The 118,662-nt window shown below is 42.3% G+C and overlaps 5 protein-coding genes across 6 annotated transcripts; 2 read left to right on the top strand and 3 right to left on the bottom strand.

The window, feature by feature from the left end:
- Positions 1–29,294: 29,294 nt before the first annotated feature.
- Acadsb (acyl-CoA dehydrogenase short/branched chain) lies at positions 29,295–60,737 on the bottom strand. The gene is made up of 11 exons (XM_042701418.1): positions 60,630–60,737; positions 48,290–48,449; positions 45,828–45,928; positions 43,629–43,835; positions 42,602–42,772; positions 41,104–41,229; positions 39,617–39,709; positions 36,489–36,578; positions 33,171–33,308; positions 31,270–31,369; positions 29,295–30,151 (listed from the first exon to the last, which is right to left on the bottom strand). Exons 1-11 carry the CDS (start codon positions 60,672–60,674, stop codon positions 30,081–30,083), a joined length of 1,302 nt encoding a protein of 433 aa, XP_042557352.1. The 5' UTR covers positions 60,675–60,737; the 3' UTR covers positions 29,295–30,080.
- A 105-nt stretch (positions 60,738–60,842) lies between these two features.
- Positions 60,843–81,073, top strand: Ikzf5 (IKAROS family zinc finger 5). 2 transcript variants are annotated; one of them, XM_042701292.1, is made up of 4 exons: positions 60,843–61,040; positions 72,274–72,443; positions 75,180–75,362; positions 77,005–81,073. In XM_042701292.1, exons 2-4 carry the CDS (start codon positions 72,311–72,313, stop codon positions 77,946–77,948), a joined length of 1,260 nt encoding a protein of 419 aa, XP_042557226.1. In that variant the 5' UTR covers positions 60,843–61,040; positions 72,274–72,310; the 3' UTR covers positions 77,949–81,073. The 2 variants fall into 2 exon arrangements, with proteins under 2 accessions (XP_042557226.1, XP_042557227.1); XM_042701293.1 differs by lacking the exon at positions 60,843–61,040 and having other exon boundaries at positions 72,326–72,406.
- A 454-nt stretch (positions 81,074–81,527) lies between these two features.
- Pstk (phosphoseryl-tRNA kinase) lies at positions 81,528–90,822 on the bottom strand. Its single transcript, XM_042701294.1, has 6 exons — positions 90,605–90,822; positions 88,513–88,804; positions 87,571–87,769; positions 84,624–84,699; positions 83,784–83,877; positions 81,528–81,751 (listed from the first exon to the last, which is right to left on the bottom strand). Exons 1-6 carry the CDS (start codon positions 90,815–90,817, stop codon positions 81,552–81,554), a joined length of 1,074 nt encoding a protein of 357 aa, XP_042557228.1. The 5' UTR covers positions 90,818–90,822; the 3' UTR covers positions 81,528–81,551.
- Positions 90,823–93,895: 3,073 nt separating this feature from the next.
- CUNH10orf88 (chromosome unknown C10orf88 homolog) lies at positions 93,896–109,113 on the top strand. Its single transcript, XM_042701291.1, has 6 exons — positions 93,896–94,305; positions 95,031–95,231; positions 96,004–96,076; positions 97,515–97,721; positions 102,806–103,251; positions 108,000–109,113. Exons 1-6 carry the CDS (start codon positions 93,998–94,000, stop codon positions 108,232–108,234), a joined length of 1,470 nt encoding a protein of 489 aa, XP_042557225.1. The 5' UTR covers positions 93,896–93,997; the 3' UTR covers positions 108,235–109,113.
- A 4,458-nt stretch (positions 109,114–113,571) lies between these two features.
- Positions 113,572–115,393, bottom strand: LOC122126800 (protein FAM24A-like). Its single transcript, XM_042701297.1, has 2 exons — positions 115,275–115,393; positions 113,572–113,764 (listed from the first exon to the last, which is right to left on the bottom strand). Exons 1-2 carry the CDS (start codon positions 115,388–115,390, stop codon positions 113,572–113,574), a joined length of 309 nt encoding a protein of 102 aa, XP_042557231.1. The 5' UTR covers positions 115,391–115,393.
- Positions 115,394–118,662: the final 3,269 nt, after the last annotated feature.

The raw sequence follows: 118,662 nt of genomic DNA, 5'->3' as shown, positions 1-118,662 counted from the left end.
CTTACATTTTCATGATTTATATAAATACTTTTGCCGCTGTATTGTATTTTATTTTTATCCTTTGCATTTTATTGGTACCAAACTACTCGTGCATTTCCAGGGCTCCCATGCGAATATTCCTATTTATTCCATGATTATTTATTGAAAGCTATCTCATGCTCGGTTACTTTGCCACTTTCTTTGGCTTTAAACATTAAAGAGATGCAGTATATTTTCAAATAATTTAAACAATACTTGATGAGTGAATTCTCCCTTTTGCCCTGCCAGGATTTTGTTCCTTCTGGTCAAAATTGGAACACGGCTATCTTTGCAATTGGAACATTGCTGTCAGATTGCATGCAGATTAAGAAATGCTCCCATCTCCCGGTGGGCTGATCTGAACAAAACAGGCTTTGCCTTTAATTCAAAGAAAGTTTTTTGGTCTTGGAGAAAAAAGAATAGAGCTGAGAGGATGGACCAGCATTGTCCAATAAAGCTTGTGGAGGTCATGGAAATACTTTACCATACAACACGGTGTTCCTAGCCATACATAAGTTGATTTAATTTTAATTAAAAGTGTCCATATGTGACTAGTGCCCACAGTCTTGACAGATGACCTAGATGGTTGTGCTGATTGGTTTGTTTGGCAAGGAGAATGAAATGGTGGGATGTAGCCAAAGCCGTGGTGGCTCTGGGAGGGCTGAGGTTTGAAGTGAGAAAGCTGGGACCATTTCCAGCCCTACTCTGTGTTGTTTAGTGACCACAAGGTCATGGGACCTCCCACAGCACTAATTTCCTCACTACTAGAATAATCACAAGGGGTTGGAGGCATGGTTCAGTTGACAGAGCACTAGCCAATGAGCAAGGGCATCAGGAAGTGAGTGTGAGTCCTGGTATCTGACCTAAAAAATAAAAAGTAGCCAGGCGCTGGTGGCTCATGCCTATAATCCTAGCTATTTGGGAAGCTGAGATCTGAGGATGGAGGTTCAAAGCCAGCCTAGGCAGCAAAGTCCATAAGACTCTTATCTCCAACAAACCACCAGAAAAACAGGAAGTGGCGCTGTGGACAGCTGAAGGACAGCGCCCAGGCCCAGAGTTCAAGGCCCACGACAGACAAAAAAAAAAAAAAGAAAAGAAAAAAGAAAAATAAAAAGTAAAATAACCACCATAATTACCAACTTTATAAAATTAACGTGAGGATATGGGGATAGAATGTGTTTACTATTCATCCTGTGTGTACACAGTATAGACACAGTGTTTTGGAGCAGAGCTTGTAAATTATCTTGAACACTTAGTGTTTGCTGTATAATTTCCAAGGATGATCTCATCTGATCTATCTGGTAGCTCCACTGTGCCCACATTACCATAGTTAGCATTTGTGGTTCCCATTTTAGAGACAAAGACACTGAGACTCAGAAGCAAGCTCTTTATTATTTTTTTGTTCCCCCTCTCCCTTGCCAAAGTTCTAAAGTTTGTGAAAACAGGGGTTATACTATGGGGGAGGGACATATATAAAAAATCACCTCATAACTATGTTAGAAACAATAAGAAGCAAGCTCTTTAGATGTGAGCAATGATTAATCGCAACGATCATGTTCAATTGCAATGGTCATTTCCAGTTGCCATCGTGCCTTTGGTCTTGAAGTAGGAACCTGTTTTCCTATGGGGACTTTAGGGAAGCAAGCGCCCACAGACTGTGACACACCCATCACAGAAGCCTCCTTGACCCTACCTTTCTGTCTCAGCTCTCCTGTTGGGGCTTGAACTCTGGGCCTGGGCGCTGTCCCTCAGCTCTTCAGCTCAAGCGAGTGCTGTACCGCTTGAACCACAATGCCACTTCTGGTTTTCTAGTGGTTTATTGGAGATAAGAGTCTCACGGACTTTCCTGCCCAAGCTGGCTTTGAACCATGATCCTCAGATCTCAGCCTCCTGAGTAACTAGGATTACAGGTGTGAGCCACCAGGGCCTGACTCCCAGGTTTCTTTGATCTAGTCATCCTGTGATAGCCTGTAAGGTGACTGGCTCCCCCAGAGAATCTCACTGGGCTTTAGTATAGGCCCCCTTGTTGTCTCTAGAGGTGCAGGGCCCACTCAGTGGCATCTGATAGGTGTCTCATGGTAGGCCAACTCTCCAAATGACTTATTCACACCAAAGAATAAATAAGCTGTAGGCACCAAGTGACCAGGTAGTGGGACAAGAGTAGGTTTGACCAGTGACGGCTAGGTGGTCACATCCATGAACAGCTCTAGGGCACAGGAGGTAAATACCTAGTGACAGAAAAGATGGGCATGACTTGTTTCTACAGCTCCTACCCTCCTGTACAATGGTCCTAGCCATGTGCAGATTCATATTTAAACCTCTGTTATAGCTGAGGCCACAGGCTTCTGATGAGAGCCCTCAGTGACCATGGGGGGGCATTCATGGGAGGGGAAGGGGTCAAAAGGAAGGATCCTGAAAAGTGATGCATGTACATAAATATACAGGAAGGCAACATGATAAAACAAGTCAGACACTACTGGAGAAAGAGGGAGGAGGAAAAGTGGTTTGGGAATATAGTGGGGGGAATGAACTTCCACTAAGTACAGTGTATGCATTTATGGAATTGTCACAATGGAACCCTCTTGTATTATTATTGTATGCAAATTAAAAACCCAAACAAAAGATGTTCCAACAAAACTACAGTTGTGCTCCCAACCTGTGTATTTCTTCAAATGGCTATTATCAATCACTTGATCCTAGACATGTTGTGGTAAAGGCTCATTATCTGGTGTGTGTGTGTGTGTGTGTGTGTGTGTGTGTGTGTGCATCTGTGTGTCTGTCTGTGTCTGTGTGCTAGTACTGGGACTTGAACTCAGGGCCTCTCATTCTTGCTTAGTTTTTTTTTTTTTTTTACCCCAGGCTGGCACTCTACCACTTGAACCATACCTCCACTTCTGACTTTTTTTTTTGGTTCATTGGAGATAAAAGTTTTGGGAATTTGTCTTTCAGGGCTAGCTTCAAACTTTGATCCTAAAATTTCAGCCTCCTGAATAGTTAGGATTATAAACCTTGGCCTAGTTTATTATCTTATTATTTAATAAAACGATTTCACCTAACACATTCTCAGTTGATTTCAGTGAGTCATCTAACATGTTTCAGACAGGCTTTTCTCGTGTAGGTGACCCAGGCATTGGGCTTTCTGAAAAACCTATTTTATAGGTCTCTGGCACTAGTACAGAGATAGTAGGACTGTGACTTTGGGGCCTTGGGTGCAGTGCTGACCCTGGGATAGTATGAGAAATATTAGGTTGGTTTGGGCAAAGGGTGGACATTGATGTCCTAGGTGGAGGGCTCTGTTTTTGCAGACCATCTGGACCAATTCTTTCCCTAAGAACTGTTTCTGGCCCTTCATAGTGTGTCAAGAACATTCACATTCATTATTATCAGTTTTGATTCTTCCGGGTCTCTCTGGAGCCTGTGTATCGTTGTGATCCCATTTACAGAAAAGGGGGAATCGCTCACAGGAGGCCCCACTCATGGCTCAGCTGCAGGGCTGGGGCTCAGACGTACTTTAGGGAGACATCACAGGTGAGTTCTGCTGCCCTTTCTTGGGAGGGTAGCAAAAAGAGAGGATTGGGGCCTAATCAAGGGGGCTGCAGATGCAGTCCACAGCAGCTGGGTTTTGTTGCTTTCGTGCAAGGTCTGTATGTTCTCAGGCAGTTCTGCTTGTGCTGAATTTAATTATTTGTAACGAAGCATGTTCACAGCCCCTAGTAAAAGTTCGTGTAATTAGAATGTGTAATGATGTAAGAACCCAAAAGCTCCTCCAGGGAGTCCCCTCCTCCCAGGAAAGGTGGAACTTCCGGAATGAAGCAGCAGCTGCATCCTTGCCAAACACCCCTATAACAATCAGGTTGCATTAACGACGCAAGGCCCGTAAAATTGGATTGTTTAAAAATAATGAAACTTTGAACAGCAAAAAAGGAATCTTAACAATTAAAGATTTTTAGAGGATGATTAGGAGAAAATTTCCTTCCAGTTCAAACGGATTAAAATGTCACCCAAGGAACTAAAGGCTGGGAAGAAACGAAAGGAATGCCTTTGTCTCCTTTGGCTCGGTGGACTACGATGAGTCCTGATGGACTGGTCAGCTGTAGGCCAGGTCTGAGAAGCTCATGGGCTCCAGGGCATTGCCAGGTGTGGCGGAAGGGCTATGGGATGAATTTGGGTCCCACAATGAAAACAGCCCGCTGTTTTGCCCTTCTGGCTTTGATTCAAACACTGAGATGAATCAATGAAATCCACACAAGACCCCCAGCCCACTCCCACTGCCATCCCTTGGGACCTTCCTTAGAACCGTCACTGAGGAGTCTCCCTGTCCCCAGGTTTAGGCCCAGGATTAGAGAGAGGATCCTTTGTACCCTTCCCCAAGAGGATTCATAAACATTCCTGGATCTTTTCTAGAAAGCCCTGGTAACCACCAGATGCTGGTGGCTCATGTCTGTAATCCTCACTAATCAGGAGACTGGGATCTAAGAATCGTGGTGGGAAGCCAGCAAGGGTAAAAAAATCTGAGATACGTTTATTTACAATTAACCAGCCATTACTTGTGGCTCACATAGTGCCATCCTTGAGCCAAAAACAACAACAACAACAAACAACAGCAACAAAACTGTGAGGCAAAGCTCAAAGCTCCGAGTTCAAGCTCCAGTACCAACACATGAAGAAAAAATTGTCTTGGAAACTTAACCAGTGAATGTCAAGTCACGTCGTGGCTACTGGACCCACTTTCCTGCTGATTCTGGAGATTTTCTGCTATCTGTGGAAGTCTGCGGTGGGTCTTGAGTGTCTGTCATTCATTAACTCATTCATCATTTGCTATTTCCTGAGCGTGTTCTCTGGGGCAGGCCTGAGTATGCAGCCTCAGTTATCCAGGCATTTACAATGAGCAAGGATACAAGAGGTGACACCCAAAAGTCCAATGAAGAGCACCAGCCAGATGAGGTGACCAAAGGTGGGTCAGGACAGCAGTGGTGGCAGTAAGCCAGGGACCTCAAGAGAGGGGGCCCAGCTGGCACAGGTGTGTGTCTCAGCCTGGTTGCAACTCTGTTTTCTGGCTAAAGTTGCTCCCTGGCTGTTTCAGGGTGAGTGGCCGTGATGGAGTACTCTGTTCTTCTAAGTCAGTACTCCTGGGGAAAGTGTGTAAGTACTCTTCTCTCCAAAGGCAGTAGTACTACCAGGAGACCCCTGCCCTTCACCAGCCTCTCCATTCCGGCCAGGTCTACTGAATGGGCCACCCGGTCCCAGTTTCTCCACTCTCTCTTTTCTTGTCCATGCTGTGCTGTCAATGCTGGGCTCCGTTGTGGACGAGGCCAGGAGCGGTGTCATCTGGGTACTTTTGCAGGAGTAAAGCTCCCAGGTACACAGGAGCTTCCCCCCAGGGGGTTGCAGGCATTGGAGGAGACCCAAGCTTTTGAAGGAAAAGACACTTCAGCTATATATCTCAGTTATCAGGGCTTTTTCAGGCCAGTGTTCCTGGGGCTTCCATGTTTGTCATCCAATTGGGTACAACAGATGAGAGAGGGGTGTATGAGAGCGGGGTGATTTGGGCTCCTCCACCCCCCTTGGATAACAAGACTGATTTAAAGACATGACATTCTGCTACCTGTAGGGCAGCTGCTGTGGTTCCCAGGCCAGGCTAAAAGCAGTGGACACCCTCTGACATTAACGCATCGGCTGTATTTACAGGGTCCTTTCTGAGCTTTGGGAATGAGCTGCAGTGTGAGCAGGGTAGAATTGTTTCTCATTCCCATTATGTAGTGAGTGAGAGAGTAAGGGAGCGAATGAGAGAGAGACACAGTTGCTATTTTAGATGTGAAATGTTCTCTCAGAGCTCATGCATTAAAGGCTTGGTCTCCAGCTTGGTGCTGTTAGAGGGTGGTAGACACTTTAAAAGGCAGGTCCTAGAGGAGGACATTGGCCCTTGAAGGGACAGTGGGACCTCGGCCCCTCCTCTTCTTCTTCTGTTGTTGCTGTTGTTTTAATCTTAGGCTATGAGGTGAATGAGCTTCCTCCTCCCATAGGCTTCTACTATAAATGCCACTTCACCACAGACTCAAAAGCAATAGGTTGCACACCATAGGGCTGGTCCCAACATTATGAGCCAAAATAGACCTTTCTTCTTTTCAAGTTGATCCCCACAAGTATTGTGTTAATCATCTCTCTGAAGACCTGGTTTGCAAATGCTGTCTCATTTTTGAGGTGCCAGGGGATGAAGGTTTCAACATATTAATGCCGAGTGGGATACGCTCAGCCTGATGACCCCCCAGCATGCCTTTTCCTGTCCCCGTGACATTTCCCACCCCTCCTTCAAGGCTTCGTTCCACTGGGACACCTTCTCTGTGAAGCCTCTCCGTGTTGAATTCCTCCTCCCTGCCTCCACCCCAGTAGAGGTTCTTCAGGGCAGAGTAACATCATAGTGACGTCTCACCAGCAATTTTATAGTCACACGTTGGCCCCGTGTTCCTTCCCGGCTGAGGCCTGGCATGGAGGTCATGATCATGAGATGTCTGTCAATTGGACTAAATAGCAGGATCCCCTTCTTTAGGTCTTCCTTTTTCTTAGAGCTCCTGGTCTGTGTTGAACTCCAGGTTGAATCTGGGTCTTAACAGAGGGGAATCTACCAGCTTGGCCATTCCTTGATTCCTTACTGGACCACTGTAGTTTGTTGTTGATGTGGCCTGAGAATTATTTACCAGGGATACTAGTAGGCCCATTATCCTTTCTCAAAGAGGAAACACAGTAATATTTATTCCCTTAGCTGGAATAAAGCAATAATCTTCCCTCAAATCCTAGTACCCCAATGATGCAGAAGGAACTACAGGGCCTGACTGCCCTGTAGGGCCAATAATGCCTCTGATTATCACTGAAGCAAGTTAACTTTTGTGCTGGCAGACATTACTAGTGACTAAGATGCTAGTGGAGTCCTATATCTGTACTGTCCTTGGAATCCCTACCCAGCCTTCTTCTGTTTTTCTTCTCTACAGTTAGTGCACAGTGACAGGCTCTGTTCCTCAGAGTGACCTTAGGCCACCCGGCCTCTCTGTGCCCCACAGGTCTTTACATGCAGGCCATCACACTTGCCATGGCAAGTTTGCTAGGTGCTGCAGGGCTTCTTGTGAGACCACAAGATCTGACTCATGCAAAAGAGAAAGAGAAAGCCATTCCTTAATACACTACTAAGGAGCATCTGCTGGGTGCTAGTGGTTCACACCTGTAATTCTAGCTACTCAAAAGGCCGAGATTTGAGGATCGAAGCCAGCCTAAGCAGAAAAATATATGAGATTCTTACTTTTAATAGACCAACAGAAGCTGGAAGTGGAGCTGGGGCTCCAGTGGCAGAGCATCAGCCTTGAGTGAAACAGCTAAGCAAGTGTGTCCCAAGCCCCAGTTCAGGCACACACACAAGCACGCATACACGGACATCTGTATGAGAGAATTCTGTCTTCTAGGCTATGATGGGAACAAGCTGCAGGAAGACACACTTGTGATCTGTGACATTCCTCTCTGCCCCCTCTACTTTGTTCAAGGAGTCCAGGACTGGCTCATCCAGCCAGGCACAGCTGTCGCTCACCCACAGGCCTCAGTCAGGCTCCTGGGTAAAGCCATCGGCATGCAAGTGTGAGGATAGACAAGACATTTAAATTTTACCAGCTCTCAGTTATGGGCTTGACATAGAGAAATGGCTGCAATTCTTTTTATCAGCAGAGAGAATAGGCATTAAATGACAAAATATTATCCAGAGCTTAGATTCAGGAAACGTATAAGTTTGGAAGCATTTCATGAGATCTAAACTTGGAGCAGGTCTGGTGGCACAGTGGGCCAAGCCTCTCGTCTCCAGGCTGGATCTTGAGCTCCTTGTCTACCTTTATATTTATTGTTTGGCCCAATCACTTTATTCATCCGTCTGTTCATCTGTGTCAACCCATTTTTTAAAAAAAAATTAATTCTTATTTATAGACTGACCTTAATAAACTCTCTTCAAGTACTGCTGGTTTGTCACTGTCACAGATGAAAACATTATTAATGATCGCTGGCTGATGGGGTGAGCACTGCCCTTTAAACTCTCCTGCAGCTGCCGGACTGCAGAGCCCAGGCTGGGAGACGGGGCAGTCGAAGGGGTCGAGGTCAGCTGAGGGGCCCATTATTAATGCGCTTTCCCATCCCTGTAGCCTGCTACACCCGCAGGTGGAGCCTTCTGCTCCTGTACTCGGAAGACCTCCCCATCTCCCCAAAGCACTGGAAAAATCCAGAGTCCAGAGCAGCAACCCTGGACTTTTTATTTAAAAGAAAGAGAAATAAAGAAGGGCGGTGGCTAGAGAAGGAGAGTATGTCTGACCTTGTGCATGGGTGGAGAGTGACGGGGAGGTAGGACCAGGTGGGAAAAGGAGGATTCCCCTCCAAGAGCTGTTCAGGCCTGGAAACAGGGAATGGGGCTCAGTGGAGGGCTTGCCCAGCACTGGCACTACAAACAAAGCAAAAAGCACTCTCAGAGAAAGACTGGAAATTTACATGGATCACTAGTGGCTCACGCCTGTAATCTGTAATCCTAACTACTCGGGAGGCTGAGATCTGAGGATCATGATTCAAAGCCAGCCCAAGCAGGAAAGTCTGTGAGACTCTTCTCCAACTAACCACCAAAAAGCTGAAAGTGCTGGGCACTGGTGGCTCATGCCTGTAATCCTAGCTACTCAGGAGGCCAGCCCGGGCAGGAAAGTCCATGAGACTCTTATCTCCAATAACCCACTCAAAAACCAGAAGTGAAGCTGTGGCTCAAGTGGTAGAGTGCTTGCCTTGAGCTAAAGAGCTCAGAAATAGCACCCAAGCCTAGAGTTTAAGCCCCACAACTGGCAAAAAAACAAAAAAAAACCCGCTAAAAGTGGGGCTGTGGCTCAAGTGATAGAGCACCAACCATGGATGAAAAAGCTAAGGGACAGACAGCACCCACCCTGATTCTCAATTTAAGTCCCAGCACCAGCGCGCGCACACACACACACACACACACACACACACACACACACACACACACACACACACGGGGGTGAGGGGAGAAAGAAATAGAAACATTGGAAACCTGGATCAGGTATAGCAAACACAGTATCCAAGGTCCACAAAAAATGTGATTTTTATTGCTTTTAAAAATTAGCAAAAAAAATGGGGCTGGGAAGTTGGCTCAGTGGTAGAGCACTTGCTTTATATGCCTGAGGCCCTGGGTTCGATTCCTCAGCACCAAATAAGGAAAAAGAAAAAAGCCAGAAGTGGTGCTGTGGCTCAAGTGGTAGAGCGCTAGCCTTGAGCCGAAGAGCTGAGGGACAGCGCCCAGGCCCAGAGTTCAGGCCCCACAACCAGAAAAAAAAATCAGCAAAAATGATCATAATAATAAGGACTACCTAATAATGAATGCAACCTAGATTGTATAGTCACAAAATGCTGTCAAAAACATAATTTCAATTGTGTGTGTGTGTTGTGGGGGAGACCCACACATCCAAAGCACACAAGACGGATGAATACCCAGACAGAGTATCTAGTCCAAGAGGTTTTAAAATAACATTCATCCTCTTCTTGGATGGCTTATCCACAGTGTCATTAAAAACATGTCCTAGCTTTGTGGCTTTTTCTTGATGCCAGATGCTGTAAACATTACAAAGGCTTGCATCAAATTGTAAATCAAGGCTGTTTCCATTAGCCTCAAGATTAGATATCTCTACATTAAATCTTGGGCACATGCTTAACAGATAATAGTTGCTAGCCTGATTGGGAAGCAGATTAGAAAGTGTGTCTGTTGGTAGAGGACCAACCCGTTTGAATTGGACGTTCCTGCCCCCTTCCCACCGAGACTTGAAATAAGCATTCCAATTATTTGGCTAGTTATCCCCAATACTTCTCATTTTCACCTCCCACGTTTGGGTATTAAAGACTTAGCAGAGGGAGGCGGCAGCCGTGGCTTTCCCAAGCACGTGGCCAACTTGAATGTTGGAGTCTTCCCTCACGATCCAACCCAGAAGTGGCCACGTAAATCATGCTACGTCCCCATTAATGTCTCTTGTTGTTGCAGGGTGGTAATTTTGACAGCAAAATAAGCCACCAAACTGCATATGCTATTGGGTGACATGTAATTTTAACTTCATTCAGGAGCGAGACTTTTGAGACATTGCTACCTGCCAGAGCCAGCAATAAAGCAAGGATGTACAGGAATGTGTCAAATAGAGAGCCTTCCTAAATTACGCCGGGAGGCCCAGATTAATACATTTAATATATTCTGGTCATGAGTGAGGGGCTCACAGTAGAGCAACTGCTCCTTCAGCGATATCATTCATGAGAATGAACTAGAGCCACACTGACAGCTTGGAAAAATGCCCCCACTTTTCAAACTGTACAAATGGTGGTTGGACACAGTAACTCAAAACTGGACACTTCATTTCAAGTTTAAAGCTAGTGGCCCAGCCACAAACTATTACTCCATCTTCTTTATTTGTGGCCCATGGTTTTGTACTCTTTAAGAATCAAATAAATACTGGTGTAATGGTTAGCAACTGCCAGTTCAACGAAAAATACTGCGAAATTCACCAATAAGTCTTTTTCCCACACACACAAATTTATGTCCCAAGAACAGAGCCCATTCCTGCCACAGGGTCTGGATAGTTTTTTTAATGTAGAGGGAGACTCACTTTAGTGATAAGAGTTTAAACCTGAACTCCTTTTTCCTTTCTTCTGGCTCATAGATCTAGCTCTGGGAGCAGAGGGAGGTAAAATCAATATATGTAAGTGGAGGTGCATTAGCTCAAACCATTCGCTGCTTGGTGAGAACCAGGCAGGACTCTTTACCACCTCCCCACCCCTCCCCTCCAGCTGGACTCAGCTCCTGGAATTTCCACCCGTGCTGGATATCTTCCAGGCTGGTTATGGCTGAGGCCCTGGTGGGTACCCACAGAGCCTGGCACTTCACAAAGTCAATATTGATGACCCTGTCATGGTATATACAAATGGCTCCTATTTTCTGACTGCTTTGTTGTTGCTTCCTTGTGTAAAAAGTACTTTATCAGTATATTAGCTCTCGTACTGTGCGATTAATTCATTTAAAATGCACAGTTTGAGGCCTAGATTGGCAGAGCCCTTACCTAGCATGTACAAGGCTATGAGTTTGGTTCTCAGTTTAATCAATCAATCAGTATTTACAATCTAATGGATGTTTTAGGTATTTGCAGATAGGTGAGACGAAGCATCCTATTATTGTTACCATTATTATTATTATCATTATTATTTCCATTCTATACTCATTAGCAATCATTTCCTATCTTTCATAATTCTTCCACTTAACCTGAAGCAATTGCTAATCTATATCTTCTGTCTCTGCAGATTTGCCCATACTGGACATTTCAGGTAAAGCGGGATAAAACAGTACGTGATTCTTTGGGTTTGGCTTCTTTGACTTAACCTAATGCCATCCATGTTGCAACATGAATCCATACTTCATTCCTCTGGATGGCAAAATAATAGATCACTGAATGGATATACCACATCATATCCATTTATCACTGATGGACCAGAGCAGCTACTTTCTCCTAGTTGCTCCACACTCCAAATCTTCACAGTAGGCCTGCTATGCATCAAGCCAAGTACGCATTTATCCAGGGCTCCAAAGTGTGTGTTTATCCAGAGCTCCAAAGTCTTGTGATACTGAACACTGGTACTGTCAACTCATGGTTAGTTGACAACCAGGACACTGAGGCGGAACTAAAGCAAGAGACTCAGGAATTTTACTAGGACAAGGGCTCAGGATGTAGCTTTCTGTTAAAGGATTTTCTGGCTACACAGTGGGCAGGGAAATTCCAACCTATCTCCATGAAGGGGAAGGGAGCCGGGCTCCTTCAGAAATGTCCCTATCTCTAAGAGATGGAGTATTCCCTGGCAGTGCTCACACAGGGCAGGCAAGCTGGGAAAGGCCCAGAGTGGGGTTCAACAAGTCTCCTCTCAACATCTACCCTTGGGTGAGGAGGTTGACTGTGTCTAATCATTGCACTAAGAATAGAAATCCTATCAACAGCCCGGGTAAGACTAGGAGAAGCAGTTCCAACAAAGATGGCACACCAGGGGCTGGGAAGGTGGCTCAGTGGTAGATCGCTTGCCTTGCATGCCTGAGGCCCTGGGTTCGATTCCTCAGCACCATATAAGTAAAAAGAAAAAAGCCGGAAGTGGCGCTGTGGCTCAAGTGGTAGAGTGCTAGCCTTGAACTGAAGAGCTGAGGGATAACGCCCAGGCCCAGAGTTCAGGCCCCACGACCGCCCTCCCCCCACAAAAAAGATGGCCCACCGGAGCTGTGGGCACTGTGGCTACTGCCATGGAGAGTTGCCAACGCTAGGCAGAGGCCGTAGGTGCTGGCCTGATGTCTGTCCTTCACTCCTTCCCCATTGGGAGAACTCCATTGTCCCTAGGCATCAGTGTGTCCCACCAAAAGGTTACTTTTCCTAACTTATTTTTCTTTTCATCTATTTTTCTCTTCTCTGCTCTTCTCCTCCCCTCTTCTCTCCCCTCAACCTCCCTTCTTTTGCTCCCTCTTTTCTTTCTGTAGGGGGCTTACACTTAGTGTCTCACACCACACCCGCTCATAGACATTCACTCATACAGACTTTCTTGCTCATGGCTGGTGCCCTACTACTTGAGTCACATCTCCAACTTGGCATTTTGCTAATTGGAGATGGAGTCTTGTAGACTTTTCTGCCCAGGCTGGCTTTGAACTGAGATCCTCTAGACCCTAGCCTACTGAGTAGGATTACAGGCAAGAATCACTAGTCTCCCTTTTCTTCAAGGTGTGGCCAGGGAGAAGAAAGAAAATGTTGTTAGGCAAGGATTATGGGTAATATCTTCTTTGGAAATAAAAAAGCAAAACTGCACTTTTCCATCTCTTTTCAGTGAATTACTTGTGTCATCTGCTGCTGGACTACAACAGTTGTGTCATGTCATACATTCTCTTTTGTTGGTTTCTTTTGTTCATTATGTTCATGAGATTCATTGAAACTGACATGCAGAAAGTTAGCCTACAGAGCATCCCATCTACCTGTTGATGACCTGGACTTGTTTCTAATTTGATGTTATTAATGTTAAAAAAAAAACTTCTCCCTCCCTCCCTCCCTCCCTCCCTCCCTCCCTCCCTCCCTCCCTCCCTCCCTCTGTCCTTCCCTCCCTCCCTCCCTCCCTCCTTCCTTCCTTCCTTCCTTCCTTCCTTCCTTCCTTCCTTCCTTCCTTCCTTCTTTCCTTCCTTCCCCTTTTGTCCTTCCCTCCCTCCTTCTCTCCTTCTTGGTCTGGCCTTGAACTCAAGATCTTTCTGCCTCAGGATCCTGGGTGCTAAACTTTCAGGCATGTACTGTAGTACCACTCCCAGATCTAGGGACATCCTTACATGTCTTAGGATAAACATAGGCACTAATCTCTGCCAGATATATCGTCAGAGTGAAATTGCTGAGGGCTTATGGCCCGTTCAACTTTCACAGATCTCAGTAACATATTTTCTAAGGCATTCAAGTCAATTTACAATCTTATAAGCAGTCACTATTGTAACCCATCTGTGGACACTTAGTATGGTCAATCTTAGATTTTGTTCTTCATCCAACCACAAAGATACCTTACTATAGTTTATTTCCTCAATGACTAATCTGAACACTTAGTAAAGATTTAAAAGATTTTTAAACTAAAAAAAGCAAAACTGAGAATTTTTATTAAAAAGAATTCAAGCGTAAAGAAAGATGAAGAGGCAATGGGTATGCAAATATGCCCATCACATGGATTTAATAGTTGTTAACTTTTTGCCATATCTGTTTATCCCGAGTAATTCAAAATTACTTACAAATGTCGTGGTATGCTACCGCTGTATAATTTATGATGCACCTCTGGAGGAGAACATTTTTATATACCCACAACATCTATCAACCTAACAAAATAAATTATTCTTTCATCTAGTTAATTTTTGAGCAGTATCTCAGGTTGGTCTCAAACTTGAATTTTTCCTGTGTCTATCTCAAGTGTTGTGATTATAGGCATGCAATATAACCACACTTGGCTAAACATGATTCCTTTCTCTTATCAAGATTTAGCCCAGATTTAATGCCCCAGGTGTGGCGGGGGGGGGGGGGGGGGAAGAAATGGCTTCAAGACAGACTGACTTGGGTTCATTAAGGTGTTCTTTTACCTCTTCTCCCTTTATTCTTCAGTTTTTTCTAAACCACAAACATGACCTTCAATGACTTTCTTGTGTCTCTGAGATCACCTTGATTAAAAGCCAGCATGGTGGAGCTGGCGTGGAGGGACATGATTAAAATCTCAGTTACTGAGGAAGCAAAGGGCAGGATGATTATGATTTGGAGGCCAGTCCAGACAAAATTAATGAGACTCTACCTCAAAAATAAACTACATGCAAAAGGACGGGAAGCCTGGCTCAAGTGATAAAACACTTGCCTGCCATGCACCTTGGATTTAATCCCTACTACCATGAAAAGAAAAGCAAACCAGAAATTATACTGGGCAAATTATAAATAAAATCTTGTAACTGAGGCCCTGGTGTGGTGCTCAAAACTCTTTGGTATAGACCACTGTCCTGCCTGGCCTGTAACTCCCAGAGAGCTCAATTTGAGCCCTACACTAAATCCATCCACTTACAGGACAGAGACCAAGCTTCTGAAGCCAGATCTTAGGAGATGTTCATGCTGGGCTATATCATCTCTTTTCATCCTCGTCCCCTTTTCCTTCCTCCAAGTGTTCTTCCTTCCGACCCAGCCTGCAGTGGTATGTGACCTCCAGGAAACACAGGAATCAAACCCTGAGTGACTGCTCCTCCTGAGCACAGGGGAAGACACCACAGACAGAACAGAGAAGGCAACCAAGATACCGGGCATCGGGGCAGAGCCTAGAGGAGCCGTGAAGCTGGTTGTGAGAACGAGTTCATTCCCCTGACCTAGGGGAGAAGGGGAGGACTGGTTGGCCAGAGCCTCCGCAAATGCAGCCATGGAGCTGGAGCTCAGAGGCCCTGTGAGTGAGGTCAGAGAAAACCAGCACCCAGGCTGCATCAGCCACGAGCAATGTGCATGTGCAATGCACATAGCAACGAGCAACGTGCACACACAGAGGCCAGGCCCCCGGCTCTCCTTGTTCCTCCTGGGGTCTGCTGTTGCCCAAGCGCTCAGCAAGGTGCAGCTGGAGTGGACTAGACCTGGTGGGGCGCAGTCCTGTGGGCTGGCCACCGCAGGCGAGCTGGCCGCCGGCCTCCTCAGGAGCATTTGGGGCATTATCCTTCATGGATTCAAAGGTTAGGTGCCGAATCCACCTTGCTGCTGGCAATGAAGAACACAGAAGATGGATGGAGCCTCCCACTCGCTCTATGTTAATCCTCTGTGGGCCCAGTGGACCAGGAAATGGCCGGCCATTTTCCCCGCCATCAACACTAAGAGATGCTGCCTCAAAGCGTGTGCGTGTCTTTAATGCCATCCCCTCGTTGGGGCTCCTTAGTGCAACTGCTCCAGCCAATTTCCATGTCTGCAGACAGCATGAAGAATGGGGTGAGTGATGGATAAGCGGGGTTTTCTGGGGGAGGGGTGGCAGGTGGTGAGGAGTCCTTGCTTACAATTGTACTGTCCAGGCTTAGGGCACTGCCTGGAACACCTTGGGCCAGTCCCTGTACCTCTTCTCTGCTGTGAGAAACAGACCTCCGAGGTCTCTGAGCTCTGGTTGGCACAGGTGGGTAGCAGGCTGCTTGGAGGGTTGTAAAGCTCCAGGACTAGAGCAGCACCATCACTATACAAGCCAGCGCCTTCGGACTCTCTGCTGAGTCTCCATGGGTACTGGGAAAGGTAGGTCGAGAACATTGTCTGTAGTTGCAGAGTTTAGATTCTGTGATTCACTGGTGACTGTCCTGGGGCTGCCCCCTCAGATGTCTTTCAGTCCCTCATGTCCAAGCCTTAAGCCAAGCACTGTGAACCTGACTGTAGTGCTCCTTTCCTTCTAACTACCATACCAGTCATAAAGGTTTAGGCACTTGCTTGCTTGCTTCTGAGAGTCTACTCAACCCGGGAAACACCCCTATTCCAGGATAACACAGACATGCTGACTCCATCCCACCTGGAACTTGGAAATAAATGCTCAGGGAACGTGTGTGTGTGTGTGTGTGTGTGTGTGTGTGTGTTACTTTGTGCTTATACTGGTTAAAGACATGTAATGAAACTCTTCAACATTGAGCCTCTAATATAACAAGGAATTCATTTTGTGTACCAGTGACTTATACCTGTAATCTTAGCTACTCATCAGGATGAGATCTGAGGATCATAGTTCAAATCCAGCCCAGGCAAGAAAGTCTGTGAGACTTCACTCAACCACCAAAAAGCAAGAAGCAGAGCTCTAACTCAAGTGGTAGATTGCCAGCCTTGAATGAAAAGCAAAGGGACAGCACCTAGATCCTGAGTTCAAGCCCCAATCCCCGCACCAAAAAAAAACAAAGAACGCTGGTGTCCCAAAGTGTTATCTGGCATGCATACACAAGGTCTTTGTCACTCAAGAAACTTGGTCCTGGGAAAATCTGTCTTCTAACTGATCACACATGAATCTCCTTTCTTAGTAAATGTGAAAACAAGAAGATTGATATAGAATATGTCATAAAACTTAAATTTGCCTTACGACTTACAAAAACAAATTCATCTTATTTTGCAATTAAGGCTTCAGCTTCATCTGTAATCTTTGAGTGAGCAACGAATGAATGAATTGTTACGTGTGTGTGTGTGTGTGTGTGTGTGTGTGTGTGTGTGTGTGTGTGTGTGTGTGTGTAGGCTTTTCAGCAACAAATTGCATGATGGCTCACTCTGGGCCTGTCTTTGTGGTTGATTTTCCCAGCATGGTCTTAGAGAGTGTCATTTTGTAAAATTATCCCAACTCTTCATGCATTGTCACAAGGGCATATCTTAATCCTGGCACTCAAAATCACTCTCTTTTTGAGTGTCTTCTGTGTCATCCCCCACCTCTACTTTTCCCCCCTTAAACTCAAGAATGGCTGGTTCCTCATTTGTCAAGGGCTTTGCATAACATTCAAATCAATCTCCAAGATCATTTTCATGATGCCATGAAATCCTGCAAGGGTGGCACAATTTGCAGCTTCATTTTGCAATCAATTTGTACGGGTTTTGCAATGTATTTCTGGAACACCTGACAATTAGTGCGACGGACAATCACTGAGAAGAGATGAGATGGGTTGAGCAGACAGACATTAGAGTTGGCAGAAGGGGGTGTCTGCATGGAAGCTACTTTCATAGAGAGGCCTTTAGTGGAAGCAGCATTATGGTGACTTGTTGTCCTGGGCAGGCAGCCTGGAGGACAAGGTAATGGATCCTAGGGTAATGAGGAGCCACAAGTGGCCTTTTATACACTCAGCTCTTTCTTCCTCCTATAAGAAACGTGCCTTTTTTTCAGTGTTTCTCTGCTGGTTCTGAACCACATCTGGGAGAGGAACCCTGGTACAAGACATCAGTCTCAGGAAAGGGTCAGCAGAACTCTGATGAAAAGAGCTCTGGATCTGTGACCTCTTTAAAATGGGTTCTGGAAAGTTCTCTGAATAGTCTGGAGAGGGTTCAATCTAGGAGAGCTCAAGGAGGTGGTGATCTACATTTGGGAAATTCATTTCATTCCACGCGGGTAGAATTTCAGGCTTTAAGTATTAATAGGAATAAGTATTTATACTGCATAGGTACTTAATGTTGACAGCCAGGTATTGCTGTAAACATGATTAATTCTCACTAGCCTGTTAACTTTATCCTCATTTTAAAGTTGAAGAAATAAAACCATAGAATGAGAGATACTTTTCCAGGACACACAAGGGGTAAATTGTGACCAGAAATTACAACCAGGCCATCTGACTCTGCCTAGACTACATATAGATGACAATATTTCATTGCTTACCATGTTAGCTTTTCACTGCTGTGACAAATACCGGAGAGAAATGAAGAAAAGGGAGGAAAGATTTATTTTGGCTCAGAGTTTTTAGCCTATGGTTATTTGGCCTTGTATTTCTGGGCCTGTGGTAAGACAAAGCATCATAGGAGAGAGGGCACAGCGGGGTGGGGGGGGACTGCTTACCTCTTTATGGTCCGGAAGTAGAGAGAAAAAGACAGAGACAGAGACAGATCAGAGAGACAGAGACCAGAGACAAAGACAGAGGTAGATAGATAGACAGATAAAAGAGCCAGGAATAAGAGTACCCTCTAGTGACCTTCTCCAAGCAGGCCCCATCTTTTAGCACCTCTCAATTACGCTATCAAATTATGAATCTCTCAATGGATGAATTCATTGATTAGGACAGAGTCCTCATGATTCAATCTCCTCTCAACCATTGGACCCACAGCACATGATCCTTTTAGGAAGAACACTTCACCTCCAAACCATAACAGACACTAACTTAGGTTTTTTTAATTTTTTTTTTTTGTGTTTGAGTATTGCTGAGGGTAACACTGAGATGCTGCCCATACAGGATCATCTCACCTGCTCTCACATCTGAGGTGAAGAAATGAGACCCAAAGGATCTTATTCCATACACCCAATAATTTGCCCAAGGCAGCCCTCTAAAACAATAGTAAAGTACATTTGAAAATCCAGTCTCCTAAACCTTTAATAAGTCTGCGTTGGGTTTAATGATGAATCCATGAAAAATATTCTGATTGGAAGTCAGAAAATGATGGTCTATGAAAGCTGTTGTCACTCTGCCTCAACAAGCACAGAAGTACTTCCAGAAAGATGCCTCGTTTCTTGAGACTAATAAAATAATTGGGTTGAACATGCTCAATACAGGCCTTCCCCTACCAGTGAGCTCTTTTATAGTGACTGAAAAGTCACTTTTTGGGGGGCTCATTATCCCTCAAGATCTTGTGCTGCTCATTTGCATATGAAAGAGGAAGTTCATAAAAGCCCTTTCTTATTTTTGAACACAGGTTCAAATCAGGGGCCATTATCATCCTATAGAAAGGCCCAAATGGCATATGGATCATTCTGGAGAAGGGGGTGAATGCTTTTTAAGAGAATTGTTTTAGTTTTTGCAGGAAATTAATCAGAGGGATGGGCTTTGTGGAGCGGGGAGCAAATCTAATCTGTCCTTTGTTCGAATTTGCCTTGCTCCAATTCCTACCAATTGTAGACAACACGCTCTTTTGTTCAGGAGACACTTGTTACATGCATAATTAGAGACTGCAGTAGCTGTGTTTAAAGAAAAACTGTTTTCCAATGTAATGTGTGATCTTGATAATAGTATTTTCATCAAAGGTAGCAATTACATTCATTAAGCTGGGACTGGCGTTCAGGCAAGGAAATTAAGTGGAGCATGAATAAAAAAACTCCCCTCCCCCCCTTTTTATCTCTTCTTTCTGAGTGAAATGCATCATGGTGAGCAGTAACTGGGAAATACAGAGGGAATATAAAAAAATAAAGTCCTCCTTAACCTTTCTGAATAATGACCCCGCAGATATCCTAGGGACAGCAACTATAGATGCACTTTTCAAATTAAAGGGCTTTATTCTGGCTTAATTTCCTATGCAAGTTTTAAATGAGCTCAACATATGATTCGGGTCTTTAAAAGCTGCTAGGATCTTTAGGATTAACTCCTCGGTCCTTTTCACATACAAATTAATAGTTTTTGTGTCCTCCAAGAAACCCACAACAAGGCATAAATCAACCAATTTAGGAGAGAGACAGGGCTGGTTGCCTATTTTTAATTACACCTTTAACTATCCATTAGGCTTCTTTACTCTTTAATTTTGAGGATGTGGTAAATGAAGCCCAGAGATTTAGGATGAAGAAATAGTACAGGGAGAAAAGAGCCCTGTGGATCCTTGAATCTGCTGGGCTGCAGTGAGAATGTACTCACTCTGTGTGTGTGTGTGTGTGTGTGTGTGTGTGTGTGTGTGTCCTCCAGCAGATGTTCTGGGGTTTTCCTCCTTGGCTTAAAAAAATGTCCTTGCAATGCCTCTAAGGGCCTGATGATTTCAATTTCATTCAACAGAGCACAGTGCTAGTGAGGTAGGTATGAGGTAGAAATTCACCACCTCATCACTAATCCACCAACGCCTGCAAACCTCCCATGTGTGATCTGAAAATCTTCCTGGGAAAATGAAAGCAGGCCACAGGCATCAGTATGGGGAATCCCTCTTTGGGTGATTGGATAGGATACAGTGCTCCAGCAAAAGTCACTCTCTCTCGATTGATTGGCCCACAGATGCAGATCACAGTGGAGTGGACACAGAGCTTGACTGGCTTCCGCATTTTCCACTGGCTGCACAGTATGACATAGCAGTGGCCTTGGTGGGTGACCTGGAACCAAATGGGTCAGGATATTTCCCTCCCTAAGCGGGCACTGTCACTTGAGAAAAAGTGGGATTTCAGAAGCTTTCCACATTATTTCTCTAACCCACATGTTAACATTTCATTTTATGAGACATGAAATGGAAGGGGGTATCACGAGACACACCCTGGTCTCCCAGCTGGCATTTACTGAATGGCTAGTTATAGGCCTGGTACTCTGCCAGAGGCTGACACACATCTTGAACTTCCTCCTTGCAGCAACCCTTTGGGGAAAGCATTGGTGAAATCATCATGGCCATTTTATATTTTAGGAAGCCAAAGCTTACCTAGGCCAAGTAGCCTATTACCATGGTCTGAATGTGTGTGCCTTTCTAAATCCACATACTTTAATTCCCAACAGAGTGGGATTAAAAGATAGGCTCTGCACTTCTGAGCCACTCACAGCTCTTCAGAAGCCCAGAGACATTTGAGCACCATCGGTACAGAGAACAGAAGGAATGGGAAGGCCAAGTCATGGTGAAACTGCAACCTAAAGGAAAAGAAACCGGGAAAGAGTCAGTGAAAAGAGTTGTCAGGAGAGGCTAAAGGGAAGGAGGGGTGAGAATGCTGAAAGGAATGACACTGATCAAAATACACTCTATTCATAAACCGCTTTGCGAAATGGCAACTCCTTTATAACTACTTAAAGATAATAAACAAACAAACAAATGCACGGGGCTAAGGAAGAGGAAATGTATCTGAAACCAACAACGTTGGAGCCAACAGATTAGGCCACCAGTTAAGAGTTTTGAGGACACTTCAGATCCATTAACAAAGTGAGCAGGACACACTGGTTGCAGGGAGCAGGAAGGAAAACATTGTCCACATTTTCAGACCATGGGAATTTGTTCTTTGTTTAAAGAGAGTGAAGCAGAAGCATATCACTCCCTCCTTCTCTCCCTCCCTCCCTCTTTCCTCTTTTCCCTTCTTTTCCTCCTTTACTTTTTTCCCCCTTTCTCTCCCACCTACTCTGTATGACACCTATATACACTAACCAACTTCCTGATTTAGAAGCAACTATTTCCTAAGGGGTTAGCCAACTTTCCCCTACAGGATCAGTTGATAAATACTTTAGATTTTGTAAGCAAGAGGCAAAATTAAGGAGATTATGTATATATTTATATATTACTTAACACACACCACCATTCTTAGCGGACAGTACGTAACAAAAATAGGCAGAGAGTTCATCCACTCAATTTATTCTCTGGGTCTGAGTCCTCTGACTGCAATAGAAGTTTGGAAATTTCTTATTCTCTTGAAACAAATACTTTCAATTCCAGGGCGTGTTGACATTTGAATACTTCAGGCCAAATTACATAAAATCATGTCAAAGCACAATGAAAGACAAGACCTAAAACCCAAGGCCAGTGCAGACGGCCTAGTTTGTGCTGTAAGTGTAAGAAGGCCTGGGAAATCCCTGTTCAGCGAAGGAGGACCATGTGGTTCTGATCAGAACAAGCAGTGACACTTGGATAGGGCCACCATTTGCCCACTAACATCAACTCCTCTGGGGGCCATGCTGCAGCCCTTGCCTACCTTCCTATGGGACTGGATGGAGGTGCCTATTTGTCAGTGGTTATTTGAGGGAAGCAGAAAGATCAGTTAGGGAAAAGAGTGTTTGAAAATGAAAGGTTTCAATAATGCTATAGGTAGCATTCATTTTATTTCCATTTATGGAAACAACATTATTCTCGTTGCAGAAATTCAAATAGTAGAGATGTTGCTAATGACGCCTCCCCCTCAGTAGAGTCCCTCAAATTAAGTGTGGTGACATTACTTTTCAAGTTTTTGCATTTTTCCCCCTAAGAATTTACATATAGTACTTGCTTATACACAGAAATAAAAGTAACTGCTCTGTTCTGCACCAAATACTATGGCGTGGCTCATTATTTTCAATACAACTTGCTGTGATTTTTATCTCCATTCATTGTTCTTTTTTTCTCAATTGCTAAAGAATCATCTTGTATGTACTCCCAATGTTTGTTTAGTCATCTACTTGGCCAATTCCAGTTCTTCACTACAAGATTGAGCATCTCTAAATGGAAAATCTGAAATGCTCCTAATTCTGAGTTGAGTGCCAACAAGATGTGGAAAATTCCATTCCTGATTTTGTATTACAGGTTGCAGTCCAAGTACAAGCATGTTATTGTATAAAATTACCTTTAGGCTGTATCTATATATTCAAATCTGTATAGCTATATGCTATTGCTTACAGCATATATATATATATATACATACATATATACATATATATGTAAGGTTACACATATGCATGCTTAGTTTTGAATTCATCCCTAAGATTATCTCATTATGAATATGCAAATATTCTAAAATCTGAAAAAAAAAAGTGAAATTGGAAACACTTCTTGCCCCAAACATTTCATATAGGGGGTTCTCAGCATGTACTTCAGACCTATAGAAAGATATAGGAACCTTTCTATACCTCCTCCTGGAAACAAAAATAGCTGGGCTAGTTATGTTCTGCTGACCGTTTGTAATTTGTATTTTCATTTTCTAGTCAGTCCATATTATTTAAAGCCATGCTTAGCTCTTTAAAATCCTTATCTTTGTTGCTGTTTTGAGACAGGGTCTCACTATGTAGTCCAGGCTAGCATCAAATGTACTGTCTTCAGCATCAGCCTCCCAAGCTGGTAATAGCTGGAATTAGGGGACCTATCCTTCTGTTGTTCATTTATTTACTTATCATGGTAGATAATGAATGCCTATAAAATCTTGACTTTTTGGAATTGGTAGAGATTTCCCTTGAACAGAATTCTATTGAGCATTCATTTGCATTTGGAAAGAGACAAAGTTCCCTCTCTACATAACCAATTTGTTAATCAAGCTACGCCTGTTCTTATCTCTTACTGATCTTAAAGTAAGTACCTGTGATTGTGGTTTTGCCACTTTTTACCTTGTATTTGTATTTGTTTTCTCTGTATGTTGTTTGCATGTTGTTAGGGACATAAAGTTCATGACTAGCAGACTTTCTTGGTGAATTCTTCTTTTGTGTCCCCCCCCCCCCTTTTTTTTTTTTTTGGCAGTACTAGGATTTGAATTCAGTGCCTTGGACCTTGTGCTTGGTAGGCTGGGACTCTCAAGTGATCCTCATCCCTCCATCTTTTTTCCCCCATTTTAGTTATTTCTCAAATAGGGGCTTACATGTATGTGTGGGCTGACCTGGACTTCAGCTCTCCATTTAGCTGGGATAACGAGCAAGTACTATCAAACCCAGCTTAAAACATAATTTTAATTAAATTGATTTAATTTAATCATGGGGTCTCATGAACTTTTGGCCCAGGCTGGCCTCAAATCTCAATCCTGATGTCTACCTTCTTAGCTAGGATCATAGACATAAATCACTGTACCTTGCTACTTTGGTCTTTAGTACAGTTTTGTTAGATATTAACATTGCTGCTGTTACTTTTGATTTTGCTCATTTGTATCCCCTTTTCCCATCTCTTTCCAATTTTCTTTACTGATTTGTTTTAGGTGATGGAAAAAAAAACTGAAAGCACTCACCCTCCCCGTTGACAGCCATACCTTCCCTTCCCCTAAACAAAAGCACCGTGCAGTCTTGGAATAGAGCCTGAGACCAAGACCATGCCTGGCACTCCTGGTGGACACAGATGCTGTGAAGACCTTGTAATCATTCTTCTACCCCATCTCACCCTGCTGCCATCTCCCCTGCCTGACTTCTCTTCTTCTTGATGAAAAAAGGGACCCTAGTTGTAAGCCGGGTATGCCACATCCACTTTAGCAGGGCTGAAAACTTGGTTGCCCTACTGAACAAAACCTGTTCGTCTGTTGAGCTCATCTTTTCCCCTTTTTCTTTTCTTACATTAGGTGTTTCTAGTTTTATGTAGCTGGAACTTCATTTTTTTTTTCTTTTGCCTTATGTGAACATGTTTTCTTTTTTGGTAGGTAGGATTAATCCATTTGCATCTATAAATATATATATGTGTATTCACAACTTACTTTTTCCTGCTTACAATTTTTCCTTTTCCTTCTCTTTTCCTTTCTCCTTTTGCTCACCTCCTTCCCTCCCACTCTCTCCTTTCTTTCCTTTTTTTCTGACCCTCCCTCCTTGTTTTTATGGTGCTAAGGATCAAATGGAAACTGCACTAATGCCCGCCAAGAGCTCTACCACTGAACATCCTCAGATTAGACTTCCTAGTTATTATTTTTATATTGGCAGAAATAGCGCACAACATAAAAATAATAACTAGGAAGTCTAATCTGTGCGCTATTTCTGCCAATAACTACAATTCAAACATTCTGTAGCCACCACTGATGATTTTACTCCTGCTCTTTTGTCATTCATCATACCTCAGGGAAGCTTTCAGTTATTATTTTCTTTTTTTTTTTTCCAGATCTAGTCAAACCTGGCATCCACAATGTTCCTGCGGATCCCGGAGATGGCACTGGGGCCTTTCCTCCATTCTCTTTTCATGGCACTGGGGCTTTTCCTCCATTCTCTTTTCAATGCTCTTGGACGGCATCGTTGCGTCACTCTGTCCACCTTCCCTTATTGATTTTCTTTTTGGTGATGTGGGGATGGAGCCCCACACACATGCTGGGCAAATGCGCTCATGCTGAGCTACACTTCTAACTCTCCTCCGCTCTTCCACTCTCCCCAAACACACCTGCTCCCACATCTATTCATCTATGCTGCAGGCCCTTTATTTTAGCTAACTTCTCTGCTTAAAAAAAAAAAAACAACCCTCACCCTCACTCATGAAGAATTACCAGCTAATAAAGGCTACTTGGAGATTGCATTTTATTGAACAGCTCCTAAAGAGGAAAAAGCCACAAAGACTCCAAGGAGTGAAAGCAGGGGTACTGGTCTGGTGTAGATCCCATCCCTGCTGTGCATCAGGGTACCTTCCTACTTAGCATCTCTACACCTTAGTCTCCTTGCCTATAAAATGGAATCCCCATGTCATTCGGTTCAAAGTTTGTGTCAAGAGTGTGGGATGATGGCTAGCACATGCTACAGCTCAAGAGGTAAGCCGGGCGCTGGTGGCTCACGCCTGTAATCCTACCTACTCAGGAGGCTGAGATCTGAGGATCGCGGTTCAAAGCCAGCCCGAGCAGGAGAGACCGTGAGACTCCTATCTCCAATAAACCACCAGAAAAACCGGAAGTGGCGCTGTAGCTCAAGAGGTAGAGCGCTCGCCTTGAGCTGAAGAGCTGAGGGACAGCGCCCAGGCCCAGAGTTCAAGCCCCACGACTGACCAAAAAAAAAAAAAGAGGTATTAGTGCTGGCTATCATTCTAACTGCGCTAAAGAACTATGTGCATAGAGTTGACCTTGGGAGATTTGTACCCTGTACCTTTGTAAGGGCACACTAATAGAAAAAGACAGTGAGCTGGGCACATGTTGAAGTGAAGTTATTGAAGTGAAGTTATTGCTCATCTTTGCAATGGAAGCTCAGAGCTCACAGTACCTAGGACGTAGCAACCACTCAAACATGTTGCTGAGTGACAAGAAGAAGAAGAAGAAAAAAAGGACTGGTTATCTAGCTTTCTAAAATGTGTAGAAAATAAAAGGGAGAGATAAGCTGATATTTCCTATGGTTTTAGACTGCCACGTGTCACTGAATAAAGTGTTCGGTAATATAAATTTCCAAAAACAATACTGTAACACACAGGTGTAAGCATCAGCCAGATAATATCACACAGGGAGAATATACTGTAAAGAGGTGACCTCTCTACTTAAGAGCTGCTTATATTGCCACCGGGGAAAAATAGAGTCTTCTAGAAAAAAATTTTTTGCATCATGAATTTAAACCTGGTCTACATTATAAGCCTCTTCTCTGAAAACAAAGAAAATTGGCGTACACGAGAGGCGAGCTATCAGCTTGGTAAACAAAGGGGTTGTGCCCATCTTGCAAGAAGATTGCATTATTTTCTTCCCTCATCTGAATGTGCAACAAACAATTTTTACTTTATTAGAATAGCAAACGTCTCCAGATAATTTAGTGCTTTATATTTTCATTCTCCACAGAATATTGATTTTCTAACAATAAATACAGTTTGATATATGTCATTAAAATGAAGCCTTCACTTTATGACAGGCATATAACTAGGGCATGAGCTAACGTGTCATACAACAATGCAGCCAAATGATCACACACAATGATCTTCACATGTGACATAGAGTGTTTGCCAAATGCCAGTGCCTTTGGCAAGTGACTAATTTATGTAGTCATCGATCGGTCCTAACACTTCTGAAATGGTCAACATGGAATAAATCAACAAAATACAACAAGGATGAAAACCCTGTTGAGCAGGGACTGTATTTAATAAGAACACTGATTAAGAGTCAGGCTGGGTGCCAGTGACTCATGCCTGTAACCCTCGCTACTTAGGAGGCTGAGATCTGAGGATTGAGGTTCAAAGCCAGCTTGGGCTGGAAAGTCTGTGAGACTCTTATCTCCAATTAATCACCAGACAACCAGAAGTGGCACTGTCCTTCAAGTGGTAGAGTGCTAGCCTTGAGCTGAAGAGCTGAGGGATAGCGCACAGGCCCAGAGTTCAAGCCCCATGACTGACAAAAAAAGAATAAAACAAGTATACATCCAGAATTTTTGCCTCAGATGGACTATCTTGAGAAAGTAACCTAGGTTACAAATCCTTTAATATAGGCTGGGAAGGTGGCTCAGTGGTAGAGCGCTTGCCTTGCATGCCTGAGGCCCTGGGTTCGAGTCCTCAGCACCACATAAGCAAAAAAGAAAAAAGCCGGAAGTGGTGCTGTGGCTCAAGTGGTAGAGTGCTAGCCTTGAGCTGAAGAGCTGAGGGACAGCGCCCAGACCCAGAGTTCAGGCCCCACGACTGGACCAAAAAAAAAACAACTTTAATATGAGATAGTTAGCTGGAAGACTCTAAGGCCTTCCTCGTTTTAACTACCTTGAAGTGATTTATATTGTGGCATTTATTAAAATCTCTAAAGATATTAACTTGGCTGCTGGCTGAGGCCAGTTCCATCCACATCAGTCTGGCTAATTCTTTACATTTTGAGTTCCATGTTGGTCTAATCCTCAATTTACCAAGCAGTAATGATGGGCTTCCAGTTCTCCACAAGACTCAAACTGGAGATAGTTTGAAGGGCTTAGGGGCATGGCTCAAGGTTGAGAGTTCAAACCCCAGTGTCCCCCTTCCAAAAAAGATAGTTTCAAGATAGACCCCAAAGTTTTAGTATGAGAAGGAAAGCTTTAGTGTAGAAACTACAGGGAGAACCCATGGCATCTGCTTTGGTAAGACAACAGGATGGTTCACCAACACAAGGCAGGTGCATAGAGTAACTATAATAACCATTCATTCATGTGTGTGTGTGTGTGTGTGTGTGTGTGTGTGCGCGCACGCGCGCGTGTGTGTGTGTGCGTGCGCATGCGTGTGCACGGGCACCAGTCCTGGGGCTTGAACTCAGGGTCTGGGTGCTATCCTTTTACCATTTGAGCCACAGCTCCACTTCTAGCTTTCTGTTGGTAGTTAATTGGAGATGAGTGTTATAGACATTTCTGCCCAGGCTGTCTTTGAACTTCTGTCCCTAAACAGTAACCATTAATGTTAACAGTCCTTTGTGAACATATACAGAATATACCTGCCAAACATACATTCAAAGTCCAGATGTCTGGGCAGGCTCCCTGCTCCTGTGAGTCTGAGCATGACACTTGCCATACTGTCGCTTGCTTCTGTAGATGCTGGTGTTCTGTTTACTTGCTTCGACTCCACTAGCTGCCATTCACAATCACAGAGGTTAAAGTGTCCAGGCCCCTCTACAGCATTTCACCCACCCTGTTGATCAGATTAGGCTTTTTGTTCTCCAAGTTTGGATGAGGAATTTTTTTTTTATCATTTCCCTATTTGTAAGTAAAGTAAATTTTATCTCTTTGGATTCCAGATCTAAATTTGCCCTTATTTCTACCTAATGTCTTAATGTAATTCCTACCTCAATTGTATTTATACAATTTTGAATATTTAACTATGATTTGCATTGCAGAAATGAATCCAATTCAATAAACATGAATGCGCAAGGCAAAATGACTTTGAAAATGTCAGGTTTTATTAATAAACTCCATTTTTTCATTAAAATACTAAAATGCTCCCCATTTAACAGTAATGGTGATTTTCAGCAGCTGTATGAGCCCTGGGACATTTTTCATTCTAAGCCATGCTCCTCTGTCAGGAAACAGGAAGCTGTCAGGTGACTATGCTCTGCCTCCCCAGTCTGAGAACAGAGGACCAGTATCGGCACCTGGAGTGGACTGTGCTGACTGAGCACTCCTAATATGAAGAAATGCCCTCCCTCCCCCCCCACCCCGCCCCCAGCTCTGCGCTGATTCAGTAACTCACTCTCTCATCCAACGAAAATCTCTAACAACATTAACTGGCTTGATGAGTTGAGTCCAGCTCCCCCACAGCATCTGGCCACTTCTTTAAATTTTGAGCCCCATATCAGGCCCAACCTTCGATTTAACTAAAGTAAGGACAGGCTTCAGATTCTCCATCAGACGCAAACTCAAGATAGAGCTTCAAAGGCTATGGCTGTGTCTACCATTTGCCTTCTCAAATATAATATACCTCCCCATCCATTTGAAGATGATGATATACTTTTTTTTTTTTTGGTCTAGTTGTGGGGCCTGAACTCTGGGCCTGGGCACTGTCCCTCAGCAATTCAGCTCAAGGCTAGCGCTTTACCACTTGAGCCACAGTGCCATTTCTGGCTTTTTCTGCTTATGTGGTGCTGAGGAATCGAACCCAGGGCCTCATGCATGCAAGGCAAGCACTCTACCAATGAGCCAACTTACCAGCCCTGATATACTTTTTTATAGAATTAGTTACTTTTTTCCTTGAGAATCACTGAACCAAAACCCAATTTCTGAGTTAATTACTCTAAATTAAATAATGCCCAATAGCCAAGTTTGAGGAAAAATTTATTCAGTTAAAACACAGATATTGTACTATTTACAAATAATGCATGATTGGGTAAATACTATAATGTTCAAATATTTTCTGATTAAACCAAATTATTTATAGTTGAAAACTAAGGTAAAGACTGGTTTTAAAATGACTGCCAAAACAACCATGAAAATGCAGATCAATGATAGCACTACTACTTTACTTGGTTAAAATCAGGTTTTCTTTTTGGTGGTGGTTATTTCATTTTGTATATGTGTCAATTAGATGACCTATAAAGTTATATTCTTATTTGCTGCTCATTTCCTGATATTGAGAACTAGATGTTTAAGATTTTTCCAAATCAGTTCCTTTATCAGTTTCTACCTCATTAGCAACTTACAACTGAATCTGTAAAGTATTAAATAGAAACTGCCCAGGATAACCAATGCTTCTCTGACTGATGATACAATATCAAGATTTAGTGGTAATATAAAGTAACCATTTCTGTAATACTTCTGATGTCTTCATTTTCCAAAAGGCTGAAAGTCCATATTCTCTGAAATTTAGGATGATAATATAAATCTGTGCAAAATTTAAAAGTTTTAGAGAAAATATGAGCATATTTGTTTTCCTGTATTAGAAATGATCTCTTGTGCTTAAATTAAGCACACTGAAAGGAGGAAAAAGCAAAAGACATGCCTGAGGTTCAGGGCCCTCTGGTATTGTAGAAGCCCACTCCCTCAGAAGGCACAGTAGTCTGCAATGGCGAATCAGTAACCAGGAAGGAGCCCAACTCTATGGGTGTCAATATTCTGCATCAATGTGCTTTGCAATAGTGTTCAGTTGGATATTGGAAGTTCCTTCATATATGGTACCTTAAATAAAAGAGAGCAAAGAGAGGGATTAGTACTAGACCCATTGTTAAGTATGAGAGATAAGTTCCAGCCAGGTGCTGGTGGCTCATGCCTGTAATCCTAGCTACTCAGGAGGCTCATATCCGAGGACTGCAATTCGAAGCCAGCCTGGTCAGGAAAGTTCATGAGACTCTTATCTGCAATTAACCAACAAAAAGCTAGAAGTAGAGCCATTGCCCAAGTGGTAGAACACTAGCTTTGAGTGAAAAAGAAAGCTCACAGACAGAGTTCAGGCCCCGAGTTCAAGCCCCAGGACCAACACCCACACCCATGCCCACACAAAAGAGATGAATTCCATAAATATCACCATTGTATTTGCTACAAAACTATTACTTATAACACTACCATTCCAAGTCTAGACTATGCAACTAGTGGACAAAGTAAATCTGACAAAGTGATCACAATTTTCCATTTGCTTTTAGCTCCTGGTCAGGTTTGCCTGGCTGAAGACTGCTTAAACTATCAGTGCAGAGGCTTGGCTGAGACAGCTTTTGGAGCTAGAGTACTTATTTTCCTTTCTGGTATTGGAGCACCGGACTGTGTGGGCTTGAGTAGGCACTTAGCTTCTGATAGTAGGACAATACTGCAAAGAATAGAATTAAGCTACACTAAGAGAATATCTTCATAATTTTGGTTAAGAAAATGAAAATAGGAGATTTTGTTACTAAAAGGACTGCTGGGACATTTAAAAAGGCAACTTTGCAAATGCAGCAATGGTACTCACTGGACACGATGTTGAACATGAACTATACAACTCGGGAGTGGGGATGAGAGGAAAAAGTGGAGAGGGTGAGGGAAGGGGTGACACTGTCCAATAAGAAATGGGCTCTTTTCCTGACTTAGGGAACTGTAACTCTACACATTACCTTGATAATGATAATAGAAAAAAATTAAAAGCCAATTTCAATGTTTTTTAAAAATACAAATCTATTTTTCTGCTAGGAAGAGACAGGAAAAAAAAACTAGCCAAAAGAAGAGCCAAACAATTTGTAGTGATGAGATTAAAACTGCCTTTATCTATAAAATCAACGAACAGGACAAACACTGGCAAATAAAATGAAATAGAAAAAACGACTTACCGATCTTTGAATCTCGAAAGAACTTTTCCACAGGGTAATTCTTGGTGTAGCCGACTCCTCCCATCCACTCAATGCATTTACTTGCTGTTATCCCTGAAATCTACCAAGAGCAAGTCACAGACTCCGGGCTAAGGACATAGTGCTTGCACATTATAAATACAGTTATAGCAACATGGATTCACTGTTACAGGCAACTGGAAGCACTGGAGCTATTTTATAAATTGGTGTTGTCCTTTTAATCCCCTTCTCGACACTGCTTTCTTAAAAAAAATCCCATCAACTCACAGAATTTTTGAAGAAAACCAGAGTGTTGGTCACACATATGAGACTGCTGACTGGCTGCCATTTATTAGCAAATATTTCTCGAGGACGTTCTTTTATAGCACATCCTCTGATGAGGGATGGGCAGATATGACCCCTTTGGTCATTTAGAGACAGACTTCAAACCAACAAGCACAGAAATGGATAAAATGCACAGGAGAGAAGAGCTTGCCAGGAAAGCTATTGTGATTTAGATGGTGACCTATTTGAGGAAACAGCTTGGCTAAGACTTAAAGCTTGAGTTAGGGGCATTTCAACAAACGCTTCAGGGGGTGAAAGAGCCAAAGCCCTCCCCTCTCCCCCAGATGGCCATGGGCCTATGTCAGGGTAAGTAGAGAGAAGAGAAGGAGGGCAGGGGTCTTGGAGAATGGTAAGCAGGTTAAACACTGTGGTCTTTTCCTAAGGAAGTCCCAGACGAATCCCCAGAAACTGAATATGCTGCCTTACAGGGCAGCAGAGACTGTGCAGCTGTGACTGAATTAAGGCCCTTGAGATGAGGAGATTACCCTAGATGATCAGGAGGGTCATGGAACAGCAGCAGTTCTTACAAGGGACAGAATGGGGCAGAAGAGTTGGCTTCTAAGGCAAGGTGACCACCGCAGTAAGGGTTGGAGAGAGACTTGAGCCTTCCACATTGCAGGCCGGGAAGATGGATGGAGAGTCTACAAGTCAAGGATTGACCCAAGCCTCCTCTAAGAAGCTGCTCTGGAGCGTTCAAAGGCTGCTCTGCTGACCCCATGAAACCCATTTGATTCTGTGATACTCCTTCCAGAGTCTGGCCTGCAGAAATGGGCACTAATAACATTTAGTCTACTAAATGTTTTTGGTAATTTGCCTGCGATAGTCACGATCGGAAATGAGTACCAGTATCATTCCATCCGCTGTGAGAAGCCACCGGTCAGGAAGGATGTAGGTCACATAAATAAACAGGTGATGGGGGGGGAATACAAAAGAAACATGTAAATTCAGATGTCTTTAGGGGTACGTGGACTCAGTGTGAGGGGACCAAAGCCAGGTGGTGTGTCCCGACCCTCGGGTTTCTGACTGGAGCACTGTGTAGACAGGCTGGAGGCAGCAGTTAGGGAAGTCCAGGTAAGCCATCGGGTTTAGGGACTGGAGAGATTATCCCTGAGTACTTAAAGCCCTGGAGTATATCAGCCGTACTACGTACTGCAAAGGCTGGGAAACAGATGCCCTGTGAGTTGAGTGTATCGTTTAGTCCAAGTTTCAAGTATGACATAGCACACATATGTGCAGAAACCATTTAGCCTAGCCTTCTTTCCTTGGGGTTTTTACATATTATTTGCTCTTGTAATGAATGCAGCATTCACTTTGGTCCAACCTGAAACCACACCCTTGAAGACATGGCTCAGAGGAGGCTGCGTCTCCCTGAACTGGCTGCTTATGGGAGTATCCTGATCACACACAATTAAAGCTTTTTCCTACAGACCCTTCACTTTTCTCCTGTAAAAAGTGGGAAGGCCATGTTGTCTTACTTGAAGAATACCAAAGTTCAAATAGCACTCTTAAGTGAAAAGGTGAAAAAATAAAGGCTGGATTCCTTTTTTTAATCCTCTTACCTCTGAGGCAAAGTACTTGGCCATAGAAGCTTCTTTTATGAACGGCTTCCCGGCTTCGACGAGCCGGGCAGCGTTGTATGTGAGCAGCCTCGCAGCTTCCAGCTGGGTAGCCATGTGTGCCACCTGATGTTGGAGCCCCTGTAAAGTTCAGGCCCAAGTTGAGAGAATTAGGATTTTTTTTGGTAGGTCATGGGACTTGAACTCTGGGCCTGTGCACTGTCCCTCAGCTCTTCAGCTCCAAGGCTAGCACTCTACCACTGGAGCCACAGCACCATTTCCGGTTTTCTAAGTGGTTTATTGGAGATAAAAGTCTCATAGACTTTCCTGCCCGGGCTGGCTTTGAACTGCAATCCTCAGATCTTAGCCTCCTGAGTAGTTAGGATTACAGGCATGAGCCACCGGCACCCGGCTAAAATTAGGATTTCTAACACACTTTATCTCTCAGTCCAATGAGGATACTAAACACTGACACCTGAGATATACCACAAAAAATGCACATTCATATCTATTAAACATTTAAAAATCTGCAATCTAAAACAAAAGGAAACATTATAGGTATTGTAGAATCTTCTTAGAAAAATGTCAGATTTCTTGGAATCCTTCATCATTTGTTAAGATTTAAATAACAGGGGGCTGGGAAGGTGGCTCAGTGGTAGAGCCCTTGCCTTGCATGCATGAGGCCTTGGGTTCGATTCCTCAGCACCACATAAGCAAAAATAAAAAAGCCGAAAGTGGTGCTGTGGCTCAAGTGGTAGAGCGCTAGCTAGCCTTGAGCTGAAGAGCTGAGGGACAGCGCCCAGGCCCAGAGTTCAGGCCCCAAGACCGGAAAAAAAAAATTAAATAACAAATTGTGTTAGGTTTAAAAACTTAACTGTTATATTTAAGAATTCTTTTCAGCTTTCCTTATGATCAAAATTAAGCTTAAGTTAAATCACAGCAGAGGGCTGGGAAGGTGGCTCAGTGGTAGAGTGCTTGTCTTATATGCATGAGGCCCTGGGTTCCATTCCTCAACACCACATAAGCAGAAAAAGCCAGAAGTGGCGCTGTGGCTCAAGTGGTAGAGCGCTAGCCTTCAGCTGAAGAGCTGAGGGACAGTGCCCAGGCCCAGAGTTCAGGCCCCACGACTAACAAAAAAGAAAAAGAAAAAGAAAATCACAGCAGAGCACATGTTTGCTTATATCCTTTTTCTTTTCTTTTCTTTCTTTCTTTTTGGAGGGAGGCAGTACTGGGGTTCTCTTTCAGGACCTCACATTTATTAGGCAGGCATTCTGAACCATGCCTCTAGTCCTGTTTTGCCTTAGTGAATTTTGAGGTTGGGCCTCATTTTATGCCCAGGCCAGCCTGGCTTGTGAGGCTCCTACTGTGCTTCCCTGTTTCTGGGGATGATAAGGCTGCACTGTTGTGCCCGGTCATTCTGCTTTCTCCATAGCAGCAGTAACAGGTCTACACGGGCCACCATGCCCAGCCATTGGTTGAAGGCCACCTCAACCTTGCAACCTTCTATGCCTAGGTTGTCTGAAACCTTGATGCCCCAGTCTCTGGTCTCCACCTCCCCAGCAGTTAGGAGAACAGCCTTGAGCCACTATATCCAGCTTGACTATATTTTTTATTTAACTGAGTTAAGAAATTTCTGACTTTGCATATGGGATCAAGACATCAAAAGCAATGGGGTATTACTTGAAGAACCAGATTTCTTCCTTCATGTAACTAACTCTATTAATGTGGCTCTACTGAAATATCTAAGAATAGTTATCAGTTATTCTATTTTTAAAGATGAACAATAAAAACTGCCCTAAAATTACTACCACCCTGTAATTTTAGAGTGATAGTTGTCACTAAATGTCTATCAATGGGGAAAAAAAAGACTGACTTAGCAAGAGCAGGAATATTAACATTTAGTTATAAACAACTTATCAGAAATATAGAGCTATTTAGTCTGAATTTTCTCCCATTCCTTACTTATCCACAGCCCTTTATTGTGCACCCATTCTACTCTACTAAGCAACGGAGGTGTCGCACTGTACATTATATCCCAATGACTTATGGAGTCTAGCAGGAAACAAATAATTTTAAAGCCAGGTGTCAGTGGCTCACACCTGTGATCCTAGCTACTCAAGAGGCTGAAATCTGAGGATCACAGTTCAAAGCCAGCCCAGGCAGGAAACTCCGTTAGACTCTTACCTCCAATAAACCACTCAGAAAACCCGGAAGTGTTGCTGTGGCTCAAGTGGTAGAGCACTCGCCTTGAGCTGAAGAGCTGAGGGATAGTGCCCAGGCCCAGAGTTCAAGCCCCACGACGGACAATAATAGTAATAATAATTTTAATACTGTGGGATAGAGGTTATAGGGAATCTTGATTAAGGTAATTACTTAACCCAGGAATAGAATTTCTTAAACAAAAAGCAGGGATAAACTGGAAAAAAATAACACTGTTTGCAAATATCCTGCAGATTGTTCTTATCGATGGTATGCGCAAAATTGTGAATACCCAGAAGCTTAAAAGGCACAGAGTAAGTATCTTCTTCCTTGTCTTCTTAGGTTTTTTTTTTTTTTGCGGAAAATATATCTTCTAGTCAAATTCACTAATTCTGATCCTTTGTGTCTTGTCTTATTTATCAAATTCTTTCTTCCCTGATGTCATAAAGGTTATTTCCTTCTTCCTATGATTGTTAAAGTTGTGCTTCTTTACATTAGTTCCTTGACATATCTGAAATTTATTTTATGAGCATGGCGTGGTATAGGAATTGCTGCATGTTTTCAGTCTGTAAGCGGAAGAACTAGATTTATTTATTTATTTATTTTTTGGTCATGGGGCTTGAACTCTGGGCCTGGGTGCTGTCCTTCAGCTCTTCAGCTCAAGGCTAGCTAGCACTCTACCACTTGAGCCATAGTACTTCCAGTTTTTAGGTGGTTTATTGGAGATAAGAGTCTCAAGGACTTTCCTGCCCGGGCTGGCTTTGAACCGAGATTCTTAGATCTCAGCCTCCTGGGTAGCTAGGATTTCAGGCCTGAGCCACAAGTGCCTTGCTGGAAGAACTAGATTTTGAGCCCAAGTCTGACTCAAGACCTGCTGCTGTACTAATCAAGCAGTGAGGAGATGGGTAAACAGACCTTCCAGATATGCCACAGCTAGTCTCCACGATTATGCTTCTGTCCTGGGAGAAGAGGAAGGCATTCATAACCTATTCCGCTTCCTCTTCCCTCTCCCCTTAAAATCTTCTCAAGGGATTCCCTCTGTGGCTCTTCAACACAACTCTTCGTTAACAGGAAGAGGGGGAAAGTTTAGAACAGTAGAAAGAGCTCAATCAATTAATATACCTGAAAATCAAATACTCTTTTGCCAAATTGTATCCTTTCTTTAATATATGGAATGGTGTAGTCAAAACATCCTTGGGCCAGCCCCAGCATCTGTCAAAAACCAGAAGACAAGCATTTCTTATTGTGTTACAAGTATGCTTTTACTTATCTAACTTGAAATTTCCTTTTATAGGCAGAGGACTAGTTGAGGTGAGGAAGACCTGGAGCTACCAGGATCTACCAGATAACATGTGTTGGGTGTCAGTTACACATCCTTATGCACTGCAGATGTACAGCTAGATTGCTAGTAATTGGTAGACAATATGGAGTGATTCCACCTGAATGAGTATTTAATTCTAGAATGGACATAAATCTCCCAGCTTTGATGAGTTTATGCAACCAGGCTACTGTTTAGGAATCTGTTCCTTTAGTTTCTAATTCTCAAGGCATAAAGCTAGCTAAGCCATAGAAGTTTTGCCCAGAACTAGCCTCAAAGACTAGAAGCATGTTTCCTCCAAAAATCTGAAGTCTTCTCTTAACCTCCTACTTTCCTGTTCTGACTATGACTGACTAGCAAGAGCTTCAGGGAAGGGGCATTAAAACATAAGAGGGAGGGATTTCTGGCTGCCCATCAGAATCATTTGGGTTTCTTGATTTAAGAAAAAAATGACAGTCCGGGTCTAACACCAGGGTTAAGAACAGAATCCAGTCTTGGGAAGGAAGGGGACAGTGGTGCACGGCCTAAATATCAGCACTGAAAACGCCTTGGGTGATTTACTGCACAGCCAGGGTTGAGACAACAAGAGTGAGTATCTGGCAGAAACATTAATTATCTCGCGTGAAGAACAGGGGAGGATGTGGTGCCAATCTGCGCTGGCCTGCCTCACTGCTAGCGAACGTCTATGTCTATCCAACGATTCAAGCTTAGAAATGGTTTCTAAACTTCAACACTAGGAGGCCATTAAATCACTATCTAATTATGTCAAACTACATAGATTTTAGAGAAAGAAAAGAAATCAATAGTTAAAGCTTTTGGGGGAAATGCCGTGAACATATCAATATTTCATTAGTGTTCATTCACATTTTCTTTTTTTTCCTCTTCCTTTTTTTTGTTGGTCCTGGGCCTTGAACTCAGGGCCTGAGCTCTGTCCCTGAATCTCTCTGTGCTCAAGGCTAGCACTCTACCACTTGTGCCACAACACTACTTCTGGCTTTTTTTGAGTAGTTTATTGGAGATAAGAGTCTCATGGACTTTTCTGCCTGGACTGGCTTTGAACTGCAATCCTCAGATCTCAGCCTCCTGACTATCTAGGATTACAGGCATGAACACCAGCATCTGGTATTTCACATTTTCTTGTAGCGTTTATTTTGAACTCTCCAGAGAGCAGAATATGTTAGAAATCAAATGCATAACACATCTCCACCCCCAACCTCCCTAGACCTAGGTGAGGTAGCAGGTTCACTGTATTTCTGGCTATGAGATAATATGATGTCATTATACATTAGAAGTGAAATTTAAAGTATCCAAAATAGTCTATTTTGATATAAATATTAAAAAAAATACTTTGAGACATGGTCTCGCTATACATCCAGGCTGGCTTTGGGCCTGCTATGAAGTCCAGGTTGATCTTGAGCCTCCTGCTTCTGTCTACTGAGTGTTGGGAGCAGCTGTCAATCAAAACAGATTTTTTTCATCTCAGTAAAATGTTGCCTTTTTCCACACTGAAGAATCAAATTCTCTGCAGCCAGAATATGGAGGATGATGACTTCAGTTCTTACGGTTATATGTGTCTTTTCCTCTAAAACACATCCTCTGAGACACTGTCTGACCTTAACTTTTAATTAGGCTATGAGATAACTTGGAGTAATTAGGCTAAAGCCCATGCCATGTATTTTACTGCCAGAAACATCTATATTATTTATGTGTGGGAACAATGAGGTCCAGTACTGTAGTTTTAATGTTATAAATGATGAAGTTAAATCACAGAAAACCTTTAAAAAGCATACATATGCCAATATTCTTTAGTAACATATTGTCTGCTTTGTGAGAAACCTACATTAACTTGTGATCTAAGAATAATTCGTTGGGCTTGGCGTGTAGCTCAATGGCAGGACAGGTGCTTAGCATATTCGAGGCTCTGGGTTCAATTCCCAGCAACAAAAAAGTAAATGGTAACTGAAACCCCTCTGTACATCACCTTGACAATAAAAAAGAAAAAAAGGTAGTGTGCTAACAAAGTAAGACAGCCAGAGAAAAATCTACAGTAATAATTCAAAAGTTAACTAGTTTGATAACTAATGTTTATCAATGTATATCTAAAAGTATAGATTCTAGAATTTTAGATACAGACTAAAAATAAAGAAAATATATTCGATAGAAGTGACATAATGTATAACTGAACCTAAAACTTCACTCATTTGTCAATACAGGAAAAAATAATACCATTTAGTGTGCATTGTAAAGGACAAATATGGGAAGAAACAGAATAGATTCCATTTTACAAATATAATTGGTACTACTTTGTTTCATACATCACAAAAAATTGCTCAACTTCCCATGAAAAATGCTAAGGAATAGATCTTTTGTATCTCTAGAAATCTATAGAGATCCTCATGCAGAATAATTATTCTAAGCTGAAAAAAAAAAAAAAAACCCAAAACTTCTGGGCTGTAGAGCTGTGGCTTAAGTGCTAGCGTGCCAGCCTTCAGCAAAAAAGCTAAGGGACAGCACCTAGGCCCTGAATTCAAGTGCCCAGTACTGGCATATTTACACATTTACTTACACACACACACACACACACACACACACACACACACACACACACACACACAAATTTTCTGAAGGAGTGAATTAAATTTTGAAGTTAAGAAAAGTGTCATACTTAATTTATAATATAGTTTAAAAGTTTCTGATCCACGTACTCAATTCTTGAATGCTCTCAAAGCAAAACAACTATGATTCAGCCATTTTCTGGCTCCTCAATAAATAATTAACCAAATGGAATTTGAAAAGGACCACAACCTACCCATTCTTTCATCTCATGCAAGGGAAGAGTGCCATCTTGTGTTCACAAGCTTCCACATACCCACTGATCTTACTGCATTCCTTTTTCTATTTTAATTAGGTTCTATTATGGAATTTAACTTACCTGAGCAGCAATTCCTATTCTACCTTCATTAAGACTTCCTATTGCGTACTTATAGCCATGCCCGACTTGTCCCAGTATATTGGCTTCTGGAACCTAGAGATACAAGTGTGTTTTTATTTCTTAATTTAATTTGACAAAATCACTTCAAGTACATACACATATATGTGAGCGTGTGCGTGGATAAATAAATGTAAATATGTATCTTCACAATATATATTAAGTATACTATAGAATATAGTATAGCTATACTATATATATATACTATACTATATGTACACTATATATACTCTCTATAGTATATAGTATATACACTATATATGCTATATATACTATATATTATATATATACTTACATAGCATATATACTTATATAGTATATATAGTATAGTGTATAATGGACGTGACTAGTATCTGTGCTTCTGAATGCATGCTCCCAGTTATGATACGGCTGTACTGCCGTGCAGTACTTCACTGAATTCCAGAGAGACCACCGCTGATGCCTGGGTCTCCCTCCATGCTGCTTCCCAAATCCAAGCTGTCCACTCCTGTTATCCTCCAGGGCCCAGCACAATCTGTTCAATGATACCAATGAACTACTTCCTCCGGTTCCTGCCTATATACTCACAGGGAAAGATAACATTAAGAACTACCAAAAAGAATGCAGTACCTTTCAAAAATGAGAGCAAGAAACATTTCTTCTGTTGTGATGAACCATCCTCATAACTGTCAACCAAGAGGTGTGTGTGTGCGTGTGCACATGTGTGCACATGTATGTGCATGTGTGCACATGTGCATGGGCCCAAAGGAGGAGGAGAAAAATGAAGGAAGGAGACAGATGAATAAAGTTAACACTAGGAACAACAAACAAAGACTTAGCTTCGTCATAGGGTCAGTTGGGAGAGGGAGCAGGGCAGAATGGAGAAAACAAAGAATAGGAAGGGGGAGTTCAGTTGCAGGGGAAGCAGCGAGGCCCAAACAACAGTGGTATAAAGACTAAACCCCTCCCCACCCTCACCCCCGCTGCACATGCCCACAAAGATCCAGGTCTGCTAGGAGCACTGGACAATCTGTCAACAACCTGTTTGAGAAATCTGGTTTTGTGGGGTACTGCCAGGTTGCACTCCATTCTCACTGAGCAACAACTCCATCTTGTGGCCTTTGATGTGCTGATACCAGACTCCCTTCTCAGAAGCTGTGTGTAGTTCATGGCCCAAGAGGGAAAGCATCTGCTTAACCAATGCCAAGCTTATCAAGCATAAATGGTTCAGAGGTAGGTGAGGCACAAACATCAATGCGATTACTTCTCATTGCTGTGGGCCTGAACTGCTGTGGAAAGGGCCCTGGACCAGGACTTAATGTCAGAGCACTGGCGAGGAGCTCTCAGGGCAAGCCCACTGCTCGCACCGTTCTGGCATCTCTCTTGCACACCCCCCTACTGTGCAAAGCTTATTTCCCATGGTCCCTTGCTGATTACCCTAAGGTACTCACCTTGACATTTTCGAAGGTTAACGGGCAGGTGGAAGAAGCTCTGATGCCCATTTTCTTCTCTGGTTTCCCAACGTGAAGACCTTCAGTGTCACCATCTACTAAGAAGCAAGTGATTCCTTTGTAGCCCTAAAATGATGGAAAATGCCATCACTACTTGCACTTTTAAACTGTCCTGATTGTAAGAGTTCAAATAAAATGAAAACTAAAGAAATGGACAAGAAAGATTAGAGATGATCAGCCACCAAATCAAGAACTTCACCATTTCTTTTACTTTTTTAGAAACTGCAGTAGACATTAAAATTATTTTCATAATAAGGCATTATATGAGCCGAGGTTAGAGGGCTTGTGTGCACATGCACGTGCGCGTGCTGGTCCTGGGGCTTGAATTCAAGGACCAGATGCTGTCCCTGAGCTTTTTTTTGGTTGTGGAGCTTGAACTCAGGGCCTGGGCACTATCCCTGAGCTCTCTTGCTCAAGGCTAGCACTCTGCTACTTTGAGCCATGGCTCTACTTCTGGTTTTTGAGTAATTTAATTGGAAATAAGAGTCTCATGGGGACTTTTTTCTGCTTGGGCTGTCTTTGATCCAAAATCCTCAGATCTCAGCCTCCTGAGTACTAGGATTACAGGGATAAACCACCAGTGCCTAACTTCCTGAACATTTTTGCTCAAGGCTAGTACAGTGCTCTACTACTTGAGTTATACTACTTCTAGATTTTTAGTGGTTACTTAGAGATAAGAGCCTCATAGATGTTTCCTGCCTGGGCTGGCTTTGAACCAAAATCCTCAGATATCAGCCTTCTGAGGAGCTAGGTTACAGGTATAAGCTGCTGGCACCCATCTTAGAGTTGTAACAAAGTAATTATATCTATGTTAGTGAAAAGACAAAAAAATGTGTTTAGCATTGTGCTGTATGTCTTTTTTCAACTGAAAAAGTATTTTGAAGTAAATGTACTATACAGATATTTAAAGACTTTATTATAAAGAAAAATTTAAATTCCACAAAACTAAAGACTAACTTCTTTATTTTTGCCAGTAGCAGGACTTGAATTCAAGAGTCTCATGTTCTCAACTGACCTTTTAAAGTTCATGGCTGGTGGTCTACCACTTGAGGCACACCTCCATCCAGTAGAGCAATTTTACTGGCTATTTGGAGATAAGAGTCTCTTGGACTTTTCTGCCTAGGCTAGCTCTGAACCATGATCTCAGACTCCTGGGTAGCAGGATTACAGGTCTGAGCTACCAGCACCTGGCAAAGACTAGCTTCTTATATAACCTTAGATAAGTAACATATGGTCTACAATAGGATTGATAATTGTGTCGACAATATTTATTTTAGGACAGTAAATAAGAGTATAAATAAGAGAGTGAAAAATGATAGTACAAGTTTCACATTTTTCAGTATTGCGGAAAACAAAGAATTTAAAACAAAGTCCTAAACAGGAAATGGAAAGAAGAAAAGAGGAGGATGAGAGGAAAGAAATTTTGCTGTAAACTTACCAAGCTAGGGTCTACATTTGCAAAAACCAGGAAGAGTCCTGCATGTTCAGCATTGCTGATCCACATCTTTGACCCATTGATCACATAGTAACTCCCATTTTTATCAGCTCTGGTCTTCAAAGCAAAGGAATCACTACCAGCTTCAGCTTCTGAAAGGCAGAAGCTTCCTATCTACATATGTGAGAAGAAAATCAAATGAACAACTGTATTTATCCTCTGCATAATAAATGCTAATATAAAATGGACATTGTAGTTTATACCTTAGCTACTTTAAAAAAAAAAGCCTGTGATCAAAATAGCATTTTGACAGAATTATTTCCCCCAAAGAATCCTATTTTGCCTAAGACAATTTAAGTATTTAAGAACACATTCCAGCTAAACACCAGTGGCTCACACCTATTATCCTAGCTATTAGGAGGCTGAGATCTGAGGATTGTGGTTCAAAAGCTTGAGGTGGAGCTGTGGCTCAAGTGCTGACTTTGGGTAAAAGAACTTAGAGACAGCACCCAGGCCCTGAGTTTAAGCCCCAGAACTGGCAAAAAATCCCGGATGTTTAAATAGATTAAATTATTTCTAATATTATAGCAGAAAGCCATCTCAATGCTAACTAAATGACCAACAAAGGCATTGGAAAATGGAATTGGCACAAAAATCCGCTTTTTTCAAGTTTTCTATTTTTTTTTTTTTTTTTGAGACAGTCTTGCTATGTAGCTTTGGCCAGCCTTAAACTACCAATCCTCCTGCCTTGAATTTGCAATCCTTCTGTTTCAGCTTCTGGAGTGCAGGAATTACGAGTCTGCACAACCATTCCTGGCTAAAAAGAAGTTATCTAAGGATTATTTCCTAAATTTCCAAGTGGGAAATGAAGAACAGAGTACGTTTTCCTAAAAGGCTCAACTTACTGAACATTATGTCATTACTTGAACTGTGGTCTTGGGTAATAAAAGTCAACGTGCAACTACTTTTCTTCTGAAAACATTATAAACTTGGAAAAAACCATCTATTTCAACAACTTCTTTCAACTCACTTTTTCTGAAGCCAGAATGGGCAAATAGGTGGCCTTCTGCTCTTCTGTCCCATGTTTTGAAATCAGCTTGTTAATTACTGTGTTCTGGATGTCACACATGAGAGACACAGATGCATCGACTTTGGCTAATTCCTCTATCACTAGGATAGAGGAAAAAAATGAAGCTCCTGTTCCTCCATACTTTGTGTCCGTTTCAATTCCCATCAGCTGGAGGAAAGCAAAGGGGCATGTTAACAAGCTGATTTTGTACTGGGAATTTCTTGTGAGAGGAAGTTTAAAAATAAATTGTACCTTTGAATTCAGCATGGCTATTTTCCTATAAGTAATAAAATCATAACAAAAACTTTTGGGTTTTTGAAAAGGACAACATTACATGCTACAACTATCATTTGATTGATTTTGGCAGCCGCAAAGAGCAAAATTAAGAGGTGAAGTCCTTGTGAAACAAGCAAATGGAATGAGAAAATACCTGACACACACACACTGTGAATGGCCCTTCATGTCAAGAACTATAGCAAGTCTTCTGGTCTTTTAACATAGTCCCTTTCCACTGACCTGAATGTAATAAGTAAAGGCAGAAAAGTAACAAGCCATTGAGGCAATATTTACAGTTTTCTTTGCCTAGTTTCTTCTAGCAGGTTCTTCCACTTGGACTTTTTATTTTGGCAGAGATAATGACTGAATGATCATTTGGGGGCCATTTTAGAAAGTCCAGGATGGTTACCAGACAACGTTCTCGCTGACATTCACTAGAGACATACTTGATAAGCCACAGATAATCATGACCCAGTGTGGGCTAAGGTGTACCAATAATCTTGAGCAAGGCTGGCTGTGCAGTCTCCATTTCTAGGTCTACAACATGAGAGGTCCTTGGTCCTACTCCATTTGTAAGTGTTCTCATTTCAGAATGGGGGATGAGTGTATATATGACTCAAGATCCAGGTCACAGATATAGGCTAAGGCTCCTATTCTTCTCCAGGTACTTGGAATTGCTCCAGGCTACAGCTGGGAAGACTTAGCTGACAAGAACCACAACATGAGGGAAGAAAAAAATGAATAAAATGTGACATAACCAGAAGTGATGCTTTGTGGAAGACTTGGAGGGAAATGGATGTGCTGCAAGACTGAAAGGCAGGATAGCTATTGGATTATCTCGAGGTGGTGTCAGACATTCCTACTGTGAAGACAATCGTTTCTCCTCCAGAAGAAATACATGACAGATGAAGGAGGAACTGGGTCAGTAGAGTCAGGAGTCAGGGCTACTATAAGCAAGAGCAGTTTATGAAGACTGTTGTTGGGTGCTCAGTGCTCTGGCCACAGAACTACCTGGCCACCGGACAGCAGTTTCCAAGCCCAGAGCTGGGAACAATGGCAGTGAAACGATCATGGAATCCAACTGCCTTCCATATTGGACTTCTGTTTGGCCCTGTGTGGCTCTACGCTATTTTCTACTTTCCGAAAGTTTTACTGGCAACATAAAATTGGAAAACTCATCAAAAGCTGATCACCTTAAAACAGGACGGAATGAAATGAGACAGCTAAGTAGCAGAGGTTATTTTTCAAACAGAATGACATGAGATTTCAGTCCATACTCTTTCAAAAGCAGTGATTAGCTCTAGGATATCCTTAGTACCCAAGTTCCTTTGCACGTCTGGACAAGGCTGAGACCAGGAGTGGAGGTCGTGATATTTCAAACATTCCTGGAGTCCCCATACCAATCACCTCTCCCTGGCCACAGCCAGAGCAATTCTACTTTAATCTACATGATATGTTGTTGTTTCACTAAAAAGTAGGAAACCTGTTGTCCTGATCCATGTTTGCCATATACACAGGGATTCAGGCCAAGTATATGCTGTATTGCAGCAACTGCTGAGTCTTAGTTGCAACAGTTGTCCTGTACACTGTAGGATGCTTGGTAATCTCCCTTTCCTCTGTCCCCAGATGCCAGCAGCCTGATCCTGGGAGGGCAAAACTGCTCCAAGTTAAGAACTACAGGTCTATAGAAATATTTCTCTCATTTTCCTTATATTACAAAGCCTATTTCCAATTTAAAATGTTAGTTGAATTAAGAATCCTTAGTTATATAAATAGTAACAGGGAACTAGGACCCCAATCAAAAAAGAGAACAGATATTTTTGACATTTCACACCAGAATGTATTTACAAATGTTTGATGTTGGGAGGATTATGAGATACATACCCCTTGTTGAAATAATCCTTGTATTACTGACTTTTCCATTTTTGAGTTTTCATCCATAGTTGAAACCAAAGGAGCCACTTGGTCCTGGGCAAATTTCTTAACTGTAGGAAAAACAATTGCTGGTCAGTGTACATACACTCAAGCAGCAGTCATTTTAGTCAAGGTTATAACAATTCATTAACAGTTTGCTGACAAATTTGTACTTTTAGACAGGTAAGTTAAATGGGCACATTAACTCCTTTAAATTAGACTTGTGAATTAAAAAAAACCCACAAAAACATAATTTCCTCTATACCCCTTTATTACCCTTGAGGACACTAAAGAATGAATAACAAATATATGTGGTACAAAAATATAAATACTGCAAAAAGTATAAAATAAAACATGAAAAAAATGAAGGCCTATTCTCCACACTGGCTATCTTTGTCATCCCCAAATACAATTAATTTAAAGTCTATTTTTTAATGAAAACTTTTCTTTGAAAACTCTATCTACACAGGCATCTATCTATCTATCTATCTACATATCTATCTTACACAAAGGAATCTTAAGACACATTGAACTTCCACTCTACTGCCCCTCCTCTTTATTGTGGTACTGGGATTTAACTCAGGACTTCCCACTGGCTGATCAGTACTCTTTCAGGTAAGCTGTGCCCCAGCCCTGGTTTGCTTTAATTACTTTCTTGATAGGATCTAGCATTTTTGTCTGGGAAGGCCTCAGACTGCAATCCTCCTACCTATACTTCTCACCTACCTGGGATTACAGGAGTGAGCCATCATGCCTGGCTTCTCCACTTATATCTCGATACTAACTAACAGGGGCCTTTTTATAGATACATGGTCACATATAGGGGTTTTCTTTCTTCTTCTTCTTCTTTTGTTTTCTTGTGCTAGTACTAGAGCTTTAACTGAGGGCCTGGGTACTTTCCCTTGGGTTTTTTTCTCTCAAGGTTAGCACTCTACCACTTGAACCCCAGCTCCACTTCCGGGTTTTTGGTGGTTAACTGGTGATAAAAGTCTCATGAACTTCCCTGTGTGGGCTGGCTTTGTACTGTGATCCTCCTCAGGTCAGCAAAAACCCAGCACTGCCTGACTAACAAGGGCCACCCAGAGCAATGTTTTTCCATCTCCACACCATGGAGATTTGAAGCTGGACAGTCTTTGTTGTGCAAAGTCTGTACCCTGCGTATAGTTAGCAGTACCCTTGGTTTTGCCACTGGTTGCATTCTCCTTAATCCGCTGCAACCTGGACCAAGGCAATAATGGAGACCACTCCATGGAATTGGGCTTTGGGGTATCAGGGGACCTGTAGTCTTCCGCCAGCTTCAGATGCCAAGGTTCCATTCACCAAGGTTTTTATTGGTCTTGTGCAGGAAGGTACAAACTTCAGCATGTTGCAATATTTTGTATACTAGTGGTAGATGACCTCTTATTCTGGGAAGCAGAGCTAAACAGTAAAAAGCTTAAAATTTGCATAATCCTAAGTCTACCCTCAGGCTCCCACACAGTTTAGAGTAGAGTTAGCCCACACCCAGGATAGAAATCTGAATTCGCTGATAGATCTTTACAGGAAACTCCCAGTGTTTTGAGAGTATGCTGGGAGACGTTTTTCAAACTCTTAATCCTTTTGGGCTCTCACACTTGGTCTTGAACAACTATCTGGTAGTTACAGGCCCATACTCTAAAGCTATGTAAGAAACTGGAAAGGCAGCTTCTGGAAAACTCTAGGGAACCAGGGAACAGATGCTGAGATAGCCTGTATTCTGCTGCTGTTGTTTTTCACAGTTTGGACATGTATTACTTCCATTCAAGTGGCTCAAGCCTATAATCATCATTAGTTGTGAGGCAGAAACTGGGGCACTATAGTATAGTTCAAGGCCAGCAAGGCAAACGTTGACAGTCCATTTCAACCACTGTCTGAGTGCCCTGGCCAGGGACAGCTACCCAGCTACCCAGCTATGTGGAAGCACAATGGCCGGGTGTAGCCATGGGCCCATGTTATCCCAGTGCACCAGGAAGCACAAGTAGGAGGATCGAAGCTCGGCATAAATCCCAACTCTGAAAACCAATGCAAAATGGGGCTGAAAGGGTAGCTAAGTGATAGAGAGGCCCTAAATTCCATCTCCACTACTGCCAGAAAGAAAAAGAAACAAACAAAACTTTATTGGAACACCTGTAATTCAGGTACTTGGGAAGCTATGGCAAGAGAATCACTTGAGCCAGGGGTTTGAGACTAGCCTGAACATAGTGAGACTGTTTCAAAGGCAAAACAAAAACCAAACCAAACCAAAGAATACCCCAAAAGAACCAACCAAATAAACAAAAACCAAACCAAAACAACAAAACCCCATTCATAAACTTAAGATGAGCATATCTTCTACTGTCATATGTCATGGCATATGATAGACCCAAGAAATGACCAGAGGAGTAACGCAGTGGGAACAGGTGGGAGACACTGACCGACTTCCTGCATCATCCTCTCTTCATCTGAAAACATCTGCAGCGGTGCGCAGGACAGTTCATTATTCTTTAGTTTGAGTAGAGCTTCTGACTGGGAAGATTTTAGGACATGTGGAGGAATTTTCCATGAAGACAGGCAACTTGGGAAGTTTCTTCTTAGCTTTAGGAAACAGCCCGATGAAACAGAGAAGAAAGAAGGGAGAAATTTAAAGATGAGTCTCTTTGGAAATAGTCTGATAGTCCGTTCTTACATTTTTTAACGGTATTTGTCTTTTCTTTCTTTCTTTTTTCTTTTGGTACTGGGAATCGAACCCAGGACGTTGCACTTGCTAGGCAAGTGCTTTGCCACTGAGCTACATCCCAGCTCCATTCTTACATTTCATATCACCTAAATAAGGAGGCTTACTTTAGGTATCTTCTAAACATAGATTAGTTTATCACTGTCTGAATCTCCTTTACCAGCATTAGATGCTTTAAATAAACCTGCCAGAAGAAGGGAAAATAAGGGGAAAATGGAGCTCAGGATGAGAAGAAACATGCAAGAGACTGAAAGAAGAAAAAGGTAGCTGCTGCCATAAAGAAAATACACGGGGGGGGGGGGGGGGGAAAGAGTGGAAACACAGAGAAGGGACAACAGATACCTGAAGCAATTCTGCCCAGTGCAGATGCTGTAGTCTCATGTGTGTCCCCCATGAATTCTGATGAATGAAAGCATGAACCAACAAATTGTCCCAAAGTGCTGTGGAACTTGCCTAACCATTTTCAAACAATAGCTGGGCATCCATGGTTCATGCCTGTAATCCTAGCTACTCAGAGGCTAAGATCTGAAGTTACAGTTTGAAGGCAGCTCAGGAAGGAAAGTCTGAGACTTGTATCTCTAATTAACTACCAAAAAGCCAGAAGCAGAGGTATGGCTCACGTGGTAGAGTATTAGTCTTGAGCACAAAAGCTCAGGAACAGCACCCAGGCTCAGAGTTCAAGCCCCAGGACTGGCATAAAACAAATAACCAAATGAATTGCTTGAATTTCTTATTTCTAGGGGAGATTATTTACTTCACCAAACCCACTATAAAATCCTTTCTGTCTTTTATGTCACCTTTGTACATAAGTTAATCTTTAAAAGAAAACCCACCACTGAGTAACTCAACAAGCTGGTGGACCTTAATGATAATACCTATTTCCTGCTGACGCAACTGAGAGCCACTTACTCTCAATCCTGCTGCTGCCAAAGTATATGGCAGCTCAACACAGTGATGATTTCAGAGGGAATGTGCTTAGAAAGGTAAGACATGGCATACAACATAGAGTGTGATTACTGAAGATGCTTTCTGTAAGACAGTGACTATAGGCTAAGTGAACGGAATCCGGTTTCAGCCAAAGCATTCAAACACACTCTGTCTGTTCTCTTTAACAGGATGGAGGAAATGTGTGCTTTCCTTGCCTGTCAGTGCACCGCAGGGATTTCGGCTGGTTTCTGATGTCCCCTGCCCTCTGGGGTTGACTGTGGTTGCTGTGGCTTTGGTGTCCACTCCATCAAAATGATTTTCCACAGTTATAACCCATTGCACCACATCATCACATTTTTTTGTACAGAGCAGCAATTGCTACTTGAATGGAATAATGGTTATTTATGTCTTGCCAAATACTTTTTGGAGCTCAATTCTGATCTGTTTCCTACAGGACTGACCAGAGTTCTGTTGCACTGTGGACAGAGAAAGAACCTTAGATGGGATGGGGAAATATTTTATTTCATTGAAGCTCTCACCAAAATACAACATTTCTTGCTATTACGAGTATGAGCAAGATACAGTAGAATTAGCACTATCTGTGACTCTGCCCTCAAAGAAATACAGCTATTATACTGAGTTGCTGCTTATGGCTTAAGATATTGTTTATGTGGGAGAGACTGGGGGTAAAGCAAAGGAAGGGGTGATATAAAAAAATGTACTCATTACCTGATTTATGAAATGGTAAGCTCACTGTACAATACCTTAATAATAACAGTAAACTATATTAAAATATTGTTTTTGCTCATTATCACTTCAAAAATCTAGCTACTAGATTATTTGGAAAGCATATATCATTATATGAAATTTTAAAAGTCTTATAACTTTAATTGTAATTGATTTCTTTATATTTCTTCCTTTTTTTTTTTTTTTTGCCAGTTCTGGGGTTTGAACTCAGGGCCTGAATGCTGTCCCTGAGCTTTAGTGTTCTACCACTTGAGCCACAGCTCCCCTTCTGTTTTTTTTTTTCTTTTATAGTTCATTAGATATGAGTCTCATGGACTTTCCTGCCTTGGCACCATGATCCTCTTATCTCAGCCTTTTAAGTAGCCAGGATTAAAGGTGTAAGCCACTGGCACCCAGCTGATTTCTCTTTTATTTGATGCATTTTAAGACATCTGTAGAAAAGGTTTATAAACTTTACTACATTGCTGTGTCTGCTCTAAACCCTTTACTCATGGCCCCAAAAGGTAAGAACTCCTGATCATGGAATGATCTGGTAAGGCTTTAGCTAAGTCATTAAGTTCAAACATTGCTCCTGCATAACGAAGTATTGTCCCAAGTGTTCTTAAATCTCCTTATAATCTAGAAGCTGTCATAATACATGAAAGGCACAGGAAGACCTAGTAGGAAAGCTTCAGATAAAGACATAGTGATACTCTGCCAAGGGAATTCCTCAATATGAATTCCACTCTAAATGCCCACTGTCATCAGATCTCTGTGAGTGTGCCCTCCAGGGTCCTTCCTCTCTGACACAAATATGTGGAAGATAATATGCACAGATCTGAGCATATTATTTGCCTCTTCCCAGTGCTGGTACTTTATAGACTCACTTGTTCAGTGCTCAGTGACTTTTGTCACAGAGGACCATCTCAGACAACTCTAAATTCACAGCCACACCCTGAACCTAAGTGTCCACCACTGCCCAGATTCATGTTTCTTTGCTCAGTCCTTCTCTCATGTTCTGAAATAATTACCTCAAATCTGACTGTCTTCAAAATTTCACCCCTCACTGCCAGCCTACAACCTCTCCTGTGTTAGAATAAACACCCACAATAGGGGGCTGGGAATGTGGCTTCATGGTACAGTGCTTGCCTAGCATGCATGAAGCCCTGGGCTCGATTCCTCAGTACCACATAAACAGAAAACGCTGTAAGTGGCAGTGTGGCTCCAGTGGTAGAGTGCTAGCCTTGAGCAAAGGAAGCACAGGGACAGTGCCCAGGCCCTGAGTTCAAGCCCCAGGACTGGCAAAAATAAAAATAAACATCTTCAGTAGGAACCTATTCAAGTCCTCATGCCAAATTCATACAACTCTCCTCTCCTCTCACAGCAAACACTGTTTTTCCTCTTAAGAACAGTCATTTCTCTTAGCTCTTCCTCAGGTCTATCCTCCTCATCCTCTCAGGATCCTTAGCCATCCTTTTTCCCTCTCACTCAAACTTCTCTCAGCATGAGAACTTGCTGTGATTACTGTGTTCACTCCACCTGCCCCTCTAATTCCACATTCTTTCTCCTCCCCTCCACAGTCAAACCTCATCAAAACATGGCCATACTTGCTGGTTCACTCCCCACCACCATTAGTGGAGTCCTCGATCAGGTCGCCGACATCTCCATGCTTTTCAGGCTTCCACTTACTTGCTTTCCACACAGCGGCAGCTGAGCACATCCTCCTGCCAACGCTCTTGTGCCTGCTCCCCATGACTGCCTCTTCCTCCTTGTCTGTCCAGCTGTCATCTTTCTTTCCTCCTGTCATCTCTCCCCTATGCCCAGCTACCACTTAGGAAAGGTGAGGGCAGAGGGAGAGAGTCTAGGCTGTGGGTTGAGTGTATGTCACTGGTGCAATCATTTTGGATGGTTTAGTGACAGTAAAGTTAAAGACTTCAAAATTGGGGGCTGGGAAGGTGGCTCAGTGGTAGAGCTCTTGCCTTGCATGCCTGAGGCCCTGGGTTCGATTCCTCAGCACCATATAAGCAAAAAGAAAAAAGCCGGAAGTGGCGCTGTGGCTCAAGTGGTAGAGCGTTAGCCTTGAGCTGAAGAGCTGAGGGACAGCACCCAGGCCCAGAGTTCAGGCCCCACAACCGGACCCCAAAAAAAATGAAAGAAAAAAAAAAAAGACTTCAAAATTGGGTTCAGAGGCATTTAAACTTAATGGCTAATATGATGTTACTGAGCAGGGTCTTTGAGAGGCCACGAGGAAAGGAATTAAAAGAGGCTTCACATAACGTTTAACCCACTTGCCCTTCTGCATTCTGTCATGTGAATTGACAACTAGTCTGCTGGTTTTGGGCATCCCGGCATCCAGAACCTGTGAGAGAACTATGTCTATTCCCTATAAAACAAATGGCTATCCCTGTCTATGGAATTACGTTATAGCAGCATGAAGCTTGTTCAGACACCACATCTGTAGAAAGCCCAGAAATTCTACTTTAGTTCACATGCACAAGTGGACAAATGTAAATAAAAGATGCAGTAAAATCTGTAAAGGTGAAAAGTTAAAAAAAATCTAGTAATCGATCAATAAAGGAATATGTAAACTGTGGAACAAAAATCCAAGAGTATGTCACAGCTGTTTACATGAACTATGGCACTACATGGATCTATAATGGACCAATCTTGAAAAAAAATGTAACACTGAGAAAATAAAGCAAGAGGTTCTGTGTGGGATGATTGCATTTATGTACACATTTAAAACACACAACTGACAGTACATAAGTTCATATGTGCTTATATCCAACTGTGGTAGAAGTTGAAAGGCTTGAATTAGAAGTACGTATCCTAAAACTACAAGGCCTGCTATTCCTGAGTATGAGAAAATGTATTCTTTTTTTTGGTCAGGCGAAAGTGTATTTGGTTTTGTGGAATATTTTCTTTACTTACCTCAGTTGTAACGGTTACCTGTACTGCTATTGGCACTGTTACCAGCTAGCCAAGTTAGGGTGATAAAGCGTTGATGAAGTTAGAATAATACTTTCATAATTGCTAAGTGAAAAGAAAAATAAACCTGTGACAGGAATTAGGGAATGGCGCCTTTCTTATCTTGGTACTTATCAATTGTACTTATCAACTGTACTTAGACTGTGAGCCAAGCTCCTTGACAAGGAAGAGGGAAGGTTTGGATTTGCATCAAAGCCTAGGAACTGCCCTGGAGGGGGTGCCTGCGGAGTTTTGAGTAGAATAATGGCATTTCACCCTTTTGTGCAAAAGTAAATGGAAATGATGAAATCTATCTCTCTTGTGTGTCAGAGTCGTGCATTTCTAACGTAAGGAAATGTAAAATGACATGGATTTACTACGTAGTAGCTTTCCTCTAGATTTACGGAACCTGAAATACCTGATGACCTTCAGGTAACAGCAAAATGTGTATCTAACCTGCCATTGGCTACTGCTCTACTGTAACTACAAGCAGAGTTAACTGTTTAACTTGTAAGGAAGCCATGTATATATTTAAAGGGCTGCCTTAGAAGACAAAGACTGGCTGCCACCACTGCGGTATTTTGGAAGAAGAGGGAAAACAGGCTTTGCGCTGGAGATGTGCACCTGAAGTCTAGATGTACACCTCAGTATGGTACTCCTGTCCCATTCTGGGTATCTCTTCTCTCTTTCTACAAAAGCTCTTTTGTGTACCTGAGTCCCTTCAGACACGACTCCAAGACAGCTATCCTCTAGCTCCCCTCCATCTTCTTCAGGGGCTGTCCCTTGAATAAAACTAATTTCTGGAGAGGTGGTTTCCAGTGGTGAGCAGATGTGAGGCAGGTGAGCTACAGAGAAAGCAAGCAGGCACTCAATGGCTGGTCAGTGTGGGGAGTGTGCATCCTGTCTCCTGCCTGTACTGTTCAAGTCCACTCCTCCTCAGGCTGGCTCTAACTCATGCACAGTGGAATGTGTCTGTCTATAGTGGCCAGCCAAACTTCCCTTCATAAATTATCCCAGGTATTTGTGATAGTGATAGCTGAGTAAATGGATGGTGGTTTTGGTTTGTTTTCTTTTCCTTTACGATAACAAGCGCAGGATTAAAGGGTAATCTGTTTCAGTTTTACTCATTGTTATTGCCTGAGGTTAATTTAGCACATAAAAGTGGGTTTATACGGGTCAACATGGCATGCAAGTAGCTTTGCAGGTTTCTGGAACAATATCTAACGTAGATTATAACTCAACCTAAGTCTGTGGACAATGTAGAGACGGTGCTGTGGTACAGTGAGTTGTTGGAACTGCAGTGGCTGTTTCCTCCTGCATGCCCTGGGTGACGGGTGCCTTCCAAGTTTCCTGTGAGGAAAAGGAGGAGGAAGACAGCCAGGATTTGTTAGGTTTTGTCTAGTATGCTCTACCTGCCAGACTAGGAAATGTAATGCAACATTGCTTTATTATTATTTTTTTTATTTTTTGTCGGTCATGGGACTTGAACTCAGGGCCTGGACAGTGTCCCAGAGCCTCTTTGTGCTCAAGGCTACTGCTCTTTGACTTTAAACCACAACACCACTTCCTCCTGAGTAGCTAGGATTAGGATTACAAGTGTGAGTCATTGGGGCCTGGCTACTACATTGCTTTTTTGTAACCTTTATTTTACTTAATAAAGGCCCCAAAGAGCAAGAGAAGTAAATCTAGAAATGCTCGAGAGAAGCCACAAAGCAGTTTACCTTAAAAAAAATATAGTATACTGAGGGTTCCATACTATGTTTGCTTTCACAACTCCTGGGGGGGCAAAGGGGGGATGGCTTAGCACATATGTGTTACAGGTAAGGGGAAACTACTGTACATTAAATGAAGTGTTCCTTTCTTCTTCTAACAGCTAAAGGATTCACAATCTTCTTCTCTATGGGTTTTTTGTTTTCACTTAACTCTGACCGAAAGTGGAATATTCAGCTTAAGCTCTAACTGAAGCACTCAGAGCTCGTTTTACCTTTCACCTTGGTCCCTTCCCTGCTTTCACTTCCCCAAGGCCAGGCTTCTGTGGAGTCGCTCCATTCTCTGCTTGCTCTCTCCACAAATGGTGCCTTCTGTTCTTGGTATTCTCCCCAAATACCCCAACGCTCTGGTGTGAAATAGGGTCAGGACAGATGGGTACAGAGCCCAAGGATCAACATAGAGGAGACCACCTTGCTTTCCATGCGACCTGGGCCAGAACAGCAAGTTCTCATTCATAAATATGAAGGAAGACATTTGCTTTTCTCTATTCCCGAAGAAGTCTTAAATGGTAGGATTCTTCTGCAATGTAAACTTTTTCTTTTTTAAATTGTGAAATGATTTAGATCCAACGCTTTATGATGAGGTAAGGGGAATTTCTTGGATCACCTTCTTTTCAGGGAGCTCAGGCTATGCAGCAGAAAGAACATTTGAGTAGCAGTCAGATCACCAGTGGTCCAGGACAAGGTTGTACAGTAAAGGCCTGCAGGTCAGGATGACACTGAGCTGAGACAGGGGAGTCTGTGTTAGAGATGAGTTCTAGCATTGTTGGCACTTGTTTGGTTCCTTTACTTTATGGGGGAGGAGAGGATACAAATTCAGCTGGTACTTTTTTTTTTTTTTTTTGTCGGTCGTGGGGCTTGAACTCTGGGCCTGGGCGCTGTCCCTCAGCTCTTCAGCTCAAGGCGAGCGTTCTACCACTTGAGCTACAGCGCCACTTCCTCAGCTGGTACTTTTTACTCCGTCTTTTCCCTCTTCAGGTCCAATAGCACATGAGCTGCAAGGCCTCCTCAAACTGAGGTCCACCCATTCCCCTTTTGCTTTTCTGCTTCCCTTCAAAATCTACCCAGAATGTCTGTACTCTACTCCAAAGTCTCAGACTTGGCTTCTGCTCTTTCTTACTCTCAGCTGCCCATAGGCCCATCTGCATCCAGATTTCTCTTTGACTTCTGTGATACTTTCTACACCTGTTCCTTGAACAGCTTTTGAAAAACCTTTTCAAGTGCTGTTGAAACACTTCAATTACTAAATCTTTCCAGCGTCCTTTTCATATGCCTTCTTTTCTAATAGTCAGTGGTGAGCTAGTGGAGGGCTTGATTACACATGCAGACCATCCAGGGGCTATCTGCTCCTTTAGGTCTCATCTGATGAATTCCTTCTATAAGCTATTGACTGTTTTATCTTGCAAAGCCCTTTCACAGCCATTTCCACTCCCTGGTGGAATCTTTCAAAAGCAGATCAATTTCTAGAGTCAACAAACTGCCCATGGCAAACACTTGGCCCGTTTTCTCCCAAGTGGCAAGAATAAAGGTCTCCTTTCTCCACTCTCAAGGCAATATGATATAGACTATATTGGGTAAATTTGCCCTCAGCAGACACTGGCAATGTCTGGAGACATTTCCAGCTGCCACAGTTCAGGAATGCTGCTGCTGGCATCTTGTGGGTAGTGGACCAGAATAGCTCAAAATATCCTAAGCCACATAGGATACCTTCCTATAGTAGACAATGTTCTAGTCAATGGCAATAGCACCACGGTTGAAAAACTCTGGTCTAACCTATAGGAAAGAAGGAACTGAGGCCACTACAAGAAGCCTGAGAGCAAGGAGAAAGAATCCTATGGCTGCTGAAGAGGATTTTTTTAATGTTTGGCCTTGGCACCAGGGAGAAAAGAATGGGAATCGAGATCATATTTACATCTGCAACAAAGCAGCTCCTCCTATGGTGAGGAGGAAAAAGTGCTCTACAAGCTTGCATGTTATGAACAGAAAAGGCTGTCAGCTGGGAGTGGTGGCAACTGTGTGAGCAAGTCCTGCAGGAAGGAGCAGGATAAGCCTGTGCTTGCTTCAGTCTGTATCGCAGAGGCCCAAACTCAATTATATGACAGGGACTTGCCGTGGGAACCCATTCCATCTCTTGACAAACTAAGTAACATGAGCTCTTCTGGCATACTATTTCTTAATTGAGAAGAGTCTTTACTTTCCTAGATCTATGGCCTAGAATCTCTACCCCTTTGCTGCTCTACCTAAACTCATGCTATCACTTCTCTGGCAAGTGACTTCAAGTCCTACTTCCTCTGCTTGAGTGTGCTCACATTATTAGCAGTAGCAATTTGCTGTCTTAAAAAGTCCTAATGTCCATTATAAACACAGAGATCCCATCTCCTCAATCAAAAATGCCATTCTCCCGAGGTCAAGGACTGTGTTGTAAGCTTCTACATCTCTAAGACTTGGTCAAATACTTTGCATAAAATAAAGACAGCCTGCCCCTTCTTTCAGTCAGGCCACTGCATGGACAGCTACTGTTCACAAGTATCTATGGTATCACGAGCTGTCCTAGCACATAGCATCCCGGATCTCATTTGATACTGCTGTTCTCCCACTTGGCAGAGAGGAAATGGATGCAGAGGGGGAAGTCACTTGTCTGTGGTCATCAGGCAAAAAGGTGGTACAGAGAATTCACATTCAAGCATCCTGACTTAATGGCCCAAGAAGTGCTTTCTCCTTTACTGTACACAAATAATTCACTTGCTTGTCATCACAGTCTATTTTGTTCTGTTCTGCTACAATAGTCCACAGTGTGTTGTTACTAAACAGCAGAAACATATTTCATCATAGTTCTGGATACCAGCAAGTCCAAGATCAGGGCACTAGCCTTTCAGCTGTGTTACTCCATGCTAGGAGGACAAAGAGCAAAGAACTGGTCCTCTCATAAAGAACTGAATCTCATAAAAATGTCATTGACTCGAGAGGGCAATGCCCCATGATCTTAACACATCCTCTGAGGTCCAGTTCCTAGTTCTGCAGTGGGGTTTTCAACATATGCACACTGGTGGCCACATTGAAACCACAGCATCCCCAAGCTTTTTCTAGCTGGAGGTCAAATGTATGTCCAGCACACAGGGCTAGCTAGCATGATGATTAGTAAACAGCTGAGCAAAACTTCTATACAGGCTGGAAGCTGCTGGCTGGCGGATCATCCTCTCAGGAAGAGTCACTGAATGGAATCACTTGAAGAACACTCTCCAGGAATCACTTCTTCTAAAACACGGAGGTGGTAAAATGTGTGGCAGTCACAGGTTGACTAACGGTTTGATTCTCCCCTAAATGGGATGCTTAAAGGAAACGGACATGGGGTAGAGGAGTTCTGAGCAGTTCTAAACTGTTCCTGCAGGAACAAGATGAACAGATCTGATAAGGCAGAGGTACGCTGATGCCAGCGTTGCAACCCGAAGGCTGTGTGGCCTGAGAACACTGGGAAGACCTGTCTTTATTTGCAAAATCAAGCCATCATTACCTATCATATCAGGTGGGTTCATAGGAAGAGGAAATGGGACAATGTATGTAAAACACTGTTCCTGGTCTAGGCATTCAACAAAAAGTGCCTTCTAAATTTATCTCTGGATAGGGACCCAAATTAGCCCTACCTTGTGATTTCCTATGTCCTGTGGCACCTGCTACTATAGCAATGTACCTATACTTTAGCTCTGGTTAACTGTCTTGGTGGTGCTATGTCCTCAGTGGCTCTCCACAACTCTAAAATATCATGAATTCCTTTAAACAAACTCATTCCCCTTTGTTATAGTGTCTGCTCTTTTTTTTTTTTAACCTCTTATGTTCTAAAAAATCAACTTCCAGAACACTTCTATGTCCTCTCTCAGTGGTCCTAGTCTTCATTCTTTAAACTCACCAGCTCACATGGTTTCTTCAGGATTTGTTCCATGCCTATAAATAGGTGGCCAGAGTTTTAACCCCTTCAAGTGAAAGATACATTTTCCAAAGGTAGGCTGTTTACATCTCTGCTGTCTTCTATAGCAGACAATGCCTTGCATGTGGCAGTAAGAGCTAACCTTTACTGAAAACATGCTGGGTACTACTAAATTCTAACTGCCTTCCGTGAACATAAAGAACTCATTTAATCTTCAAAACAACCCCATGAAGTGTTATTATTCTTTCCATTTTACAGACCAAAAAACTGAGACCCAAAGAGATTCAGTAATTGAACCATGGTTGTAATGGCATAGGTAGTGAAAGAACCTGGCTCCAAATCCAAGTTTAAAAAAATCCACTTTCTTCACCCTCGTGGACAACATTTAGTCAATTACAAATGCTAATCTTTGCAAAAGAGCTCTAGAAACTATGAAGGATTACAAACCGGAACTAGCAAATCCAAAGTAGCTTTTCAACTTCTGTAAGGAAGGATTGGTGGCAGTAGTTTGGTAAATTAGGCTTATCATTCCTATCTGAATAGCTGTTTCATCACTTTTTAACCTTTGGCAAGTCCCTTAATCCTTTTCATCTGCAAGATCAAATCAGTATTTACTAGGATGTTTGTGAGAAAAACTTGGGTGTGAAGAGGGTTATGAGGGGAAAATCTGGGAGAAAATGAGGAAGGGGTGACACTGTTCAAAGTGAAATGTACTTATTATTTGACTTATGTCAACTGTAACCTCTCTATACATCACCTTTACAATAAAATTAAATGAAAATCAGAAGCAGTGAGTCCACAGAGCACACAGGACAGCTCGTGGTAAATAAATCTCCTTGGAAGCCAGCCCAGGCAGAAAAAAAATCCCGGGAAGAGACTCTTATCTCCAGTCATGGTGCCCTGGGTCAAGTGGTAGAGTGCTAGCCTTGAGCACAAGAAAGCTCAGGGACAGCGCCCAGGCCCTCCTCAGTTCAAGCCCCACACCCGACCAAAAAAAAAGGAGTAAAGTGAAAAGCAAGCGTGGGCAATGAAGTACTGACTCTGACAAACCTAAGTGTCTCCAAAGGTGCGACGCTTCTAGGAAGCTGGAGAGGATTACGGGTATTTAATGTAGCCGTGACGACGGCCACGGGGACAGTTTGCGTCGGTCCACGGTGCAGGCAGCTACAAGAAGAGGCTGAGTCCCGGGGAGCCAGACCAGAAAAGGGCTTCCCAGGGCGCCAGACCAGAAAAGGGCTTCCCAGGGCCACGGTGTCTTCCTGGAAGACATTCAGGCCCCCGATGGGAGACAGGTGTGTGTGTGTGGGGGCGGGGGGCTCTCCCTTGGAGCTAAGTAAGCTCGGAATGGGACCGCGCCCGCACCCCTGGCCAGGCTCGGGCGGAGAGGGGCGTTCGCGGGGAGAAGGCGGGCCGAGGCCCCTCGAGGTGACACTTCTGCAAAACACCTCCGGAGATCCGGGATTCGAAGGCGGTGACCAAGCCAAAGGACACGTCGCTGTCGCGACCCACCAATTACAAGCAAGGTGCGTGCATCGTCCAGGAAGCTTCTAGACCAGGCCCGGCCCGCTTCCCACCAGCTGTTCACCCCGGCTCCCGCGAGGGAACCGAATGCCCGCGGGGCGCCAGGCCCGTGGCGCGCGGTGGGGCGCCGCGGGCGGCTCCATCCCGTTAGCGGGCCTAGCCAGCGAGGACGCACCAGATCCCCAGCCAGTTCACCACCAAGCACTCACCAGCCGGCTGTGGCGCAGCAGCCCAAACGTTCCGCTCGCTGGCATCTCGCTGCCGGCTGGGACCGCAAACCGCGCGGCTCTGGCCAGAGCGAGCGCACCAGCCAGGGCTGGGTGGAGCCGAGGGGGGTGGAGCAGGGCCCCGCCCCTCTCCTCTGGATCCCCGCCCCTCCTGCCTAGACCCCGCCCCCTCGCGCCTACGGAACCCCAGGAGAGACATACCACCCTCTCCGCGGCTTGCGCCCTATGCCTTACTCACGCGAGACTTGGGCAAGGCTTGGGGGCGGGAAGGGAGCCGGAGACACAACAAACATGGCGGCGGCGGCGGCTGCGACGGTGACGAAGTCCGAGGCGGTTGCAGCGGCAGCGGCGTTGGACCAGGCGGTGGGGGTGACTCGGAGTGGTTGTCAGGACGTAAGTAGCCCGTGGCCGGGTCGCACAGCGAGGCCGCGGTTGACCAGGCCGGACCGAAGCAAGGCCAGAACCGGCTTCGCCGCGGGCCGACGGGCGCCGTCCGAGCCTCGGCCCGTTGGCGAGCGGGGTCGCGACCCGGAGCCTGCGCGGCCGGGCGCTCGGGGGCGTCGGGGTGCCCGTGGCCGCGGGCGTCCCGGGGAGCAACGCCTGCGCGCCCGCGCCGTCGGGCCGGAGCCCGGGGCCGCCTCCGGCCGTGACAGGTGGCGGGGCGGGGGCGCCCCCCGTGTGCGTCCCCGCGGGGCCGCCGGGGCGGGGTCGGCCGAGCGCGGTGCTCGCGGTCCTGAGGCGGACGTCGCCCCGACGCCGCGCCCGGCTGCGGGGTGGGCGCCGGGCTCTGTGTCTCCCGAGCCCGCCAGGGTCCGTCCCCGGGGCGCGCGCGCCCTGCCCCGGGGGGACTCGGGCGATTGGGGGGGGACGCTGCCGCCGACACCTCTCGGCACTGGAGCCCGACGGGCGTCTGCGCCCCGCGCAGCGTGTAAGCCCGTCTCTCCCGGGCGCACGCGAAGTCTAACGGGGTGTAGCTTCCAGGGATCTCGTGGCTCGTTTAGAGACCCCATCGTGTGCCAGTTAGAACCCGGACGGGAATGACAGGTGAGGGAAGACATAAAGGCACCCTGGCGGGGAAAAGTCTGGGAAACTCAGAAAGTTTGGAAGAAACGAAACGAAACTTTCATGTGTACACTTGTGTATCTGAACTTCTGCATAGACATTCACGCGTGTATATACAGGTACACAAATGTGTACGTATATATAATAACATGTGTGCATGTTATGTGTGCGTATGCATGTATAATGTGTTATACACATATGTATATGATTATACATATTATGCATATATTTGCTAAAAGTTAAATGATTGTACAGTGGGTTACAGTTTAATAGCATTGTCCATTCGTCTCTTCTTTTCCCTCTTTCATTTGAGGAGTCGGTACTGGGGTTTGAACTCAGGGTCTAGGTGCTGTCCTTTAGCTTTTTCGCTCAATGCTTGAGTTCTGCTATTTGAGACACACCTTCGCTGCTGCTGCTGTTGCTGCTCCTGCTGCTCCTGCTTCTCCTCCTCCCTCCTCCTCCTCCTCCTCCTCCTCCTCCTTTTCTTTTCTTTTTTTTTTTGTGGATAGTTGGAGAAAAGAGTCTCATGGATTTACCCACCCAGGCCAGCTTCAATCCACAGTCCTCAGATCTCAGCCTCCTGAGTAGTTAGGACTACAGGCTTGTGAGCTATGGGAGCCTTTCCATTTGCCATTTCTCCCATCCCCTTTCCCCCCACATTTCCTCACTTCCGTTATCACATACCTATGAGAATTCTGACTGTATTTGTCCCGCTTTCCCTTTTTCATCATCCATTCCATCCCATTAGCCTCCCTTTCAGTCTCAATTCAGCTTCCTAAACCTCATTTTGAAACACCTAGACTAACAGTTTTAAAATTCTCATTTTATTTTATGTTGTATCTTCAACACAGCTAGATATTAATATATATTCTTGGAAGTTGGTTGCAATGAATTGAAATGTTTGATCTTTTCCCTTTCTGGCCCAGTGTTTCCTAGCAAACTATAACTGTTGTATTATGAAAGAGTAGGGAAGATGAGATCAGAGATAGACTTGTTGGGTGTACTGGGGGTTTGTTTTTTCCATTGTTACAGGTATTTCTGTAATATAGGGTTAGGGAATTGTTTTTATACAACTATAGCTGTTCGTGTGTACTAAACCTGACCCAGTTAAAAGTTTGCTATAATAAGGTTAAATTTTAGCTTTGGAAAAGTTTTTGAAATATGAAAAAAAATAGTCTTCAGAAATCACCAGTAACAAGATGAGAATGACACATGCTTGTTATTTTGGGGTGTTCCTATGGAGCTCTTGCTGACCTGAGGCTATTGCTTTGCTTTGTTCCTTGGTTATCTTTTTACGTAGATCTTTTCAGCCATTAATCATGGTAAGATTGGCACACATCATTTTATTAGTTCATTTAACCTGAAGATGCTAATAAGGTTTTAGACCTTTGTATGACTTTGATTTCAGTTGAAATTTTCTCCATAACCTTTTGGAGGAGTCCCCTGGTGTATCTCCAGTGTATATTTTGACTGTGCTACATTTCATTAATGTTGTAATTAAAGAAAAAGGTGGAACTGATTGGTGGTGCAAGATTCGATTACATAGTTCTTCTTTTGGATTTCCTCCAAAATGGTTTTATTTGTGTTTTACTTTTTTGTGTTTGGATTTCCTTCAGAGCCTCAGTACAATGTTCCTTTTTTATTTTTGCCTTCAAGGAATTTTTGATAATTAGGAAATCAAGAATTGTATTCTAATTCTTTTTTGAAGGCCCACACAAACCCCACCTCACTTGTCAGCCTTCTCAGTAAGTATTCCCTTGGAAATAAATCTGGTCATAATTATTAGGTAATAGAAGTAAACACATCTGTTGGACTCCAGAAACTTTTTTTGTATAGGTCTGCCAGACCTACAAGTTGTTATTGTATAGTAAATTAATTGCTAAATATTCTTCCTTATCATTTGTAAGTCTTTCATTTGTAACTCTTCAATCTAAACACTTCTCAAAAAGCATCAGGTAAATGAAGTGCTGCTATTCACTAAATTCTTCCACAGTTTGTGGGGTATGTTAAAGAGCCTTTTTTTGGTTCTTATCTTACCTCTGCTGCAATTGTTTTATAATTCACAGCCTAAGTACCATTTGTTTTAGCTAATTAGTTCCTGATTAAGAGATGTTGTGTGTGTGTGTGCCCATACATGAATATGTGTATATATCACACACATGTCTGTTTGCATGTATGCACATACTTTCCAACAACATTTCAGATATGAGAAGAAGACAGACCAGAGGACTTTATACAGGGTAAATTCTTTTTTCAGAGAGATCAGGAAAGTTGTAGAATAGTTTAAATCACTTTCTTGAATGTAAAGAGATTTTCTTGTTCTTCTTAGGCCGGAGGTGTGGATGAAGTGATAAAGCCTAAGCTGAAGTAGCAGGCCCAGGAAGCTTAAGGCCTTGAGCTCAAGTTCTGGTACTACCATAACAGAGAGAAGGGGAGGGAAGACAATGAAGAGAGGAGAGAAGGGGAGAGAAAATAGAAAAGAAGGAAAGAAGGGAAAAAGAAAAAACAATTTTTGAGATTTTGAGTCAGTAAATAGAGGTCCTGCCTAGGAAGTATAAAGCCCTGAGTCCAAATCCTACTACTGCCAGGCAACAAAATAACAAAAAACCACTTAATTCTTAGATATCCCTTTTTTTTCTCTACTGCATGTGTTTTAATCATAAGGCTTGAAAATAATTTTTCTCTTTGGTTGATATAGTCAGATATCTGTCTTAGTTCAGGCTAAGAGATTGCCACAGACTGGTTTAAACAGATATTTATTTTTAGAGTTCTGGGGCTAGGGAGTTTAAGCTCAAGGCGTTGGAAGATTTGGTGTCCAGGGAAGGCCTGCTTTCTAGATATCCCTTCATAGCAGAAAGCTGAGAGGAAGCTCTGTTTTTGATATGGTCACCAACCCTTGTGCAGAGAACGCCACATTTACAATCCAGTTATCCAAAGGCGCAGATCATCTTGGAGGTTAGGATTTCAACACATGCATTTTAGGGACACATGTTTGGTTTGTAGCAATATCAGCAAAAAGAGTAGATCTGGTTTGGATATACCATTAAAATCTGTATTGGAGAATGCTTCAATATTTGTTTTCCAGATGGCATAGTTCTATACAGTAACAATTTGTGTAAGTAATTTTTTGGCCAGCAGACTCCACAGAGTATAATGTTCATGGCCAGTTGGAAAGATACCATTGAATAAAATTTTAGTTTGCTGAGTATTTTTTTTTTTTTCTTCTTTTTTTGTTGGTCATGGGGCTTGAATTCTGGGCCTAGGCACTGTTCCTGAGCTCTTCAGCTCAGGCTAGCATTCTACCATTTGAGTGACAGTGCCACTTTCTCTTTTCTGGTGGTTAATTGGAGATAAGAGTCTCATGGACTTTCCTGCCTGGTCTGGCTTTGAACTGTGATCCTCAGATCTCAGCCTTCGGAGTAGCTAGGATTATAGACGTGAGCCATGGGTGCCTGGCTGCTGAGTATTTCTTAAATTTGTCCCTCAGTTTTCCATGGGGATTGGTTCTGGGACTTGTAGATATTAAAATATGAGGACACTCAAGTCCCTTACATAAAATGGAGTAGGATTTACTTACAATTTATACACTTCCTCCCATATTAGTATTTTTTAATAGGTGCTGTGTTGTGTGGACTGGTCTTGAGTGGCACTTCTACATCAGCTTCCCAGTTACTGTAATTATAGGCATAGATTGCCAAACCCAGATCCCCTATATACTTTAAGTCATCTCTGGATTACTTACAACTGACAAAATGTGCATAGTTATTATATTTGCAAAGTTTTTAATTCATCAGTGCTTTAGTAGCATCTACATGTAGAGTTCTTAGATTCAACTTTCATTTTTGAGTTCTGATTATAAGGACAGGAATATGATTTGGATAGAAAAACCTGTATTTTCTTTTTACAACTACTAATATTATTAAAATTAATGACAATATTTTCAGAGTTGAAAATATATTGTGCTTAGAAATACTGACTTCAGATGTAGGAAGCTTTATTTTGAGCTAAAGAATTTTCTTCTTTTTTTGTGTCTTGGTCCTGGGGCTTTGAACTCAGGCACTGGGCACTGTCCCTGAGCTTTTTCTGCTCAAGGTTAGTGCTCTAGGACTTGAGCCACAGCTTTACTTCTTTTTGCTGGTTAACTGGAGATAAGAATCTCACAGACTTTCATGCCGTGGCTAGCTTTGAGCCATTATCCTCTGATCCCAGCCTCCCAAGTAACTAGGATTACAGGCATGACCCACCAGTGTCCAGGTTCCTTTCATTTTTATGAGTTTGTTCCCTAGCCTAGAGCTCTTCAGATGCCTTGCCTGATTTGCCTTTTGCTTTGAGCATATGTGATAGATTTGATGAAGGTGGTACACAGTTGCTTAGAAATGAACTTACATCAAAATTTTAAACCATGCAGGGTGTTTGAGGTTAACACCATTTCAATATATCTGAAGTTCTAATTTGAGAAGAGCTTTTCTTTATGTTTACAATGTTGACTTTCTTGTTTTGTTGACATCCTTTTTTTCCTTTAGCCCATCATACATAATTGAAAAGCAGTGTACAATTTATGGCAAGGAACACAGTGAAATTTCTAATGTGACAATGTGATAATAACCCCAATTGTCAAAATATGTCAGCCATCCTCTGTAATTGGGTTCCTTTATGTTCGTAAGCTTGAGATGGAGGTATAAAAATACTATTTCCTTCTGCTTTCTGCCTGCAATCTTACTGGTGTGTTTTGCAATGTTAGGTGTCTAATCAAAATTTGGTAAGGCTTATTATTGTTTATTGAAGCCTATCAAGTACACTCAGACATTTTCAGGGGGCAGCTATATTAGGTTTTATATTGAAAGATTAAAAATTAGAATTACATTTTACAATTGCTAACTGCTGATTTCGCTTTTGTGAACTTGCTTGCCCTAGCACTAACCCCCCTCCCTTCTGGAAATAAGGAATTGAGTAAAAAGTCTCTCGGAGCCCTGATGCCGGCCCGGGACAAGGTCTGTGGTCATAGATAAAGAACAAACAGGTATATGTGTTTTCTAGTTCCTGTTTGAAAATTCCCTAAGTGGCTAAATGGGACCCAAGATGGGGACCCAAGATAGGGACCCAAGATAAGGACCCAAGATAAGTACCACCTGGCAAGTCCAGCAAAGTAGGCCAAATGTTAATCAATCACAAGCCTGTTACAAGTCCAGCAAACTAGGCCAAATGTTAATCAATCATAAGCCTGTTACTATGTGAACTCCCCTAACTCTTACTCTCAGAGTGACTACCTCCTTTAAATCACCCATGCCAATCGTTTTTACAAAGAGTGTTATAAACTTCCCCGCGTAGTAAAAATGATTGCTGGAGTACACAGTGACTTTTAAATGGGCCAATCCCGGGGACATCTGGTGTTATATGCTAATCTTGTGGATTTTGCCTTTAAAAATGCCTGTAACCGCTGCTCAGGGCTCTCTGACTGACCGGGGCAGAGAGACCGTTTGCGCAAACGTCAAATAAACTCCTCTTGCTTGTTGCATCTCCCGGCCTGGAGTCTGAATTTCTGGGGCGCCTTCCCGCAGACGAAAGTATCCCAGGAGTCTGGGGTCTTTCAATATGAATTGGCTGGTAAGAAGCAGTACAAAATTGGAATGTGAATACTAGAATTTCATTCTTAATTACAGCTTTTATAATTAGAAAACAAACAGTTGATATGACCTTATTTTTTTTTTTTACAATTTAATGATATCTTGGCTGGGAATGGTGGTGTACTGCTGTACTTCCAGCTACTTAGAGGTAGTGAGCAGGAGGATTACCATTGGAGGCCAGGCTAGGCACATTGTTCATCTCAACAAACAATATAGGTTGTGATGATGCACACTTGCAATCCTAAGAATGGAGGAGGCAGAGATAGGAAGAATCGCTGTCTAACACCTGGCCCATGCAGAAAAATCTGAAGACTAATTGAAGCAAAAAAAGGACTCGGTACGTGGCTTAAGTAGAGCACCTACCTATTTATCATGAACCAAGTTCAAACCCTCCATACTGGAAAGAAAGAAAGAAAATTTCTAGCCGTGTTTTCACATGTGTCTGTTCTCTCTCTCTTTCCCCTCGCTCGTTCTCTCTGTGTGTATGACTGAATGTTGGTTTTACAACATAAAATGTTTCATTATATTTTTACATGTGCATGCAATGTATTTTGATTTCTTATTTTTCCTCCTCTTTTTCCCTTCCCGCATCCCTAATAGTTCCCCTTTACTTTCATTTCCTCTTTGTTTTTTAATTAGTAATTTATTCTTGATTATCTTTTCATCGAAGCTGATCAGCTCATGTTTTCTAACCATTGGGAATTTTTTTTTTTATTGTCAAGGTGATGTATAAAGGGGTTTCAGAACATAAGTAAGGTAATTAGTACATTTCTTGTCAGCCTTGTTTACCCTCTTCCCTCAGTTTTCTATTTTCCCTCCTCCCCAATTTCCCCCATGTTGTACAGTTCATTTCCAGCCTCTTGTCTTCTGTATATTGCTGTTGCATTGGTTCCCCCTTGTCCTTTGTCTCACCATTCTGTTGTTCCCCTTCCCTTCCCTAATTCCAATAAACATAAATACAATACCAGGGAACCTAAATCAAATACAGTGACAGCAGAGGATATACCATAGGGGGAAGAACATACAAAAGAAACAGAAAATCGCATAGTACATTTAAAACAACAACAAGAAAGAAAAACCTCTTATGTTCATAAATTGGAGTTCATTTTCCTTAGCATCATTTTATATGGTCATATGTCCATAACTATTGAGCTGTTCTGCTCATCTGCTAAGTTTATTCTAGACATATACTAATTACTGCAAATAAGGAAAACCATGGGACCTATGTTTCTTTGGGTTTGGCTTGCTTCACTTAATGTGATTTTTTTCCAAGTCTTTCCATTTCCTTACAAATGGGGCGATGTCCTTCTTTCTAATGGAAGTATAGAATTCCATTTATATATATGTGTATATATATATATATATATATATACACACACACATAAATATTTTTCTCTCTTGATCCATTAATCTACTGAGGGACATCTAGGTTGGTTCCATATCTTATCTATGGTGAATAATGCTGCAATAAACACTTGTGCTGGTAGTTTTAGCCTGGCCTTGTTTGTGGTCATTTGGGTAAATGCCCAGAAGTAGGGTTGCTGGGTCATAGGGAAGCTCTATGTATAGTCTTTTGAGGAACCTCCACACTGCGTTCCAGAGTGGGTGAAAAAGTTTACACTCCCACCAACAGTGCAGTAGTGTTCCCTTTTGGCCACATCCCCTCCAGCATCTGTTGTTACTAGATTTCTTGATTATTGCTATTCTAACTGGGGTGAGGTAAAATCTCAATGTTTTGATTTGCATTTCTTGTATGGTCAGAGAAGTGGAGCATTTCTTCATGTATCTATTGGCCATTCTTCTTCTTCTTCTTCAGAGAAGTCTCTCTTGAAGTCTTTAGCCCACTTATTAATGGGGTGGTTGTTTTTTGGGGGGGGGAATTTTTTTTTTTTTTTTTGTCGTTGTAAGGCCCGAACTCTGGGCCTGAGTGCTGTCCCTCAGCTCTTCAGCTCAAGGCTAGCACTCTACCACCATTTCTGGCTTTTTCTGCTTATGTAGTGCTGAGTAGTCGAATCCAGGGCCTCATGCATGTGAGGCAAGCATTCTACCACTGAGCCACCTTCCCAGCTCAGGGGATTTAATTTTTGAGTTCTAAGTATATTTTAGATTATGAGGCCCTTGTTTGTTGTATGGTTAGTGAAGATCTTCTCCCAGTCCGTGGGCTTTCTATTGATCTTGCTAACTATGTCCTTTGCCATGCAGAAGCTCTGCAATTTCATGCAGTCCCATTTGTCCAACCTTTCTTTGATTTGTTGTATTTCTGGGTCTTTATTAAGAAAATTTCAGTCTGTGCCAAGGAGCCCTAGAGTTTCTCCTATTCCTTCCTGTAATGTTTTCAGGGTGTCTGTTTTTTACTTCGAGGTCTTTGATCCATTTGGAGTTGATTCTGGTGCAGGGTGATATATATAAGGATCTAACGTTAGTTTTCTACAGGTGTTGAACCAATTTTGCCAGCACCATTTATTGAAGAGTCTATCTTTCTTCCATCCTATTTTTTTGGCTCCCTTATTGAAGATTAGGTAGCTATAGGTCTGCGGGTTCATTTCTGGGTTTTCTGTTCTATTGTTGGTCCTCAGGTCTGTTCTTGTGCAAGTACCAAGCTGTTTTGATTGCTATGGCTTTGTAATAGAGTTTGAAGTTTTGGTATTGATATTCCTCCAGCACTGTTCCTTCTGCTAAGGATTGTTTTTGCTATTTGGGGTCTTTTATTGTTCCATATGAATTTTTGGATTACTTCTTCAATTTCATTGAAGAATGAGGTTTGGATATTGATGAGTATTACATTGAATTTGTACAAAGCCTTTGGCAGTATTGCCATTTTCATGATGTTCATTGTCTCAATCCAGGAGGGTTTTCCATTGGGAAAAATTTAAAGGATAGATAATGAGCAGAATCAATTGTAGCCAACAAAACAAAAAGTAATACAATAATAGAGAACTTTTTCAAGGGAACATGCTAAGACAGGAAAACAACTCAGTTGCTCAAAGGCTTGTACCTAGGTTGAGACCTAGGGGATCATCTCTGTTCAAATATAGCCAGGCAGAAAAGTCCATGAGATTTCATCTCCAATTAACAGCAAAATGCCGGACTAGAGAGATGGCTCAAGTGATAGAGCACCAGCTTTGAACAAGAAAACAGAGTATGAAGCCCTAGATTCAAGTTTCAATACTCTTACACACACATGCACACACACACACACTCCAGCAATGATCCAAAAGATTGAGAAAGCTGAGGCAGAGTAAAACAAGGTGACTTAAGGAAGTGACCTCAAAGTAAAATAGGAAGAGACAGGTTTAGGAAACTGCACATTAGGTTATATGAGTTAGACTAAGGTGGCTAGTGTTTGTTTCACTGAACTAACGGGCAGAGAGGTTGAACATATTTTCCAGCCAAGCTGTTGAACTGATTGAAAAAGTAAAAATCTTTTAAACTGGGACAATGAGGAATTTCTTAATCCAAAGTATAGGTTTCTTTTGGTTTTGTTTTTTGTTGTTGTTGCAAAAATAACATTTATAAAAACAGTTACTGTTGTCTGAAGGCTTACCATATGCTATACAAGTTACAATACTTTATATACTTAAGGACAAAACTTAGATAGCACTACAAGTTGGTATTCTTTTTTTTTTTGGGGGGGGGGTCCAGTCGTGGGGCCTGAACTCTGGGCCTGGGTGCTGTCCCTCAGCTCTTCAGCTCAAAGCTAGCACTACCACTTGAGCCACAGCGCCACTTCCGGCTTTTTTTTTTTCTTTTTGCTTATGTGGTGCTGAGGAATCGAACCCAGGGCCACAGGCATGCAAGGCAAGCGCTCTACCACTGAGCCACCTGCCCCGCCCCAAATTGGTATTCTTATCCGTTTATAAACTAGGAAATTTAAGTCTAAGAAAAGTCCCTTTCTTAACACCAGGACTATTCATAGGATAGAATTTCAGTAACATCAAAGCTTCTAGAAAGCAGTGAAAAAAAGACAGCAATAATTTTTCAAAACCTCTGATCAGGCCGGGCGCCAGTGGCTCACTCCTGTAATACTAGCTACTCGGGAGGCTGAGATCTGAGGATCGCAGTTCAAAGCCAGCCCGGGCAGGAAACTCCGTGAAACTCTTATCTCCAATAAAACACCAGAAAACTGGAAGTGGCGCTGTAGCTCGAGTGGTAGAGTGCTAGCCTTGAGCTGAAGAGTGGTAGAGTGCTAGCCTTGAGCTGAAGAGCTGAGGGACAGCCCTCAGGCCCAGAGTTCAAGCCCCACAACCAACAAAAAACAAACAAAAAACCTCTGATCATCTTGTAAGAGAAAAAGCTGAGCAAGAGTGTGAGGCCCAGTACCAGTGCGCACATAAAATAATAATTAAGTTTGAGCTAGTGGATTGTTAGAGTGAGCACATGCATAAAATTCTCAGCAAGATGAACAGATGGAGGGCTGCCAGCATCCTAGGGACACCGCTGCCCTGGCAGGAGTTAGACTATTCTGCCTCTAGCATTGGAGATAACTTTGTCCAGTCTTCAGTTTTAAGTAAATGGAATCTTAATACTTTGAACCTTTGTCTGCTTTTCTCCCTCCACACAATGATTGTGAGACTCATCTTACTTTTGTATCTTAGTGAAGTGCCCATTGTATGACCATGCTATAACTGATTTGCCTGTTACACTGTTGGGGGAGGGGTCATAGTGTCATTACCAGCATTTAGCTATTACAAACAAAGTTTCTTTTTTTCTGTCTTTATAATTTTCTATCTGCTACGACTGAGTCTGAACCCCAATTAAATTATTAACTATTTTTCTTTTCACTATTTTGTGTATGTCTTCTAAGGTATGAAAGGCAGTATTCCTGTTGCTTGGTAGAGTGTCTTAGACAAAATAGTTTTTGTTGCTGTTTTTTATTATATACTGTTTTTTATTATATCCTAAGTGGTACAAAATAGTTTCCATTTCTTATTTCCTCCTAGGTATAACGAACTTCAAACTTCAGCGAAAAAAGCAAAGATGGGTGAAAAGAAACCAGAGCCTTTGGACTTTGTGAAAGATTTTCAGGAATACCTGACTCAGCAGACCCACCATGTGAACATGATTTCTGGATCGGTTAGTGGGGACAAAGAAGCAGAGGCTCTTCAGGGAGGTGGGCTCCTCTGCATACTATTAACTCATTCCCTTGCATAAGTGTACTCATGCTTGTGTGCTGCCCAGAGTCTGATGTTCCACCTTAGTGTAGAGCACCCTTTTTCCCCCTTTGGAAGATATGTGGAATCTTTTCTTCTTTTTTGAACACTTGCTAAGGTAGAATTACTTCATATGATCTAAACATGCATGATGGTTTGTTGGAAGGTTAGGGTTTCTAATCCCCTCCTTGTTCTCCAGATTCTGTTAACAGTAGACTGTAGGAACCCAGAGGGGATAAAAACATCAGCTTTTCTACCCAGAGCTCACCCATCAGGAGTTGTGGATTAGATCTGAGGCCCAACTAGTTTTTCATCTCTTAAAATGAAGGAAGTAAGTTGAGTGCTGGTGGCTCACACCTGTAATCCTGGCTACTCAGGAGGCTGAGATCTGAGGATCACAGTTCAAAGCCAGCCCGGCAGGAAAGTCCATGAGATTCTTATCTCCAGTTAACCACCAGAAAACAGGAAGTAGCACTGTGGCTCAAGTGGTAGAGCAGTGGCCTTGAGCTGAAGAGCTCAGGAACAGTGCCTAGGCCCAGAGTTCAAGCCCCACAACCTACAAAAAAAAAGAAGAAGGGCTGACTGTGGTTACCTGTGCAAGAAGAGAAACTAGAATAAAGAAAGCAGAGATCTGATGTGCCTTTGGTGGTAAGTCTTCTTTTTTGGAGACAAATCCATTTCTGTCCTAGTTCAGGGTCAGCAAACTACTGTGCATGGATTTATCTAGGCTGCTACTTTTGTATGGCCTGCAAGCCCAAGTGTGTTTTGTTTTTCTGTACTGAATTTGAACTTGGCCTTGAGTTTCCTAGACAGGTACTCTATTTGAAGTATGTCCCCAGCCCTTTATTTGCTGTATTTTCAGGTAGAGTTTCATGCTTGTTGCCTGGGTCTGGCCTGAGGCCTCCTTCTGCTTGTGCCTTCTGTGCGGCTGAGATGACAGGTATGCACCACCATGCCTAGTTTATTGACTGAGATGGTGGTCTTATAGGCTTTTTGTCAGGCTAGCCTTGAGCTAAAGTCCTCCCGATCTCTGCCTCCTTGGTATCTGTGAGCCACTATACCTGGCTAAGAATGGTTTTTATGTTTAAAAGTAGTTGAAGAAAACAAAAAAGAATAATATCATGATACATGAAAATTGTATTAAAAACTTTAAACTTTATTGTCCATAAAGGTTCTTAGAACACATACATGCTCACTTGTTTACATCTTTTTCCTGTGGGTTTATTTTTCTTTTGGGTTTCGCAGTGCTGGGAACTACTACAAGGCCTTTGCATGTGCTAGGTAAGTGCTCATCCACAGAGCCACTTCATAGCATATTTTCTATAGCTGCTTTTTTTTTTTTTTTTTGCTACAGTAGCAGAGTTGAATAGTTGTGATAGAGTTAGAGCCTGAAATATTTACTATTGTCCCTGTAGAAAAAGTTTGCTGACCTCTGATCTAGACTGCCTAGGGCCTTCAGATCTAGGGTCTGACCACAAGGGCCAGTCATTATCTTTGAGTTGGTTAGAAATATAATCCTCATGTATTAAAATGTGGGCATCACTGGTGTGGGAAAGCAATAGATGGAAGGAGGTCATCCTTGACCAACACAGATTGGTCTATGTTGGATATATGACTTGCCCCAAGCAGTCACCCCTCGTGGTGAGGGTGAAAGGTACCATGAAATTGGGCTTGTATGGGAGCATGCCAGTACCTCATCCTCCCAGAATGGAGGGAACTCTTTTCCCCTCGTCACTGTAGGAATAAAACTGTTAGCACCTAACACTAATGTGTTAGTGTCCCTGGACTGGGACTTGAGACTAGGGTTTTGTTCCTGACATTTGTTGCTTTTCTTACTTATGAGATCTACCCTTTTAGTTTCTTCTTCTTCTTCTTCTTTTTTTTTTTTTTTTTTGTCGGTTGTGGGGCTTGAACTCTGGGCCTGGGCGTTGTCCCTCAGCTCTTCAGCTCAAGGTGAGCGCTCTACCACTTGAGCTACAGCACCACTTCCGGTTTTCTGGTGGTTTATTGGAGATAAGAGTCTCACGGTCTCTCCTGCCCGGGCTGGCTTTGAACCGCGATCCTCAGATCTCAGCCTCCTGAGTAGCTAGGATTACAGGCGTGAGCCACCAGCGCCTGGCTTAGTTTCTTCTTTTATGCAAAGAGGCAGTCTGTTTAGATGGAAAACAGTTAAACATTTTCTAGTTCTGAAATTCCTAACATTCAGTGGTATCAGTATGTATTTGCTTTATGAGTGTAGTTAGAATGTTTCCCTAAATGGAATCTTGAATGTATGTAGACCATGTGTCAGGTGAGTAGAATGCTGGAAACTCGTTTAAACTAAAATACATAGAGAATAGGGTTTTAGAGGTTACTAAGATTGTCGGAGGAGCTAGCCTCGAGCGTCACTGTGTGTACTGCCATCAGTCTGAATGAATCCCCATTCCCTTTCTGTCCCCTTATATGTTGTCTTCAAAAGCATGTGAGGACTGGTTCAATTTGTGTGTGAATTTGAGGTCCTTCTGCTTAAAAGTTTTCAGAATATCAAACTGCTTTTCTGTAAAAAATGAGCATTAGTTCAGAAAGTCTGATATTTTATGAATTTAACTGGGGAAGTAAGTTTTCAATTTATGAAAGATTTTTTCAACTACTTAGGACTAAAATGCTAAATTGAATTGACTGAGATGTGTAATTTTTTTTCTATACTTTGTTTATAGCTGGACCAGATGGTGATCAAAATGGACTGGATCACCCATCTGTTGAGGTTTCCCTGGATGAAAACTCAGGAATGTTAGTAGACGGGTTTGAAAGGACCTTTGATGGGAAGCTCAAGTGTCGGTACTGCAACTATGCCAGCAAAGGAACAGCACGGCTTATTGAACATATTAGAATTCATACAGGTAATGGAGAAACATCTGGAGAAGCCATTTCTTTAAGGTAGCAACAGGAACAGAGAGAGCAAGGCCAATTCTCATTGTGAACAATTGAAGATTGAGGTAAGGTTAGGATCAGTGAGGATGTTACTCTAGTTTTACAAAGCAACAGCTTACCAGCATACAAGTAGTAGGAAGTGAGGCTCCTTGTCAACTTGGTCCCTCCCCAGACATTATTCCTCTTGTTCCACATAATTGCTCATTTTTCTGCTGCTCAGGTTAGGGAAGTGATTGTTAATTATCTTGATTCTGTGAGAATGCTTCAGCTGCAAAAACAGGGAAGCTTCTGTACAATTGGAGACTCTACTAAGCCTAGATTTTACCCTACTCAGCCTTCTGAGAAACCTTCCTGATTATATCCAGCCCTCCTCCAAGACCAGATCAGACCAGATGCCCTATGTGCTCCATGGCCTGAAGCCTCCTAAGGACAGAGATTGTGGCAAGGCCATCTTGTACCCCCAGAGCTAGCAGGGTATCTGGTACATAGCAGATACTCACAACTTGTTAGATGAATAGGACCCCAAGTTGTATTCCAAGTGGGTTTCTTTTTTTGGTTGGTCATGGATCTTAACGTCTGGGCCTGGGTGCTGACCCTGAGCTCTTCAGCTCAAGGTGAGCACTCTACCACTTGAGCCACAGTACCACTTCCAGTTTTCCTGTGGTTAATTGGAGATAAGTCTCATGGACTTTCCTGCCCGGGCTGGCTTTGAACCAGGATCCTCAGATCTTAGCCTCCTGAGTAGCTAGGATTACAGGCGTGAACCACTGGCACCCAGCCAAATGATTTTTTGTTCTTTTTTATTGTTCGTGGAGCATGAACTCAGGGCTTTGGCACTGTTCCTGAGCTCATTTGCTCAAGACTTAGTGCTCTACCACTTTGAACCACAGCTCCACTACTTGTTTTCTGGTGGCTCATTGGAGATAAGAGTCATAGACTTTCCAGCTCAGGCTGGCTTTGAGCCATGATCTCAGATCTCAGCCTCCTGATTAGCTAGAATTACAGACATGAGTCGCCAATGCCCAGCTTCCAAGTGTGTCTTTTATGTATCTGGGCAGTCTTCGGGCAACAGCTTTAACTAACATTGTTCTGAATACAGTGCCACTGAATAGAGGAAGGTAGAAGAGAAGCACTTGCAGTGTTGAAGAGATATGTTGTGTAGCTCATTTTGACCAGGTGCTTCATTTAGATTTGGAGCTTTCTATTTCATATAAGGACTTTTTAGGAAAAAGAAAAGATTCTTGTATTTTTTTTTTCTTTGAGGAAAGGGTGTGTACATGTGTGATTATCTATGAATGAATATTTACAAAGATGAACATGTAACTAAGGCCTACTGGTGGTGGGACAATCATTATTATGTAGGGAATATTAGTGCTCCTTTCTTTCTCCAAATACCTGTTAAAGCCATAATTCATACTAAATTGAATTATAGAATCTAAGTGTATATTGCAAATTATTGCTGATGAATCCTTAGGCTGTATTTCGATTTTCAGGTTTATTTGGATTTGAATAATTATTTATCATTTCTGAGTCCCGTGAATGGACAGACATGAAATTTTCCATAAATGAGCTATTCTTGCAGTTTCTCTTCCACTTTTTCTGTTCAAACAGGTGAGAAGCCTCATAGATGTCATTTATGCCCATTTGCATCTGCTTATGAGCGTCATCTGGAAGCCCATATGCGTTCCCATACTGGAGAGAAACCATACAAATGTGAATTGTGTTCCTTCCGCTGCAGTGATCGAAGCAACCTGTCCCATCATCGAAGGCGCAAGCATAAAATGGTACCAATTAAAGGTACCAGGTCTTCCTTGAGCAACAAGAAAATGTGGGGAGTTTTACAGAAAAAAACAAGCAATCTGGGGTATAGCAGAAGAGCACTTATCAACTTAAGTCCACCTTCCATGGTGGTTCAGAAGCCAGACTACCTTAATGATTTTACCCATGAAATCCCAAACATCCAGACTGACTCCTATGAAAGTATGGCAAAAACTACACCAACTGGTGGCCTGCCAAGAGACCCTCAAGAACTTATGGTTGACAACCCATTAAATCAGCTCTCCACCCTAGCAGGACAGTTGTCCAGTTTGCCACCTGAAAACCAAAACCCTGCATCCCCTGACGTGGTTCCCTGCCCTGATGAAAAGCCTTTCATGATTCAGCAGCCCTCTGCCCAAGCAGTAGTTTCTGCTGTGTCAGCAACTATTCCTCAGAGCTCCTCTCCCACAAGCCCTGAGCCAAGGCCATCACACAGTCAGAGGAACTACAGTCCAGTGGCAGGGCCAAGCAGTGAACCCAGTGCCCACACCAGTACTCCCAGCATAGGAAACAGCCAGCCAAGTACTCCAGCCCCAACGCTGCCAGTCCAGGATCCTCAGCTTCTGCACCATTGCCAGCACTGTGACATGTACTTTGCAGACAATATCCTTTACACTATTCATATGGGATGTCATGGCTATGAGAATCCTTTCCAGTGTAATATATGTGGATGCAAATGTAAAAACAAGTACGATTTTGCCTGCCACTTTGCAAGAGGGCAACATAACCAACACTGAAAACAGTCACATGGACTTGCTTTGGCCTCTTGGGGCTTTGTAGTTGAGTTTTTGTTTTTGGTCATCCCTAATAAGGTGTGTGCTAACTTAAAGTTTATCCGTTATAAAATGTAAATTTAATGGTGGAAAACTTTTTCTTATTTTTTTTCATAAAAAAATATGGTCAGGGTTATTTATGTTATTAGAACAATTAGGACACATTTATAACTATTTTTTCCTTTCACATCTAAAGATATGTGAGGATTGAAGTACAATCATAATCCTAATGTAAGTGTTCATTTACCTTTCCCACATTTACTTATGGTCCATAAAGATGTCAAGGTTTTCCATACTCTTGATACTTCAGTATACACATGACAGCTAAATGTTATTTCTGCCATATTTCAAAGTAGCAGAAAAAGATATTTTTTCTTAAAAATCTGTCACAATGTATTTCAGTGTTTGTAGAGAAACTGCCTTTAAAATTGCTCTTAATTGAAGTATTATTTAGTTCACATATTTTAAAGTTGAATCAGTTTCATTTCAACTGATAAGAATAAAGCTCTTTCACTGTAGTAAATCCTTTTTCCTACAAGGGGCTATATGAAAGCATTCTTTTAAAGTTATAAATACAGGCGAAAGTTCTGAAAAGAAATGAAACTAAAGACTTTTAAGTTGGCAATTGTGTTTAGTATTTAAAATACCAGTTGGTTAACTGTCTTAGTTTTTCATTGCATTTTTTTATACTTCCAATTTTTTTTAACTACAGGTAAATACACTAGAATGTGGATGATTTTCTTTCTTTTCAACTAAGTCTACCTTTTAAGTTTTATTTTGACATTTGTGTCAAGTGAGATTGGTAACTGTAGTGAGAATCTGTTACTCTTCCTATTCCTTTGATGACCAAAGAGGTGCGAGGCAGTCATCTGCCCTACTAAGATGCAGCCCTTCAGAGAAATCTCCAAAGTATCCTTTTCCTGCCTTCTATCCATTTATTGCCTGTAGCTGCCTAGAAAAGGTGGCTATAGAAACACTTGGGAAATGTGTTGAAATATTTACAAAAGACAGATCCTGGTCTCCTCTTCAGAGTTGGCCACTTAAAAATAGTTTCTGTGAATTCCAGCTGTAAAAGTCTTCATGTACAGTGACAGTACTATATAGAAACTGTGAGTGAATTGTCGCCTTAGTAGGAAGGAGAAGAGGTGTGAACATGGGTATAAAACACATTTAAACACAGCATTTGTTTATAGAAGTAATACTTGCTAAATAGATTTAGAATAACTCATTTTGAATAGGAGGCTATTGTTTTTTATATTGTGTAATAACTAGCTTACTCTGAAGAGAGTTTGGTCAAACAATAAAATATTGTTACTTACTCCTGGTTTCTTTGTACTTTGCAAAAATTTTGTTTTAATTTGGTTCTTATCTTGAAAATACAAATTCACTTCTATTTAAAAAAAATCCTGATAAGCATTTTTTAAACCAAAAATGACCAATGACCCCTACTCTTAAGTAAAAAAGAAACATTGATGATATCTGGCCATAAAAAAGCCCAAGTGCCAAGTTCAGGAGTCCTCTGCCCTTCCTTCAAATACCTGAAAGCCATTAAAAGGAGTGCTTGTGTTGAGTGCTCGTCTCAAGGGCACTGTTGAACTGTAATTCTCCTCTCAAACCTTGTGACCCTGAAGTTCTGTAGTTGAAAGTTCTGCAGTTGTTTTAGTCTTACTTAAGTCACTCACTCCCCAGGTTAGTTTCACTGAAACATTTTCCAAATGCATAACTTGACTGGTATTTATCAATTTTCAGAAAGAAACAGGTTGTCATTTGGGAGCTTTTTTTTCTCTGTTTTATTCAAATAAAAGCAATACCCCAGAACAGAAAATGAAGATGTTTATTAAAAAAAGAGGAGGAAGCAGGGTGTTGGTGCATGCCTGTAGTCTAAGCTATTCAGGAGGCTGAGGCAGGAGAATGGCTAGAGCCAAGGAGTTCAAACCCAGCCTGGAAAGCAGCAAGAACCCTGCCTCAAACACAAGTACAAAAATGGAAGAACTCTCCTTAAAACCAGCTTTATTAATCTATTCTGGGTCAAACAGTGACAAGTACATTTTCCCCTAAAATTAAAAATGAATGTTTTGAAGGTTCACTTTAAATATGGAAAAGACTTTTTTCATAATTAAACTAGGATGAAAAATTGTAATTTTCCACTAAGTTAAAGAGCACAGTTGGTATCCCAAAGGTGTTGATGCTTACAGGTTACAATTGTAAATGCACTAAAATTTCTGAAGCTAATCTACCTTTGAAACTTTTTTTAGAATTTTACTTTTAAGAAGATTAGACTTTATTTAAATTTCCTGAGTTAATTTCTGTATATGGAAAGATATTAAGATCTTCCCTTACAGATTGAATATGTTCCTCTCATTTTATTTTCTTCAAGTATTTTATAGAAATGAGTTAGGAAAAATTTAACATGCACTATTTATAGTACTTTGCCGTTAACAGGCAATGTTCTGAAACTAAATTTATTTTTGTTCAGTGAACATATAAGTTTAGATTTTTAAAGTTGGTAGATAATTTATCTCCACTAATATTTTTTTAAGAAACTGTGAAGAGATTAACAGGGAATAATTTTATTTCAGATTTTACTAATGTAGTAATGTAACTACAACTTCTTGAAATTCAAGTGAAGGCTAGACTTTTACTTTGAAAAATTCCATTGGGTATTTCCAATGCTATTTCATTTTAGAAATAAATGTTTACCATTCATCTGCAGAATTGTTTGACAAAGGGAATTACTACTAAAGTATAAAGTAAACCTCACCTAAAGTTTTGTAAAAATATTTGTCAAATGAATGAGTTATTAAAAAAATTAATCGTTATTAAAAATTCCCTGCTAAAGACTTTTTCATTAGTCTTAGAGGGTGTATGCTTTTTAGAACTTTTTTCGTTAATATGTACTTTGATTTAAGTAAAGAACATATTTTGTATGCAATGCATAAATCTTGCATTATGGTTGTAAAATACACTATATTGTTTAGGGGTCCAGAAAGCAGTTTAATGCTGATATAACTATATCTGGTATGTAGTTCATATTGTGAATGAAGCTTTGCTTTTGTAATATATAAATAAAAAAATAACACTTTGTATGACCTTCCTTTTTTTTCTTTTTTGAAAGCTAGTATCAAATTAGTTTTTTAGTAATTTTCTCATCTGTATGTAAAATGCTAATAAAAGAAAAAGATTTATGGCTACTGTAGTTTGGATGTCTAGAATGTCTTACCATGAAAAGTATTATTAGGAGTTAAAAACAAAGACAGTTCCATGTGTGTGTAACCTGTTTCTACTTGTTTCAGATCCCTTCAACCTGCGTCCATGCCCGTGGGTCTGGCTGGCACAGCAGGCAGGAAGGCTGCCTCCAAGGCCGAGCCACCTCACCACACTGCACAGCTCACTCAGCTCATTTCCACACTGACAGATGGGTCTTGAGACTTTTTTTTATTTCAAAGTCCCTGGAAATTCACATTGTTTTAGAAAATATTTGGTAAGATAAAACTTTCTAAACTTTTTTTTTTTTTTTTTTGCAAAAACTTAAGCCAAATCAGATATTTTACTGGAAATTCAGAAATTTTAATGTTGCTTTGAAAAATACTTTTGCATGATGTTGTCTTTCTCATTACAAAAAGAAGAGATGACATCTGATATGTCAGTGGTTTGTGGGAAGCACAGGTGTTTTTTGTTTCCTTGTCTTAGGTCTTCCAAAAATCCTGCTTTGAGCTTGTTGAGATCTTCTGCTAAAAGCTTCAAGTTGTTAGGAAGTATTTGCTCATCTAAAGTAGAAACATAAGTCTCAAATTATTAAATCTGGACTGTCAAAGAAGTTAATTTGTTTACATGAGATAAACCAGGTATGAATCATCATGGTTTCATTATAATTACAGACAAAAGGTCACATTGATGTGATCCAGAAAAGTCGTGTGAAACAATTCAGAGAATGTAAATAACTTACTGTGAAATATATGAGCAGAAAAAGACAAATGAGGATTATTTTTGGTTAATAAGAGCAAAGATAGCCAACTCAAAAGGATAGCCTCCATAGGGATAAAAGCAGAAATAAGAAATGACATTTTAGTTTTGGAACTTCTAATACCTTGAAGAGTTTTCAGTTGAACATTTCTACAATGATGGAATGTTCCATCTGCTCTGTTCAGTACAGAAACTAATGTGGTGGTACTGAGAATCTGAGATTTTGTTAGTTTATTGAGATATATTTGCCATAAATTTATCCACTTAAACTTCAATACAGTAGAAGTTAGAATATTCATATGGAACCATTCCCAGTCAATTTTAGAATATTTTTATAACCCCAAATCCCTTTGGCTGTCACCCTTTAACCACCATCTTATCTTTTCCTATAACCTGTAAGCAATCTCTAACCCACTTTTTTTTGTTTGGGGGGGCGAGGGAGGGTCTGGTCGTGGGGCCTGAACTCTGGGCCTGGGCGCTGTCCCTCAGCTCTTCAGCTCAAGGCGAGTGCTCTACCACTTGAGCCACAGCGCCACTTCCAGCTTTTTTCTTTTTGCTTATGTGGTGCTGAGGAATCGAACCCAGGGCCTCATGCATGCAAGGCAAGTGCTCTACCACTGAGCCACTTTCCCAGCCCTCTCTAACCCACTTTATCTCAGGATTTCCCTACTCTGGTCATTTCACATGACTGGAGTCATATACTATATTGTGTTTTGTGATTTTGTGTGTTTGTGTGCGCGTGCGTGTGCGTGCGTGTGTGCATGTGTATGTATATACATGTCTTTCTTTTTTTTGATCATGGAGCTTAAACTCGGCCTGGGTGCTGTTGCTGAGCACTTTTGCTCAAGGCTAGTGCTCTAGCACTTTGAGCTATAGCTCCACTTCCAGTTTTCTGGTGGTTCACTGGAGATAAGAGTCTCATGAACTTTTCTGCCCAGGCTGGCTTTGAACCTTGATCCTCAGGTCTCAACCTCCTGAACCACTGGCACCTGGCTATTTCTAAGCTTCTCCATATTGTATCCTGTATAAATTTTACTTTACTGAATAATATTTTAGTGTATGGATGGACATGTCTAGTGACCTTTTGGTTATTAGTAATAATGCTGCTGTAAACAGATTTTGTATATATAAGACACTATTTGTAAAGTATGTCCACCTTACAAGATTGAAAAGATCATAAACCATAAAGTACTTAGCATATAAAAGTAAATAAATGTTAGGTATTGTTTGATTCACAAATCAAAATTTAACATTCAAGTTCTTTTTATACAATTATTAACTGCCACACATTTTATCTGTAAAATTCAGATTTATAATACATTAACCTTGTGCAAACTCTATGCTGATCATGTAGACGCTCTTCTGTTCCAGAATATTTCAAACACCTTTTCCTCTGGTATTTTTGCTCATCATGTGTCTGCTGTCTGGAGTGGGCTTTGAGATATATGCTTGTTCTGTCCATCCTTCACATCTGTTTGAACATCTCTGAGAAGCCTTCCTGTTACCATTACCACTCTACAAGCCTTACCCTACTGCTTCAGAGCACTCATATTCATATAATTACTTTCTTGTCTTCTTTTTTTTTGGTAAAATGTTCTGCTTCCTATTGATTTCCCAGTATTTAGAAAAGGCCTAATAAAAAGTAGCCAGTTGGTAAACTAATTAGGAGGATAAATGGATGAACACCCTCATTCTAGGGGCAGAATTTGAATTCAAGCTACATGTAACAGAACTGTAAATTTGGAAACATGACAAAAGCTTTGGGAGCTGATAAACTACCTGAGTGTGAAGGAGAGTCATCACAGTAACTAAACAGTGCCTAACAATTCAACATACCTTTTGCTTCCTTCATGGTCTGAGAGACAGTTCTTCGGAGTGCCTGATCCACTTTATGAAGAATGTTAGCAGAACAAATTATTCTGTCTGTTTCCTGTGGGATACAAACTTTTGTTATTGGAACAGTTTCATACAAGAAATGATTAGAATATAGGGGACTCAGCCAGGCATTGGTGGCTCACGCCTATAATCCTAGCTACTCAGGAGGCTGAGATCTGAGGATCCCAGTTCAGAGTCAGCCCCTGCAGGAAAGTCTGAGAGTCTTATCTCCAGTAAACCACCAGAAAACTGGAAGTGGTGCTGTGGTTCAAGTGGTAGAGTACTCGCCTTGAGGTGAAGAGCTGACGGACATCGCCCAGGGCCAGAGTTCAAGCTCCACCACCAACAACAACAAAAAGAATGTAGCAGACTCATTGAAGGGATAATAAAAGTTACATCTGGTAATGAACTGTGGTCCCTGGCAGTATCCTGGAGAATATCTAATAACTGGCTTTTCAGGAAAGAAAAACTTGTCCAAACCTATGTGGAGCATTGGCTTATTTCTGTAGTGTAAATGTTCCCATCTTAGTATACTGCATGCTCCCAAGGTAACATCAACAGTTGCCAGTGTTCCTAATCATTCAACTGGAGGTTTTGGTCACCAGCACAAGCACAGGCTGCCAGCACCGGCTGCAAGTGGAGACCAGAAGCTAAAGGCTAGTGAGATGCCAAGCCAGTGATGAAGCATTTTTACTCTAGTACTAACCGTTCAATCTACTCACTAAGTTTACTCACTAAACGTTCAAAAGCCCATCCAAGTTGTTCCTTCTCATTGGCTCCCGTCTGTACTGGAAGACTGACCTTTTGTTCCACATTGTCTTCAATGTGTTTTACTGGATTTTCCAAAGCAGTAAGCAATACATCAGTCACCTCAAGGCTATGGAGAAAGTGGGATAAAATACAGTAAGTTCTTATATCAAACGTGGTTTTTGAAAAACTTGTATTAATACTAAAGGATCTTGTGTTACACCAAACACAAATCCTTAAACAAAATGCCTTTCATTTGTAAATGCAGCCACACTAGCCCCCACCCCTTTACAAAATACTCATTTTATACATTATTAAGCTTTGAAGTTAATACCTTCCCTATTAAATTCTGGACTGTAGTCCATAAAAGTCCTATCTTAATACCCAAAGAAAGATGCAGTGTTTCTGAAGCATTCCAGAAAGTCTGGTTTCTGCTTATCTTCTGGATAAGGATTAGCAATGTTCTTCACTGGTCAGAGGTAAAATCCATTCATTTAATAACTACTGACCATTTTATATGAAAAATACTGTACAACTACCTATGTTAAACTGCGCTAATCTGGGAAATATTACATGATCCTTACACTTCCAAATGGATAATGTAATGGTGAGAGACAGGTAAATGAACTGAGCAAAAACCAATTTTGTGTATGGTAAGGATGAGTGACAGTAAACCAAGCACTCATGAGTGACTGGAGAACCCAGCTGACATCCCTTAGATGGCCAGGCAGTCAGCTGAAGGATGTAAGGAGGGCAGAGGAAACAGCAGGCACAAAGCCAAGAACAAGTTCCTTATGCTCATGGAAAAGAGAAAGCCAGTTGGTTTGTTAGTAGCAAGGGGGCAGGAGAATGGCAGGATGTGATACTGAAGAACTAGTAGGAGTTATCAAGACATGGAAGTCATGGTCAGGAGTTGGATTTTATTCAGAGCACAGGGAGTAGAACTTAACAGTTTGAAGTCTGAGCTCAGTACATAGTCTTCTCTGTCAATGGGAAGAGCCCAGGTTTTGGAGTGAGACCCCATCAGGCCCCTTGGCTTTCTACCTGGGCTATCACTTCCCTTCCCTGGGCCTTAGTGGTTTCTCCCCTTAAGGAGTTGTGAAGTTTGGATGAGGTATATATAGCAGGTGTTCTAAAACACACCTCTTACTGAGTGTGTGTGTGTGTGTGTGTGCTTGGTGGCTCCTGCTGCTATTAGTACTTCAGAGAAGCCTGGAAAAGATTGCTTTTCAACCTCCACCCCTTCAGTTACCTCATGACTATTTGGGTATAAGCATAGGCAACAGGTTTTTAAGACCCAGAACCACACTGCAGATTACGGCATGACAGAAACATGCTTTGCATCTCACTCGGGTCACAGCAGTGAGATAACTGATGCCATTCTCGCAGGATATCCAGAAACCTAACCCACCGTTCACTCCAAAGGACACAGCCTGAACTATCCCACAAAAGTGTAGCAACCAACTCATTATATGCTCATATGAAGTTTGTCAAGATATTACCACAAATGGCAACCGTAACAACTTATTTTGATGAACTTTATAGTCACTTACACACAATTTTTGTTTGGGGTATGTTAATTTTATAAAATTTTATATTTAAAAAAAGTGACCTGACAACTAAAAATTTTGAGGAATGACCTTTTAAAAATCAGCTTTTAAAAACTGGGAAAATGTGGACAACATACTTTGAGAACTGTCTATTCAAGACCATATAACTTCTAACCTACATTCCTGTATTCATTTGCATCAGAAACATTTGTGTGTGTGTGAGTCATGGGGCCTGAACTCTAGGTGCTGTCCCTCAGCTATTTAGCGAAAGACTAGCGCTCTACCACTTGAGCCACAGTGCCACTTTTGGCTATGTGGTGCTGAAGAATCAAATCCAGTGCCTCATGCATGCAAGGCAAGAACTCTACCACTGAGCCACTTTCCCAACCTCAAGCAATTATTATTATTATTATTATTATTTTTGCCACTCCTGGGACTTGAATTCAGGGCCTGGGCACTGTCCCTGAGCTTCTTTTCCTCAAGACTAGCACTCTACCACTTGAGCCACAGCGCGACTTTTGGCTTTTTTTAGGTACGTGGTACTGAGGATCGAACTCAGGGCTTCATGCATGCTAGGCAAGCACTCTACCATTAAGCCACCTTCCCAGTCCTACATCAGATACATTTAAGTGCTAAAGGGTCACATGTAGCTTGCTGCTACCATACTGATGAGGCAAATGGACATTTCCATCATTAATGAAATTTCTTTTAGAAATTTGTTGCTGTACAACTGTGGTGAATGGAGCATCAGACCCCAGAACCTGTGAATTTCACATATGTCTATTAGCAAAGTTACTACTACAGTTCTAAAGCAAATCATGATCCAGCATCAATTCTTAGGAACGTTATTTTTGCTAGGCTAGATCTTGAACCCAAGGCCTTACACAGGCTCAGCAAGTGCCCTACCACTGAGCTATACCTGCAGCCCACAGATTTCTTTCTGTAAGAAAACCACCAGGGGGGGTTGGGAAGGTGGCTCAATGGTAAAGTGCTTGCCTTGCATGCATGAGGCCCTGGGTTCGATTCCTCAGCACCACATAAGCAGAAAAGGCGGGAAGTAGCACTGTGGCTCAAGTGGTAGAGCACTAGTCTTGAGCTGAAGAGCTGAGGGACAGTGCCCAGGTCCAGAGTTCAGGCCCCACGACCCACAAAAAAAAAAAAAAGAAACTACCAGACATTCTATTTAGACTGTTGTACCTTGGCAAGAGTATCAAAGATGTATTCTACTTATCATTTCCCTGGGACCTCATGGAGAAGTTACATTCTTGATAGTTACTGTACAAACAAACGTAGGTTCAGAACCCAGCGGTTACAGGTTCATTGACTCTGGACAAAGTGATCTTTTGGAATTCAGTTTGCTCTTCTACACAACACTATGGGGTCTGGGTGTGGATCAGCTAAGCCACCAGGGAAGAATGGTTTGAGTTGGTAGGGTGCTTTGAGTAGGATACCTGGCCTCCATAGAACATGCTGGACTCTGAATTGTGAAGCTGTTGTGTTCCCAAGCATTTTTCCCAGGGTTAGGTTTTTCTATCTTTTTTCCCATCAGGTGGATGGTCTCGTTAGGCACTGCCTTCGGTCTCTGGCAATTTCTCTGCAAACAGGTCTCCAAAGGACAATCTAAATAGAGCTGGCAAAAGCCTAATGAATCTGAAAACAGTTTTAAATGACCAAATGTGAAACAGATACATACATATATACATACATGTATATCAGATAAGATAAATCATCCCTTTTGCAGCAGGACAAATTCCACTTGTAATATTGAATATCTAATATTAAATCCATAGACTTCCTAAATCCAACAAACTCTCTCTAACGACAATAGTGATTATGTGTGTGTGCCAGTCCTGGGACTCTCACTCCCAGCCGGCACTGTCCCTGAGCTTTTTTGCTCAAAGCTAGTGCTCCATCACTTGAGTCACAGCTCCTCTTCTGGAATTTTTTTTGGGGGGGAGTTAATTGGTGATAAAAGCATCACAGTCTTTCCTGCTCTTGAACTTACTTCGAACCACCCTCCTCAGATTTCAGCCTTCTGAGTAGCTAAGATTCCAGGCATGAGCCAGACACCTGGCATGACAGTAATTTCTTTTTTCTTCTGTTGGTCATGGGGCTTGAACTCTGGGCCTGGGCACTGTCCCTCAGCTCTTCAGCTCAAGGCTAGTGCCCAACCACGTGAGGCACAGCGCCACTTCTGGTTTTCTGGTGGTTTATTGAAGATAAGAGTTTCATGGACTTTTCTGCCCAGGCCGGCTTTGAAGGGGAATCCTCAGATCTCAGCCTCCTAAGTAGCTCGGATTACAGGTGTGAGCCACCGGTACCCGGCTGACAATAGTAATTTTAAAAATATGAATAAATCTAATCATGCACAAGGAAGAAAATATTTCAATTACATTTTCGAGCCAGTTGGTAGACTTCATATCTCATACTTTGATAATAAAAGTTGTCATCTAAAACCAAAAGCAAAGGTCTGGAAATGACAGTTTTTGCCAAGACGTAGCAAGACTGGGCCTCAGATACTACTGGAATTACCAAATCTTGATCCTTTAAGCAGGTTATGAAATCTTCCCACATGGCTTCAGCAATGTTAGCTGGGGCAGACATTTGACCTCCATTAGTGACAACCATCAAGAAGCATTCCAGATACTTCAACAGTTCCTGTCGAAGTGTCTTCCATTGAGATGGCTACAAAAAACGGAAGAATAGGATCTTACATTAGACTATGTCTAGTAAGGATGGTTTATCTGAGTTCACTTGCACCCTGCCCTCTACCCAGGACACCTTGTTTGTCCTGGTTTCTTGTCTTCATATATCCTTTGCCTTCTGCCTGGAAAATTTTTATCCAAATCTCCCAGTGCTATGTGGAACCTTTCTGACTCAACGTGCAGAAGAGAATTCAGCCCCTCCCTTTACTATCAAGACACCCCACTCTATACATAGTCTGTCTCCACTCCAGCAGGACTAAGGTTTTGAGGCCTGTGTGCTCTCTTATCTCCCTGCCAGGTCACCAGTTCACTGTATACCTAGCCTCCAGCTAAGTGCCTAGCACCTAACAGGTGCTTCATAAATGTCTTATTACATGAATGAACAACTGGGGAAATAAAGAGAGCTAACTGCTGTATAAGAAAAAGGGGAGCCAAGATCAATATCTTGCTGAATTAAAACAGCCAAGCTAAGATAAAATGGTGCTGGTTTGAACCTGAATTGCCAAAAGGCAGTACACAGCAAGGTAAGTCAATGAAAGTTCCCTGGGTCAAGGCAGGATTGGGAAGGATAAAGGAAGCCAACTGTGGGGAAGAAAATAAGTGGCTTGAGAACACAAGCAATCTTACATTGGTTATGGGCTGCAAAGAATAGTAGAAGGAAAATACAAGGACAGGAGACAGATCTCTCTCCTGCCTGTCCAAGCCTTACTAAGATCACACTACATACAAAACATCACCTGTACATCCTAAAAAGCAAACAGGTATCCCTCCATAAAAGGTGAGATTTTCTAATTATGGTAGCCAACTGATCCCCATGCCTCTAGAGAAAGAGTGAAAAGCATACGTTAATAAAAAAAAGCGAGGGAGAAATACAAAATATAGCAAGTGACAACTTTCAGCTTTCTCCAGACTGGTAAAAATATCATTCAAGTAAATCCTGTGCCACCCTGATGTATCTACCTCACAGTTAACCAAGAACGAAAAGATCCAGAATTTTTCCACACGCTAAACACTGCACCGGTGCATGTACACTCAGAGTCTCACCATACTTGATTTGCATATGCGTGAATTCATCCACACTCAGGCACTGACCAATAAATTGGCTATGGCAGAATCTTTTAGCGATCTTTTTACTGCTTGAGGAGGAATTTGCCAAGAGATTAACTGGCATTTATCTGACTAGGAGGGGGATTTCCGCTTTGCCTCCACCGAACTCAGCTTAACTGCCCTAGACACCTGTAATCTCAGCTGCCAGAAAGGCTCAGCCGATCTTTATTTTTGGGCTTGAACTCTGGGCCTGGGCGCTGTCCCTGCGCTCTTCAGCTCAAGGCGAGCGCTCCACCTCTTGAGCCACAGCGCCACCTCCGGTTTCCGAGTGGTTTCTTGGAGATAAGAGTCTCACGGACTCTCCTGCCCAGGCTGGCTTTGAACCGTGATCCTCAGATCTCAGCCTCCTGAGTAGCTAGGATTACAGGCGTGAGCCACCGGCGCCCGGCCTAAACCAGGAGTTGAAGTCGAACCTGGGAAATATAGACCCCTTCAAATAAAAAACGACCCCCCCCCCCCGCCCGCGCAGACTGTGCAGCGCACCCACAAACGCACCGCTCCACGGCGGTGCACCGAGCCTTCCCGGGAGCCAGCTCTCCGTCCTCCCGTCCGTCCTCCGCGGTCTGGCCTGCATCCCCAGGCACTGCCCAGCCCAGGCCCGAACCCCCGCAGCCAGGCCCGGCGGGCCCCGCGCCCCCAGCCGGCCCCGCCCCGCCCCGCCCGGGGTGCTGACCGGCGGCCGCGCGCCCGCCCCGTCCGGGGGCGCCTCCGGCAGGACGTCGTCGTAGGAGAGGACGCCCACCGCCCAGCCCCGCTCCAGCCGCAGCCGGCGGGCCAGCGCCCGCGCGAAAGTCGATTTTCCCGCCGCCGGCAGGCCGCAGAGGACGCAGAGCCCCGGCGTGCACGGCCCCTCGCGGTCCGTTCCCCGGGCCTCCGCGGCCGTCATAGCGCGGCGGCAGGATCTGCGGAACGCAGCCCGGCGCGCGCGCATGCGCATATGCATACCTGAGGTATTGCTGCGCCCTCTGGCGGCATAGTGGAGGAAAAGCGAAGCTGCGGGTCCACACCGGTGCTCTTGACTGGCTTTGTTTGGCTTTCGCGTGTTTTGAGAAAGGGTCTACAGTGCAGGATGGCGCTGGACTCGAGATCTTCCTGCCCCGGCCTCATGAGAGCTGGGCGTTCAGGGGTCTACACCACACCCTTGCTGGTATCTTTTTAAATACCAAGGTTTGGACTCCGGGCGCTTCACCTGCTGGGAGGTTCTCTACCACTCGATCCATATACCTAGTAGTTGTCGCGTTACTTTCTAGGTAAGAGCTCATATTTTCTCGATGGTGGATTCAAACCGTGTCTTTCTACCTTAGCCTTCCAAATAGCTGGTATCACTACCCCCAGCTTATTACCCGAGATGGGTCTTACTAACTCAAGGCCGGCCTTTAAGTCTGACCCTTCCAATCTCTGCCTTCAGAGTACCCGAAATTAAAACTGTCAGCCACTTTGCCTGGTCTGTTTTGTTTCTGTATGTGGGTGTTTAGTTGTTGATTTTTTTGTTTTATGGTCTTTGCTCCTTTGCCAAAGATCAGTTGATTACATTCATGTAGGCTTAATTTGGGGCTCATTTATTCATCGATCTGCTGCTCTTTCCTCAATCCCAGTCTTGATTACTGTAGCTTTACAGTTAAGTCTTGATTTCCCAGTGTCAGTCCTCCAACTTTTTTTGAAACTGTCTTAACTCTTCTAGGTCATTAGCCTTTTCCACATAAACTTTATATTGTTGGTAGTCACAGAAAAACTTGATGGGACTTGTGATTATACTGAACCTATAGATCAAGTTGGAAAGACCACCACTGAGATGTGGTATATTGACAGTATTACATACTGTTGTCCTCCATTGCTATTGATGGATTTGCATTTGTGGATTCAACCAAGTGAAGATTAAAAAAAAATTCAAGAAAAAAGGTAGTGTGGTGACACATGCCCACAGACCCAACCACTTAGGACATCATGAGTTTGAGGCCAGTTTGGGAAAAGTGAGATACTATCCCCAAAACTAAGAGAACAAAGGTCTGAGGCATTGGCTCAAGTGGTAGTGTTTGCCTAGCAGATGCAAGGCCCTAAGTGAAAGTTACCCACAGAAAGGAGGAAATACATAACTGAAATAACTTAGCACAATTTTACAACCAAACACTTTATTTTTTTAAAAATATTTTTTAATGTGGTACTGAGGAACTGAACCCAGGGCCTCATGCATGCTAGGCAAGCACTCTACCACTAAATCACATTCCCAGCCCCAACACCAATATTTCTAGGTTCTATATTAGACCTTTGGTTGCTTCCTTCTTGTTTTTGGTAATGACGGGTTTGAAGTCGGGTCATGCTTGCTAGCCAGGTGTTCTACCATTAGCTATGTTTCCAGCCCATTTTTGAGGAGGTGAAGGGGAAGTTGGGCATTGTACCTGAGCTTTTTTTGCTCAAAGCAGGCTATCTACATCTTGAATAACAGCTCCACTTCTAGCCTTTCAGCTTACTGTGGAGATAAGAGTCTCAGCTAGCTTTGAAATATGATCCTCAGACCTCAACCTCCAGAGTAGCTAGCATTACTGGTGGGAACCCCTGGTACCCAGCTCCAGCCCTTTTACTGAAGGCTGGAATTCTTGGTTATTTTTTAGATACGGTTTTTCTTCCTGCCCCTTGTGCATGGGTCACAGTATCATTACTTTATGATTCCTTTCATAGCTCATAGCTTGATGAGAGGCAAGCTCCACAATGCCTAGATTCTTCCGTTGAGACTAAGGGCTGGCCAATCCTGTAATCCACCTGACGTAAGCCTCCTATGTATATGATGACAGGCATGCACTCAACATGTTTGCCCAAATATTGAGAAGAGGGTCTCAATGTACACCTGGTCTGGTCTAGAAATGAGATCCTCTTAATCTTAGCCTTCTAAATAGCTAGGATGATAGTCTATCTTCAAATCTTGATAAATTCCCCCATCATACATTCTGATTACCTATATAAGAAAATATGTATCATTTTTTCCCCTTTCAACAAGGTAAACACAAGGGAGAAAGTTATTCTGTTAGCTTCTTTTTAGATGGAAGATAAACTTGAATGAAAACATTAAGTGAATAGAGCATTCAACAGGAATTGGTACTAGGTGATGGACACAATAAAGTTCCGAGACAAAACCAGACTATAGGCGAGCAAAAGTCATTATCTAGAGATTATAAAACTGCGAAGCTGACATTTCACTTTTCTATAAATGTCCTTTTCCTTTTTAAAAGACGTTGACACTAGGCACAGAAGCCTCTCTAGGAAGAGGCGCAGAGGTGGGGCTGTGTGGCCCCGACTCAGCTTTCCATTCTGGGCCGTATCTAGAAAGCTAGCTGCAAGTTCCACGCGCTCCCACGGTTTCCCTAATCCAACGCTCCAAGGTCGTCTTCAGGTCTGTTTAGAAGCTATGTCAAACCACACCCGAGGCGGCTTTTCTCCCATTCTCGGATGGCGCCGGAGCGCAGAAGTCCCGGCGCAGGCGCAGTCCCGGCCCCCCGTCGCCGGCGGTGCCCACCCGACCCCGGCCGCGCAGGTTCCCTCCCGAGGCACCGCGGTCTCAGTCGGGCCGCAGCCCCGGGCCAGTCCCGCAGGGAGCGAGATGGCGCCGGGGTCCCGCGGCCGCGGGCCAGCTCCGCCTCCACCTCGGCACCGAGGGCGGAGGGAGGACGGGCAGTAAAACCACAGCCCGCGCCCACGGCCGCCGCCAGCCTCGCCGCCCCGAGGGCGACCGCCGCTCACACACCACACACCGGAAGCTGGAAGGATCCAGCGCCCACTTCCGGGTCACCAGGTCAGGAGTGGGTCCCGCAGTCGCGTGGGACAAGGAGACCGTCCCTACCCGGCCACCCCGGCGCCCCCCGGCGCCCACCCCGCCCCGTGTACTCAGCACCCGTCGTCCGCCTCCTCAGCGCCTCCGCCAGCGCCAACGGCCAGAAACCGTCCCCGGCGCGCGCGCAACGCACCGCGCCTGCGCCCGGCTCCGAAGCGGGTGAACGGCCGTCCTCGCGCCCGTCCGCCCCGAGCCCCTTCCTCTGCAGACTTTACACCCAGATGCTGAATCCGGCGGCGGCGCATGCGCGTATCCGCCCGCCGGGTCTCCGCTCTGGAGTTGAAACTGGAAGCAGCCGGAAGTCGTTGTGCGTCCTCACGTCCACTCTGCACGGACCGAAACTCAGGCCCAGGAAGAGAGGTTCCGCGATTGGCCTGGGCTGGAGGCGCGATGGAGACGGGCACCGAGGACGCGGCGCTGCTCGGCGGCCCGACGCTGACCTCCTCCTGGGATGCCGAAAGCGGGGCGCCGGCGCCGAGCCTTCTCACCCGGGCTGGTGTCGGCGCCTCGGACCTGGACTGGGAGGAGCTGCTGGCGCCGCCTGCTCCGGGGTGCGCGGGGCCCGCGGGGACGGGGGTTGCGGCCCTTGATCGGTGACAGCCACGCGTCTGGGGACCCGTGAAGGCGGGGGACTGGGGGGGATCGGGGCCGCGAGCGGAGCCGGGGCCGCGAAGTGGGGAGAGGCCCGGGGGCCGCACGGCCCGGGGCCCAGCCGGACCGGCAGCGGGAGGGAGGTGGGGTAGGCTGCCGGGCGACCGCAGCCGGGAAGCCGGGTTCTAAGGATTCCCCCGTGTCGGTCAGAATTTGCCTGGGCTACTTCACCGGAATGAACAAAACCCTCTCCTCTGCAAATAAAGCCCAGCCACGGAGGACCACGTCGATTTTACTTAGAAAACGGCGTGTGCACACAGTAACTGTCCAGTAAATGTATTTAGTTAACAATTAAATCGCAGGTTTTAGTGCAATGTCCATATCCAGGAAAACAGAAGGACTGCATTAATATCTGGAGCCTTCTTTCTGAGTTCTCTGTTGAGCATCTGTGTGTAACGATTAGGAAGGTGCTTGAACCTTACGGCTAGTGGTGGTTAGAGGAAAAAACTATACAAATGACCAAATTAGAAGATTGCTTTTGTAATAATAAAAACTATTTTTCTTTTTTTTAAGAGTGCAGTGTATGTGCCTTGTCTGTTTTACCTCTCATTTACAGAGTGGGTTATGAATACTGCTCAGAAAAGAAAAAAAATGTGTAATGTTTCCTAATCATTTTCCTTCTCAGCCAGGATCTGGTGAGTTTGAAGAGCAGCAGCCCCCAAAGTGAACACCCCTGCTTCCTTTACCTGAATTGTGACCCTCATGGAGGTGAAGAAGTCCTTTCTGTTGGCATTCTAAGTTCAGCAAGGAATATGGAAGTATACTTAGGAGAAGAGTACTGTGGAACCAGTAGGGGCAAGAATATCTGCACTGTCCTGGATAACAGGTTTGTGACTTATCCGAACCAAAATGTTCTCAGCTTTTAATTTTCTTCAGCCTTGCAATACTTTTGAGTGTCTGACATCGGTGACAGACATCAGGGGCAGAAAATTAAACACATGCCAGTAAGCATAAAATGTAGACCCTTAGGCCTCTTACAGACAGTCTAGATCAGCCTTGTTTTTCGTTGTTGTTTTTGTTTTTGTTTTTAAAGGATGTTGGAAGTGAATTGGTCATCGTTGGGAGGACTTTAATTGGAAGGAAGCTAGGGAAAAGTGTTTCTTGTCTTCTTTAACTTATAGTGGTTTGTCTTCTGAACATTAGTCTGAAATATTGAACAACTTTTAGGAAACATTATAAATGGTGTAGGAATCTAAGACTTACCTATATAAACCTACTTGTTAGCCTGTTATAAAGCTTACTGTTTGCTATTTTCTTATTGGCCTCATTGAAAGATTCCTCCTCAGTCTTTCCTTAGTATAACTTAAAATATATACTTTTATGTCCTTGTATGTTGGAAATAATAATGATGCCTATTGAGCTTTAAAATAGGCTTTGTGCAACATCACTACGTATGCTTTCTCATTCAATCCTAAGTGTGGCTAATAAGTGTATATAGTAATATGTAAGTAGATGGAGTAAGGACCCCAATACTCCCTGCTTGACTAGGAAAGAGGAATTTCAGGATTAAAGTATTGTCCTGGAAAAATTTATTTTTAAATGTAAATACTAAAAGTGACAATGGTTGAAAGTAAAGAGAAATTCTTTTTTGTTTTTAGTGAACATGAAAAGATTATTTTGTACAAAAAGTATTTAAAATTGGAATCTTCCACACATTCTTGTAAAATAAAGGTAAGTCATTAACCAAATTTTTAAATTCATTTAATTTTAAATTGTTTTTGTTCAATACATTCTTTTCTGTTGGTTTGACAGTACAGTTAAACTGGTTACCAGTTTTAGTTCAGAAATGCTTAGTAGATGTGTAAACTATGACCATTAGAGGGCTAGGGAAATAGCTTAGAGGTAGAACACTGACCTGTACACTTGATATCCTGTGTTCCAGCCTCACCCTGTAACATACACACACAAAATAGTAATATCAAAGAAACAAAAACTACTGTCATAGAAGACAGAAGAGCCTTGTTCCAAACTTGACTTTTATTCACTGAGTTTCCTTTAACAAGTTAGTAAGTCACCCCTAAATTTACCTTCTTTGTATGTAAATCAGCCAGCTAAATTAGTTTATCTGACAGTCCCAAACAAAATCCGAAAGACTGGATTATGTTTAGGGTTTCAGTAAATGTCGTATGGGAATGTGGACAGCATTATTATTTTCAATTATGTTATAAAAGATTGGAGTATGTTAAAGTCTACAGATATGGCTCATCTTAAATTATATGAGTAAAACTTTAATTCCCTATTTAATTTTATGTCATATTTTTTGTTGTTGTTTTGTCGGTTGTGGAGCTTGAACTCAGTGCCTGGGTGCTGTCCCTGAGCCTCTTTGGGCTCAAGGTTAGCGCTATACTACTTAGGCCATAGCACCATTTTTGGTTTTTGAGTGGTTAATTGGAGATGAGTCTCACAGGGACTTAACTGCTCGGGCTGGCTTTGAATCATGCTCCTCAGATCTCAGCCTCCTGAGTAGCTAAGATTACAAGCATGAAACACTGGCACCTGGCTTATAGTTTGAAAGCTATTTATTTTGTTGGTTTAAGCCTCATGATGCATTGGAATTTTTTCCAACTCTTAAGAAAACCTTAAAATACATTTGATGTTAATTTTTATTTTAAGTCTTTCATTTAATTTTTTTTTTTTTTTGTGCCAGTACTTGGGCTTGAACTCACAGCCTTGCCCTGTTGCTTGGCTTTTTTGCTCAAAGCTGGTGCTCTTATCACTTGAGCCATACCTCCAGTTCTTGAAGTTTAATTTTTAGATTTTTTTTTTTTTGGTCAGTCGTGGAGCTTGAACTCTGGGCTTGGGCACTGTCCCTGTGCTCTTTAGCTCAAGGCAAGCGCTCTACCACTTGAGCCACAGCACCACTTGTAGTTTTCTAGTTGTTTATTTGAGATAAGAGTCTCACGGACTTTCCTGCCTGGGCTGGCTTTGAACCGAGATCCTGAGATCTCAGCCTCCTGAGTAGCTAGGATTACAGGTGTGAGCCACTGACGCTCGGTTTTAATTTTTAGATTCTTGAATACTCTACTCTTGCTTTGGTAATGCCAAAATGTGATCTTAAGTGATAACTGATTTTAGTATTGTTTCCTGGAACTTTCTTGTTTTGTAACAGTTACTGTCCTTTGGTGAAAAGCAGTGTGTGTTCCTCAGTAAAGTTGTGGTACAAATGAGACCAGTATCTTCAAATTCATCACGAAGCACTCCTACTTTAGGATCAAGGATAGACCTCGACAATATCCAAACCATAATGGAGTCCATGGGATCAAAGTTATCACCTGGAGCTCAGCAACTGATGAATATGGTTAGGTTTCAGCAGCAGGTAAGCAGAAATGAATTCATTTCCAGATAGCACTGAAGTTTCAATAAATGTTCTTTAGTATTTAGCAGTGTATTTTACAAAATTTGTGATTATCTTATTTCAGTTTTGCAAAAATCACATTTTGCAGACTTCCCCACCAACAGAATGCTTTTTGACTGCAGATCCTCACTTTTTCTTTTTGGTCGGTAGTGGGGTTTGAACTCTGGGCCTGAGCACTCGCTGTTCCTCAGCTCTTTAGCTCAAGACTAGAACTCTACCACTTGAGCTACAGCGCCACTTCTGGTTTTCTGGCGGTTTATTGGAGATAAGAATTGCACGGAGTTTCCTGCCCAGGCTGGCGAGTTGCATGGAGTTTCCTGCCCAGGCTGGCTTTGAACCATGATCCTCAGATCTCAACCTCCTGAGTGGCTAGGATTTCAGGTATGAGCCACCAGCGCCCAGCTTGGATCCTCACTTTTTTTTTTAATGAGTTTATTAACTTACTCATTCAACAAGTCCACAAGTTTTAACCACCTTCTCGGTGAGCAGGGCACTAGTTTGAAGGCTCAGAGATGGTCAGCCAGTCTATAGCCTGTCTATACTGCATTAAACAGTTTAAATCACATAAGTTGGGAATGATGGGTAGATTTAAAAAGGCATTTTATAAGTGACATTTTATCCAAGCCATTAAAGAAGAAAGATGGGGTTGGGCAAATTCACAGGAAGGGTGACTGTTCTAATATGTCATGGATGGAATCTTCTGTACTAGAAGAAATAATATAGCTAGGAATTGACTAGGAGTTCTTTTTTTTTTTTTTCCCTTGAGTAGATAGATAGATTAGCAAAGTTTAAAATAGATTCTCTGAGATCATGGAGAACTTTGGACGCTATTTTAAATCTGTAAGTGTTGTTGGCCTGTTTTATGGCATTTTAGGGTGACCTAAGGTAAGTGAGACCGCAGCAAGGAGACGGGCTGCCTGGCTGTTCCTGGCTCAGATGAGAGTTGATGGGGTCTAAGATTAGACGCAGCAGCTCGATGCTGGGTTGTGAGATGCTGTATCAGTGGAGCTGTGGGGACTGGACAGCTAACTTAAAACTGTATTGTGGGGGGGATGGGAAGGGATGGGAAGGGGAAACAAAGGAGGAGGCAACAATGCTTAATAAGAAATGTACTGGGCTGGGAAGGTGGCTCAGTGGTAGAGTGCTTGCCTTGCATGCCTGAGGCCCTGGGTTCGATTCCTCAGCACCACATAAGCAAAAAGAAAAAAGTCAGAAGTGGCGCTGTGGCTCAAATGGTAGAGCATTAGCCTTGAGCTGAAGAGCTGAGGGTCAGCGCCCAGGCCCCACGACCGGACCCCCCCCCCCCAAAAAAAAAAAATAGAAATGTACTTATTACCTTGCCCATGTAATTGTAACCCCTCTGTACAGTATTTTCACAATAAAATTAAAAAAAAGTATTGTGGGAGAAAAAGAGAGTCGCAGTGAAATTGAAGTTTGGGGGCAGAATCACTTGGGGGAAACAAAAGGAATTTAATTTGGGAATGTTGAGTTTGAACTGTGACTAGGACATTACTTGGAAGGAAGTTAACTGCATCTGGGAGTATAGGATTGGGGAGGTAGAGTGAAACTCTAGAAGTGGCTGCCAGGTATGAGAGATGGGCTCACAGTGGAAATGTTTCAGAAGGAGAGACAGAAACTAAGAAGAAAGACCTTTGGAAAGTAGCTATGTTTGGTAGAATGTGGGGAGAGGAGTAGGGATCCAGAAAAGCCAAAGACAATGTATGATTAAGTAGCAAGAGAAAGGCTTTGATGACAAAAAGGATTCTGAAGTTCCTGTCCTGTCACTTTTTAGTTCTGTCTGTTTGGGAAGGTTCAATTTATTTTTAATATGAATTTTCACGTTAAAATGCATCTTGTGAATTTTAAATATACAGATCACAGGATTAATGTGGAAATATAACATAAATAATTCAAATAGAGAACTTAAAAGCACAATAGGGTTTGCAGGTATTAGCACTAGTGCTGGAGTAGGCAGAGTGGAGAGAAGCCAGAAGGCAGAAGAGTCTCCTTCCTGCTGCTGTTTCACCTGGATACCTCAGTCATTTCTCCCGTGGTCCTTCTGCTCAGCTACATTCCATCCTTGACTTCTCAGCCACATGAGCCAGCTGTAGATGGGCTGCTTCTCTTGGCGCTGTTCAGAAGCTAGCTTTCAGAAATTGATAGTTTTAAATAGTTATGCCTTGGTGAGTCTCATGCAAATTATAGTTTGAAAATAGCTGTTAGTAGAAGATTTCAAAAAGGAAAAACTATTGAAGGGCTTTGGAAACAATTAGAGGAGATAAATTAATTAAATATAACTAGTTCACAGACTTCTACTCTTAACACCTTGACTTTGGAAGGGACTGAAATTTGATGGTAAACTTTTGAGTTGTATTACAGTTTTATTGTGTTATTGTGTAAATGATAATACAAGTGTTTTTCCCATTGGAACTCTGCTCCCCAGAGTGACCAGGCGTGTATCCTGGCTTGCTGTGTGGCTGTAGCAGCACAGGGCCTCTCTCCTGCAGCCGGCGCTCAGCTTCCCACTGTGCACACTGCAGCCGGGGCTTCGGCAACTCAGAACTGAGCGTGTTGTGTCTTATTTTCTGAAGCACTCTATACATTTTCCATGACTGCATTTTGTGTTCTTGTTTGTTTTGTTTTTGGTGAATTTTTTTTTTTTTTTTTTTGTCAGTCTTGGGCTTGAACTCTGGGCCTGGGCACTGTCCCTCAGCTCTTCAGCTCAAGGCTAGTGCTCTACCACTTGAGCCACAGTGCCACTTCCAGCTTTTTCTGCTTATATGGTGCTGAGGAATCAAACCCAGGGCCTCATGCATGTAAGGCAAGCACACTACCACTGAGCCACCTTCCCAGATCCAGTGAATTTCTTATAAATAATTAAAATGTTATATGTCTGTCAGGAAAGAATACTTTCCATAGAAATACCTTAACATGAATATTTTTCTATTTCAATTTTCTGCCAACTTAATATCACCATATGGCATTCACTCCACAGTGTCATTATTGTTAGCATACATTTATCAGGTTTCTACTATATAATATATATTATTATTATTGTTATTTTGTCATGGAGCTTAAATTCTAGGCCTGGGAGGTGTCCCTGAGCTCTTCAGCTCAAGGCTAGCACTCTACCACTTGAGCCACAGCGCCACCTCCAGCCTTTTCTGTTTATGTGGTGCTGAGGAATCGAACCCAGAGCCTCATGCATGTAAGACAGCACTCTACCACAGAGCCACCTTCCCAGCCCCTACTATACAATTTTTTGAGGGATTATAGAGAAATTAGATTTTTTTCCATTATGACTGTAAAGCTTTTTTAAGTCAAAGGTGAGGTGTCAAATATAATTATATATAATTCATATTCCAGGAATATTTTTAAGGTTACTCAAAACTTGCATTGGATAGAATAAGATAAGTTGACAAGTTTATCATTTCTTTATAAAGACTTTTTTTTTTTCCCAAAATGCAGTTCTATAAAAGAAGTTGAATGGGAGTTTTTGTTTTTGCTTTTTTGTTTTTGGTGCTGGTCCTAGGACTTGATCTCAGGGCCTTAGCTCTGTCTGAGCATTTTGTTCAAGGCTAGCATTCTACCATTGAACCACATCTCTTTTGGTAGTAAAGAGTCTCACAGGCTTTCCTTCCCTGGCTGGCTTCAAACTGTGATCCTCAGATTTCAGCTTCTTGAGTAGTTATGATTGTAGGCATGAGCCACCAGCATCCAACTGAATCAGAACTAAAAGGATCCCTTTCCCCACAAAATTTCTCTTTCCTGGGATTCATTTATCACCATCTCCATCCCATGATCCATACTTCTTCCCTCCCTTCCTTCCTCTTCCTCCATAGTTTCTCCCTGCTCCCCTAGTATGTAAACTTCAAGAGGTTAAGTTTTTAAATTTGATTTGTTCATTGCTATATTCATAGTCTGAAATGGAGCCTAGCACAGAGATTTCTGGTAAATGTTTGTTGAATAAGTGAATGTTGATCTGGCTTGGTTTAGTGATGAGTTTCAGAATGTCTAGATGGATATATAAACTGAGTTTCTCCAGCTAATCTTGCTAAAGACTTTTCCAGTTACCTCTCAAGCTGTTGAACAGCAGACATGGTTTTGTAGCTAAAGCCACGTCCTTCAACAGTTAGACTGGAGGTCATTTTTCTTTAGTGCATAAGCAGTTAAGGTGTATACCCAGAGTACAGTTTATTATTCTGTATACTTTTAAAGCCATCAGCCACATGTTACCTTCATCTTAGTGAAAGTGTCACAGATGTACTTATAGAACATCCAGCTTTAAATAGTGTAATTTAGCTTCTTTAAAAAATTTATCATTAATATATGATCAGGCTGAGTGCCAGTGATTCACAGCTGTAACCCTAGCTACTCAGGAGGCTAAGATCTGCGGATCACAGTTCAGAGCCAGCCTAGGCAGACAAATCCAAGAATACTTTATCTCCAGTAAACCAGCAAAAAGCAAAAAAAAAAACCCAACAACAACAAGTGAAGGTGTGGCTCAAGTGGTAGAATGCTAACGTTGAGTGAAAAGTTAAGGAAGATCATGAAGCCCTAGTACTGGCACATAAGGGAAAAAAAGAATCAGATAAAAATATCTTCCCATACATTGAACATTGGAAATGATATTGAATGCTAAGAAAATGATCGGCTACTGTTACTAAATTGAGAATAGTCTTTAATTTTATTGCCATAAACTAAGACAGCCTTTGTAGTGAAAATATTAAAATATGCCAATGCATTTTATTATGCATGCTAGTGTTTATTTTAATACATTTTCTGAGGAAGAACTGCAGTGAAATGATGACCAGAGAGTTTGGGTTTATGTTTGGGTTTATGTCCTGTTCCTGACACTTCTTAGCTGGTTGCGTTGGCCAGGTACCTTTCACCTTGGTCCACTCTGCTTAATACTGTGTAATAGTACTGTCTTCTTCATGACAATGTTTTGAGAATTCAGTGAAGCAATGTGCAGTGCCACACCCCTTCTAAGTACTCCAAATATGAGCTATTATTCTTACCATTTACTTTTCTATCTTGTTTAGAAGTGTATTCCCCTTGCAGAGCAGCTTCAGTCTGTTTTGGGAACTGCTGGATACAAGCATGCGATTGCCCTACAATCATCATCTACCGTAGGAGCCTCCAATAAGTCATCCTCTACACCGTTTCCCTTTAGAACTGGATTGACATCTGCAAACATGACTGAGAACTTAAGGGCTTTCATTGATAAAAGTACACACCCACCTGTTGAAGAAAACACCAAAAACCAGTGTAAAATTGTGCCACAACATCATTCCCTTCTTGAAAAGGAGCTTAAAAATGCAATGTCTTTCTTACCAAAGAAAGCAAATGACAACTCAAATGTCCCCAACTCTGAGTTGCTACCCTTTCTCCAGAATATATGCAGTCAAGTCAACCATCTCCGCATGGGACAGAACACCAAACGGCAGGAACACACCGCCAAGCCCCATGAAGGCATTGTTGGTGTTGCGTAAGTATTTTATTTCCAGACAAATGGAGCTTAGATTTGGTAGGAAAGCAGTTGAAAGGAAACAGATTTGTCTCAGCATTAACTAAGGATCTGTCTACTCTATAGAGTGGAACTGACTGCTTTGACAGGAGGTGTTGCATGCTTTATCAGATGTCTATTGGGGGAGGAGTACAAGCTTCAGCTAAGGATTGAGGTAGAAACTTGCATAATAGAAGAAGAACCATAGGAATCATAATGTTTGCCTTGTTTTTACTTCTTTTAATTTATTTTATTGTAAAGGGTATGTACAGAGGGTTTTTTTTGTTTGTACTAATTCTGATTATAGTAAGTATAATTTGCAACAGATTTTCTTTGCAAATGAGGTTTGATTTAGGTTATTTCTGGAGTAATCAAAAACTAGTAGAGTGGTTATTATTTATAGTACATAAGCTCTTATCCCCAGGGCTTTTTAATTGCTCATCTTTGCCGCATGTATTTAATTATGAATTTGCTAATACTAAGACTATTTCTAGTCCTTTTTCACAGATAATAATGTGTCAAAATATTGTTGTAGACAAATTCAGGACTCTGGACATGATTTGGCTTAATCTTTTTGCCATACTAAATAGTACAATAATATACTGATAGATAATAGATTGAATAATCTCTTAGTTTAGACTTTTTATCGGAAAATTAGGTAGTCACATTAGTTTAGGTCTAAGTACCATCAGCCAATAACAGGATTGAATTTGACATTTATAGAAGATTCTGCAACAACAGCAGATGTACATTTTTTGTGTGTGTCTTTGAAAGATTCACAGATAGATCACATCTTGAATACTAAAGCAAACCTAACAAAATTTAAGATTGAAGTGAGAGTATTTTTTCTACATACAGAGAAACAAGAAATCATAACACAATAGTAGCATTCAATAAAAGATTTTACCAAACGAAGATTAAACAACAAACTTAAATCTGTGTCAAGAGGTCTCACCAGAAGTTATATCAAAATGAGTAAGAATACAACATAATATTTGTGGGATTCAAGAACTACTGATAAGGATGTGTATAGTACTGTTTGCTTACAGTAATAAGGGGAATTCGAACAGCATTAGCATAAAACCATAACTACCAATAGAAATGAAATTCATAAGCTGGCGCTGGTGGCTCATGCCTACAATCTCAGGAAGCTGAGATCTGGGTATCGCACTTGAAGGCTAGCCTAGGTAAGAAAGTCCATGAGGTTCTTTTCTCCAGTAAGCCACCAGAAAACTAGAAATGGCTCTGTGACTCAGTAGTGGTAGAGTGATAGCCCTGAGCAAAAAGAGCTCAGGGACAGTGCAACAGTGCTCAGGCCCTGAGTTCAAGCCCCTAACTAACCAAAAGAAAAAGAAATTGATCATCAGAGTAATCCTACAACCATCAAAGAAATTGACTTTAAAGCCAGGTATTACACCTGTGTAATACCAGCACCTGGAAGGCTGAGGCAGGAAAATTGTGAGTTCAAGGCAATTTTAGGGTCAGCCTGGACTAAATGATGAGACCCTTTCTCAAAAAAACAAAGGGCTGGGAAGGTGGCTCAGTGGTAGAGCGCTTGCCTTGCATGCATGAGGCCTTGGGTTCGATTCCTCAGCACCACAAAGCAAAAAAAAAAAAAAAAGCCGGAAGTGGCGCTGTGGCTCAAGTGGTAGAGCGCTAGCGCTGAGCTGAAGAGCTGAGGGACAGTGCCCAGGCCCAGAGTTCAGGCCCCATGACCGGACCCAAAAAACAAAACAAAAGTTAAATGTGTTATTTAAAAACCAGGGAAAATAATCCCAAAGCAAACAAAAAGAAATAATAAATAGAAATCAGTTTAATTGCAAACAGGAAAATTATTGGAGAATGAAGCTTATTCTTTACAAATAAAATTTTGAGCTCCTAAAAAGACTGGCAAATCAGAGTGAAGATGCCAACAGCAGTCTGAGGAATGTGGGAGAATACCACCATAGATCCTAAGGCCATTCCAGAGACAAGAAAATAGTTAATTTTATGCTCACAAAGTTGACAGCCTAGAGGAAATGGATTAATTTCTTAAAAACTACAAACTGTTACAACATGAAGTAGATAATAGAGTAACCCTATTATCACTGGAAAGACTGAATTTTAATTCAGTTTGACTATGAAGTGTGCCCTGAGAAGCTGCAAGTGTCTAAGGCGTGGTGCCTGGAGCATAGAGCCAGACAGTTGAAAGTGATTGGATCACAGTGGCTCTGATCTAATCAATGGATCAATGCACTGGCAAAGTCGTAATTTGATGGCATTATTTGTAGTGGGTAGAAGTGAGGCCTGCTTTGATGGAATAGGTCACAGGTGTGCACGGGCTTTGAAGGACATCTTTCCCTGGCCCCTCTCTGTCTTCCCTTGTGCTCCCTGGTTGCCCTGAGGCGAACGGTTTTGATGTGCTGCCCATTCTTGCTGCCATGATGAGCTCTCACTCCAGACCCACAGCCGTGGGGCAAGCTGGTCATGGATGGACGGACACCTCTATAGGCATGAGCCAAATAAGCCTGCCTAAAGTTGATTGTTTTCAAGCATTTGCACTGATAAAATCTAGTTCTAACACAGAGAGCTTATAAAAAAGAAACATCTTGGTCCAAATGTCCCACCAAAAAATGATGCCAAGCATTTGATAAACAGTTTTACACACTCCAAGAAATGAAGGAGGCTAGACTCCCCAATTCATTTTACAAAACTACTACCACCCTTTTACCCACAATTTTACTCCAAATAACTTGAAATACATAAAAACACTCGTGGATACATGTAAAACATAGGTCCATAAGATGGTTATATGTATAAATCTAACAAAACACCACGTAGAGGATCAATGAACTGAAAGTTGTAAAGTACTGATGAGCAAAGTCAAAGAAGATCTAAGATGATGGAGATACCATGTTCACTTAAAGACGCAGCTTAGTAAAAACAGCAATTCTCCATAATTGGAACACATGTGTGATGCAGTTCTGAAAAGTTTTGCAAGAGTTTTTGTAAATATTGATGAGATGATTCTAAAAAAAGATTTCAAGACATCATGTAGCTATAGTAGTCAAGCCTAATATTGGTGAATAAAATAGAAAACTCAGAAATAGTCCTACTCACTACACTAAGTAGTTCTTGACAAAGCTACCAAAAATTCAGTGGAGGATCAATTCTGTATTGTGTGCTGCAGCAGTTTGACACCCACAGGCAAAAAGTGAGCCATCACCTTCATACTTTAAATGAAAATGAACACAATATGGATCAGAGGGAAAAAAAAAAAAACATAAGTTATAAAACTGAAACATTCTAACATGAGGGAAAAAGTCTTATGGACCTAAGAAAGTTATCTTAGATAGGATCCATAAGATGAAAAATGGTGCATACACCTTACCACCATTTAAAACTTTTGCCTGTGAAAGAGAATTTATAATGTTCTACATTAAAAGTAACCTTATTGGGCTGGGAAGGTGGCTCAGTGGTAGAGTGCTTGCCTTGCATGCATGAGGCCCTGGGTTCGACGACTCAGCACCACATAAGCAAAAAGAAAAAAGCCGGAAGTGGGGCTGTGGCTCAAGTGGTAGAGTGCTAGCCTTGAGCTGAAGAGCTGAGGGACAGCGCCCAGGCCCAGAGTTCAGGCCTCACGACCGGACTCAAAAAATAAGAATAAAAAATAAAGTAACCTTATTTAAGTAGAACATGTGCAGAATAGAGAATCATATCACCAAAGAGGATAAGCACATAAAAGATGATTTGGGAAATGCACAATAAAATATACCCTATCAGCCAGGTGCCAGTGGTTCATGCCTGTAATCCTGGCTACCCAGGAGGCTGAGATCTGAGTATTGGGATTCAAAGCCAGCCCGGGCAGGAAAGTGCATGACACTCATTTCCAATTAACTACCAGAAAACCGGAAGTGACGCTGTAACTCAAGTGGTACTGTGCTCGCCTTGGGCTGAAGAGCTGAGGGACAGTGCCCAGGCCCAGAGTTCAAGCCCCACGACTGGGAAAAAATAAAATAAAAAATACACACACACACACATAGACACCTTATCACTGCTTATTGAGTGGCTAAAATGTAAGAAAACAATAGCAACATCAAATACTGACAGAGATGTGGAGAAATGGGTTTCTCAGGTGTTAGCTTATGGGAATGTAAAATGGCACAGCCAGTCAAACACTTCATCAGTTTCTTTCTTTCTTTTTTTTTTTTTTGTCGGTTGTGGGGCCTGAACTCTGGGCCTGGGCGCTGTCCCTCAGCTCTTCAGCTCAAGGCTAGTGCTCTTCCACTTGAGCCACAGCGCCACTTCGGGCTTTTTCTGCTTATGTGGCGCTGAGAAATCGAACTCAGGGCCTCATGTATGCAAGGCAAGCACTCTTCTACTGAGCCACCTTCTCAGTCCCTCATCAGTTTCTTTTATGAAAATATACATGATCACTTCAAAACATGTGCAAAGTCAGTTTTTATTTTGAGCTCAAAGTAAAAAGATGCTTCCTGAAGGCTTGTACTTCATTGATTCACCTTCATGCTTATATTCCTGCTTCAGTAGTGTGCAAAGTAAAGAGAATTAAAGAAATTAGAAAGAGAATTAAAGGACTGTGGTCTCCCCTGATGTATGTATTTTAGAATCTAGAAATGCATCATGCCAGTTCAGTTGTGGAGACAAATTTCAGCAATGTATAATAGCTCTTGTTGCATAGCTTCGTTTGTTTACCTATTAGGAAATTGATGTATTTTAAATTTTATCTTTAGAATTGAAGAACAACCTATTTGTTCCTACTTGGAAAAGATTCTTTCTAAAAATATGGAGTTGATGGAGAAGAGGCTTATGGACTATATTGATCAACGAATATATAAGCTTCAGGAGCATGTGGATGATAAGATTGCATTGTTAACGGACTTGCTACAAAATCCCAACTTCCTTCCTACTGGGCTGCCTCTAAAACACTGTGACTCTGGAGAAAGACTTTCCAATGGGGAAAGATAAGCTCTCAACATGTGCAGTGCAGCTCAGATATTTATTACATATTTATTACAAAGCCAAACCTCTAAAATGTTTATGAAAAGCAAGTATTTAATATCCTTTGAAGGATCATTGTCGTAACATAAAGTGACCTCAGTGTTCATTTCACTGCCCTGCTTATTACAAATCTAGTACTGTATGCTAAGAGTTAACATGATACATTCATAAGTTACGTTGTTTGTGATATTTTCACTCTTAAAAAACTTATATACTTGTGTTGCTTAACTGTTTAAAATGTTTAAGGATTTCTGATGCAATTCCTTGGTTTGTATTGTATATTATATACATGTTTGAAGTGAAGTTTTTATTATTTATAGAAACACCTTATTTGATAGTCTTAGAACTATGCAAAATAATGCTTAGAATGTTTGATTTTCTTTTTCTAATTGTTCTTGGAAAATTGGATACTTGGAACTTTTAATTTAGGTCACCAATTTTCATTTTGTACCGTTTTTCTGAGATAATGAATGAAATACAGTGTTTGGCACGTATGATACCAGTTTGGTGTTAGGACTGTTTGTTTCATTGCATAGTTGTAGAAGGAACCTGTCTGTTCATTTTGAGTACTGCTCTTTTGGGATTGGTGCTTTGTGCAGTCATCTGTTTGATCTCAGTAAACTCTGGCTATGTAAGGAATTCTCTCCTTTCTTAGTCATACAGGTTTTTATCCTCAAATTCTTTTTCTGGCATGTTTAATGTGTTACATTCCGAGAATCTGAATTGAAGGATTACAGTGTATGAATCAAGGAGATTGCAAGTCTCTGTTTTCAGAATTTATAACTATTGTTTATGTGTTGAAGGGTGATGCATTTGCATCTCAAAATAAACACATCCACTCTGGAATTTACCTGTCTTAAATAAATAGAATTCTTATTTTCAAATAATCTTTGCTTAAAAAATTCCATTTTTTGAAAAGTGATACTTCATACTCATTTTGTTTTGACAATTTTTTCACTTTGAGATGGCTAATTTATATCTTGCTTATTTTTATCATACTACAAAGAACCATAATACATGGAACATATTACAGTCATTTGAAGATTGCATACTTTTGCTAGTCTTTGCAGTGGACCATTTTTTGTCAGTTGTGGGGCTTGAACTCTAGGCCTGGGTGCTGTCCCTCAGCTCTTCAGCTCAAGGCAAGCATTCTATTACTTGAGCCAGAGTGCCACTTCCAGTTTTCTGGTGGAGATAAGAGTCTCACAGACTTCCTGCCTGAGCTGGCTTTGAACTGCAATCCTTAGATCTCAGCCTCCTGAGTAGCTAGGATTACAGGCATGAGCCACTGGCACCGGGCAGCTAGGATTACAGGCATGAGCCACTGGCACCGGGCTGAAGTAGACCAAATAATGGGACAGTTATAACATTTATACCTATAAGATGGCAATTTCTTATCATTGAAATGAAATGCTGAACCTAGGAGTTTATAGTCTTGCAGCTTCTAGTAGTTGTAGTCTATTCATTGAGTCATGAACCAAATAATTATTCAGAGCCAGGACCATGAATTAAGATGCAGTGAATTTGGAGGCCAGTTCTGAGTTCTCTGTATATGTTTGTTGAATTATTGTAATTGAAAAGGAAGATCACAGTCATTTACAAACGTTATGGTTGGAGCCAGGTCTCGTTGTCCACAACTGTAATTGAAACACTCTAGGCGAAGCAGGAGGAGCACAAGGCCAGCCTTGGCTACATACTTAGACACTATCTCAAAACAGCAACAACAAAGTAATAGTGGCTAACACTGAATTTGGTAAATTTATGATTTCCCTATGTATTCTGTAGGTTTTTAATTTGGAGCAAAGCCAGCTTAGTACAGAGGTACTTTTACTGAAGTAACTCAGTATGGCTAAAAAAGTATCCCCAAATGGCCCTATTTTAAATGACTGATTTAGTTTGGTTCCCTATGTGGACAGTAAACTTGTAAAATTAAAGTATGGTACCTAGAGAGCTATGTCAGGTCACTGACAGTCAATATATTTCTCTATGATTTACAGACTATTTTTGGGCAATGGGGAAATGGATTTCTGTGAAATCAGAAAAAGATACTTTTCTATTTATATTTCTGTAATGAAGCTCATTCACAATTTTTCAAACTTGAAGATTTATCACATAAATCTTTGAGGTCAAATATATTTATTTCATTTATTTTTTTGTTGGATGTGGGACTTGAACTCTGGGCCTGGGCACTGTCCCTCAGCTCTTCAGCTCAAGGCTAGTGCTCTACCACTTGAGCCACAGTGGCACTTTCTGGTGGCTTATTAGAGATAAGAGTTTCACGGCCTTTCCTGCCCGGACTGGCTTTGAACCGTGATACTCAGATCTCAGCCTCCTGAGTAGCTAGGATTACAGGAATGAACCACCAGTATATATCAAATATATATGTGTGTATATATATATATATATATATATATATCATATATATATATATACATACATATGTGTCAAATATATTTCTAAAAGCTGTTTAAACTTTTACTGTCTTTTTTTTAAAGATTTTAATAGAGACTTTAAGTTGATGGCAAGGTGCTGAAAATTCCTACAAAACCCTTGCTACCATATACACCTGTAACCTCCCTAGCAATGCCCCGCCCCAGGGCAGTGACACACTGGTTATCAGCCAACATTATTGTTCAAAACTTGTAGTTCAGTTGGTGTTGTTTTGGTCTGTGGATTTGTCTTCAATATGTGCTTGTGGTCTGTATTAAGACTTTCATCCTATTCTTTATCTCCTCTCTGAATTCTTTCTTTGAAAGTGATAAGAACGTGGAAATGCTGGGTAGTGATCTCTACCTGGCCTCATTTCTCAGACTTCCCAGAGGCCTTCACCTTTGGCCATACTTGAACTACCCAAGCTTCCCCTTTCCTTAATAGACGGCACTCAAACATCTCCCTCTAGAAGCCTCCCTGTTTCCACCTGTTCTCTTCCATCATAACTACCCCTTCCATTCTGTCCCCATGTCTTTTGATTGTGCCTCTGCTGAAGGCTGAATATTGTTGAGTTTGAGGGCTTCTAGCCATTATTTTTCCCCTGAACTAATACTTGGGTCAAGCAGAGGAATCACAGGCTTGTTATGTGTGCCTTCTCTTGCAGGACCAGTAGATGGTTAAGGAAATAATTCATTCTCAGATGAACGAAATTGGATTTTGTCTGCTGTCCATGTTACTAAGAGTGTTTAAACTTGCAAACAGAACATAGATTGAACACAGAGGGAGACAGCCTTAAGGGCCTTCTTTCCACAGAACTGACCCTGCCAGGAGCCACTTGACTGCATGATTGAGGGGCAGAAAGATTCTGCTTTGAGGCTTTATTTTTTTCAAGGTTTAGCGCTTGAAGGTAGGAACTATGCCTTAGCGCTTGAAGGTAGGAACTATGCCTTATCTCTGGAGTGACTAATGCCTAACAGAAACCCCATTAGGTGTCCTGGGCACTGACTCTGCTGTTAACAGAAGCACAGCAAATTTAGTTCAAAGGTTGAATTGACTTTTATTAGTATTTTATCAATTGAGGAGCTCTTGATGAATTCAGCAGAGGAGGCCAGCTCTGTAGACAGAAAAGAGCTGAAGAAAGGAATAAAACTGATTGGTCATCTACTTTCCTTACAGAATGGTTCAAACAGGATTTCCTTATCATTACAACTGAGGTAAACTGAAGATTTTTCTGTTTGGTTGTTTATCTCTTGTTTTTTAAAGTTTTATTTTGCTGTCCACTGGACCATTCAAGCGCAGTTTGATGACCTGACACTTACGTTTGAGAGAATCCATTCTGGTTTTGTCTGGTTATGTGGGTTTAATACCTTCAACCTGAATTTTGTGAATTTGGTACAAGGTTTGCTAACCCTTTCATCTGAATTCAGGAGTATTTGCCTGTAGTTAGAGTATACTTCTTATTTATACTCAGTGTATGCTAATTGGTGAAGGTGTTTTAACTTGGCTCATTAATCACAAAACCTTTGATTGTGGTTCTCCTACCTACTGTATTTGCCAAGACATTTCTGAGTCCCAGTGGGGATGCAGTTGTTCAGCCTCTGTCAGAGGGGAATCTAAATTCAGAGCACATAAGTGCTCCGATGCTCACTTGGCAAGGGCCTACTGGGCTCTCGCACCATCTTCACAGTCCTTGCAGATATTTTCTTGGGACACATCTCAGCACCCCTAACTGTAGGATACATGCTGAGCACTGCAAAGAAATCAAGTCTCGGGCAATTTAGAGGGGAGGCAGCCTTCCTTCTTCCCTTCCTTTTTTCCCCTCATTGGCAATCTCGTGTTGACATGAATGAAGCCTAGACGTCCAAACGTGGGAGGACCACAGGTGGGATTAGAACTGGAGAGCTGAACTTGGTGAGGTATCACTCACTGTGAACAGGGGCTGCCCTTCCCTCTGAATTCTTAGTAATTCACACCCACAGAGACTTGTCACCCACATGTGTCATTTTGTCAGGTGCCCTAGATAAGGTTCCTGCAAACACCCCAAGCCTGTGGAGTTGCATCTCTGGTAGCAAAGCAGTCTGATTCCTTGACAGCATAAAGCTCAGGAGTCCCTTCCTCAACTCAGAATCCATCTCTGCCTCTTCCGCAGCCCCTTTTCCTCGGCTCTGATTTTCATCTTTACCTGTAGGTTCTACACAGCTAAGGACATTGTTTTGGCCCTCACCACTGCCGTGATAAAAGGCTGCTGTTGCCCACAGGAGAAGATATGTCTACGGAACCTTGCGACCTCAGAGGCAAGTGAACACCCCAGGATGTGAATGGGTAGTCTGCCCTCAGTTACTAGTGTGTGCCAAAGTTTGAAGATTGCTTTGCGCAACCTAAATGGAAAACATTCCATTGTTTAGTTTCAAAGATAAGACTCCCTCTAAAAAAAATCTAAGCAACATTTAGCACTAGGAAAAGCAAGTCTCATTCAGATACTGTTTCTTTTTTGCTAGGCTGCTAGGAAACTTCAGTCTCAACTTAGTTTTCAAATGCTTCATTTGGCACAGTAGTATCCCTTCCTGTTAGACTGTTCACATGTCCTGTCTTTATGCTCTGTTTTTAACTCTCCTGTTTATCTTGCAATACAATTATACTACAAATTAATTGCCTCGAGTCCCAACGTGGATAAGAAAAAAATGTAAACAGGACTTCTTTACCAACCACTAAAGCAAAGATGATTATTTTCATTATTATACATTTCCAAAACTACACAAAAACGCCACATTAACTTGTATATAATCATATAAGCACTATAGAAGTGGAGTTGAATAATAAAACATTGTACCTAGAAAGAAATGGTGCTCATGGAAGTTTTTGTGCCCACCATTCTCAGAGTCCCTCGTTAGGGTTACAAAAGCAAGGTGGCAGGGTGTCCACATCTGCATACATGGTGCATTCCTCACAGCATTGGATGGGCCGACAAGGGTCAGTGGTGATGACTCTGGCTGGGATGACCTTTGCCTGGGTGACCTTGGTTGGATTGTTATAGGGTAGATGTGAAGTACTGTATTCCTTTGCACATCTTAAGGAACGACATAAAGCAGGAGCTTAGAATTTTCCCCCTGTTTGTTTCATACAAATGTCAAGGCTAATCGTGGGTGACACTAGCCTAAAATTGAAGCTCTTTGCCTATGCCATGTTCCTTGCTCACCTCGTCTTCTATCATTGCTATGCATGTAAAAAGGTCACAGAACAAGGGAGTGGGAAAAATGTGCAATGGCTCACAGCTGGGATCTTAGTTGCTCAGGAGGGCAGGGTTCAGAAAGATGGAACCCAGGCCGAGAGTCATTGAGAGCCTCATCTTTAGTAATAAGTTGGGCATGATGGCAGATTCCTATCATCCCAGCTATGTGTAGAATAAGTAAGAGGGGTCAAGATCCAAGCTGGCCCAGACAAAAATGAGAGGCCTTATTTGAAAAATAACTCAAGCAAGCATAGACATCGAACAAGATGCGCTGTACTTCTAGAGTACCATTGAAACCTCTTTGTACCACTAAAGATAATTAAAAAAAATTTTTTTTGCCAGTCCTGGGGCTTCAACTCAGGTCCTAGGCTCTGTCCCCAAGCCTGTCTGTGCTCAAGGCTAGCACTCTACCACTTGAGCCATAGCCCCACTTGTAACTTTTTCTGTTTTATATGGTACTGAGGAATTGGACCCAGGGCTTCATGTATGTTAGGCAAGCACTCTACCACTAAGCCAAATTCCCAGCCAAAACTTACTTAAAGAAAAAAAAAACTAATGTAAAGAGTACTTGAGGTGTGTGTGGCTTAGGTAGTAGAACCCTCTCTAGCAAATATGAGGCCCTGAATATCAGCACAGTACTGAGAAAAGAAAAAAGAGTTGCAAACAGGAAGCCCAGCTGGCCGTTACAGGCCCCAACATACAGGGAGGGAGAGGGATAAGCTTCAGTTGTCTGGGTCCTGCAGGAACCATCTAAGACCTGCGATGCCACTGCTGCCAACAGCCAGGCTCTCCCATACTTCAGGATCCCCACCCTAAACTCAAATATCTCTTCTATCACATACAACCCTTGCCAATCCTTGGCCTGGATGAGTCTCTGTCCTATTGGCCTACCTCATTGTCCCCACGATCTCAGGCAATAAATGAGGGAACAGCCTGAGAACTGAGGCAGGTGAGAGGTCATGGCTGCCCTGTGTGAAATGGAGGCACAGCTCATTCCCACAGCATCCCCCACAGATTGCTGAGTTGACAGCACTAGGACAGGGGGCTCAGGTAAGGGGACACTGAGCACCCGAAGGTAAACCCAGTGAGTTTGGGTGGCAGCAAAGCAGTGTTGATATACAAGGCCTGCAGGATGAGAAAACTCCATTTAGGAGCTCATGACCCCAAGGCAGGAGGAGAAACACTGAAGACTCTGTATCGACCTCCCTCTGCTCCCACCCCTGCCCGTGTTTCTTCACCTCACCCACCGTCCACCGTGAGGCAAAGGGGGCCAGTAATGGCCCTGCCCAAGCCAAGAGCCCCAGGCTCCTATTTGAGGAGGTTTTTCACTCTTACCCACGTGACTCACTTCAGTGCCTTGGATACTTTGAAGTAAAGACAGAAGACGACGCTTATCAGCACAATTGCAGCAATCAGTAAGCTGCTAGCGATGCCGACCATAACCTTCGTCTTGAGATCGAACATCTTTCAAACCTGGTCAGAGAAATGCATCAAGCAGTGAAGTGGTTTCCTTCTCCACACAGCCATGAGCAACCTCCACAAACTTTCTCAGTGGAGGAGAAACGGACACCATACACAGAGCACCCATTCTTCCCAGAGAGGCCTGAGCTGGCCCAGGGATGGATATGAAGGTTTATTCTTAGATGAAAAGGAACTCACATATAAAATTCAGAGAGCAGAAGCTTAGAACGACAGGCAGTAGAAACAATTTACCTTTCACAGACAATGATGACCTCTTCAAAATGAGGACATACATTGGAACCAGTGTTCTGACTTCCAGACACCTGGGTCCACTGAGCTATGCCCACCTTCAGTTAGAAACTGCATTTCTATATATTAGGATTCACATATTTCATGGAGTAAGGAAATTATTTTGTCAAATGTTATCCAAAAATTACTGACATGTTCAATTTCTTTTTACAACAGGGCAGAGTATAGTTTTTAAATAATCATCTAATCCTAAGGGAAAGCCTATTTTGAAAGTGGTTAAGCATTTTAGGGGAAAAATGTTTAATTGTTCCAACTGGGTTATGCCATCTCAGGATTGAGGAATTTCTGGAAACTTCCAGTCAGCTCCTTGCCCAGTTTGAAATAGGGTTTGGCCTACACAGATCATTAACAGATATTTTAGAAGTCTGCTGTCTCTCCTTCCTTCTTCTTCTTCTTCTTTTTTTTTTTTTTTTGTTTGCCAGTCATGGGGCTTGAACTCTGGGCCTGGGAGCTGTCCCTGAGCTCTTCAGCTCAAGGCAAGTGCTCTACTACTTAAGCCACAGCATCACTTCTGGTTGTCTGGTGGTTAATTGGAAATAAGACTCTCACAAACTTTCCTGCCCAGGCTGGCTTTGAACTATGATCCTCAGATTTCAGCCTCCTGAGTAGCTAGAATTGCAGGCATGAACCACCAGTGTCCGGCTCTTTCTGTCTTTTTAACTCCTCTCCAAAGTGTCAGTTTGTCTGAAGTGGCACTTCAAATTGGGAACAGTGAGCCAGGAGACTAGAATAAACAAGCTGACTGTCTGGCATACTTACTACAGTTAAACCATCCAGTACTGCAGGAAGAACAACTGTAAAAGAAAAAAGAAAAGGAAAAGAGAAAGCTTTCTGGAAGGGGATATGTTATCAAGAATTTTCAGACCTGTATTTTGGAAAGAGGAATGTAATCATGCCTGTTAGGAGCGAGGAAGATGGAAGCTGAAGAGCTCACACTTGAAGCCAGTTCTGCCCGCACTGGCAGGAGACAGGGGCCGCAGGCTGTGTGACCTCACCTCGCAGGTTACCAGCTCCCTCTCACAGGATTCTAAATTCTGTGTTTAGCTACCTTTCAAAGGGTTAAGTTTGACTGCTAATCAAAAGTAGTCAATTTTTATTTCAATTCATTTTAAAAATCATCTCAAGTTAAAAATGTCAGGAGGCTAAAACTTAGAAGTGTGATGATAGGAGCCTGGGCTGGGTTTTATGTTTTGGTTTTACAAGAAGTAATGTGGAGTCACTTATTAGGACTCAAGCCCAAATTGACATTGCTGGCTTTTTGCATTTTACAGGTAAAAAGATTACAAAAATGAAAAAGAGGATGCCCGTCAGACTTGGATAATTTTAAGAAAATCCAGTGGATAGATTTATCGTGTGGCTGAGACAATGGATTAAGTAAGAGACTCCAGGTGCAACCACTTGTTTTATCCTGCTCGGTTGTAAGTATAATTGCTCCAGAAAACATCTGCTTAATGAAGACCAGGTTTGTTTATAAGTGAAAAAACATTATGTTAACTAAATTACCCTGAATATTAAAAGTGTAAAAACATCTCTTTCCATAAAAATAAGCATCTTAACCATTAGATGGGAAGAAAATACTTCTGTTGATCACATTTGTAGCTTCCAGTGTGGATGCATTTATTTATAGGTGCAAATAAATTAGCCTTTCACACATAGACAATACTTGAAGTTTCTGAAAATCAAGTCAGCCAGAGAGACTTGTAGTTGCCTGGCTTCATATTCTTTAATCCCTCAACGCAGAGCCTCAGCCTTTGCTATCTGATGCATGCCAGGAAGGGCTTGGAAAGAAGAATTTGTATCAGCTCTTGAAGGAGACTTTCTTACATGCTCTGGGATTATTCTGGTAAAACAATATGACCTCACCCACTTTATATCAAATACTAAATGCTGAGTCTTAAAGATAATAAGGGACAGGCCAGGTCTGATGATCACATTCCTATCTACTGCTCCAGTGCAGCAGAACACAAAATGAATGGCTATAATATGAGTTAATGTTACACACAACAAACATGACATGTAAGTTAAAAATTCTAAGCTATATAAAATGTATGCTGGAGATCGGAAAGCAAAGGTCATAGGTGGTTCTTCAGAGGGTGGAGCACAAAGGCCACAACTCTAAGGCCAGCTTGCATGACAAGGCTCTGTCCCCCCAAAGAAAAAGAACATAAGTGGTGCTGTGGCTCCAGTGGCTCAAGAGCTGAAGAGCTCAGGGAGAGCGCCCAGGCCCAGAGTTCAAGCCCCATGACCAACCACAGCAACAAAATAAAAAGGAAAAAGAAAGATAAGAGTGGGCTGGGAAGGTGGCTCAGTGGTAGAGCGCTTGCCTTGCATGCCTGAGGCCTTGGGTTCGATTCCTCAGCACCACATAAGCAAAAAGAAAAAAAGCCAGAAGTGGCGCTGTGGCTCAAGTGGTACAGTGCGAACCTTGAGCTGAAGAGCTGAGGGACAGCGCCCAGGCCCAGAGTTCAGGCCCCACAACTGGACCCAAAAAAAAAAAAAAAAAAAGATAAGAGTTCCAGGTTTTCCAAGAAAAATCTGTTAAAAAAAATTAAAGGATTCTTTCCATATTGTTAAAACTGTGAAATAAAGGTCTTGTCTAACAAACACACACAATCCAAACCAATAAACTGCATTAGAAATCTTTTAAACATTTTAAACACATAAGCAACAGAAGTATAGATAAGTTTCTGTAAGAATGAAGACATTGCCGAAAACATAGCTTACAAATGTGTCATGTTAACTCTTAGTGTACAGTTGTGGATTTACAAATGTGTCATGTTAACTCTTAGTGTACAGTTGTGGATTTACAAATGTGTCATGTTAACTCTTAGTGTACAGTTGTGGATGTACAACAGCCAGGGCAGTAGATGAGCACTGAGGCCACTTTGGTTCTCCAGAGAACATTAAATACTTGCTCTGCATACATATCTTTGGGATTTGGCTTTGTAATAAATGTCTGAGCTGCA

This window comes from Dipodomys spectabilis, unplaced genomic scaffold (genome assembly GCF_019054845.1).
Source record: "Dipodomys spectabilis isolate Male_0828 unplaced genomic scaffold, ASM1905484v1 ptg000289l, whole genome shotgun sequence".
NCBI classification, from domain to species: domain Eukaryota; kingdom Metazoa; phylum Chordata; class Mammalia; order Rodentia; family Heteromyidae; genus Dipodomys; species Dipodomys spectabilis.
The sequence above is the reverse complement of the archived record's forward strand: the minus strand, read 5'-3'. Positions and strand labels throughout refer to the sequence as shown.

Coding starts and splice junctions, on each gene's coding strand:
- CUNH10orf88 (XM_042701291.1), top strand. CDS start 93,998: ATGCGCGTATCCGCCCGCCGGGTCTCCGCTCTGGAGTTGAAACTGGAA. Junction 95,232..96,003: donor TGCACTGTCCTGGATAACAG/GTTTGTGACTTA, acceptor TTTTGTTTTTAG/TGAACATGAAAAGATTATTT. Junction 97,722..102,805: donor TGGTTAGGTTTCAGCAGCAG/GTAAGCAGAAAT, acceptor TATCTTGTTTAG/AAGTGTATTCCCCTTGCAGA.
- Pstk (XM_042701294.1), bottom strand. CDS start 90,817: ATGACGGCCGCGGAGGCCCGGGGAACGGACCGCGAGGGGCCGTGCACG. Junction 87,770..88,512: donor CTACCAACTGGCTCGAAAAT/GTAATTGAAATA, acceptor AACTGTTTTCAG/ATTCATTAGGCTTTTGCCAG. Junction 83,878..84,623: donor AAGACAATGTGGAACAAAAG/GTCAGTCTTCCA, acceptor TGTATCCCACAG/GAAACAGACAGAATAATTTG.
- LOC122126800 (XM_042701297.1), bottom strand. CDS start 115,390: ATGTTCGATCTCAAGACGAAGGTTATGGTCGGCATCGCTAGCAGCTTA. Junction 113,765..115,274: donor AAAGTATCCAAGGCACTGAA/GTGAGTCACGTG, acceptor TCGTTCCTTAAG/ATGTGCAAAGGAATACAGTA.
- Ikzf5 (XM_042701292.1), top strand. CDS start 72,311: ATGGGTGAAAAGAAACCAGAGCCTTTGGACTTTGTGAAAGATTTTCAG. Junction 72,444..75,179: donor AGCAGAGGCTCTTCAGGGAG/GTGGGCTCCTCT, acceptor CTTTGTTTATAG/CTGGACCAGATGGTGATCAA. Junction 75,363..77,004: donor ACATATTAGAATTCATACAG/GTAATGGAGAAA, acceptor CTGTTCAAACAG/GTGAGAAGCCTCATAGATGT.
- Acadsb (XM_042701418.1), bottom strand. CDS start 60,674: ATGCCAGCGAGCGGAACGTTTGGGCTGCTGCGCCACAGCCGGCTG. Junction 42,773..43,628: donor CCATTCTGGCTTCAGAAAAA/GTGAGTTGAAAG, acceptor TCACATATGTAG/ATAGGAAGCTTCTGCCTTTC. Junction 31,370..33,170: donor CCAAGTACTTTGCCTCAGAG/GTAAGAGGATTA, acceptor TGCTCTTGGTAG/ATTTCAGGGATAACAGCAAG.